This window comes from Myzus persicae, unplaced genomic scaffold (genome assembly GCF_001856785.1).
Source record: "Myzus persicae strain clone G006 unplaced genomic scaffold, MPER_G0061.0, whole genome shotgun sequence".
Classification (NCBI taxonomy): Eukaryota; Metazoa; Arthropoda; class Insecta; order Hemiptera; family Aphididae; genus Myzus; species Myzus persicae.
The window spans coordinates 93,782-237,960 of NW_019103842.1; the positions used below are offsets into that span (position 1 = coordinate 93,782).

The 144,179-nt window shown below is 31.0% G+C and overlaps 3 protein-coding genes across 6 annotated transcripts; 2 read left to right on the top strand and 1 right to left on the bottom strand.

The window, feature by feature from the left end:
* Nucleotides 1-6,686: 6,686 nt before the first annotated feature.
* On the bottom strand, nucleotides 6,687-80,204 carry LOC111035430 (unconventional myosin-Va). 4 transcript variants are annotated; one of them, XM_022317038.1, is made up of 19 exons: nucleotides 80,019-80,203; nucleotides 70,085-70,370; nucleotides 23,742-23,969; nucleotides 21,155-21,465; nucleotides 14,755-14,926; nucleotides 14,382-14,554; nucleotides 13,939-14,098; nucleotides 13,668-13,784; nucleotides 13,300-13,547; nucleotides 12,624-12,923; nucleotides 11,870-12,043; nucleotides 11,192-11,381; nucleotides 10,453-10,624; nucleotides 9,816-10,027; nucleotides 9,530-9,728; nucleotides 8,862-9,025; nucleotides 8,179-8,378; nucleotides 7,178-7,277; nucleotides 6,687-7,102 (listed from the first exon to the last, which is right to left on the bottom strand). In XM_022317038.1, the coding sequence occupies exons 2-19, from the start codon at nucleotides 70,368-70,370 to the stop codon at nucleotides 6,945-6,947; spliced, it is 3,564 nt and encodes a 1,187-aa protein (XP_022172730.1). In that variant the 5' UTR covers nucleotides 80,019-80,203; the 3' UTR covers nucleotides 6,687-6,944. The 4 variants fall into 4 exon arrangements, with proteins under 4 accessions (XP_022172730.1, XP_022172729.1, XP_022172731.1 ...); XM_022317036.1 differs by having other exon boundaries at nucleotides 6,945-7,102; nucleotides 23,655-23,969; nucleotides 80,019-80,204; XM_022317037.1 differs by lacking the exon at nucleotides 80,019-80,203 and having other exon boundaries at nucleotides 23,655-23,969.
* On the top strand, nucleotides 43,670-45,613 carry LOC111035431. The gene is made up of 2 exons (XM_022317040.1): nucleotides 43,670-44,207; nucleotides 44,276-45,613. The coding sequence occupies exons 1-2, from the start codon at nucleotides 43,937-43,939 to the stop codon at nucleotides 45,550-45,552; spliced, it is 1,548 nt and encodes a 515-aa protein (XP_022172732.1). The 5' UTR covers nucleotides 43,670-43,936; the 3' UTR covers nucleotides 45,553-45,613.
* A 13,501-nt stretch (nucleotides 80,205-93,705) lies between the features above and the next one.
* On the top strand, nucleotides 93,706-104,269 carry LOC111035429. The gene is made up of 3 exons (XM_022317035.1): nucleotides 93,706-93,866; nucleotides 102,739-102,848; nucleotides 103,241-104,269. The coding sequence occupies exons 1-3, from the start codon at nucleotides 93,864-93,866 to the stop codon at nucleotides 104,175-104,177; spliced, it is 1,050 nt and encodes a 349-aa protein (XP_022172727.1). The 5' UTR covers nucleotides 93,706-93,863; the 3' UTR covers nucleotides 104,178-104,269.
* The last annotated feature ends 39,910 nt before the right edge of the window (nucleotides 104,270-144,179 follow it).

Here is a 144,179-nt window from a genome sequence, read left to right on the forward strand (position 1 = left end):
AAGGCACTGTATTCAATTTAATTTATGTACTAGAAAAATATATTTTTATTAAATTGCGTATTTTTATAAAAAAAAATGATTACATTTAAATGTTTGATTATCATTATCAACTTATTTAAGTTGAAAAAAAAACTATAAAATGACCTATTATTATAATATTTATGTAGGTATTTCTGTTGAGCTTATATTATATAAATTACAATATAAGATTAAACACTTGAAAGTCAATATTTGACCGTTGGGTTATATTTAGAAACTACGGTTCTGAAGGCGCTGCTCAAGAAAGAATAATAATGAAAATTATTTTAATGTAATTAATTTTTTCATTATTCCTTAATATCGATGTAATCCTATGTTTTTTTATCACTATTATTATTTTAATATTTTCAGTATTTAAGATCGAAGTATAATTTCATCATGTAATAGATTTAAAATATTTGTTACACATTATACGTGCTATTGTATTTTATTTGTATAACCTCGTAAACTTGTTATTTATAATGAAAAAAATAATGTTAAAACGCATAATATAACTATGCTTCGTAGAAAAGACACGACTATTAAATACAAACATGACAAAAAATGTTGAAATTATTTGATTAATTACTCGTTTATTTGATTAAATATGCGATTTATGATTTGTTCACTTTGCCGATTGAAAAATCGCTAAATTTTAAGTTTTATTATAAATATTTATGTTATAAGAATATAATTTATAAAAGGTATGCGATGCGAATTGTGCCATAATAATTATTATATTACTTCGTCAAACATAAATTGTAGTTCACAGTTGCCGTAATAATTAGCGATTTAGCAAAATTTACAGGCGTTCTGTGATAGCGCTCTAAGACATTTAAGGATCTAAATTTATTTTCGTGTCTCGATAAATATCAGCAACGACCTAAGATTTGAAGGTTATTTATTATGTTAACGAACCATTTATCACTCGTTCGCATTCGATCAATCTAATTAGTGTATAAGTACATATATTATTATTTATAACACTGTATCAAATTAATTTAGCAAAATGTGTTTTTCAACTTGTTTATAAAAATAAAGCCAAATGATTTTAATTAAAATCGAAATTAGTCAATTGTCAATTACGTTTTTACATTTGTATGAATTAATTAGGTGCAGTCATATAATAAAAAGGTAACATTTACTTACGTAATTATGCATGAGTGTAACATACTCATATAAAACCGCCGTTTATTAAGTAAAACAATAAATTAATCAAAAACACAAAATAGTGGATACATTAAGACTTTTGAGAAATCTATACATAAAAGACTCAAGTCGGCGGTCGCAAATAACACCTACAGGGTGATTTACCCGGCATCCTAACGACATTTTTTTCTTGCACTATTGCATTTTTTTAAATGTTGACTTTTGAATTTTCAAATAGGTTCTTGGATTTATTTCATTAAATTAAAGAAGTGTTTTTTCTCTTGAGGTCAGGACTGGTCTTAAGAAAATTAGCGTCCCAAGCAAGAAAAATTAATGAGCTCTCGCTAGTTTAGATTAAGTAAAAGACAAATCGTTTTAATTCATTTGTACTCTAAAGACGCTCATAATACATCCATACTCTGGACGGTCCTCGCCCCTAAATACCAACCCTGCCTGTGGTGATTATATTACAATAAACTTATTTTATCAAATTAAAAACACCTTTTTTTACTGTAAATTGTTAAGAAGATGGTTTTTTTCTAAAATATTATATCTAAATTGAAATTCGAATGAGTATAGTTGTTGAGGTATTAAACATTTTCCATCGCTAATCCGTACTTCCTATATATTTTCTATACTTGTACGTCTTTTTCATCATTGATTAAAATTAGCTGTCCTAGCTAAATAAAAATGATTGTATATCTCAGGTACATCTTCAGATTTTTTATTTCGAAAAGCCTGGAAAGTATAATTTAAAAAAATGTGTATGATATGACAGTTAGGATATACAAGCAGTACATCGAGTGTTTTATTATGTTTGCATTTAAGGTTTTTCAACATAGCTTTTCTGCCGAAAAAAAAACAATTTTTTGGGGCTGTGGAAATTAACTTGAACATCGAACCTTTTAAAAAAAATTGTAAGCTTATATTTTTTTAATTTGTAAACTGTTTTAAAAAAACATATTATATTTATTTATTTTCATATTGAAGGGCTAGCATTTATTAGTTACCAAAGACGCGAAATAGACTTAAGTTGCAGACATTTAATTTGCAGAAATATAAATTAATGATAAGATACAAAATATTATTAGAAGGAAAAGAGGTCCAAATTGGTTAATTTCATCAATCTACGGATTAGTTTATTTTACCATAATTTATAGGTTTGTATAAGGAAAAACGAGAATGCTTGGTGAATCGGCGTGTATACGCGAGTACCTATTCTGTAGAATGTAGATACGAATATATATGGTCTGGAACAATAATATTCTTTCAGCAGATAACACAAATTTATTATAACGTTGTATTTCCAGTAAACACACGTTATTCGGCACAATACGCGGTTGTCACTGCGATACCACGTAATTCAATTTACTTTCGAAAATTAGATAATCGAGAATTAGATGATAGTTTTTTCTAAGACATTATTAATTATGTGCAGTGATTCCATTTCACTGTTTTTCCCTCTGACATTAAACGTTTTGTGATACCGCGTACTACTCTTTGATATAGATAACACGTTTTTATTTTGTATCATTTGAACAAATTTTGAGTATGTAGTTAAGTGGTATTGCAGTGACAGTCAAGGTACCTACTTAATATACTCAAGGCAGCGCGAAATGAGTTCGGTTACACTTAATAATAATGTTTGATAATATTTACAAGTATCAGGAATCTGGAGGTATTCAGAAATTAGAATCGCGTTCATATTAATATATAGGCACCTACCTATATATACCAGACAACGAATATAGTTTGTTGAAAGCGATTTAATATCAGTTACAGTGCAGCTACGGGGTAAACAGCCACTAAAAATATGTGGGTCGCAATGATTATTGGTGTGAACCATATCATAATGTAAATTTGTAACGACTTACAAATTACTAACCCGTCTTTTGTGTCGCACTACTCGCACTCAGTGGATTTGTTTAGGTAGGTCAACAGAACACAACAATAGGTTGAGTACGCCTAGGAAAGTATATAATATCATTTGCATTGCCAATTGTTGGATTTTGAATCTCAAAGTGGAGATCACAGCAGTCATCTCCAAATTTTTTAAATAGTATTATTAATTTGATTTTCTATATAGGTGTACCTTATACAGTTATCTGCTATTTTATATAGATGAATTTATTATCTAATAACTATCGTACTCCGCTATTTCTGTGGTCTTCAACACACGACCCTCGACAACAGGATTACTCAGGTGATAGTGTACTGCAGTATTTGTTGTACTTTAATTATTTCAAACATTTGACACAACTTTGTGTGCGTTGCAATATCGTGTTCGATTGTGCTCGATTATGAGCGCATGTTATGAGTTTCTAGGACCTGTAGGATATAACTTAAAAAACTTTATTTATATCGGTCCAACAACCCAGTTCTCAAGATCTGGTCGATTAGCTAATCAACACTTCAACTGAATAGGATTAGGGCGATTAAACATATATATATATATATATTGTCATTCCCTTGGTTTGAAATAACCAACAAAAGGAAGTATGAAGTATGTTGTAATTTACTAAAATTTGGAATAAATTTATTGAATTATTTTGGCAAACCAAAGAAACATCAGAGTTATGTGATTGTGATAGGGGACGGGAGGAAAGTTTGTGTTAATGACTAAAAGTCCTTATTCTGTAGACTTCATTATTTGACTATTGATAATATTACCCAATCATTTTAGGCAAGTAAATCTAAATTAACATTTCGAGATTTGCAATTTTAATTCATATTTGAACGGTCGTATAAATGCATTGAAAGTTTTACTAACGTTTTTACCGAAACACAAACAATCACCCAAATAGCAACAATTAACTCTATAGATTAATCTTGTCATTAATTAATTCACAACTTTTCGAAATTGTTGTGGTACATTAGTTAAACTAAACACACGTTATTCGTGTAAATAGGTACAAGGTACAAGGTACCTATTTAAAATACTCAAGGCAGCGCGGAATGAGTTCTGTTAAAATAATAATATTTTATAATTATTATGTGTATTAGCAGTAATCAAGAGGTATTCAGAAATTAAAATCACGTTCATATTATCTATATAGTTACCGAAAAACGAATATAATTTGTTGTAAGGTGATTTCATGAATGTTACAGTGTTGAAGTCGTACAGCCATACACTATATATAATTGAAATTATTGTGTTATATAATAATAATATATAATATACATATTTCATTGTTACGTTATATATAATACCAGGTGTCCCAGGCATAACATTTGTATTTTTAGAATATATAATTGTAAAAAAATGTATAGATATACGATTTGATGCATGATTTTATCTCATCTGCCCGAGTAACCAATAGCAACAGACATTTATTTCTCCTATTACTATTATAATCTGTAAACTGATAAATGTATAACCAATAACAACTATTTAATATTTATAAACAAAAATGTCCATCGTAAATCTCAAAATCATTAAAATTTCAAAAAAAACAAGTAATAAGAGCCATTTATCGAAATACCAACGATCATATCCGTCAAGTTGGACAAAGCAAGAAAAATTTTCATTTCGTTAAAATCGGCTTGAGGGTTTAGGAGATTTCGTATTCGAACATTGTGATACTAGATTTATGTACATAAAGATTACAATGACTTAAAAAGGATGTGGTAGTTAGTTAGTTATTATACATTTATACTTATTAGTTATAGTTGCCCAGTGCCCCCTGTTATATTTTGCTGGCAACCTCCCATCCCCTACCACGACAAATTGCATGGACAAGTAACTTGCTCTGATAAAGTAACACCTTAACTTGCAAAAAAAAAAAAATTGGTAGGTGTGAACAATATCTGCTAATTTATTTGCTTCAAGTATAAATAAGCAAGTATAGGTCGGAAACTGGACTTGCTTGTTTACTTGTCCCGCGTGAGCCCGACTTTGTGATTTTTCAGGGGAGTTGGGAATGAGGAGCATAATTATTTTAAGTCACTGGTTAGATAAACTTAGGAAGTTTTTATAATCAAAATATAAGCTCAAAGTGAAATTTACAATATTATGCACAATGTGTTATCGTCCAACAGAATGTTTACATTTGTTCTGTGGGAATAGCCATTATATTCAAAAAATAAAATAACTAATTAAAATCGAGTGAAAAAGTAATTTGTTGTAAATTAAGTACACATTTGAATTTCACACACATTATATCTAATAATAGTAAATATTGTTATCGTAAATAGTCATAATACAATTTTTCAACAAAATTACATAATTCTATACAACTCAATTGAGTTAATAGATCTTAAGATCTTGAGTCATTTTGTATACAATATTTACGAAATTTGTATCTTAGTGTCTTACTTCAAACCACTCGATTCACAAAGGAACGGTATAATTGGTAGGTAGGTATAATAAATAAATAAATTATATGATGATTAAGATTTTTTACGGATTTGTTGTAGGCAACTCTAATGACATCGATGGCCACAAACAAGTCGAAACCACCATGATCACAATTTTGCAGGACAAACAAAACACAAATTTGTTCTTATTCATATTATTTTCAATGGTTAAAGCTTAAGTAATGCTTATTCAATTTAAATGGCCAGTAAAGCAAAGTCAGTAAATTATTGTGATACATCGACGAATTGGAATTTATAAATAACAATTATGTCCACTTTTCTTATTACCTGCATTTTTATAGATACGTCATTTCGGTGTTTACTTCTGTTTAGTGTTTTCACAAATTAGTTGTCAGTTGAATGTTTGATAACTCTTTCAACATTTTTTTTTACTGAAGACTCGTGATTAAACTATGTACATCGAACCCAAGTGTACCGCAATGGGTATGTATTTACTGTGTATACCACGGTTACCTACTCAAGTATACCATTATTGGGTCCTGTGATCACACGGCCAGCGGGCTGCGGTTATCAAACGAAATTTAATAAAATGAAGTATGAAACAGTAAAATAATATTATCTATAGTGCCATATGTTTGTATATAGCTTTAAATTTGACACATTATTAAATACCTACTCAAATTGAAAAGTGCTAACCTTAAAATGTATAGTTTTCGTAATATCTACACAGTTGTTTGCTGATATTTACCACCAGCGCAGGTGTGTTTCATTTGATTTTAATATTAAGTTGTAATCATCGGCATGCGACCTTAATAATTGAGTTTCGACCATTTTCAAATACATAACGTCATAGATTTCTTGTCGTTTTCATCCAACACAGATAATAAATAATAAAATCGTTATGAATAATATTGATAAATGAGATGTAAATTGAAACTGGAGTTTTGATTAAAACAAATTGAAATGTCGTCTTTGATGTGTTTACATAATATATAATATTGGCACGATTATAATGATAATAATAATAATAATAATAATAATAATAATTATATAAAACAATAAAACATAATAATTTATTACATCGAAGTTAATTTCTTTTAAATAAATCCTATATATATATATAGACAATTAAAACTTATAATACTTATAATGGCATATCATGATCAATATATACTATATATATTTATTACTTAAATCTAAAATTATATTTCGAGTGACAGGAATGAAAAACATAAATTTGTACTAGAATGTATTCTATATATATAATATATAGCACAGTTAGTTAACAGTTATATTATTAGGATAAGCTTTTTTCGGCAGCATATATATCATTTTACACTAGAAATTCAACAATCAATATTTATATAATACATTGGACAAATATAAATTAAAGTTTGATCATAAGTTTCGGGTTTGAGCATCGTTCACCTCAGTGTCTAAATTAAGGAGAAAAAAGGACGTTAGATAGCGACGGGTCTCGGTTTCAGCTCCAAAAATTGGAATGGCACGTCTAAACTTCGGTTACAGTGCTCGACGACCAAGTGTCCTCTCCTGTTGGACGTACCCACCACAATGACTGCGTCGCCTTTTATCAGCGTGACGTCGCAGTTTCCTTCTTCTGAAAATTCAATAGTTACAAAATATTAGATATCGATAAATAATTTGGTTTTGTATTGAACTGACATATACATACCAGGAAAAGATTTTTTCATGATACGGCTTTGCGGATATCCCATTTTTGTGTTACCAGATATCGTGTATGACCGACTTGGAGGTAACGGTGGAGGTCTTTCCTGAAAAATAAAGATGTTAGGTTATCAACAGTCACTTATAACACGACTATAATAACCGTACATTTCCTATTTAGATAAAACGTGTCTATGTATTATATGTACTGATTTTGGAGATTGATGGATTTATATTTTACTATTTATCTAACGAAAATTCAGTTACCAACGTGTAATGTGTGTTTATAACAAGTAACGTATTTTCGTCCGAACTTTTTTTCCAATTAACGAAAGCTTAATGGAAATTATTTTTAAGAAGTAATTAATATAAAAAAACACATTATTGTTTCAAGTATTCAGTATCGATAAGTTATCGGAAAAATATTAATACTTTCTATAAATTCCTAAATTGGGTACCTGGATGTTATTTTAAATTTAAAATCGTCAGAATTAAGTTTTTAATGGATTAGGTAGGTGTTTTATTGACGATTGATAAAAAAAAATAGAGTAATAGAACCTAAACCCTCGTTCTGGTTCTTTTTGTAACTTGAATGTAAAAGAGTTACTTTCCATATAAGCAATTTCATTGCAATTATATTTAAGTAGCGAATAAAGTAATTTTTTTTCAAATTTAACTTGTCCAAAAACATTGATTATATGTTACCATTTCTTATTGAAATTAAAATCTATTCATAGTTTATTGTTAAGTTTAGATGAAAATATGTGCCAGTAAAACTTTCAGTATGTAACAAAAACACCCCGTTTTTTGAGTATAAAACTAAATTAACAACTTATGTTTGGCTTAACATTAATAAATCACTACTATACTATACATAAATACAATATGATATAAATCTCAAAAGTAATGTACACGTTTGGAAAAGAAATATTGCCAGCACATTAAAATAAAAATAAATATAGTTTAAAACGGTGAACTCTTATAACATAATTGCTTAAAAATATTTACCAGATTCAATCCAAATAGGTTACAAGTCTGTATTATTTTTTGATCGAACTTCTCAATTTGATCAGGAGGAGGTGTTCCCGTGATGGGCTGTGGCCTGGGTCTAGTCAAAGTCGCTGTGCCGCTGTTGGTTATTCCGGCGTTGGGAACTTGACTACTAGAAGTCATTTTCCTTCCACCCATGCCCATTTTGTTGTTAAGACCTATAATTTATAAGATATAAAACTATTAGTTAAGTTAAAAGGTGCGAGTACATTTTAACTTATAATTAACATATGTTATTATAAGTTATATGAATAACTGAAAAAATAAAAATAATAAGGTATCTTGTATACATAAACCTAATGATAATATTACTAAGGGTTTTACGATAACGATAATTATTTATTAAATAGTCGAAAATTAAAAAAAAACATGAGCAAAATATTATAACAGCAATAGTGTTCTACTATTATATACTCTGCACTTGTATATCAGAAAGTATAGGACAATCGTATACCCAATACACAATATCGATATCGTTAACGTTGATTGATCATCGTCTATCGAACTAGTTGTAGTTTTATTAATTCTTACATAATATTGATATTGATATTGGTATAGAAAATGCCAAATGACCAACGGAACACCCCAAAAGTCAGGCTGTTAAGTTATACTTAAAAAAATACTAAAACTAGGGCACGTACACTGTACAATCGGGTTGGACACTTGTTGCATTTGCATCATGACTCGTTTGGTGCCTGGCCATTTTCTTCTGGTCCTCCAGCTCCTCCACGTGCACTGTATCAGTACAGCCGCATTATGATGAGTCTGCCATCGGAGTTTTTCCAGATGTTGCCTTACCCCCTCACTGAAACACGATAAATTACACAAGCGTGTCGTCAGTTATAATTACATCGGAGAAAGGGTGTGGAAGATATTATAATATATAGTACTGAGCGCACTAACATTTGTGCAACTAAAGAGGAGAAACGATTTTTTTGTTTGATTTACAATATACATGGCTATACTGAATAACGTTTTAAGGGAGTGGTTTTTCCAATCAAAATATTGCGTTTAACCATTTATTAAATTTATTTGGAATTTTAAGTTACTGTAAGTATTACGTATTTACTGTCATAGAACTCTTTCATTCTGTTGTATATTTATGGTTATCGTACACGATTTTTTCCACCGACTGAATGATTATTATATAACAATCTAAATTAATGGTAACAATTAAAAATATGTATTTTTCGGGCTCTACTACGATTTGGAATATCAGTGGGTGCTACCCCTTGGCTCTCCATACCAAGTGGTGTCACCCTCTGCAAGGAAACGTGTGCGTAAAAAAATGTGTGCATCAAATATTCACCTGAGGAAGACGTGTCTCTTGCCAAAAGCCCAACTCATGCTGACTTCGCTCTGCTTCGTGTCAATTTTATCCTCGATACATTGCAATATCAGGTGGCAGTCTTCGGTCGCTCGGTCGTCGGTCCGCAAGAGTTTATTGAAAGGTGCTAGCATTTTATATCTCGAGTTGAAAGCCTTGTATCGCATCCGATGTGGATAACCTGGTTAAAAAAAATATTGTTATAACTGCTGAACGTGGTTAATTCGATAATCGCTGGGTATATTATAATGTATTAAAGCAGACTTACCTCCAGCCATCAGATTGACCGTTTCCAGAACTTGCAGCGACCAGATCTGTCGCATGACTACCGCCCTGTCGAACCTGTCTGGGGTCTCAGTCGAGTTCGCCTTGATGCAACGCACAAAATGTGGTCGGGCATGCACCAGCGATCTCAGCAAGTTGTCAAGACGCGTGTGAAAGTCTTGAGTCAACGTCGACACTGGCTCGTTGCCGTTCAAACTGTAAAAATCAATCATTATATTCTGTATGGATTTTCAGTTCAATTTAACACAGAGTTATCGATCTCAGAACGATAAGAACATAATATATTTGAGGAAAAGTTGATCAATTTGTGTATTCCATACTTGCGTCTCAAAACGCCAACAAGTATAACAGTTAAAAAATTAAATCTTTAAATTTTCTTATTCACTAGCGATATCTATCGGACAAACAAACAATTTTGTCCATCAAGGAAATTCATATTTTTGTTTTTGTATCATTTAAGTGCCATCAATACCGTAAATTAGCATTTTTGTTTTTGTATTATTTAAGTGCCATCAATACCGTAAATTAGCATTTTTTTTTGCCCAAAATTTAATATCATAATACAACTGAATTAAAAAACTTATTTGTGATATAAAATGATAATACAGTGTTTGACTTACAGATCGGAATGCGAAGTCGGTGATATTCGAAATTTTATTCCTCTTGGTACTGTTTCTATACTATACAACGCTTTCAGCTCGCTCCCGAACAGATGCGTGGCGAAACCGAACGAACACGATTGCTTGTGAAAAACGGACACTAAATCGTCCGGCACTACGTCTTTGTTAGTTTCTGAAACCACGATTACAAAATATTTATTCATCAAATCGTTATGGGACACAATAAGTAGTACAAATTGTGCCTATATATTTTTTAATTGTTTGGTTTCAATATGTAATACTTATGAGTGACCATACGTATTAAATTTTCAAACCTTAACAATAAAAATTACAAATTGTATACATTTTTAACTACAAAATATTTTGCAGATGCTCGGGAATTAGACAAATATTGTCAAATTTTGAACTTAAATGATTATAAAAAAATCATGATTTAATATTTTTGAACTGATGTTATTATAACAACTTATGAGGAACCTTGTACTACATTTTCAATCATTTTGAGCTAGTGAAAAATGTTTGATAGATATTTATAGAATACAAATTGAACAAAATCGAATTTACTTCTACTATGATTTTAGGACATCAGTTTAAGTTCTCATGATTAGTTGATACATAGACCAAAAACGTCTAGTTTTGTCGGTAGGAATATATAAATAAATATAATATTGTGTACTAACAATTTAAGTATTAATCGTATGACAATAATAACGATATGTTTATAGTAACCATTCTATACCTAGGAAATCTGAAGCATCGTACACTACCCTGCCGGCGAAATGTTGTATACCAAATGACCTTTGGTCCACCGACTTGGGTTCAAAAAGTCTTGGGTTGTTTCTGTGCTGAGATTTCACTTTTCTCAAATACAGCTCCACGGATCCATTGATGGAACACTCGACGTCCAACATACTCAGCAGGCCGGTTCTCTATAAAAAAAAAAATTATATAAGTTATTAAGAATATATGTAAGGCCGGTCAAGTCAATGATATAATTTTACTGAGTTGACTGTTTTTTTATATTTGTTTAACAAATAAACATTTACTTAAAGATTATACTCTTATAACATATATATTACTGAATTGCTGCATGTTGTTATTATATTATTTAAAATCTTCCGTGGTATATTATTATGTATGTAAGAAAAATGCAATAATATATTTCTTCGATAGTGAGTAATGACTTATGAGTAATGATAATTCAAAATTCAACTTGAATGGAGCAATTGAAAAATGGTTGCGTTACTTTTATTCCAACGTGGGGGTCAAATAAGTTAAGTTAGTGCAATGAGTAGTTAATATAAAAGATCAATTAGATTTAATAACATGTTAACTCGTTCATGTGGGCAGCCTTAATAATATGAGATAAGTTGTTTCGACAAGAAATGTGTAAGTATGACAAACTTTGTTTACTCACCAACGATGATATGAGATCGATGCAGGGAACGTTGTCGACGTAATCCACTTCCACGTCGCAGTGTATCCCCTCGTCGCGACAGGATTCGATGCTGGATTTGAATATGTGCGTATTGTAGAAATGTTGCATTGTCTCGGCGCAAAGGTTGATGCACAGGTGTTCGAGTTGACTAAACTGTTAAAGTCGAGACAGGGTGGTTATTATTATATTATGCGTGTGCCCGCGCGATTATTAGGTTAGGTTGGACAATCGGCTTTTTTTTTGTTTATTTTTTTGTATAGGTATAACAAGTGCGTAAGACGTTTCAAAAAGGGATACAAGAAGAATAGTGATAGATGAGTTGTCATTGTAAGCATATTAACACCGTTTTGTTCAATCAATTTGTTGTTGTTATTGTTAATGTTGACTTAAAGCGTAATTCATATCAATAAGTCACACATAAAACATTAAGCCAAATTTTAATTAATTTTAAAAAAATCTTCTTTTTAAACGTTTTATATAACTACTTCCTATCCAGCCTTAAAGTCCTAAACTCGCAATTTATTCCCGGGCCTGATAATCACCACTAGATCGTTCTTGTGATGCTACTAATTGCTAATTATAATTAATATAAGTAGTGCACAAGTATACCTATATGAGTTTATGTCTATAGTTAAGAAACCTCCAATACGTCAAGGACAATCACGTCTTCAAATGAAAAATTCGATGTTCATGTACATGTTTACATGTATCGAAGTATTATATCACTAAGTACCTTTGGCTCTTCGAACCCGAACATGTCCAAGATCCCGATGGACCCATCCGTGGCGTGCCTAGCGATGTTAACGGCGTTGTTGAGCGCGGCCATCGACTTGCTTGACTTGGAACCGGCAGTGCCAATGGTGGATGCGTGTTGACTAGCGACCTCAGCCTGGTTGTGAACCGAATCGTTGGAGTCACTACTCAACGTGCCCAACGTCGAACCTAGTCGTTTCAGACTGTTCGCCCGGCGCACGATGGTCGCCACGGTCCTGCAGTACAGCGCTTTGGCCAGAGAGTCTCTTATCGAATTGGCCTACGGAGAGAACAAAAAAATATATATATATTATATACATAAGTCAAAAGGCAATATTTTGAATTTTTAAGGTAAAATTAAGTAGCTTTTTCTAACGTTTCTACTACACATTATGATATGTAATGTGCAATAAGACATACAATTGACACATAAATATATTCTCATATACGAGAATAAGTAAAAATTATCAACGATCTGTGCCTATATATAAAAATACATCGAGGTTCAATTTGAAAAATCTATAAAACTCGTTACCAAATAAAAGTCAACTAAATCCGAGTATGGAATTTAAATGGGAACGTTTCGCGTAATGACGTATACTGAATTAAAATAAATAAAATGATATATTTACGACGACTTATTTCGATAGACTTACTGTGTTGGCGTCGCAAGTAGTTTTTATAAGTTGGGTGTTCCCTCGAGTAGTTTCGGAATGTGTTCTGGTGGTGATGCCACGGAAGAGCGACGGGAACGTAATGCCCAGCAGCCGGGCCACCGACGCCAATTCAGTCTCACCTTTGGCGACCACCTCACCAGATCCGTTGTCCGCGAAATTGACGTTGCCCAAAAGCAGTACCGCGGCCAGAACCCTCACCACGTCCATAAACGGAATGCCGAGGAGACCTTTTGCGAACGGAAAACATACCATATTATAACATTACAACAAGACGTATGATTAACATGGTTGTAAACGTTGTATACATACGCATGGACACATGTTTATTATGGTAAGCGGGCACATACCTAAGCACGACTTCCACGACTGAAATCTAATAGCGTCTTCGGCTTCGTCATGTCTGGTGTCACCCTGCATCAGGTACTGGAGATTAGTCGGCGAATATCCTTCCAAGTTTAATTTCACTGTAAAAAATTAAGTAAAAAAAATAAAAATAAGTAAACGATGTTTTAGTGCAATATGAATATTATTATTTAACTGGGTGCAAGGTAATAATAATGACATATAATTAGTACATTACATTATAATATACAAAAATCTTAGTAAAATATGACCAACCTCTTTCTTCCTGAGATAGGCCGGCGAGCATCTGATAAAATATATGATAGTTCTTTTCGTTCGGCAGTGGGTGTACTACTCGGGTCTGGTCCAAGAAATAACAGTGAATCTTAGTCCTGTACAGAGCACCATCAGTCACTTGTACTTCGATAAAATGACCCTAAAAAAAATATGTCGCAGACGACCGTTATATTAAACGATTTTTGAACGCACTCTTTATTTAATACACTGTGTAGTAAGTGGCAGACTGCAGTGGTGCAATAAATAATAGTAGATCGTTAAATACTATATATCTGTTGTCTGTTGAAGTAGTTTAAAATAAGGTCTGTGTATATAGGTACTTAAAAATTTTAAAAATCTTTAAATAAATTCAAGCTTGAAAAAAGGTGAACATTCACTAAAAAACACCTGATAACATAAATATTATATTTATCATGACTTACGATTCGACTGGATTCCGAGTTTGAAGACGTTTTCGCAGATCCCAATGACCTCAGAACGGTGAATGCGGCCGCTAGATGTTTGAAAGCGTCAGTTTCAGGCCCACCTCCGGCCACGTCGAACAATTGTCTCAACAACAACATCGAAGCGTAAGTCTTACCGGAACCACTAACACCTTAAAACAAAAGTCACGTGGTTACAATAACGTTATAAAAATATATTTCCGAGTACAATAGGTACGTTTATAATTTTATCGTATAGGCAGGTAGGTATTCAAAGGTTCAGTGAAGATACAACTGTGCACAAGTGATGTGCAAAGTTAATACGTTTATAATAACATAATCAGGCTTCAATAAACAATAATGGCATACTGACCAGAAAGTATGATGGCCTGAGGATATCCGGATTCGGTCTGCTGTCTGACCGCGTCCAGGATTACCTTGTGCAACTTGAAGTCTAGCGTGGCGCCTCTCATACTGGTGAGCGTCATCGGGTTGCCGATGTCTTTGTATGAGTTCATGCACAACAGAATGGGTCCCACGTTGGTCTGAAACAATAAAACATCACAACAAATAAAATTTCAATTTGTTTTGCTTTAAATTCGTTTCAATGTTGAAAAAAATCATTTAAAATCATCTGTCGATCGAACGTATACTGATCGTCTCGAAAAAACGACTACGGTTCGAGTGTTTTCGTCCGGCAAACAACACGTCACAATATTTTTTTTGGATTAAAAAGAATGGGTCGAATAAATCGGAATATAATACTATAACAACTAAAATTGGAATTTAAAGTTTTTGATCAACTCACTAAAAAACGAGTAATTCCAAGCTGCGATAGAGGCAGAAAAGATTATAATATAATATACGTATGTATTATATATTCGTAAGTAATAAGTTATTACTAATAACTAATAAACACTCACAATCAAGTTACAAGGGTATATGTCGCATTACACTTCGGAAAAAATCTCTCGATTTTTCAAGCATGAAATAAAAAACAACAAAATTATTATTAAGTATAGGGACTGACTACTATACACACGTCGCGTCGTCTGTACATATTATATACGTATGTTTTCGCTATAACTGTAACTGTACATATTAAAAAAAATTATTATCGGTTTGGGAAATTAATTTCTCATGATGGGTTGTTATTCTTATTTTTGTCGTTTTCTGATAAGTACGTGTCTGCCTATATCTTTTCGGTAATAAAAATAATACACACACGCGAGCCCGCGTATCTTACCTATATGTATAGTAATTCGTTTCGGCTTGGCGAACAAATTAGGGGTTTCTCGTCAAATCCGCCGGCGTCGAATTCGAGGAGCCCGCCCTGCAGCCCGACTATATGTAAAGATATTTTCTTATACAACACACGCGCGCCGATGCTTAATAGCTATGTCCCGGGGGCAAAATCCTATATACATACCTATATAATAATATTATACTTTCGTACGTGCGGGTATAAGTGTGTGTGTGTGTGTGTGTGTGATGTGTGCGTGTGTGCACCGGGCGCGGGTATACCCGATTTAGGTTTTTAATTTCACGTCCTATATTTACTGTATGTATATTGTAATTATCGTTTTATCATAATATATAATATTTTATATGTACGTATAACCTACACGTCCTCCCCGTAGTCGCAAAAGATCCATCGGACGTCGCCTCCGGGCGTGCGTACTGCTGCGCATACGATGCACACATAGGTAAATCGATATAAATAATATATATAAAATATAATATACATAATAATAATCGACGACGGTAGTATTATTATTTATTACTATCGTCATTATTATTATACAGGTATAGGTCGTATACCTGTGTATATACGTATACAGATATTATACATTGTGGTGTATACACAGTGAGTGAGTATATATCTATCGATTGGAATTCGCTCACCCCTCCCCCCTACACACACACACACACACCTGTATTAACTGATATATTATGATCACTGCGTATACGACGTTTGAGCGGATGTGATCGTCAATAATTGATATAGTAACTAGAGATCCGATTTAAAAACATATCAAAAAGTTACAAAATGTACATATTATCTTCTTACTGCTTTGGTAAATAGAAACATAAATCCATATGTATTTTTAAATCGATCGACGTGGTTGGCGAACTTCAATTATTTGTTACCAGTTTACCACCTAAATATCGAATTGAGTAATTGATGCATACGACATTTTTACCCGTGTTTCCGACAACTCGATATTTTGATTTCAATCTACAGACGGATTCACAGGTGACAGGTATACCTGTAGGCTGCAGGTATATAATGCTCACATATAGTATACTTACATATAGTATATAGTATATAGTATACTTTAGTGTTTACAAAATATTAACTTTTTGAATTTACGTGCTTAAGAGTTTTTATGGTGCGAGTATCAAAATAAATATGATATAAATGTAATAATTTAAATTATCAATTTTATTAAATTGTATTTTTGTTATCTACATTCATATTTTGTTTAGTTATTTATTAACTATATTATATTAAACTGTTGAGCTGTATGTGTATTTAAAATATTTAAATTTGTGAGTGGAATAATTATACGGTGATAAAGAATTATTATTATTATGGAGACTAAGGAGATTTATTGTTCACGCTGTGGACATATGGTGCATGATTTATTTTTGAGCAGATTTCTTGCTTGCAATGATGGTGCCCATTTTACACAATACACGCCATGCCACATACGATACTCGTACACTGACACTTGTTGCGATGACGCGATAATAGAAACGAGAAAAATACTATCTTAGGGCGTCCGACAAACGACGTGGTTAAAGATATCAAATTTCGAGAAGTGGTGATGCTTTTACTCGACGATAAGCCCAGGTATATTATATATTATTATGAGTTATGACATGGTGACCGCACGGCCTGCCGGACGCATTCTAATATGATATATTTTAATATTTCATTGACCGCGGGATTACCGATTACCTACCTATATATGTTCCCGAAACACAATATTATAACAAACGCGTTATTTCAAAGAACGAATTCCCGCCATCTGTCGACACCTTGACACATCCTGTACAATGTACATACATACACCACTCGCATAGGGTGTGCGTGTGGAGCTTCGCGTGTGCGTGAGGTGAGCACGTAATTATAATACTATTATATCCACGGGTTGACACGCGCGTTCGACAAATACCGAACTACAATAAAGAGTGAAATCTTCTGCTTTCGCCATCATCCATCATCCATCATCACATCCATAACCATCGGTATTACTATCGTGTACGATTTCGGTGTGAATACTATAACATCATAATATATTTTTTACATGAGTTCACTCGATGTAATAACGATAATATTGATCACGGACCGCCGCGTCGCGAGCTGGAAAACGATTAAGGCAGCAGTATTCACATAAGTACACAACACCTATATATGACCATATTGTGTATAATATTATATAGATACAGTAGATCCACATAGTACGACGGTGTTTGCTTAGCCGCACAGCTAGTTCATAATGTTTATAGGTACACAATACACATAATATAATGTTATGAGGTTCGTCATATAGTTTTACGAACGAGACGAAAAGAGACGATAACGCAGCTTAGGTTTTTATTATTTTAAATATTACAGCATTATAGGACTGCATTTGTTTTTTTATACGCAGCATGTGAATGGAGCGCGTAGAGGAAAGGGGTGGGTGAAGGAGTACTTAGGTATGTATTATTATTTATTGTGTCGTTATACTATGTGTATCGGTCTATGTAAATAATACGCCGAACTTGAATCGGGTCCGTGCTCGAGAGCCGAGATGGCATCTATATTCTATACCTATCATAAATATTATAGTCGTAACGTTTCATCAATTTGTCACCATCTCTCTTCCTGCGTCTGTTACTCAAAAATATTTGTCGTGCAGACCAAACGATTATTTTAATATTATGCTAAGCTCAAGTTGGTATACGTTTCAAAAACAAATATTTTATTGAACTTTAAGTCATAATTTTTGTCACTTATGGACCATAGTACATAAATTATAATCGATCCCTTGAAATTCAGGCAGAGCTTGTACTTTACAAAACTGAACAGGATAAGTGGGGTTGATCAACAATTTAAAAGTAAACATTTCAGCGAATTATACTTGTATTCGAATTACGATTTAGAAAACTTCGAGGAAATACTGTATATAGTTGGATCAATTATGAGACTTCCAAGCTCTAAAAAAAAAAGGTAAGTACCTATACTTTTCATTTCCCTCCACACTTTATTTTAGACTAATATTAAGTCTATTATTATGAAAACCATATATTAATTTTTTAAATATCAAAATTATTTATTTTATTAATAATTTATTACGGTATATTTTTGTATTTATTATTATATTAATTATGTGTAACATTCCTAAAGTTCTATAATATTAATAATATATAATTAATCATAAAATTAACAATAATTTGTATTATATTTAAAATGTTATGTTTTTATAACTAACCAAAAAAAAGACCAACGAATTTAAGAAGTGTGCCAAATCACAACGAAATTTGATTTTAAATACACAAATGGATAACTTGCGTAGTCTAAATTAAATCCCTGGGCTACGGTCGAAATAAGTAAGTATTAATGTACTATTAATTATCGTTACTTAGTTCTCCAATTATCATTTCTTTAAAATGTTTGGTCAAATAGTTCTACACAAATATATACATAAATACTAACTATACAATACATAACTATATAAGTATAAAATTACGATTATCCAACGGGCACCCTACACATTCCTAGCGGTTCTGTATTGCAGTGACCTTTATTTGGGAGAGGAATTCGAACCCTGGACGGTCGTTTCCATATATTATGTATATTTAAGGGAGGAGGAAGTCTCCCAAATCATAAAGACGCCTCTTAATCAAAGAGAATATACATCACGAGTACACCTGCGAAATTCGTCAGTTTCGGCAATTGTATTCCGCCACGGCCGGTAGCAAGAGACCCGAAGTTTTCACACAATAAACGATGTACGTTCGTTAATTATTATTATTTGATTGTTGTATACACGTTTAAGAGAAAAAAAAATAATAACAACAATGAAATTACACGCGGGAGCTTTATTACATACGATATTGTTCGTATGTATTTTTCTCGTGACTGCGAGCGAACAATAAAAAATAATAATATTATAATGATCCGATAATTATGTGCGTTTCTCGGTCAAAAGCTGTGTGTAAATAATGTACCTGCAGTGGTAGATAATACACATTTCATACTATGTATAAAGATTCGCTGCTGGTGTGATAGAACGGGTTGCGTACCTATATCGTTATATCGTGTACCTGCACGTAGTAGTCTAAGACGAGGTTAGTATACGGGAGGATTAAGTACGATATAATATAATAGATAAAGAAAAAACCGACAATTGTCACCCTCAAGAACTACAAACCACAATAATATTATGATCTATATACCTAGGTCGAGAAGACGACACTCCTCTGAAACACTGTCGGGGAAATCGTATTTTTTATTAGCTGAGTCTAGAAAATTCGTACAATTCAACTGATTAAATCCCTGAAAAAATATACATTCAAAAGTGGACTACCTATATACGAATGTTTCGTAAAGATTCGTGTTTGGAAATGGATGAGCTCAGAACTTATCGAATGTTGTGTAGGTACTAGGTATATACAGACTGATATTATGTTGGTACATAATTTACTAATGAAGAAGTTGTGCAGCGGGGGGTAACACAAAGCGGATAAACAAAAATCACGAAATCGCCACCCGCAAGAGATCGGTGTTGGTCGATAAGAGATATGAAAAAAAATCTCGTGATCCCTCTCCCTCCAACCAGATCCAAACACCTAATAAAAAAAAATCTCTTCATGAGTAATATACGTATTATGATATACAATGTAACCCATGTACAATAATAACAAGCATATATTGCATATGCAATGTCATGTATAGTGAATAATTAGAGATAACTATTATACAGGGTGTTGTATATTTATTGCGAGCCAGAGGCCGGATATGAATTATATTCTGCTTCTATTATATTATATTGTACGGTTTCGTTTATTTAATTTCGAAAGTTGAAACAAATGAATTAATTGTTAAAAAGTCAAGAATATTATATGGAATTCAACAGCTGCTTATATAATGGTACCTATACTGCAGGTATGAAGTGTCGTGTACGATAGAGTTGAAAAGATTTTGAGTAAAATACGACGATATACACGGGCGTTATTCATGGACGTCTCACCTAATTCACGATATACACAAAAATCATGCTGTACATAGTACTATTATAATAGTATCGCGTGCGCGCGTATGTACCCGATCAGTTCGACATTTCCCATGGGGGCAGAGGGGTTTGAGGTCTTGGGGTTCAAGGCACACAGTATACATACATGTACGATATAATATTATAATATGTTCGATACACTATAACAATATCTCGTATAACAAAAATTACCAATTATTCAAATGAATATATTATAGAACTAATTTTAGCTTCTATAATTATAATTTTGAAAATCGGATTTCGATCCGAACTGTCAAATGTTCTCTTATTTTAAATAAAAAAAAATTAACGAAATTCGACCTTATTCTATAGAGCGTGGATTTTTTTTCTGTAAGACATGTTTTTGTACTAAAAACGGTGCGTTTGTCGGTGCGACAGTCTTGCGTAAAATTTCTTGTGAAATCCAAAGATCGAATTGTAAAAGAAAAAATAATTTATGTTGCGACTACTTTGACGAAAAATCAAAACAATGTAAGTTGTACTCACAAACATTTGTGTGGCGCAGAACCGACTCTGTAGCGCCTTGAGCACGGCATCCTCGGTCAACGGCCCAGGAAGATGGATCAAGTCGCCACCTCCACCCGCGGTCGACCCATTACCGGCGGGCCCGGTTCCGGCTGCCGTCGGCGGTCCATGGAACGATCGGCGATGAGTCCGCTGGTTATTCGATTCAGTCTTTTGCTGCGTTGCCACCGCCGACGCCGAAGTCGGCGACGACGTAGCATTTAGACACTTTGCAACGGCGGTGGCAGCTTGGCCGCCGTTTTGTGATTCTTCTTTGCCCTTGAACAGTTTATCTGCGCACAATAAAAGACACATCGTTAGTATATATTTCACCATTTATAGTTATGCATTTGAGAACTCCAGATGATGTTAAATAGTGTAAAATCCCAATCCGTCAAATCGTGTATTGTCAAATATAAACGTAATATTATAGGCAGGGTTGGGAAGTATATTTAATAGAAGTATCTTGATATTATCTTGTATACCGAAACAGTTATGGGAAGTGTCGGGTAATTTTTAGTGAGGTACATTTTAAGCCTATTTGTATCGAGTAGGGTAAGGGTGACCCAGAATCAAGTCATAAGCCACAATGCCACATCCACAATTATAGATTGCATCATGAGCAATTTCCACCAAATGATATATGGTTGTCAACACATTTAAAAGATACTTTATAACATTTTGACATTTAAAATTTGTAGATAGATAGATATCAGTATTTTTATAATTTTTACTCGTCTTTGTATAAAAAAAAGCATATAGATAACTCCTACGCTAACCTTGGGTTAAATCCCAGATGAATCTACATTTCAATACTCGTTAAAGTAATACAACACGAATATGATGACTTCGTGGTAACTATACGTCTATAATACTAGTAGGTATTAATATTATATTATCAAAGTCGTCTGTTGACCAGTAAGTTAGTATACAGTGGTACACAGCTGGTACACCGTACGCGCAAAATGTCTGTATTGCGCCGTTAACACACGATTTCATACCAAGAAAATCCAACGAACCGTATTCGTGCGAACTATAATGTAGGTACCTAATATTAACATCCTCGTACAAGACAGCCACCACTGAAACAGGTACCCACCACAATAATAAAACCATACCTAAGTGTTCTTCGCAGGATGCGATTATACTTTTAATTATTACTTTGCGACTCACAACTCTGCAGATATTACATTACACAACCAAATTTTTCCCATAGTGCTGGACGGCGTACCATTACAAGATTATAAAAGCACCTGATGATCATCGCGTTACAAAATAAATAAAATAATAATAATTACTAACACTATTATTGCAGTTGTTGTCGTTGTGTACGAGGAAATTAATTTCACTAAGGGTATAATTATTTCTATATTATACGTTTAACATAATGCACGTTGCTGCGTACACATAATATTAGAATGGGTATACACGAGGGGACGTTTCACATTAATAGGATATAATATTATTACGTCCGACTTTTGGTTGATGGAGCAATTACCGATGTTATTACGCACTCAAATCGCCATCATTATACACGTCGTGTTATATCGCATCATAGGTGGGTATTTTACGTACGGCGGTGCGGTATCGGATACAGGTCAGAAGTTTGAAAAAAAAATGAAAAATCGATTAGTGCAACACACATATTATATATACCGATTATCTTCTGAAATACATCATATTGTATAGGACATGGTTACTGCGTGCAACGAAAATTTGAAAAGCCAACGCAAAAACGACAAAGACGACTGTTTTCAGTTTCTTTGTTTACAATAATGATAAAGACAATGTGATCTAAACTCTAAGCTGATATGAAGACGTTAAGCAAACTAGAGCAGCTACAACGATTTTGGTCAATACATAAATTTCATAAATTTTAGACTTATAATTTAAAATGATTATGCTTACTGCATTATTGTCACTGCTATGACAGAAACTGTTGTACATGAGTTTTGAATATTAAGTTAAATGTCTTACAACAACATTTTTGGAATTTGAGAAATATTTAATAAACAGGAATGGGTAGTTCATTTTTAGACTATATTGTGCAGTATTGTGTACGGCGATACAATTTTTCGAATCCGTTAGAAAATACAATAATACGAGTATCGACGTGTCGATCGAGTTGCATTCGACAACATGTATTTCACAGTCTACAGTATATATATATACGCTTTTTAAAGTAATAATAATATAATATTATTTAATATGTATAATGTGTATAATATATAGGCGTGTACCTACAGTGTAAATTTATTCGAATTTTTAAAGCCTCCGAAGTCGTAAAACTGTAAAAGGACATAATATACGACATGGCACACGTATAATAACATATTGTAGAATATCGCCGTTCGTAATATGATATACAAGACATTTTTACAGGTTATTTTCAAAAAAGGTTTACGATAATTTATTTTATGTTATTATTAGGTACGACTTGTTTGGCATACATTCTGTCACAATTTATCGTTGAATATAGTACCTGTAACGGGTAAAGTGGGCAACGAAGTCCTCGGCAACACTGGAGGTGGTAACGTTGACTTCGATGGGCTGCTAGGTGTGGACTTACCGGTGGCCAGTATGTTGTTGTTGTTGCTGTTGCTGTTGTTATTGTTGTTTCCGGTGAAATTCGATCCGGGAGATTGTTTGACAGCCGCCGGCTGGGGACAACCCTGGCCACCGTGTGCCGCCGCCGCTCCTTGGCCCTGGTTCAGGCTGTTCCGGAGCGTGACCAACTCGGTGCTTAGACTTCGCAACCGTTGTTGTAAGTGCACAGCCTCGTTCGAACAGGACGCGTCTGCAAGAAAAAACCAACAAACATTTTTATTTATACAGTTTATTTAAAATACGAAAAACATCGTACGAAAATGTTATCAATTTTCGTTTTTGATTATTATGAAAACAATGGATAAAAGTGACAATGTTGGGGTTTTATTTGGAACTAGTCATGCAAATTTTCATAATAGACTCTCCAACTATTACATCGCCTTACAAAGGAAACATTTTTAGGTAAAATTACTCTTACCAAGGTGAGTTGGTGATTACTTGCGGTCTAGTGCGGGGTACGTGCCAGTCCATAAATTCTATTTCCAGACAGACTATTTTCATTAAATCATAAATAATTTTCCGAGATCGTATTTGAAAAATGTATGATATTTTTTCGGTTAAAAAAATATTATTTAAATAACTATCACAAATTTAACGGTTATTCCGATTTTTGAGTGAATACTTACTAGTTGTGAAAATGTAAGAATTCGACACATACATTATAATATGTATCATGAATATTAAATATGACCTCAAGCACCACGACACCGTCGTCGTCGTCACGTGAAATCGAACCGAGACTCGAGATTATAATCATAATAATAATATAACTATTATGTAGTCAAATTTGGTTAAATCGATTGAAAATAAAAAGCGAACGGTTATAATAATATAATTATTAAATACACGTATAAACATATAAACTACTTATATATTTTACGCGAAATCGACTGCTGCCGCACGACAATAATATGTTAAATATTAATCATGGCGTGTATGTTATGTGTTAAGTATACAGATACCTACCTATCTATAATTATTATACTTGAATAAACGTATGCGCATAAATAATAAAACGTCCCGATAGTCAGTGAGTTATATATATATATATATTATGCTATATAGAGCTGTGCTTTAGGTCTCTGCAGATTCGATGGAAAACGTTTTTAATTTATTCGGATTATGCGGCATCGCAACTCGCAACGACGTTATTATAAGACTATTTTTTAATATATACGAACCGATTTATTTTTTATTTTTTTATTAATCTCGCGGAATACACCGCATGATCCGGATTTTGAACTATAATGCTGGACGCGATATATCGTCCAGATAGAACGCCTATTTATTGTATGCGCTAAACACGTCTTCGTGCGCGTTTTACGACGAGCAGTTTACAAAATTAACAAAAAAATACCGGTTTTTCAAAATTATATAAATGCTCGAGATTTCATTAAAATTTCGAATTTTTACAAAATATTGTAGATACTTACATTGAAAACGTCTAATATAATATAGCTTTACATATTTGGGCCTGCGGATCTCAAGTATTCTCAATTAGCTGACGAGATTTTCCTAACGGTGGAACGAAATACGTTTAAGACAGGGCAATATATGCAGTTATATATATATGTATTGGCACGTGTGTATGTCATCGTATATATATTTGGTTATAGTTTTCAAAAAATTCACATCAAGTTTAACGGTCAATAAATTTCGATAAAAATGGGTCTCAATCTCAAATAAAAATGTGTTTTGATTCTGGTTCCATAGCATACATTTTTAGGGTTTTTGCCAATTTGGGTAACAGAAACGGTTCCAGCCAGAGTTTTTTATAATAAAGATTTTACTTCACCTCCAATTAATAATAAAAAAAAGTTCTGAATATATTTGGCACAGAACTGCACGACGACATTTTTTTTTGAAAATTTCATCGTGTAGAATGTAGATAGTGTGGTTGGGGACATTCACGTAACTTTTCTTCGTGGAGCCAAAATACATACTTGGACCAATGAACCAACCACACAAGATCGCGTGGCGGGGGAGGGGGGGTTTAATTCAACCACACAATATATAGATTGAGGCTGAATCCGAAGTGTCGACCTCCCCCCTCCTACACTCGACTCGTCGGTTGCACGATTGAACCCCTTGTCGGTCATTAAGTTTTATGATAAATTATCGCAACGAGTGACGTGGGAATATTACAGACGCGTGCGGTACGTGACCGGGGCGCGGAGGTCAAGTCTGGAACCGACACGGGTCTCGTCTTGCTGCAGTGCCCGCACTAATCGCGTTTCTTTTCGACGCACTAAATTATCTTCTCGTACGTCGCCTACAAAACGGTATCGGAGGCTGTTATATACATACGCGCCGAACACTCTACCGACAGACATGGGCTGCTGGGGGTCCATATATATTATACATATTCGCCACCGACGCCGACGCCGCCGCAGTGAGTCACTATAATAATATTAATATAATATACTTAATTTACGCGGTGTGCAGAGATTTATTACCGTCCGTAATGACGACTATGAATAATGATTTCATAACTTATTTTTGTTTTTAACACACGAGAACGGCAGACGTGCCGAAGCACGCAGAACCGCTTATTATGCGCGGAAAATGCATTTTTCACGTTATAAACACACGCCATCCGTAAATTGGATAAATAAAGTTGTGTGGGATAGTGTACAGAAATATTCAATATATTTGAAATGTTTTCTATTCATTTTCACCATTTTTATGATTATGTACTTTTCTATTTAGGCATATTATTTCACTGATATACTCGTATTCATAAAATACATACAATAATGTTCAACATTTTTTTAAAAATAAAATCTATATTTATTAATCAATGATTGAAGGCTATTTACTAGATATGTGTATCGAGGAACGGTTTGTATCATTTCCCTATATATAAACAGTGAACGGGACCCTATAATGTTTGTGAAAGTCATTATAAATAACACTTAAGGGTTCATAGGAAAATAAATTAGACAGTTTATTCACCGACTATCTATATATTATTTACAAATAGAATACGTAAACAAAATTTTAATATAGGCTAGTTTAAATTGAACTGCAGACACGCGTGTGCCAGGTTGCGTGAAAATTTGACAAATGTAGTGTGCCTCTTTAAAGTATTTAGCTGAACAGCAAAACCGACGGGGCGTTTAAGGAACCGTAAACACTAAAATAACAAAATATATTAATATTATAATGGTTTGTGCAACACGGCGCACGCATGTCTGTTGATCAAATTCAAATTTAGTCTCTGACCGTTTTATCAATTTTAAGCAAACACAAATACACTAATTAGACTTGTGTACACTTGACCGCTCAAAAAACGAGTCTTGTAATAACAACCACCGTTGTATACACAACATGCGTGTATAATAACAATATTAAGTTTATTCGTGACCCGTCAGGCACATACGTATTGCAATGATTTATTATATAAAGGATTTATATACATGCATAGATATATAATACGAGTGTAACACTTGTGCCTACATGTATATTATTATAAAATATATTTTCCTATGGTTCGAGACCACGAAAGTCTGGACCTAAATGATTTCAATCACCACCACCACTACAATGACGAGAGACGGAGTGCGTGTTTTTTTGACGTTTGTTCGTAGAATAGGTGGCGATACAGCTCGGTTTTTTTTCCCAATGGGCCGCAGTTTTATTCGGTAATTAATTCACGGGTCTTGTCCGCGGCCAGCAAAATGCGGACGAGATATTTTATACGAACTCAAACTGGTTTGTCGGAGAACCTTTTCGGTGGACATCGTGCCCCAGGGGCAAACCGGCAGCGCGCTACAGTGGCCCCGCACCTACTATACTTCGTTTGATGAACGGGAACCCTCGTTTATTAACTACGAAAACGTCGTCTTTGTGTACTATTGGCCATTGAACGTGTGTGCACAGTACGACCGCCGAAGAAGGTTTGATGAATTTTCGCGTTTTTACACAATGAGCACAATCCATCTCTTTGCCAAAAAAACGACACTATAATATATATTTCACATGCGATTCAAAAGCCGCAGGCAGGTAGGCAGGGTAGGCATATAATAATCATATAATACAATAGCCGGAGGTATAACAATAATATACGCGCCTCCTGTACGCGAAGAATATAAAAAAATATCTCCGAAAAAAATACCCCAAAAAAATCTCCGGTCGTTGTGTTATTATATTCCTTCGAACAGCATCGTTTATTTATACGAGTAGGTATATAATAATATTATTATTGCATTTCGCAAAACATGTCCACTATATAGGTACGTATACACCTAATAATATAACGGTTAAAAAAATATTATTGTCGATTTTATTACTGCGTTCCTGTATACATGTATGTATACAATATTAAATGTAAATTAGCAGATACGCGTTTTCAGTTAATAAGCGTATTATATATATATATGTACAGGTGGCTAAGGAAGTTGTACGGCGTACACACACACACACACGTATATATATATACACAAATGGTTTGATATCCCATGATCAAATCGACGCCAAGATCTGGCAAGTGGATTTATTTTTATTTAAGTGTCTATTAAAGTAGTATACGCGTATCATTCATATGCTTCGATTAATGAAATTTATTATCGTTTTTGTTTACATTTATTGTTGTAACTTCGTAGTGCTGATGCCAGAGACATATTTCACGTGTAAAAAAGTTCCAAATTTAAAAATATTACTAAAGAGCGCACAGCAGAACCACATCATTCAGGGGTCTTCAGATTCAAACGATTTTCAAACAGTAAAGTATACGTCTATGGACTATGGTTCACAACTCACAAGATAAGTATAATATATATATTATAATATAATGGCCTAGGTTTTTGAGAACAGCAACGCGGGTGTTCCATTGTCTGTGCACCGCTCCTACACGGGTTCTGTTGATGATCCTATAAGAAATCACATTTCATTACGGTGTAGGTATGGTATACACATTGAAATTTAATTTTTCAAAATATTTCATACCTAGCAATAATTTTTATCGCCAATAACAATCGAAAATCGAAGTGCAATTTTAATTATTTTATCACCTATTTTCATATAATATCACAGTATGTGATGAATTGACTAGGTAACTAGAGTTTTCGATTAAACGCGCAACACATAACATTATTTTATTGGTTTAATGCAAAACACAAACTATCAGTAAGAAGAATTGCAGTGAACAAAAAAATGTAGTTAGGTACTGTATCTGCATAGGTAATGAAATATCGCAAAAATCTACAGCCTTCTACATAATAGTTAATTAATAATAATATGTGCATTTGAGTACACGGCTATTATTCGTATACACTGTAGACAATGAACATTTAATAAACTTAATATTAAAGTTTTAAATTCTTAATACAATATATAAGACATAATAGGCAAGAACTATAGGACTATACAATAGATTAGAATAATGTTTTTTTAGGTATGGTAGAGAATCAAAGAAGAAATCAATGTTAGATAGTATATAGATAACTAAAATACTAAATATTATAGATATGTGTCAATTTAGTCTCTCCTTTAATAATGACCATCGACTGGTATGAGTGAATAAGTATTAAACGGACAATTCTAAATATTAATAGCTAATAATAGATATTACAGTGCACATGCAGCGTGAGCTCTAATTAAAATATCAAGTAACTACCCTGTAGTATTAGAATCATAAGAATATTGAGTTTCTCTACTGTGAGTGCTCAATCTATCAGCAGTTGACATACAGTGTTAAAACGTGATAGAAAAGTAATAGTAGATTTTGATATTATAATTATACGGTAAAACAGTACTCCATTTGCCGGTGGGGTGGCATGGAGACAGAGATCCTCTTCTATTTTTAAATGTTGAGAACACCCGCCACTACTAATTATTTTCATTAGGGCGATAAGGGTACCTGCGTTCTTTTGTATCTAATACTTTAAAAACGTACATTTGTTTTTTTTTCGTCAAATGTTATTCAATAATATATTTAATTCCAGTTTGATGAGTCATGCACATCTAATTGTATTATGATAGCGAAACCAAAATTAAAATTAATTATTATCATAACATTATCAGTTTCTAACAGCTATGAAATATAATTTGATAGCCGATGGGTAGTTATAATTTTCATTTAATAAAATATACAATCGATGTATATTAAATTGATTAAAATTACGTTTTATACTAGGAATAATATTACAATTGAGTTTCGACTAAAGAACTCATATATATAATATACATATATCTACATTTATTCTTATAACTTAGAAGTACCTATATATAGCGCTGTTAGGTATACCGGGGAACATATTAATGATTATTAAAGATTAATGAACTTATTATTCATCTGAAGACTGATGGCTGAGAATAGATGTGGGTGTCAATGCTCCCCCTTTTGTCGGTTTTAAATAATTATTAACATGGAGAATGCAATTTTAAGAGTCGTTAATTGAGTTATTTTTTCTATAGTTAATTATTTCCAAATTTAGCTTTGTTGTAGAGTAATAATAAATATACCGGTATAAATACAATATCCAAGGATGACCGCTATCCTGGTTATTTGAGTTAATATCAATTGATTTATCACTTATCAAAAAAAAAGTGTGTCCTGTATTATCAGATACTTTTGACTTTGCTCCCCCATCCCTGGCTTATAACTCTGCGGGTGCTCTTGACAATATCTGAAATGTATGGCCTCAAGTACTCCCTTATAGTCTTATGTGTATAATCATACACGGTCGTGGACAGGGCCCAGCGCCTAGAGCCTAGGAAACTCGATATCAATATTAAAATGAACAAATCTGTATGTTTTTGATATTTTCAAGATAGCATTGTATTGTCAAGAGTACGGTGACAATAACCGAATTTCATCATTAACATAACGCGTATCAAAACTATTCTCCTCAATTGTAGAAGTGGGTAAATACCACGTCGAACCACGGTATACAAACTGTTTTCGCTATAAACGGCGGAGACTTCACTGCAGCAGATAACAGTAATCAATGTATACGTACTTACTAGTTGCTACGCACATAACACAAAATCATCCGTAATAATAATACTATTAACCGAGTATCGTTGAAATGATTTAAAAATCCGATATTATAATCTTTCGGGGATAAATGTGTACGAATAGAATGATAATACAGACACAAGCGAGTATCGGGCATATAAGGTACCTATGTATATAAAATTTCGGGGCGATGTTTTCATTTCGATCCAACAGACCGAGAAAGCCCCTCCGGTCAACATGTCAATTCCATTTCGTCGGACCCGCGAGAGATCGAAAACCACTTACTGTACTCCAGGTCGCCCGCGTGTGTATTTGTGTCTGTGTGAGCGTACCGAAAATGACTAATGAGCGACGTGTGTTCACTCGACTTGCGGTACAAACTTGAAACGGTATACACACAGAGTCATAGGTATACACACACGAACACAAGCGTGAGGAAAGGAAGGGAAAAAAAGAGTAATATTGTAATAATAATAAAACTGAAAAAACCTTGGGGCGGCTAAGAGGAGAATGGCCTCTGATTATAATGGTGATGATGAACCATGAACCTGAAGCCACGCTTATACTTATATATATATAATGAGTGTGTGTGTATAATGTATAATTTCGTCTGCTGCCGACGCTGCTGCTGACCTCTACCGAAAAACACATGTCACTTCTGAGAACGTACTTCTTCCGATAATTAGACGTAAGTATAATATTATTATATTCATAGGTACCAGGATTCACGTTATTATAATACATCGCCTCATGCAAAATATGTGTACGAGTGCAGTAGCGAGGTGTCGATCGTCGGTTTTCCTTTTGATTCAACACTATTTATATTGAGGATGATTCTCCATTTCTTCAAGCATAATAATCCCTCTTTCCCTTTTAATAATGTTTTTATTCAGATGCTGATTTTTGGAATTATTAAAATATGACGACTAAATAATGACCATAATATTTTCATTACTAATTTGATTTTTTAACCATTAAGAAGTATCAATACACATGTGACATATATTTTGGTATAATGTATGGTATGTAGCATAGGGCCCTTTTTAATTCACATTGTTTTGGTGATGATTTTTTAAAAAATTTCAGGCATCTAAATTAAAATTAATACTAAACTTTTTTTTAAGCTTTGTGTACTAGAACTGATAATAGATTTACATAAATAATAGATTTAACATTTAGTCTATTACTTATTACTCATACTTGGAAAATGTTTACACTTTTATAAAATATTGATAGATTAATATTAATTACTATAATTGTCTAACCATCATAGTTCCATATAATATCTTCTTAACCTTTTACAAAGATTTTTGTCGTCATTTAGATACAAAACATTTAATAACTCAGAATCTACTCTTTCAAATTTCAATTTATATACATCAACATTTTCAACAAAATTAATTTAAAAAAAAAATCTACACAAAAAGAAAAAAATATCGCGTGAAAGCTTGGTGAACCACTAATTATATTGTCATTATTGAAAGCTAAACTGTAATAAAATATTAATAAGACTTTTGCAGGCAATACTTTTATTCAATTCCTTAGATAGCATCTTAAAATTCTGAAGAATATTTTGTATTGGAGTGGGAAGTTAAAAATATACCTATATTGTCATTCAAACATATAAGCATTCATTCAATTATAAATATTTTATTTTATTAATAATTTTTCAGAATCCTTGTCTAGTAATGAATTCAAATTATGTTAAAAGAATATTTTCAATAACTTTAATGGGTACTTTTTGAGATAATAGGAGTGTTTACTGTTTACGTAATCACCCTGTATAAATGGTTTGAATTAGAAAAAAAACACTTTAGCGCCGGTAATGATTTTAAAAAAAAAAACAACGAGTTATCAGGTTTCGGATTAATGGAAGTATAACCTGAACGTTAACAAGTCGTATAGAAAAGTGGGAACCTACCCATAATATTTATAGGTAGGCTACACGCGTATCCAATGTTAAATCAAATTATTATTTTCTCCCCGGCAGCTGCGACGCCGCATAAATAATGTTGTTGTGTTCTAAATATTACAATTTATTGTATCTACATTTCAAACTCTCGCAGTCAAATTGCGTCAAGATATGAAATCTAACACCTCTCAAAGTACTGTGTGTATATTGAAAAAACTATAATATAATTTTCGATTGAATATTAAATAACTACCGAGTCCAGATGACAAAAGTAAAAAACAATAGAGAATGGAAGATCCAAAAATGCCACAGACCGGAAACATTATTAAGATTAATAAACACCTTGTATTGTTAAAAAAGATATAAACCCACCCCTCCTCACTTTTAAAAGGTAAAAAAAAAGACCGAAGACTACGCGATGGAGTGATATTTTTGGCTATATAATTGTTTATGGTGTTATGAACATTGTAAATATTGTAAGTAGTTCCTACTTGGTGGTTAAAATTCTAGTATAACTAGATATAATACCTAAATCGTATGGGGAAAATTAATTTTAAAAACGAACAAAGGTGTTCCTCAGATGCCGTTACTTATAATTATTAGAGTTCGTGAGAATAAATGTATAGCATACAGATATTTACTTTAAATAAAATATTAATGGTTTTAAGTTGCATAAACAATTGTTTTACCTCTATTAGATAGATATAATAATTTATATGCACGATATTATTTTTTTCCTTTGAGCATATGATTATGACTTGCTGTCACTTACTACACCAGAACGGTGAAAACGTGGGTGAATGCCGAGTGGTGTAACTAACGTTTGAACGGGACGTAATAATTTGCCTGAATAATATTATCGTTTCAAAACAGAGAAGACATTCAGAATGGTAGAAACACATACACAAGAGAATTAAGACGTTCTGACACACAAAATGAAACTGTAATAATATAATATGTCGGAGGTTCGGTCGTAAAACTAGTATTTAAAAACCTTTGGTGTCGTAGTATATAAAAATACGGTCGGATTTTTGGGGTCCTATTGTTGTGGGCGTGCAGCAAACCCGAGGACGGATAAGGAGGAAAAAATATGAAATAATATTATATGGTCAGCCGTCGTTCGGGGTAGGACCTTGAGAACTGTGGGACACATACACAAAAAAAACTAATAATCGATCCACACACAACACGCATATAAACACACACGCACATGCAAGTCGGGTTTCGTGCTGCGTTACGGGACGTCGCGAGTCAAAGGAGCCGACGGACGACCGGTGTACCCGCCACTTCAGGCCCTTGTCGAATGATTTATATACGAGCGGTTCTGCTCAATATAATATATATTATATATTGTATATTTGTGTGTAATATTGTAATACGTGCACTCGTGAGTCGTAGCCTAAATACGGTCAATCCTCTATGGTATTCAATATTACGCGTAATAATATTATAACGATGAGCAACGACCGATGTGCACTCGGAATTCAGCGTGACTTTAACGTTTGTTTTATCGAGACGAAAAAAAAAGAAATCAAAATAGCGAACGCTTAGATCCGGCAGACGACAACGACGCAAACCGTAGACCTGCAGAGACGACCCGTATAATAATATGTGCCCTCCAAACCGGACTTCTTAAAGGTCCCGTCCTTGAACGAAACCGCCGTCTGGACCGACGGAGTACACAATATAGAATACCTAATATACATATTATAACGTACGAAATACGAGCATGAACATATATATGAACCATAAAATAATGCCATTGATAAAATTGTTTTTTTTTTTTTTCATACTGAACTCGTGTATTTTGTTTAGGGAAATCTGTGTCTCTCAAATAATATAACTTTAAATATCGGATGAGTTCCTAACGTCTGAAATACTGGATCTTGCACTTAATTTTATTTTAATATCGTTCGGTACAATAATCATGTATTTAATTTTAGTCTTTTTTTTTTTAATGAAGCTGTAATAACTGTTTGAATATTGTTTCAACATATTTCGCATCTTTTATTGTTTTTATCGATATTTCACACACCACACAATCATGTATGCATAAAGTGACGAATTACAGAATACGATTCAAAAATTTACTAATACTAACCATCTTGGTGGAAACGAATTATAAAATAGGAAATATGATTTTATTATCGCATTGAATTCGATAAAAGCAGTGATGCCTTAATATTTAAATAACCCATTTTGGCGAGTCTATCAAATTTTGGTATAGTTTCGTATTTTGTCAAAATATTATATCATAATAATATACCTATAACAAATCGCTTTCCACTATTTGCGGGTGCGTTCGATATGTATGCTTTGTTAAAAATGTGTGATCGTTTAAAAAGTAATTTTGTTCTTGTATATTGTTTCCGTTGATTGATGTTTTGTTCTGTAGCATTTATTATCTTCAAACACGCCAGAAAACCGCACTCTTTATTCCTTGTTGTGGGACAAACGTACATAATTTAAGACATCATTTTCAATGACGTGCCCTTTTCGTTTTTTTTAATACAAATTAAGGCACCTGTCACGCCGCCGGGGTAAGCGATGATACTGTTGTGTAACAATTTCGTCTCTTTCTCAAGGATAACGGTTTTTTTTTACTAGTGTTTTCAACTTTTTGAAATGAACATGCGTATCTATTTAAAAATAATCACCTAACCACATACATATACGCGTCTAATTTATTCTACAATAACTGGCAGACAACACGAATTATAGGGTTGCAGGATTGAAGTCACATGTTTCTCGATACATTACACGATCGGTAGGAATAATTAGCACATAGTACTATAGGATTGACGATCTGAACGACACGAAACGCCAAATTGAATTTCACGGAGACTCACGGAAGTGACAATTATAATAATAATAATAATAATAATAATAATAATGATGACAATAATATCATAATCAAAGTCACCGTATGACGACATTATCGTTACCTTGCAACTTGATCTCCGTCTCCCAGAACTTTTGTAGCTCCGTGAAGTATTTATCAAGTATGAACACCTTAGAATGGCCCACGCTGGCCATCACACCCGAATCCGACGCGGTGGTATACAATATAGGTGTAAGTGTGTGTGTTTCTCTAAGGAACCGCCGTCGTCGTCCGTCGCCAAGTCATCGCGATTCAAGTCACTTGTCCGATTAGTACGTATTAATAAGCTTCCTTAGCGGCCCGACGAGAAGTCGCCGACTTCATCGCAAGTAAACTCACACACAACTGCACATAGAAAATTACGCAAAAAACACGCACGGGCACGCCGAACGGGACACAATCGCACTCCGCGGCGGACGGACACGGACTGCGGCGGCAGCGAGAGAGCTCGGGGCGGCGGCGGACCGACGACCGCGGGAGGATTCTTCAACTATCGAGCACCGGCGGCGGCGCCAACTATCGATATACGGCGACGCTGGCGTGTCTAAAAGGTAGGCGGCAGGACGTACACGACTATGGGCAATCGGAAGGCAGGTATATAAGGTACCAACTCTTCGCGTTTCCATCCCGAGTCGTCTCCTTGTTATTATACCGTGGTCCACGCTGCTCGCTATATTTTTTTACTGCTACTCGGCCGCCCGCGGGGTTAATCAAAATCAAGGTCGTTACCTACCGACTTTCTCGGTTCGATTCTTTTCGTTTATTTTTGTTTTTCCGGAAACCGTATTATAGGTATGCATAGCAAGTGCGCATAATAAACATAGGTGGTACTGCTGTGATGTTAAAGCACTTAAAGGTTCTAACCATATACCGCGATGCCGCGACCGTTGACCGACGTGCCACCGCGGTGCGCGAATATAAACAACAAACGCCTCAACGACACACGCAATTTCCATTGTATCGATGGTATTAACATTAAAATAAGAAATACAATTTTTTGTTAAAAAATTCCCATATATAGATAACGGCTTTCGTGTGATAAGACACACACATATATAGTTTGCTGTAGCAGTATTATAATGTCCTACACATTTAAGATAATTACATAATTATAAAAACTAGCCAGAGTTGTACGTTTTACTAAAACAACAATGTTATGTGACAACAATTATAGTGTTCGGCGTTATCATATTATATTACAACGATATTTATCATGCTCACGTTGTACTTAATAACTTAATATGTGTACAATGATTATTGGTTACCTATATACCTCCATTAAATTATGATAATAACCGTTAATTGTTTTATCGTTGAAAAAATAAATGTGTCAATAAACTGCATTTATAACTATATTATATACTTAAACTTAATGTTATTTTTTCTTGAACTGATTATAATATTCAAATAAAAGGCATACGTGATACGTGAAAACTAGTAAGGAAGACTCTATGACCATATCAATAATTGTCTACTTTTGTGTTTCTATAGAATATAGATGTTATCTATTAATCTACGAGCCATGAAATATAACCAATTACCAATGCTTTGACAGTATCTGTTATACTGAGGCCTAATTATTGGATTCGTGAAGATGAAAAAAATAGTTACACATTTCATCCATGGAATGGCAATAAGACAATGATGTTCAAGTGTGTAAGATACATATAAAAATATGTTGGCTAAAAATTAATAGTTATTATAATGTTATCAGTACAGCAACAATAATTGCGAAGAATAGACCCGCTGAACGATGGGTATAATATAATGTATTCAATTTATAAATTATGGATATAGAAACCTAAAAACAGACAAAATGTCACTAAAGAATGGCAAATAGTATTAAATGATAAATGACAATGGAATTTAATAATTTATTAATATTTTGCCTACCTGTAACACTTATATTATGTTATCTATAAATCTAGATAGTTTCTAGTTTCAACTGTGGCAATTTGTGTAGTATAAGATGCATAATTAAAAGGCCACAACAATATTACAGGTGCATACTACATTTCATAAATATTCGATATTAAAAAAGTTGTGATATCGAACAATGTAAAGAAACAACGGGATTCTGGATCATCGAATACGTTTTTTTTAATTTATATTTTTCAGATGAATGTTTAATTGGAAATTAAAAACAAATGCTCGTGTAAGTAAGTAATATTATATTATTTTGCCTAGAAAATTGATTACATGTATAAAATTTAAAGAGTTTTCCAACTCTTATTAGTTTTTTATTTTGTATCTAAACTTGAATAATACAATGCGCAGTGCAATAAGTTTAAGTTTCAAAGATAATTATTGTGTACACATAATACACAAAGTCATATTCTTTAGGTATACCTAAATAGATTTAAAGATAAATTTGTAATAATTCTAGTCTAATTGAAATAGCATTTATATACATCATAATAGTACTTATGTATGTTACTAAAGTTTTTAGTTATAAAATGTATTTAAATAACTTATCAATGTTGCAAAAACATCATATGATTTAAATTTAATAAGCTCAGAACATAAAATTGCATTATTTATTTCATTATTTTTTTATAAAAACATAATTCATAGTGATGCACTTATACAAATAAAATGAAAAATACGTAAAAAATAAATACTTTTGTAAACAGAAGAGTGTTAGATTGGTAAATAAATATATTTTCACTTAGGTATTTAACGGTATTTCGGATTACGTGTTGTTAAATGTTTGATTTTGATAAAGAATAAGGTGTTTTTGGGGCACAGTCGGGGTGATTAAGCCGTCGGATTACCAACAAGCACACTGAGAGTTAACTATAAAATACTGAAATAAATGTATGGTGTAAAGCTGTAAAAACAAAAATCTATTTACATAAAAAGAAAAAATCATTATCATCTAGGATGTATAATTTGTTAATCACAGAGGTTTTCAGAACTTATAATAATTTGAACATAAACTGTATAGCTTTTAGCTTATATAATTTATAATTTATAAGTATATTATATATACCTACGTTAGTATCAAATCGCCAAATGATATGATTTTAATTTTGATTTTGAATGACGATTCAAAACTCTTAGCCCCCATACACAATTAATATTTTGAATCGTCCTAAATAATAAATTATAACTCTCAGCATTTATTGAAGATTCCTGGTTGAAATGTGGCGAAACAAGTCCCTATACATCGTGTACTCAAGTATACAAATAATGTACAAAATATGCACCGATGTGCAATAGCACCTCCTACAATCTACATGTTACAGAAATCTATAGGACAGTTGGACTTGTAAGTTTGCCACGGTTACATGTTAACTATCCCCAAACGTTAATTCATTGAATACAATATTTATTTTTTCGGACATCGACATTTCTTTGTCTCTACTAAACAAAAATATACATTATGTAGGTACATAATTTGGTAATAATATTGGCTATTATTGCATAAAAATTAGTTGTGATATTACATGTTTTGCTGCAGTGCATTTATATTCAGGATAATAATTTTATTTGAAAGAGCAGTATCTAAGAAAATACAAGGAATTTAAAACACTTATTTTTAAATGCTTTATAGCATATGTATTACTATGATAATCAGTATTTGTTCTTAAAATGTTAAGAACACCTTATAAGTTCTAATTAGAAATAATTATACGTAGAGACGTAAGATAATATACGTGGTTCACAATAGAAAAATCAGAAATCACGTTGTATAAATGTTATAAGTTATAACTTATAAGTTATATTCGTAAATCATAATATAATACATACACATGCGACTCGTAGCGTTTATAATATAAATACATACATAGTAAATACAGTTTTTTCACAATATAGTGTATACTCATTCTGGCGGGGGCGGGTTTTTAAATTAGATTTATCCAATTATTTTAATCCCGTGCATGTATATATATATACATACACATCTGTCTCTTTAAAATGTTATATTATAACGTATTATGTAAATTCCATATTATGCACTAGTCTATATAATAGTCTAGTATACTTTGTTGCTCAGGAAAGCGTACATTTATTACATATAAATAGAGCAAACCTATATATATATTATTATAATATGCGTTGTACGCTTTAAGTGCATAAGTATATAATGCGAGTCGACAAACGCTTATATTATTATGATACTCGGACTTATTTAAATAAGAAACCTCAGCGCAATAAATAGAGGGATCGGAAAGCTCGAATACATTTATCGGCAGAATATACATATAATTATAATAGTGTTTAACGTTAATTTTTTTTTGTTATTCTCCGTCCACTATACATCGGTAATGACTGGAATGGAACTGACAGCACGACATAAAAAATTATTAGTTTATAATTATACCTATATGTGCCTATATATTATATAAATATAAATATAATATATAAAATGTGTTGAATAATAATATTATTAAGTCCTATTATAATATTGTATTATATATATTAGATATTATATATATATATATATTATGTAATTATATTGTATATGTTCTAAACGTTATAGGTCGGTGACGAGTACAATTGAATGAATATTGTGTTTGTGTATGCATCGAAATCTTCGTGAATCGTGATAAGGTACACCTATATATATGACAATACAGCGTTGTACCTATCTTTCAAAATTTTTATAATTGAATACAATATTATGAATGTTAAGAAATAAATTTCGTTTATTTATTAAAGTATCTGTTTTAAATGAAGAATTGTACTTTAAAAAAAACGTATAATATAATAAACTACGTTTATGAATGAGAAGAGTGTGTGTACCTATACTGCATAATATAGGTATTGTATTGTGTACACGGGGTGCATAAATAAAAAAAGTAATCGACAACGATTTTGAACACTAAAAAACGATTTAAATGTTAATTCAAACAACGCGATTGAAATATATGTTATTTTATAGGATACCTATGCCTGTTTATCGTGTGTGAGTTATTCGACGAATTGAAATACACGTATAATATGTATTTCTAAATGTTTTCTATAATCATAAAATCAAATCCTATTATTCATTTCCAAGTGAGTATTTTAACCCATACCAAACCCGAAATACCGAATGTACGCAGTCGAATGAATATTTTCATTATTATTATATTTGCCATTAGGTACATTATTTCGTTGGAAAACACGACCACGCGATGAAAAAATTTGAGTTATAAAGTCTGCAGAGTTCAGTAGGTATAAAATTTCACGGTACTCATTGATACTCACATAGTACATTATATCGTACAATGATAATTGTCACGGGCACCTATAATAATATTATATATTGTTAAACGCGCTGCTGCAGATGTGGCGAGCATTTTTGGCGCACAACAATTTTGCGACCGATTCAATTTTTTTCCGTCGTCTCGACCCTCTTCCACTGCCAGCATTATAGACTCGATTTTTTCTCGTCGGATCGTTTCACGTTTTTTCGTCTCGCTCGGTCACAGCGAGCGTACCTATAAGTCTGGTGCGGAGAGACCGCACTTGTCGACCTTTTCGGAATGCATGAACGGGCCTATTATACGTGTGTTATATCTATATACGATACACTGAATAGCAGCTCCCCGCCCCCGAAAAAAGAAAACGAACGTTCGGTGGTGTAATAATAATGATAATATAATATACACGCAGAGTGCAGACCGGGAAACATCGATGTTGCGCTGCACGACAGCGGCTGAGGCAGTAACTAGAGACGACATCGATGTTTTTCGTATCTGCCATTATATACACCTGTCCAGGGCCACACATACGTATACGAGATCACCCGACTCACACACACACACACACACACACATATATGTATATATGCATATCGTATACCTGTACACACGACGATATATAAATATACACGATGAGTGTATGCGGCGAGTGGTTGTAAGAATCGGTCCTGTGATGTTGCAGAGGGGGCAGTCGTTGGGAGGACGGTGGTGGGGACGGCGGCGCACAGACTCCTATAGCCGGGTACGAAACAGGTTTTGAACAAACAAGAAATAAAACATAAAAAAAAAAAGAATAAAAATAATAATGAGAAAGAGAACATAGCATAATACCTGCGCCTTGGGTATTTCTTCGAACTCTCTTTCACCTCTACCACGGGCCGCCGCCGCCGCCGACGCCGCCGCCGCCTCCGTGACGGTAGAACCGAATGGAGAGAAACACCTTATCTCCTCCCCACCGGCCTTTCCTTAATATAAAATATACCATATATATATATATAATGCGCGCGCGTGTGTGTGTGTGTGTGCGTGTGTGTGTGTGTGTGTGTGTTGTGTATACGTATACGCGGGGAATGTTTATACTCGTATAATAGGCATACACGAATATCGGATATACATTATGTGTATGGGTAGGTACGTCGAATATATATATATATATTATATAGTACGAGTAGCCGTATATAATATAATAATATAATAATATAATACGACTGTTTTTACTGCATCCGAGGCTGGAGAGCCTCCGCCGAGAAAATTATCGACGTGCCACTATATAGGTACTTCTATATAATAATAATATAATTTAATATAATGAACGAGCGGCGGCCTACTGGGACGACTTAACGGTTTGTAGCCTCGCGACTTTCGAGGCAATCGCCGCGTTTTATTCCTTCCGCGCTCACTGAACACCGAGTCATCGACAGGATGATCGTCTTTGACGACGACGACTCATCGACTCATCTTTATCCTTATACCGCCTTTTGTATTTCGCCTGTAAGGCTGTACCCGACCGTTTTGTCTGGAAGTAAGTGCCTAGTAATAGTTATGAGTTATGACGTATACATCACCGAATATTTACGACTGTAGGCGTGTATTTTCATTGATGTTTGTCGGCCGTCCAAATATGATGTACAATCCGTCATTCCGGTCGTCGAAAATCATGAAAATCGGACAACCGTCCCAATAATATTATTGTTGTTGTACGGGCGTCCGTCTTTTGCTCGCGCAGTCGAGAAAACCGTCGTAACGGTCGAGTCTCCGACCAGAGAAACGGCTTCCGATCGGACGATATTAATAATAAGAAAATATGCGTAGGTGCGGTACACACAGCGAATTAAATAATGTATACGGCAAGCGTATACTCGGCTACGAAATTGATTTCCCGAAGACGGGTATACATTTTATTGCCACATAAACAACGTTTTTGCACTCAACCGTGGCCTACAAGTCATTTAATAATAATAATAATAATAATAATTGATAGATGCTCCGCGGTCGTCGGTTAACGAACGAAAAACGGAACTATTTCGTTTCGTTCTTGCAGAATGTGTACGCATAATGTTATATTATGATATTATGCTTTCACGAGGATAATAATTTCTCACTAACGTTAGCGCAATATATTAAAATATTATTATAATACCCCTGTACGAGAAAACCGCTGCAAGTCGTTACGCGTCGGGTTGTTTAAAACAAAATTGTTTTGTATTCGCTCGCGTCGTCGTTATTATTATTACCATTATTATAATATGGTGTTATTAATCATTATCATTATACACATGTATAGGTACGTGCCCGGCGTGATGTATAATTAATATCATTATCCGCGTATTTCGAACACGCATGTGCATAATATATAATATACCAGGTGTACTTGTACATTAAAATAATATAATGTGTGCGTAGAGTCGTAGGTAAGGTAAATAATACGCTACTCGTGCGACACGCTCGTTTCGAAAAGCAGTCTCGGGCGATCTGCCGATACAGAACTCTTGCAGTCGCCAACCGTACACAATATAATGATATTTTAGTGTCATATCGGCCTTTTTGAGGAGAGGGGGGATTAGTTTTAATTAAATATCGTTTCGATCCAGAACCAAATCTCTTACCCCCTCAATAGAACACCACACAATATTATTATACTTGATTGTTTTCAGGTCTACGGCAGTGCTAATATAATATTATTGTTTTTCGTAAGCTTCGTCCTTAAACTATTTAGCCACGCGTTTGTTTAAACACTAATTTCTAAAAAGTTACATAAAACCAATAACTCAACAACTACGTGAAAAATAATATAATAATGAGCGTTGAGGTGTTTTATTTTGAGGACCCGTCAAATCACTCAAATGACAAGACCTCGGGAAACGAGAGAGTGATGCAAAATGAATCCCGGACGAAAAGTCCGGGGACAAAAAGTCCGGAATGAAAAAAGTTGGACTAAAAGTCCGGAATGAAAAAAGTTGGACTAAAAGTCCGGATTTATTTTTTGATTGCCGGACAAAAAATATACAAAAATATAACGGAAATCCACTATAGTTTGGTAGGTAGGTACCTATATGGCTATATCTATCTAATGTTTATCGCGGCAGTATGTCAACAGTTTATCTACCATACCTAACTCATAAGATTATACCTACATACTACAATAAGTAATAACGATAATCAATATTATTACCCCGATTATAATATATTATATAGGTACCTATATAGTATCATGTACATTTATCTCATCGATATAATCGATTTCATAAGGGACGTAGCGGACGTGAATTATAAATTGAATTTGTCACTTTGTCAGTATATCCCGAGACGCTATTTAGTTGAGATGGAGGTTGAAATGGAGGTTTTTGTAATAAAAGAAAATAAAAAAATTATATTTAACGGATATGCATATACGGTTCATCATAATCTAGTAACAAGTATTCGGTGGAAATGTTCCAATAAAATTTCAAAACAATGTCCGGGCATTTTAGTAACTTCCAATGGTAAGCTTAAAAAATTAAAAAAATTATATTTTATATTTTTAATAAAACACGTTTAAACATTTAATTAGATTATAAAAATCCAACAATTGAAGTTGAACATTCGCATGCTGGTGATGAGAATTTAGAAACAGTTGAAAAAGCCAAGGCTGAAATGTTAAAACGTGTTTCAACATTTTCAACGTCAACTCCTTCACAAATTTTCGCTGAAGTAATAAATCAGGTGCCAGAGCAGGCTTTAACATCTTTCGCAAATGAAGAAACAACCAAAAGAATGTTACGGCGTCAAAAAAATAAAGGTAATCCCAAAAAACCATCATGTTTGTCAGAACTTACAATTAATAATGAATGGGCAATGTACAAAGACGAACGATTTTTGCTTTTTGATAATGGTCCGGGATCGAATGAGCGAATAATAATTTTTTCATTGGATGAAGGATTAGTTCATTTATCAGAGGCAGATACATGGTTCTGCGATGGTAACTTTAAATTATGTCCCGAATTTTTTTTGCAATTATATGTCATTAGAGTTAAAAAGTATGACAAATTTATTACCCCAATATTTTGTTTACTTCAAAAAAAAACTCGTAGTACATATGAAGAAATGTTCACTGCAATATTCAATAAATGTTCCGAAAATAATGTTTATCCCGATCCTAAGATAATGAACATGGACTTTGAACAAGCTGTTATTCAAGCAGCAAAAACAGTAATTGGGGAACATTTGATAATACAAGGTTGTTTTTATCATTTGTGCCAAAGCACTCATAGAAAATTACAAGAGTTAGGATTACAAAATAAATACAATCATGACAACGTGTTTAGCCATTATTGTAGTATGATCGATGGCTTAGCTTTTTTGCCGGTGCAAAAAGTGATTGAAGGCATGAAGTACTTAAAATCAATTTGTGCACCCGATAATACGGATATAATTGATTATTTTGATTCCACATATGTTACTGGAACATATAGAAAAGTCGGGGTTTCAAAATTCAGACGGAATAAGCCATTGTACCCCCCTGAAACATGGAACGTACACGAGGCTACATTACACTCCAGACACCGTACAAATAATATTTGTGAAAGCTGGAACAATAGATTTGCGCATTTAATCGGGCATAGTCATCCAACAATTTGGAAGTTGATTAATAAATTTCGTGAGGAAGTGGGGGTAGATAAAGCTAAAATAGCATTACATGATATGGAACCAGTAAGAAAAAAAAAACACGGAACAGAAAAAAATGTAAAATTACAATATTTATGTAGGAAAATTGTTAATAACGAGTTAACAATAGCAGAATTTTTAAATAGGATTGGTCATTGCTTAAGAAAAAGGAATGTATTTTAAATTATTATTGTTATTATAAATGTAGACTAGATTTTTTATTATTGACATAGAAATTATTATTGTAGACTAGATTTTTTATTATTGACATAGAAATTATTATTGTAGACTAGATTTTTTAAAACTTATAACTTTTTAAAAAAATATTATTATTGTATTGACATCGACAATCATTTCTTAGGGAAACGTATTGTATATCAAATTATTATTATTATTATTATTATTATTGTATTGGCAAACGTAATGTTTATGAAAATTTAATTTGTAAGATTGCTGTAGGTAAGTATAATACAAATGTATATTACATGTATATAATATCTATATATAAAAAAAATATAACTAAAAATATTTATAATTATAACTTAAAAATAGTATTATATTATAATTAGGTATAAACTTAATAGACAATTTTGTATTTTCGGACTTTTTGTCCGACAGTAAAAATGTACTCGGACTTTTTGTCCGGCAATCAAAAAATAAATCCGGACTTTTAGTCCAACTTTTTTCATTCCGGACTTTTTGTCCCCGGACTTTTTGACCGATTACCATGCAAAATATACTTGGGTTGAATCGTTTCGTCGCCATGTACAATCGTATCTTAGTGAACCGAGGAGAAAAAAATGGTTTGATCGAAAATTCGACGGGCGAAAATGAAAAAGTCGCCGATGACCGCGTTTCCTTCACACTTTTCGTGATTGGCCATGAGAATAGATATACCATAAACAATAATCAATATAGACAGCAATTGTATCGATCGCACGATGATCAAGCGGTATACTCGCAAACCGCGATCATTTCCGTCGTCTGTCGGTCAGTCGATGTCTTCCACGAGTGTGTACTATTGAATAGTATGGTGTCTGATTATTAGGCGTCATTTGTCCTGCGGGCCGCCTCCCACGAGATGTGATATCTCTCGAACCGATGATTTCAAACGATTCTTTCTACAGTCAATTATCCGCTCATCATTCACTTTCTTTATAGCTCTCTTCCGACCAGATCTGACACGGTGCGAAATGTAATAAAATAAATACTTAGGCACATATTGTACACTGCAGTGTCATTCCATGTAAAACGTGTTAATTTCACTACCTATACAATATTCAAATTAATAACTACCCGAACAAGAGTTAATATTTCCACCCCTGTAATAGTGAGTGCCGCAGTGATTCTGGAAATTAAAACTACTCTGAAGACGACGGGACCTGGTGCTCGGTGTCCTGACTTCGGAGATCAATGTTACCAAATAAATATAAACATTATATAATAAACAGCATATTTTTTGTTCTATTAAAATATGATACGATACCGAGTACAATAAGTAATAATTATAAAGATACATTTGAAGAGGGTGAGCATCGTGAAGTTTTAGCACCTGGACCTCGAAATCGTAATTACGTGAAATGGTACATAATATCCATTGGCATTGTATAGTAAATAATATAGCATATACTGCAGGTGCGTTTATGTGAATAAAAATTCGTTAATAACGTTCAGTTGGTCAGTGATATCACTTCGCGTGGCATACAGCTGGTGAACTCCAGACACCTTATATACATAATATTACATTATTACACAGCATAATGTATATTAATAGCTGCACGCAATACGCCCGAACACCGCCCACTAAAGTACCGGGAGATTCACTATCTCCAACCATGAGCACCCTCATTTTTTTTACATTAATAATGAATATATTATTCAAATTCTGATTTTTGGAATTTATGAGTACACTTGAAGATTATATTTTCAAATATTAAAATTTTTTTATTTCATTTAAGAACACCTTGTAACTAACTTCTTTTTTTCAAAGAAGAACAACCTTTCTTTACCAAGTAACATATTAAGCAGATGATTTTTTTTTAAATTGATATATTAATTAAAGGGTTTTGAATTGAATTTTAAATAATTTTCAAATGTTTAGGTATATAAATCAAAATTCGAACTAGTTGTAGCTTTTGAGTTTCTAAAGTGTATGCACATGCACCTACTAAGGTCCAGGGATACAAGTCTGTGATCATGGGTTTAATGATATTGGAAGCATATGATGATTAGAAAATTATAGAAACGTCTTAGCAGAAGGTATATAGATGAATAAGAGGTCTTTAACTCAAAAATATTTTTAAATGTTTGTTGTATCTTAAATACTAGATTTAGATCGATTATAATAATTATTTATTGATTATACTAGATATTTATGGTAACACATATTTTAATTTTGTACTTCAAGTAAAACAAGTATAAATGATTATATTATCATTAGTACATACAATTTAATAACTCGCAAAAACTCATCTGTCAAATTGATTAAGATCCACAAATATTTTTAAAAAATCTTCTGCTGAAACAATTTATAGTAAAGGGAGGATGTAAAGATACTCATTTGAAAAAAAATAAGTTTATATGAAAAGTCCTAATACATTATGGTTTTAAGAAAACTAAAAATTTAAAGAACCGGAATTTGAATAACCTTATTATTAAAGGATAAAAGGGGCGGTTTTCAAACGTAGTGAATCCCCCTGAGTATATAATGGGTATATATACATAGTATACATTCGTATATAGTTATATTATATTGAATCATTAAACGATTTTAAACGGTCAAGCCCTGGATTCTGAGTTAACTTGTCACACACCACGCAATAACATATGCGTATTATACCGTCTCATAATATTAGAATGACGCGTACAGGTGGTAATTTAATTCTTCCGACATCATCGACCGCTGTGATAATACGTATAATATTATTGTTTCAGAACATAATATTATCGTCGTGCGTGCCCGCGGTTCACGTTTTAAAGAACGAACAACAACGATAAATAAAAAAAATGCCACCCGCTGTTTACGCATTTGAATATTATGAATAATATTATAATATATAGCTGGTACACAATAATATTATCGTGTACGTGAGTGTACAGTACGATGTGTAGGTACCTTATTCCTGCTATTTCCTGGCCGCGCGGGTACTTCCATCTCCGCCGTCGTCAAAATAAAAAGTCATCGTGTTATCAATATACTTTGTCGAACGGTGAGGAGACAGGCAATACACGCGAGAGATATATAATATACACAATATACATAACGTATTGTAAAAATCTCCGAAGAAATGTTTGTGTGTCGATCTTAGAGCTGAGACTATATCGATATAATACTAAACATCAAATTCCGACCGTAAAGCGTGTTTCTTCAGCATCAATAATTTTCTGCTACAGCGTACTAACGTTCTAGAATCTATAGATGATTCATACTATAGGTATCATTTATCTATTATTATAAATAATCGAAGCTGTCCCGATTGACTGACTGATTGACTGACCAACTTAGAGCCTAATAACTATGATATAGCTATAGAGACTTGAAATGTGTGTAGTACTTTCATACCATCATATGTCAGAGTGCACTGAGAAAGGATTTTTCAAAATTGGCATTTTGAAGAAGTGCACGAATGTCACACAAGAATTTTGAAATGCACGATGAAAATCCAAAAAATTATTATTGTTTATAAATATTTGCGATTGAACATTGCAGATTACAGATCATAATAGTAATAGTAGAAATACGTTTTTTGTTTTGATTGTTCATTCTGCCAATAATAGCTTGAAAATGTAACACTAGGTTCCTCAAGTAGTTGATATTGATTTCAATAAATCTAAAAAATGTATTTGCACAATTTTTTTTTATAGATATTTGAAGTCTAAATCAAAACGAAATTACAGTTATTTAAACATATTAAACGTGAAATACATTTCTTACAGCAATATAAATATATCATACAATATTTCAGAATCATTTTTGAGTGCAACGATTTATCGCTGAATTAAAATTTAACACACACCATCGCATTGACTTACTCAAAGACGAGGTACACTCTATAGTCTACATCAACTGTATACACAGTATATACATATAGCAGAGACGTTATACCTACTTTCCCCCTTTTTTTTGTTTATAATCAAGCTGTGCATGATGATTTTAAATAAAAATAAACAAATATATCATACTTTTATAATGTACAATACATATACGTTTCGTGTTTATAATAGTTTATTAAACATTGACGAACGTTTAATTGCCTCAACCAAAAAGCACGTGTACAATGAAGAGGAATAACGAAATAGTAGAATTTATTAAAAAAAAAAAAATGGTATTTTACTGTTTAAAATGTTCTAAGTTACTAAATCACTTTGTATAACCCAGCTAGGTGTTAATTGAAATAAATTATCTAAATTTTTTTTAGCCGAATATCGTTGTTATTTTTCTCCAAATTTACTTAAAAATGTTATAGTTAAATATATCATTTGTTACAGGACTATCCATTTATAAATAAACTATGGCATTTAAACGTTAACTGAACATTTTGTGAAAACCAAATAAATATGATTTCAAAGGTAAAATGTAGTAAGGACCTACGTTATGTAGAATATTGTTCGCATAAACGACAAATAAATACCTTAGAATCAAAGCCCGGCTTATGTCATTATGATTTTGTCTTGATCATGGCCGCACTCGTGATATATCAACGCCGCCGTACTATGTGTGCTGATTAACGAGGTATATCTAACAAACCTAGCATCTTAATTTTTTCTACTGGCTAAACCATAATAATAATAATAATAATAATAATAATAATAATAAGTAATCATACTACTACGAACTATTCATTACGCGTATGATTAACTGTAATATATAACATTTAATAACATGCTACCTATAATACTCGACCGATATAATATGATATACCTATTACATCCGTACTCGTTTCATACTTTGCGCGTTGTAAATACGTTTGCACGGGAACGGTGTGGTATACATTTTGTGTATAATTCGTACGTAATATCAATAATAATAATAATAATAATAATAATACAACGTTGTTAAAAAAACAAAAAACAAACTCATAATAAGGAAATATTAACCATTCAGTGATACTACAATGTAATACAAACACTGTATTATTAAAACTGATATTATTATGGAGTAATGATAATTACAACATTTTTAAGGTATATAATCTGGAAATGTGTAGGTACATAATAATATATTGAAAACCGAACAAATGTGTGCCTTTCGACGTCGATCAGAGACCATCACTGAGACTAGGCACCTATACAAAATAATTCAACAGTACCATTTTCCCCGTTTCAATAACCGACGCTGTAGGTACTTAGTATTCAAATTTATTGGGATTCTGCAGTTTCTGTTTTTTTTTTCGTGGAAAAGAAAAGCGGTCGTCTACCATTATATCGGTTGCGGGCTGCACTGTCGTCGACCCAAAGGACTTTAACGACGGGTTCCAGCTCCTATATCTGCAGTGGTACGTGTATGGTAAGTGGGTTATTGACATTTCCAGAAGGTCTGCGCGGCGGCGATATCACACAGTGTCCGCGCACAGCCTTCGGCGGCCACTGCTAACTGGTTTCCACGACCCATGTGTGTTGTTATGTGTACTATTACTATACATTATACTTTATTATTTATTATTTTCCAAAACGAGTTTTGCGGATTAGAAAAATGGGCCTAAAACACGATTATCCGGGTACCGTAATAACGTAAACGTATAAAGGGGATTTTTATCCATCGGAAAAGGTGTCTGAAAAATAAAAAATAATAAAAAAACATGTCTGCTGCCACCGCTGAAAGAAACGGAAAAAAAATGCAAAATTGATAGGTAGGTAGTAGGTACGTAGACGTCGTACACAGTCACACAGTATTTATCTTATACAGCATGCACCGTACGCTCGCGCCATCACACTTACACGTCTTGTTCACACCCGGATGTGTGCGGAATACTGTCTTTGAAGTATTGACGACGATATTATAATATTATGTAGGTACGTAAATATAACTATTTGTGTGCGTTCGCTCGCAAAAAGTGATAACCGACGGCTTGCTGTTGCCTGTTTGTGACGTCGACCGCATAGCGTATCTATTTAGAAGTCCTAACTAGTAGTATACGTTTGCCACATGAATCGCAAATACACTCCTATAAAATGCGATTGCGATAATGGTCGCTTATATATTATAATATGATACACTACGAAACTCGTTTCAAACAGATGCCCATCGGTTTGATTAATTATTTTATTATTCGTCTTCCTCGACTTGCGTGTTAATGGTCAATGGGTACAAGATTGAAGATATATACAGAGTGGTTCGCCAAGTATATTCACCCCGTATAGTTATTTTAATACCTAACGATTTTATTCATTTCGTATAGTTTCGAGAATTTTCAAGTTCAAATGGTCAAGAACCGAATTTTAAAGTACTGTGATTTATCTACCGTTTGTTCTGTGACAGTACCTTCCAAATTATTTTTTTTCGAGTGATAGGTACACCGTACACCCCTTTTAAATTCAAGACATATTCTTTGAAAATGTTGACGCATTGAAATCAAATTTTGCACTAGAGGTTTCAGCGTTATTAAACATTATACACATAGTTGTATAGATTTTCAACATTCGTCAACAACTTCTTCAAATTTATATTTACCTAGATGCATAAAGATTTCAAAAAAATCATTAGCTTAAAAACTTATAATTTGCCTGCAAGCTTATCATTTGGAAAAATATTTTTGTACCATTATACAAAACACTTCTTAAATGGTTACTACAATTTTAATAGTATTTGAAAATATGGCTTTTCAATAGACACTTAAAAAATGCATGATTATCAGATAAAAACCGGAGCAGGACTATGCTTGGAGAATCACTCAAAAGTAAAATAAAAATATAGGTACTAGTACTCGAAAGTGTATATAGTATAAGGATTTAACGTTGGACATAATATTATACAAAATGTATATAATATTATACAAGTATTGTGTATACGGTATACGATATGAGAACGTTATAAAATAATGTACACACTATCATAATAAAGTAATACAGCTGATGTATTTTGAAGACCAGCCAAATAAAAGGACCACACACTCGTGTGTTTTTTTTCTATACCCCGCTTATTATGTGGATACGTTAGTACCCCATGTACGGAGGTTGGGGTGGGTGGTGTCTCAAACACCAAACTAGATTGAGATTTAAGCAACCGTAAACAAAATCAAATCGGTAATTACTTTCTGAAAAGAATAACATATGATAATATTATAACATATACAGTGTACTTGTACTCACAAGACTGTTTATAGAGGTTTTTATTATTATTATTGTTTCGGGTGTGAGTCATATTATGAGAACCGACAAACCCTTTTCATTAAAAAAAAAAATATATTCTAGACGGGTAGGTTTCCTGTAAACACGATTGTCTCGGATAGGACGTCTTCAAAGATTGATTTTACGTCCAACTACACAAAACTGGTTATGTTGAATATTTATTTTTAACATATATGTACACAATATATTACACACATGGCGTAAATAGTGTGTGATTAAAAATGTGCAGCACATAAATTAATTAGATTTATGTAACGTGAACATTTGTTTGATGTATAAACTTATGGAAATGTTTTTAATGCATCGGAGAAATCGAAATCGACACAAACGGTCGACTATAGAGGATCCACGGACACTGTGTTTCAGGGCACTTGACTCACTCCGCTTATCTGACTGAACTTGGAAGTATAATCAAAGGTAGGTAAGTTCATGAAAACAATTAAGTTGAGTTAGATAAGATAAGTCAACGTTATAAAAACGTTAAGCTATTAGTGTATACATAGTTAACAAACAATAACACTCGAAAAGTTTAAAGTTAATATGGAGACAATTATTAGTTAGTTATATATAAATTTCTATAAGGGAATATAATTCATTTAACAATGTGGGGACATACCAATATTAATATATACTATAATTTAGACAGTTTCATATCATTATATTATAATTTATATTAGTTTTAAAATCACAAGTAAATACTTCTTATAGTATTATTTTGTGATTGTTACAATGTTACATATACTTTATGTATTTGTAACATATTTATTGTTTTAGTTGAATAATTTATAGCATGTTTGCATTCAATAATAAAAATTATTATTATAACATAACTCAAAATTTAAAATCAGCTGTATGTTTTTTTAACCTCAATATTAGAACAACATGAGAGAAATACGAGTAATCACGAACATACTTCGTAATTGAAAATCTCATTTGCCACAAGGCAAGATATAGTTAATTACAACTCCTCAGTGAAGTTCTTCCATCATGAAGAAAATATACATTTTGGACTTGTTCCAAACTAAGGGAGTTATACGTTTGTTGGAACGACCAATACCAAGACATATAATAAAATACATAATATACGAATAATTACAGGTGTATGAACAGTGTCTCCCGCAAATTTAAATTAATGTCGGTGTGATTTTTGATGCTGAAAATCTGATTTTAGTCTATCGTATTAACGCAACTATAAAAATTTTCCAGGTGTAAAATTATTGATTTATCTACCAGCCATTATCTATCTCTCGTCGTGTCGAAAGAATTAATGAGGCATGTTTAACGGTATCAGTTCGTAAAAATAGTAATGTACGTCTGACTCAAATAACGAAATAAATGTGAAAATACACTTTTAAATAAATTATCCATCGACGATGTTAATGTTCATAATCTTAAATTTACGAGGCAAGTCTTACATGAATAATATTTAAATCTCACGCCATAATACCTAAACATTGTCATAAATTATAATTAATATTAAACTAAATATGCCTACACTTTACTGTTGTTTCACTCGTCGTGCCGTCGTTTGTAATTTCATAGGAGGAGTATAATATTATAACATTATCCAAAAATATATATTTTGTATGTTATACATCGGTGTTGTAAAAATTATAAACACTAGGTGAAGAAATCGAAGTAATGGAAAAACGTTAACGGTAAGTACCTAATATTATTATTTGTCTGAAATCAAATGGATTTGGCGGACACAGTTTGAAAAATATACGTATTTCAATAACTATTGATCTGCAGCGTTCTTCACGGCGGTGGTAGGTTTATACAGGCGTACGATTATAGATGTCCTCACACGAATGCGCTTTGACACTGGATAATGTATTTTATGGGGGTATTACAAAAAAAAAATCCAACGAGAGCCGAACGATATTATTAATATTTAACAGTCTCTTTGTGTTTGCACGTAGGCATCTACACACACACGCACACACACACACACGCACGATATATATACGTCCGAGAAATCGCAGGTTTAAACGGAAAAATAAAAACCGGTAGTATGTGTATAGATGTAAAGTGAATAGGTACGCGTAGTACACATAGTGCATAATATATTATTGTTAGCCCGAGGAGACCTAAGTCGTACAATGACCATATAGGAGTATATATTATAAATTGTAATACATTGTGCCTACAATTATGTGTATGTACATTGTACATGCATATTATATGCGAGTGGCGATTGTGTGCGAAAAGTCCATCCTTGCTTTTATAAAGTGGCCTCCACTCTGGGGGGTTGGATGGGACAAATGTCCCGGGTGGAACAATTTTTAAGAGTGGCATTAATATTATATTATTGTAACGATAGCTTTCGAAATACTAAGAGTACATACAATAAACATCGTATTGTGTGTTTTTCGGATTGTTCAGTAATCCGTATACAGACGTTAAGAATTATTATCCGATATATCCTATCTAGTATGTAAGTGAATATGGAATCAAAAACCTTTTTTTCATTCTGTAAAAGCGGAATTTTAATGGTTTACTCACAGTATGTCGGCATCTATCCATCTCATTAAGTTTTAAACTTACTGCGACAGCAAACGCATATGTACGATAATTATAGTAGAAGAATTAATTTTCAATCAAAATAATAAAATAAATTTATTTTCTTTTATAAGATTTGGATCAAAAAATATTTCTCCCCGAGATTTATCACCTTTCAAAAATTATATTTTGATATGACGGGCCCGAGTTTTGAGATTTATGCTTGATTCTGGTGTCTGAAATTATTATCAAACATTTAGGGACATCCTAAAATAAGTGTTCTTGAAGATCATTATTCTCGTGGAGTATACTTATTATTGAAATTAGTTGAAAATTGAATGATATAGATGTCGTAATAAGTATATCCTTAAAAATACTGAATTCGCCAAACGCGATATAGGTTTTTGATTCCATTTACTGGAAGTTATTGACATAACGAGAATATGAGATTATTATCAAAGTGTGTACTAGATACTAGTGGTAACCTGAAGCATAATTCTTGGATTTGGCTAAATGTGACTATAGGTATATACTATATACTATTACATAAACACAACCTTAGACTTATTTTTAAAGTCTCCAATATCATGATACTATAATATTATCTTGACAATGGACAAACAAATGAAAATGAGGGCAAAATATAGATTTTCTCTTTGGTGCATATATATTATATACTATAAGCTTCGCAATCGTTGCAGACTTTGGAGGTCGTGGGTCGGATTCTCAGAAATCACGGCATCGCGTCGAAACTACGACGGCGAGCTTCGATTATGGAATATACGAGAATAACGAAAGCATATACTTAAATATATGATTATATGAACATTATCTATAATATTATCATAATATCTGGCGAGAAAACCGGGAGCAGTATGATGTACACGCATGAGCTGGAGTTCACACATCACACTCTCCGAGTCTCTGAGATGTGCATTCTTCGATACTGTACATGTATAAACGTTCACAATGTATAATGTGCATATATTATATACGTATGACACCGCATCTGTCATACTCCACCCTCCACTCATTAGTCACTGCATATAGGCCTGTGAAGCAACAGGCGTTCAGGGGGTTACCAAAATATTGTACATGCGCGTGCCACCAACATTGTTACTTATAGACCAGTTTTAAAATGTAATTATAAATTGCGGTCTACGGAAAACCAAAAAAATTTAAATATAATTTTATTCTCTGCAGTTTAAGAGGGGCCAGGAATGTACGATCGAGGGGTAGATTGATTTTAGAAGTCAAATCTCTTTTCAAAAAAATATTTTCTTATACACAATAGTTTTACGAAAAGTTATTGTTATTTATGTATTTAACGAACATTTTTTAAATTAACACGAATAAAAATAGTGAATTTTTATAAATAAGACCTAAACAAGTTCCAATACACTGACAATATACACCGACACTAATTTTGAAATCAGATTTTTTTTGCTGATTTATTTATCCTTCGGCCACATTTCAAATTTATTATTAACGAAAAGAAAAATTCCCACTTGAAATTTAGAAAACAATTTTGTTTTTTTAGAAATTTCAATAGAAAAACGATAGTATTAACATTTTTTTACAATTCTGGCTCAAAGGATTCAAAATAGACATCATAATAATAAATCCAAACATGTTTTCAAAATTATTATCGGAGTAATACTCAACCATTCAAATCAGTACACTGGAACGCGTATAGGTCTACATAATTCACTCAAAAAAACGTTAGGTTCCTAATGTGGAACCCTCTTGAAAAGCTACAAACTTGAACAATAATCTAAAAAAAACTATGTTACAAATTTACAGCTTTTAAGTGATAGCATAATAATATTAAGGCACAAAAATCAAATCTTTTTTTGACCCAAATCAGCTGCTACCTGTTTGACGGTCAATATTATGTTCTGCTCTCCACCCGCGAGTATGAGATCTATATATATATATGTATATATTTATAAAATTATAATATAGAATTTTAATCGATTTCGAAAGCTTCGCGACAGTGCGGCCGTGTGGGTTTCGAGTCAGCCGCCGCAGACACGACACGGAGTTTCGCATACGTATAAATGTATAATATTATTTATATATCATATTATTATAGGTGTATACGTTTTATGATCTCGAACGTTTCGATATTTAAATTTTCATTACATCCGATGCGTATCTGCGAACGTAATATAATATAATGGCGTGTTTGTGTCGCTATAACCCGGCACATACACTCGTTTATAATGTGCACACGCACGCACGTTTAGACGTCTCGCGAACATAACACTCGATCACGACCAAATATATTATGTTATTATATTATGTTGAGTTTGTCGCGAGCGTTCAAGTTTTATTGATTTTACCACGAAGATTTCTGGCATTCACCGTACTCATTACACGTTTTCATCTCGCACCGTCCAATCGGAGGTACACGTAAAATGTTATAATATGCGAAGCTTATCGACTAATTTTCATATACGTATAATACATTAGATAATATACACTTCACGCACTGGGGCACTGAGATTCTAGAGTCGATTTATTTACAACAGTCCGTACAGTCTATACACATCGTTGTTATTAAACATATTTTTATTATAATAATCACATTAACGTGTATTGCCGTATTGGTTTCGATTGATACATTTCCAATGTACAGGTACCAATATATAGAGTAGGTATCATATATTATAAGCACATTATTTGTTGGCTTCATAAAAATATGTATTCATATTCTTTGAATCATACTTCAACTGTCAACTATAAGCCGTACAGGAAGAAGTATGTAGAATTCAAAATAAATATTAAAATATCAATACTTATACTTAAGACATTGGTATGATTTTATTTAGAAATGTGATATCGTATTCGCTTCAACTATTCATAATATTATGTTTATTTAAACCGATTCAGCGATACGGGTACTTGGATAACGTGTCCGCCAATGAATATTTTACATTTTTAAAAAGGACGAAATACGTTCGGAAGGGTATGTACAAATATCGTAATTCGTTCAATATATATATATATATGTACAGCAGCAGATCTACTTCTTAAATATCACGCGAGTTCACTGCTCATATAAATATTACTCGATTAAAAACGATTTCGTTTTGTTTTCGGTTGCTCGACACGACACGGCGCACGAAGGAAGAACAGACATATATTATCTAGTATAATAATAATAATACCTAATAATATATAAACGTAACGCAATACCTACAACAGAAATATTATAATATTGATGTGGCTGTATTATGTTACACTCACGTTTACCAAAATCGTATTCAAGACGGATGAAAACGACTTCGAGACGACATAGGCAGGTACGCTGCAGAGAATACAAATTGCCGTTGACGGTATAGTGTTTTAATTTGACATCGGTTCACATGAGGCATAAATCTGTTACGGCCAGGAGAAATGTATACACAGATATTTGTCGAATCTAATGATACTCATTTCGTACTAATCACGTCTTCGCCGGAATGCGCCTGTGCTCAATCGTACGCGTACAACTGCAGCTTCTGCATTATACCCATACACAGTATTACATTATAAGTAGGTATCCAGTATATTATGTTATTATGTGTGTGTGTGTGTGCGCGTGTGTGTGTAACCGCACAGATATTATTCCATCTTGTTTTGATACCCGAGGCTGATTCGTTAATTGCTCACTTTTAATTCGCGCGTTCGAAACGTTGGTCGGTACGAGTACAATGTTTTCGTATAAGCTTCGTATGGTTTGTTTATATTGTTGTTGGATCGCGGCACGCAGAATCTGAGTGCTTTCGGACCACAGCTGCAGTCAGCTGAGAATAGTCGACGAAACGCCTAATCGCGCGCTACGACCTTTCGTGCGACGGTAGGTTTCATACGAAATGTAATATTTCGGCGGGTATTTGACTTTTTAAACAGGTACAATAGGAGTGTTAAAAACACGAGGTAAATATACATATTATTATGAATACCTACCGACCGATATTAAAACCACAGTGTAATGTGCGCGCGCATACAAAGGACATCGTCACCGCTGCAGGTTCGTTTCTTCTGCTGTATATACAGTCTTCTTCGGGTTTGTTGAACGACTTGAACGTATACTATAACGGACGAAGACATATATTATTATGTGCGCACGCGTGTGTATTATAATATAGGTATACATCGCACATATAGTATAATGTACACGTATACTGCACGTATACACATTATAAACAGCGGTTAATTTATTATGTAAATGGCAACGGTATGCGTATGGGTTGCGTTCACGGAGCATTAGCTCGTCCCCATCGCCATCACGCCGTATAATATCGTTCTATCGTCCACCCTGTATGTTATTATATATTTTGTGAGAGGAAAAAAATCCAGCGCGTGTAAAGCGCACACAAAGTTCTCGGTTGTCGCAGCGAGCACTGCATAGCAGTCGGTTTTATTTATTTATTTTTCTACTTCTCCGACTTGTCCACCGACCGGAACCCACTGCTGCAGCATCGCGGTCGTGTTCTGGTATACGGTAATGTGTTTGTGTGTGTGTGTGCACACACTAAGGCACATATTATTACTATTATTATTATACGTACACCACTACATGCAGCATACGCACATAGTATATGTTTTAGAAGACACCAGGGGTTCGTAAAGACACGAACAAAGCAAAAAAACATACATAATCGTACACTCGACTGTATTGTAATGCATAGGTTAAGTAAAATAACGAGTGCCGTTAAAACCTAGATTTTTTCCATTTTATATTTATACTTCACAAGCTGCTCATAAATACCGAACAATAAGTGAATGTGATGATGCTATGATGAGTATATGAAAAAACATCGTTGTCCGTAAAAATACAGTAAGCTTACAATATAAATAAATGCCAACAAATAAAAGATCAAATCAAGTGCAAAAAAAATTGATCTATAAATTGCATTTAAAAAAATGTTATAATGATGATATAATCAAATAACTAAATGTTGAAGCATAGGATATACGCAATTAACTACGTTGCATGGATTTTGATGGACTAATGGCAATGTAATGATCTCTTTGATAAATCAATAAAGATAAAAGTATTCTTACATTTGCCTTTTACTTCATTCTATATATGACATGAAATAAGTTTGATGGTTTGATATAATATAATATTATTATTAGAAAATTGATATGATACCTAATAAGTAATGATTTTACTAACAGTACTAGTAGTGTGATATTGGACCTACAATATCATCTAAAAAACGGAAGTTATTTAAATGAAAAACGATCAAAATACTATGTACATATTATTATACAGTTATAACTCGAGGGATATAATACACTACATTATTATTCTATTAAGAAGTTTTACATTAGTTGTATTTGGTTTGGACTTTAAATTTTTTGTCATAAATTTATTTCTTATGTTATTAATTAGCGTCAAACGAAATTCCTGGTAATCCTCATCAACGACTTAAAAGAAAATGGCGCAGAGATCTCCTTAACTATAAAAAAATAAATAAATAAATAAGTCAATAGGAAGTGTCACTACTGAGTGACTTCTTCCAACAATCCATTCACGTCTTTATAAATTAGCCCATATTCTTATTGTGTCTCTGGGTACAGATGGTATATTTCTTATAAAAAAAAAAATTGTAAAATAATTTTTGTACTTTCAATTTTTTATTATATTTTGTACTTTTACCTTAATAGGTACATTGTTTTTCTAAGATAAACCAATTATCGTATGTAAAAATTTAAACTACGCAAGAATCATTCGGAGGTTGACAGAAAGTTTAGTTGTTTATCCTATAGAATTTTCCAATATGACTGATATATAAAGTAAAAGTTCGAAATCCAGGTATTTATAGACATTAGACAGTATAGTTTAACCTAGGTTTTACCGGAACTTAATATTATAATAAACAACTTATCTATCATTCGCAGGGAAAAATATCTATTATATAATCATCAGGCATACACAACGGTTAATCGAATTTTTCCAATTCGATAAACGACCCCACACGCCTAAACATGCGTTGTATTATATTATATAGGTAGGTACATATTATTATAATAGTGGTCAAGTGACGACTATAGGATTTTTACAAGTAATCGTGTTTAGCATAACCGGATGTTTTGCGTGGAAGGAAAAAAAATGGTTCGTCAAAAATTCGTCTTCTGTGTGTAATATAATTTGTTAATGTATATTCTGCCCGGTGGCATTGATTGGAATAAATATCTATAACAGTGCCGATTAAGGAGGAGCGAACGGACTGAAAATTTTAAAACAAGGCGTACGCGTCATCGGTTCCCAAATAAAGTGTTCTCAGCGAGAGACAAGTTCTGTCCATTAAGAATAATATAGCCAACAGCTATATAATACACGTTATAATACACCAGTTACCTAGCTATACACCCAATATTGCAAACCAGAGCTTCAAGAATAAAATTAGAGCAATATTGTTGAATTTGTATTACCTGCTTGTCTAAATCAATTTGTATTAGATACCTACCATAGAGTTTATAATTTATATGTTTATTCAAGTAATCACTAATTATGTTTATTGACCAGGTGTAATATAACAAATGCGTATGCACAATAAAATATTCAGAAAGCAATAATTTTTTAAAAAATTTTTTTGTTACTGATAAAGTGATAACTAATAAGTTTTTTAATTTGACAACACAATATCCTTGGTATTTTTAATAATAAATCCAATAATAATGTTTATCAGTTATAGAAGATAAAAAATTAATTACTAACTACAATACTCCGTAACTAATTCAATAATAGTAGGGATATATTATACCATAGTAAACAACTGCGTAGTATGTAGACTGCAGATGCAACTGCGATGTAAGTACCTATAGTAATATAATACTCACTACTTTTGTTTTATAATAATAACATTAATTTAAGTATTAAAATTACAAAATCTGTAATTTATGGTTTCAATGAAATGTACAAACGCTGCCCATGGTAAATGGGCTTAAAATAAAATACAATATAAATTATTAGTTTTAAAATACAATAGAGGAATATAAACGAGATAAAAATTTGTTTCCAAACAATTTATATGAGATTATCTACTGCATGTATACACACGTATAACATGTAGTAAATAATTGAGTACAATATTTAGTTTTTGAATTTCACAAGTTTTAAAATAATGCGAATTACTATTATTTTAGGTAAAAATTAGTAAATTCAATCCATATTAGAATATTAAGAGAGCGTGAAGTTCGAAATAAAGGATATACGAGTAAGTACTACAGAATATAAATTACAAATATCGATGTAATAAGATATTACTTATATCAACATTCACCATAATAAACACAGTTTTACGAATTAAATGTTAATAAGCGATACAAATAAATTAACATTACTTATATATTTTATGATAAAAGTATGGTAATAATAAAAAAAAATTATGTATTTATTAATTTACATTTTATTTTGGATACTTTATTATAAACTGTTTAAAGAATAAACAAACTGATTAAGAATAATTTTAATAATGATTTTTAATTTAATGGTAATACGAGAATCCATAAATTAGAAATAAAATTTGTGTGTTCTATGTTTTTATACAATATGTTAAACTAATTTAATAATTTTTAAAATGGTGGTATAGGTATTAGATAAAAAAATTTTGAAGTCGTGGGTAGATATTGTTGTTGTAATTATAATATGTGCTTCGAAAATTTTAAATTATTCTCATAAGTGCGGATACGAAAAAATTTCCAGCCGAGTTCGTTATTGCATATTATAAAACTGTTGATCAGACTAAAGTCATCTAAGGTCAATCATAATTCTTAACCAAGCACAATATTACCAATGACCTTTATCTTTCAACGGTTACTATATACATTTTACATACATAATTATATAGGTGCTTACTTTCTTATCACGATTAACATTTTTGATATCGTTAATATCATTATTCTTATAATTTATTATGCTGGTTTACACTAATAGATATTAATTTTTTTTTGAATAGGTAATTGCAAGATTATAAACTAATTTTATTATATTAATGTTCATTAATTTGGATAAAAATACTTAGGTATGAATATTTTGAGCCATAAATAAAAAATAAAAATGTTTACTAACAAGTAGTTGGTCATAAAAAAAGTGCAAATGTGCAATAATACATAAAGAAAAATCAAATTTTATTGTAAAATCAATTTTACTATTCATAATTTAAACAGAAATATTATAATGCATTTCGTTTTACTCTAATACTGATAAAATAGCTAAAAAATGATTTAAATTAAAAATTAAAAATTAAAGTAGCTACGTACGAAAACTCCGATACAAAAATATTTCTATATTAAACTTAATGTATTATTAATCTATACATTGTTGCCTGCTATTACAATTGTGAATTAAATCATTTTGTCTAATTTTCTATATATATATACTTGTTTAACCTATTAACACCAAGTTAAAAATATAATTAAATATTTTCAAATAGATAGAAAAGATTGCAATAAATATAATTTTTAAAATGAGCATAATGGATGAAATGTATTATAGTATGTTTTATCAAACTTTTGAAGTAGTTTTATTTTGTATCTTCCTAATTATTAACAACACTAGACAGAAGTAAAAACAAAAACTGAATAAATCACCAACTTGTTATTTAGTATCTAAATAATTATAACTGAAAAATAATTAGACATAAGCAAATGTGCAATATTCATTCAATGAATAAAATAAATACGTTCAATTATAAAAATGATATGTTTAAAAAAGCTGTCAATTTATATCATTAGATTTTTTTATCGATCAAAGATAAGACATACATTTGAAATTTAGTTTGCATATATAATTATATTATGAATGTTTTATAAAAACTAATACAACAATATGATCAACAATTAATACGATATTATACACAACACATAATAATTAACAAATAATAATGCATTAAAAAAAAAACCGGGAAAGTCGTTGTTGAGTCATTGTGTTAAATTTATATTCAATGATAAATCAATGTATGCGATGAAAAACGATTCTGAGGGGCGACGACGGTCTGCCAGCCTATACTCTCCTCTAAGAATATTTTATCATATATTTTAATATTTATATTGCTTTTACATCTATTAGTGATAATTAATAACTAATTACTTCAACAAAAAAAAACATTGCATGTACTGTATACTTAATTAATAATATTATTAAAATGTAATTTCCTATTAAATTACTTGATGGTATCAAATTATAACTCAATACTTACCAATGGTGTGAATATTTTGATCGCACTTAAAGTGGTTTGATGAGGCACGGTCGTTCGCTTACCTGCATCAACGCTCTGAGCATACGTACCGGCCGTCGTTGCTAGCACTCGGATGGGTGACCACCCGGGTTTTTATAGCAACATATCCTTGCCACACATACAAACGTGTTCCAACCAAAAGTTCCCCCTCACCCACACAGTACTAGGCTAATTGCCTCAGTAGTTGAGCCTTAATCCAAATAAAAAAAAAAATAATATTTTGTTAAGCAAATAATAATACGCAGTAACAAGAACTTTTAAGTCCCCACAAATTCAATTTGTTTTTAATTACAACAAAATTATGAAAACCCTTGGGTTATTTAAATATGTACCCATTTCGCCTACAACTGGACTTCAGATATATATTAAAAAAAATAGTACATTTGTATTTTAGAGTTTTTAGATTCTTGTAAGAACACATTAAGAGAAATTATATGTACGACATTGATCAGCTTAAGCTATTCATCTTGACAATTTTAAACATTTTTAAATACAAAAAAAATTGAGTATTCGTTGCATTTTTAATATTTTATACTGCTATAAAAACACTTTATGTTTATACTATTAAATTTTCAAGGTTTTTTTAGTAACACTACAAAAAAAACTGAACAAATTAAAAAACTACAATAATTCTTAAAAGTTAAGATATATCCAAATACTAAATATATTAAAATTTTCACCGAGCATACAAAATCATAAACTAAGTAATATTCTAATGTTTCAAATGTTTACAAAAAATATTTTTCAAACAATAAATCAAAAATCAAAAATTATTTTAGTAGAAATTGTTATTTTAAGGGTAAATATCCAATATCGTCAACATTTTAACTTCCAATTGCTCATACTTAACTTATGAGGAATTTTCTATTACATTTTTAATTCTTAATTTGAAAAAAAATGTTACCCAAAATCTAAAAAAAAGTCGAATAGCACAAAAAAATAAATATTATATCAAATCTAGAACATTTTGATTTAAATATCTGCAGGTGAAAGCTTCAATTCTGTACACGACTAATTATTTTTTGCTCCAGTTAATTTTAGAGATGACTATAGGAATTCGTTACTTTTGATACCCCTCTCCCCCCAACACCCCACAAAAAAGGGCCAAAAGGTTTCAATTTTCTATCAGAAACTATGAACAAAGTTAATAACTGATACATTTTGTATGAAAAAAATAACATATCATTCAATTATCACCTTCTTAGAACCTAGAATAAGATAAATGGTGTGCAATATTATAGGTGGGCGAGATTGTGAGAAGGTGACCAGTGTAATATGAAATATTATGAATACGGCCGTATAACTCGTAAATAGCAGAGCAGATAAATTTAGTTATGTTGGTTTACACATAAACATAACAGGTATTTTTATAGTAATAGCATTTACAGAATTCATGCTAAATACAATATAATATAAATATATAATGTATCAGATTAAATTAGACATTATAAAATAATTAAATTAATAATAATAATAATAATAATAATAATAATACTGTAATTTATGAATTTATTATATAGCTGGCGCTCTCTCTGTAACATTTTTGTTAAACCAAACCAGTAGCCATCAGGTAAAGTGAGAGTTCTTCAGAGTTAAATGGTTTGTATCCATTTTATTTTTACGGCGTACCTATATGTACGCAACATTTTTGGTTATTCATTCAAAATTATCATAATAATTTTAGTTGAACTGTTACATTTAAGATATTTTTTAAACTCATATTTTAGATAAATATTGGGTGATTCAACAAACAAGCTCACCCCTAGTATATTCAAAGATCATATTTTCAAATTCTTTTTTTTTACTACCTAAGGAGTGCCCTAGGGTAAAATAAACTTCAGTTTCATCAAATGAGAACCCCTCCCCCCTCCTTCTTACTGTAAATTATTTAATGGATATTTTTTTTGAAAATTGTTGTATAGCTATCTAATTAATAATTCAAACGAGTAATTCTCAGATGACAGATATTACAATTTTTATACTAAGAATAATTATTATAGTCCTCCAAAATGGTCTTACAAAAATATAAATTAGATGTAATATTGGGTCTGGTATTTATTATACTTTTATTTTGTAAAGGCTATTGTTAAGAATTGTTAATGTTGATACTTTAATGTTAATCAATGAAATGTTCAAATAACTTTAGCCTCTTCTAACACATTATAGTATACAAAAACAAAGTTACTCAAAATTATTCAAAAACTAATTGTTATAATTTTTTCTTGATAAGTTAACATTTTTAGAAAAATTATCTACTTAATAATGTTTAGTGGAAAACCCGAAATTCGTATCTCTGCATGACATTTCTTAAGTAGCACCAAAATTATTATGATCTTTATGAGAATATATAAAAATTCCATAAATCAAATTTTGAAAACTTCAGTAATGAAAAAACAAAATAGGGTAAGTATGCTTGGTGAATCACTCTGTACATAAATACTAAAATGAAATACGACGTATGTCTCCGTGAAGCACACAGCAGAGTTACCTTATTGAAAACCATAATTATAAGTTATAACGCCCGATGAAAAAAAAATTTTATAAAATAGGTATATATAAATACAGGTGGAGTTGTTTTAGTAGTGTCTTATGATTAGGTACAATTAGACAAATTAAGAAACTAAACTGAATATTTTCATAAATAATCACTAGTTTTTAGTTGGTTGATTTGTATTACCTACTATTATCCGTGTAATATGTATTCAATTTGTCTTAAGTACACAATTCATTAAAATTAGAGTACATAAATACATTTTTAAAGTGATATTTTAAAATATGGAGTATATTTTGAATGGAACATTATTTTTATTTACTAAACCAATCTGGCAATCTGCTACTATAATTGTAGACTGTAACTTGTTATTATATAGATTATAGATGATACGTATCACTTATTACCTACTTATTTTTATATCTAGTATATTATGTTCCTATACTTTTGCTATAGAATAAATTAAAGTCATGCAGGATATTATACAATATATTAACATTCATAATTTTACTGTTTCTTTATCAACATCGCCCATTGGAAAATATAAGAATAGTCTTTATTCATATTTATATAATAGTAGGTAGCTGGTTAAAAATGAAGTATTAATGACTAATTGGTCTTTGATTTTTATATTTAACTAAAGCACGTTCTAAGAAATTATAATTGTGTATTATTTAATGTTTAATTTGTTTTAAATTACAATATCGATAAGATATATTATAACATTTAACGATATTCTTATAAATCTTCTCTACTTTCAATTCGACGATAAGTTAATTAACTTTAAACCCCACTGCCATGGAAATAACTAATAAGTAGCAATAATGTTTCCAAATTATACATTAAAGAGATAAAAACAATAACTATCTGTTGTTACTATGTTATTTTATATAATATCGAGAACAATAAATTAATATAAATTATTAATTTTTAAGTTTTTTAAGTAAAATACATTTTATAATTTTTATAATACGTTTTAAGTTAAATATAATTTTTTTAAATAATTATAATAATATCTTTTCAATTTGAAGATTTTTCTTTTTAATTCCAATGAAACATTTTTAAAAGCATAATTACAGTTATACGTAACATACTTAAAATTATTTTCGTTTAATTAAATGTATGTAACACAAATATTGAAAAAGCCATTAAATATAGGTTGTTCAATTTTTAACATTTAATTTATTTTTTAAAAGAATATTGCTCAACCAATGTGGTTAATTGTTGACATATTTCAAATAAGATAAGGGAAAATATATTTTGATCATTTGAATATAATATGCATACAGATTCAGTATCTGAAAGTTGTAATATTTTACCAAACATTTTATATAATGCAAGTAATTAAATACTATTCAGAAAATTTGTTTTTATAAGGGTTGATGAATTAATTTAATAGTATAATTAAAATATAACGACTAATTGATGATTGATATCACATAATTTTATGGTTGTAGCGTCTTGTAAAGTTGTAACCATAGAAAATAATCTGACAAGTTCGGTTTCCCACGAAGATTTAAAACAGTGAGTTTAATGTAGATTCATTTTCATGTTATTTTTTATAAATATTCATAGGACACTATTTATACTGTCTACATCTAACAAAAATATGATGATTTTAACATACAGGTTTCTAGTACTCAGCACAATATTATTATTATTATATTATTTAGGTAACATGAAATACACCTAATATTTATTACAATTTGGTAATAATCATTGATATAATGAGGGTTAAATCCCAATAAGGGTTTTGAACACTCTTGCCCCCATATTAACACTACCAATTCGACTTTGGAAATAAATATTTTATTCTAAAATGTTGAATCCTTATTGTATGTGGTTGCACTTTAGAAAATCGTTAACATGTGTGAATCGTATAATATTTTTGATTTATTGAACTGCTTGTAGCGTTACTGACGAACTATTATAATTGATTGTATCTAATTCGTGAGCTATTCGGTGTGGTTGGTGCAATGCTGTTGTAGCTCCTTCGACGTTTCAGAGGTAAGGATCATTATGATAATTATTCATAAAACACTAACGATTATTATCCAAGAAGCCTCGAAAAAATTATTAATATTAACTAGGTATTTTTGAAATGTATCTATACAATTGATTTAAATCAAATATTGAACAGTGCGTAACTCAATGTAACGTTGACTATTGAAATAATATAGTAAATCCATATTGAGTAGTATCAACTTAAAGTAAAGCATATCAATAGTTATAAAGTTAAAAATATATTTAAGCATATATTTAACGTTTTCAATTATCAATGGTCTATAATATTAGTCTTCAATACATTTTTGTATTTTCATCATAGGATAATACTATAGGTAATACTCGTAATAGTCAATTTAACATACAGTACCTGTATATCTACAGCTTATTCTGTATTTCTGAACTAAATATGTACAAGTGGTACAATAAAGCCATAAAATGCCAAAGATACAATTAAATAAGATATTGAGACAACATTTGTCTTTATGTTGAACTGTTAAACTATTTGAGTTTCTAATTAAATTTCAGAAGTGATGTAGTATTCCATAGTCAACAATTATATTATATAATATAATTTACTAAAAAATATTAAATTAAACTGTATACTAGGGAAATATTTTTAATCTAGTTGAATATAGAAACGAAAATACAAAAAAGTAAAAAAAAAAATTTGAACATTATATAAATATCTTACAACACGTTGCCAGTAAATTATATTTTAGTTAATGATATGATACCTACTATAATAGCCACTAATTCATAAGTCACATTATTTAATTGCCGAAACCAGGTTTGTTCATATTTGTAATCATGAAAGTACAATAAACACAGTCAACAAACGGTATAAGGCCACCTTGGAGCCTTTGCCAAAAAAACGTTTTTAAAAAATATTCTATGACACGCGTTAGTTGCGAATATAACTCGTTGTATAATTAATGGGTATGGGTCAACCTAACACGTGCACATAAAACGACATAACTGCCATTCAACAATATTATGTGAAAATCACCACGATAGTGTAATAAAACTATACGTCTTGACTATTCCTCAAACGCATAATAATATTTCGTCAGAAAATCAAGTGTAAGTATCATTAATATTGTATATTTTTATGTGTATGCGACGACTGTACCTGATTGTTGGCATTGCAGCAAACTCGTTCTGCCTTGGAACTTGCAAAAGAAGTCCGGTCGTATGTTGTAGGCGGCCAAAAAGTGTCGACACAGCGCGGACACGTCTGTGGCGGCGGCGGCGGCGGCGGCGTCGGACCGCAACTTTTGGCGATGCTCTGGTCGCGGTCGTAGCCTGCTGCGTGTCTGTCTCGACGGGTTCGGTGTCGACGGTGCGGGTCTCCCACGGTCTTCGTACTTCTGGTCGGCTAACAGTATGGATTCGTATCTGACGGCGCACGGGGACATCTGGAAAACGTGTGTCGCATCGTACACTATATTATTATGATGTTTAATTGATATATGGTGTCGATTAATGCGGAGGAACGGCGACGGTAACGGTCTCGAAAAACAAAACAAACAACAGACCACGTCGATAACAATAACGATGAAAAGTGAAACGTCGCGATGATAAGACGAGACTGAAATGAGTGGGCTCACGGTAAATAATAATATTATAATATCGTATAAGTAATATTGTTATGTGGTCGAAAGCTGTGTGTCTGAGCGCGTGCGTGAGTCTGAGTACTGAGTCACTATGTGTACGTGTACGTGTGTGTGTGTGTGTGTGTATTTGTGTGCGTGAGTTTGTATGTGTGTGTGTGCAAGCGCGCGCGTACGTGTACGTCGGGGTAAGGGGTTAATAGGTTACACCCATCGTTGTACAAAAAACGCATGCCGTTTTTTTTTTTTTAATATGTTATTTAGCGTATATCGTTTTTAATAACAGGCTATGATCTCGATGGAAAACTGAAAACCGGTACCGTCACGAACGACGGACGCTATCTTATTATACACATATATAATATCGTATGTAATAGGTACACGAGATTTCACCTCCCGCACAATACGCGGTTCGTCCAACCGTCGTCCGAGTCGTCCGAATCGGAGTTTCGATCCATTGGGCAGCACTGTAATATTATAGACGATTATTTTCACGGTACCTACGTATCGGTGCGATTAATAATAATTTTTCGACGGAGGTACACATTTCGACGCCTCCAAAAGTAAGTTATGGCCATCGGTTTAAACGATAATGTGATAAGTATACACATGTATTTTTGTATTAAATGATTCATAAAATCACGCTTCCCCTTCGTTTTGTATTTCCTTACAATTGAATGGCCTTGAATAACAATTTGTAGCAAGCAATATTTTTACTAAACAAATTGCCAGTACTTATTGGTTTCTCATTTTCAATCGCGTCGTGGACAATTTTTAACGAAAATAATAAAATATACAGACCATCATGTATTTTGCGAAAATTACTGGTTTGATCATTTTTTTTTTATCAAATTAACGTCAAGATATAATGATTCTAAAAATCACAAGTATAACAAGAAAACAAACATCAGAGATTATTATAATGTTTTTGAAATTACTGTTAATAGTGAAACGTAAATCAAAATACCTATGTAGAACACGCTTTGCTGTAACGATTTAAAACTGCGTTTATTTGTGAGTACAATTTCTTAAAAATATAATATTATAAAATATTCAGTGTGAAAACCTATTGTTGAACAGAATAATATTAATCACTATAGTGGGCGCGCCTCTCCACATAACGTTTAATACAATATTTTCAACACACAATGACACCAACTCTTTCATTGTTTACCTTAAAAGTTAAAAGTACTTAAACGCTTCTTATTCGATGATATTCGTTTTACCGATGAAAAAAAATATACCTACCTATATAGTTAAAAGACCAAATTCAGATGTTGTTAGTAAGATTTATTCATATATATTGTTTGCTTTGGGATCTTTCTAACATAATCGGACGATTATAAAAACGCATTTCGTTAAAAAATAACACACATGGATTTTTGAAAGTGTCACAAACACAAAAAAAAATCCATGGAAAGAACACGCATAATTAAAATAGATAGGTAACAATATTGAATGCATATAATTAACTTTAGCACAATAATATTAATATAATTTTATAAAAATAGTTTTATAGCATTGGATGTGCCAAAAAATTTTCTAATTACTGATAAAAAAATCAAAAAAATCGGACAGCTAATGAGACGTCGCCGACAAACTCACCGCGGTCGATACAGTCGATAATCAAAAGCCCACGACAACGACGACAGTCGTAAACGCGTTGTTAACGTTTATTATACTCGACACTCATGTACGGATTTATCGATGAGAACAATACTTGTAGTGTCTCGTATACAAACAATAATATGTAGGTAACATTAATCGTGATAATATTATCATAGGTCAAGCACGGGCGATGTATTCTCGAAGTTCGGGACCTATCTAAAATTATAATTTGTATTGTATTATATGCACACGCGCAGTGACATATCATTGTTGTGGTACACGTAAAAGGGATCGTAGGTGAGAGATGTCAATATTTTTTATATTTTAATTCATAATAGGTAGTACAATTTATCCGATTACGGTGAGAGAGAAGAGAAAAACCGGTACCTCACTAAACGTTTTGTATTCAATATAGATACGCAATAACAAATGTTACAACAGTCCTCGAGTTGTCGTATACGTATTATAATAATATAATTAATAAAAATAATAGACTAAATGACGGGCCGAATAACTATCATAACATTTAAATAAAGTAGGTAGCCATTTAAATAATTTTTTCTTTGAACTATTATCGTTTTCACTGCCATTGACCGCGATGAAAAGTATATTAGGTGTCTAAAATCTAAATGATACATACAGGGTGAGGCCTGATCGGTTTTTGAACAAGAAAAATTACAGTATACGAAATGCGGGTATCAAAGTATTAAGATTTTTAAATGTAAATTGAATCCATCTAGTACCTACCATGAAAAATCTACTTAAATACCTACTTATATCAAATAAAATAATTTAACGATCGTCAAACCAACGCGTAGAAAATAGATAATAATAGGTATATAATTTTAAATCGCCATAAGGCCCATATCTCATAATAATATGTTGATGAAAAATCAAAGACCTGAATTTAAAATTTAAAAAAACCCCATAAGGATTTGGGTTACTACCGATACAAAATCTAACTGTTAGCTGTTTAACGAGAAATAAACACTCCGTCGGTGATCACTAACGAAGAGAAAATTATTGCCCGATGAAAGTTTTTACTACATGTCTACATTCCAGGGACTGCTGCAAATACGTTATAATAAGTCATAAATTACTCATATCGATATGCTTTCAGCTATTATTCCGACCAGGATATTTTCTTATGGATTTTCAAAAAAGGCGATTTTTGGGAATATCAGAAGATGTACTGCAATTAACTTCTGTGCTTAAAACAAGAAGACCAAGTGACAAACGCGTCCAACTAGATTGTTATAACCTATTGAATGATATCGAATTAATATAAAATATTATTAATAATACATGCGACTATACAAGAGTTGTTTAAGTGTCTGGCTACGCTGGCTATAATCAGACCTTAATTTTTATAAAGGGCTTCCGGAAAAATCACTTATGGCGAAATACTTCTACTTTTTAGACACTACGCCTGTGAACAAAAATAACACCATACCAGTATTATATTATTGTGTACTAGGTATACCTACATCCATTTAAGCAAAATCTATTAATACATATTGAAATGTCCTTTGTTTTTGCATAGACTTATATGTTAGTGAAAAAACGATTGACACAACATCATAATAAATTATATTATAACATCTTTTAATATGAATGAAAAAATCTGTACTCAAATAATATAATATGTCAGTGTTATAATTATAAATGTATTCATTTTTCGTTCCGAAAACACAGCAATTATAAAGCCATATTATGTGATATGTCCGTGCATTCTGATATCCATGACTAAATGTGCTAAATTGATATCATCAATATCTTTAACACACTGCGCCGATGAGAAAAAAAATTAAGTAAAACCGGAATGTTATTATCATATTATTATGATGTGTATTTTAAATACTTATTCACTTTATACAATAATACAAAATGTATGTTATGGGAATATAATATAATATTATCATTGAATTTCAAGTATAGATACATACGTATTTGAAATAAAAGCGTTTACGAGTATATATAAGTATAAGTGTATAACTGGTTTTTTCCTAAATTCAAATAATATTTTATTTAATATGTAGTTTATACCGCAATGAAATATTTGTAAAAATTAAACGGTTTTTAATACAATCACTAAAGTATGAATATATTATAATGTGAATGTTTCTTGTTGATTTATGTGACAATAATTATTAAGGAATATGCATAAATGCTTATTTTACGAGTATAGTATGATATTATAAAACTATTAAAAATATTGTGTTTTTTGATTTAAAAATATTTTTTTTTTGTAGGTTTATTGAGAATGCCGTGTTTGTTAATTCAACGAGGCTTGAATTTTTAATTCAACGTGGCATAAATATTTACAGTTTTGGTGGTATCTTTGTTCATTCATATCTAGATTGGTTTCATGCTGAGATGATCTGATTAAAAAATGAAATCGTTTGTATTATAAAAATAAACTGACGACAAACTATCAAAAAAATTCCCTGGAAGCAATTTTAAATTACATCGTACTCAGTACTTGAGGTTTAATTTGAATTTTTTGATTAAAAATCCTGCTTGCATGGTGGTAGGCTTATGCATCATTCTATTAAGTAAAAAAAATATCGTGAAATCGTATTAAAGTTGGAATCATAGGCGCTTGTTTAAAAAACTTCATGAAGTATGTTAATCGAATATATTTGGTTTGTAAAATTAATCTAAAATTGAAATATGTATTTATTTTTTCGTGTTTTTAAAAATGTATCATTTTTAAGAGATGAACATCTTAACTTTTGTCATTTATTATGATAAAAGCTTTTGTAAATTTAAATAATAAATATACATTCGAGATGATGGACATAACATATTATAATAGGAAACGTAAGTTCAAAGTAGTTATATATTATTATCTTAAATTACTTAGGTGCGCATTGCAGCATTTATTGTGTTATTATTTAATTCATAGATACTTAATTTTATTTGTTTAAATATTTTGTTATAATAAAGATAAATAAAAACTGGTTTTAATATTTTTAGATGGGAAGAAAAATCTTACGTTTGTTTAAAATAAGTAAGTTAATACCCAATGAAAATAATTCTATTTGATGTATTAACTTATTTATCCATACATAGCGTAGGAAGGATATAAGTGATAAGATTTTGACGGATCTCAAAGACCAGTTTAGTTTTAATCACTGGTTTTTAAGATAACTTAATCCTTTTTTTATTGTTGTTTTTTCAACTATTATTATTATGATGAATCATGGTTGTACAAATTAAAGTATATTCTTTTAATTAATGATACAATTTCGAAGACACGGGTTAGAAATGATACTAAGAATTCATGTACCTATCAATAAACAATTTATCTCTAATAATAAATTAAAATATAATATATTATTTTAGATTTACTGCCAAAACCAGAAAAGTAAAATGTTAACAATTCATAACAAATTATTTCGACTACATTTTATTCAACATATTAAAATAATGTTGTATCGAATAGGTATCTATTATATATATTGACGTAAAATAATGCATATCATGTATACTTGTTGTACTTCCATCGATATAATATAATCAAGCGATTTTTTAAGTAGAACCAATGAGTAGGTATAACCAATACCTATATACATTATGAAAGGAATGCACGACATACGTATTACGTACAACGTACATTGTAATCGAACTTTCGTATATATTACATTTAGTAATCTGATTTTCTTTTAAGTTATAACTGATTGTAGTTTTTTTGATATAGGATAGTTTAAATAAATGTATAATCCAATAGATTTTTCATTAAATGTTGCTGCTTAGCATATTAACATTCAATACCTACCGTTTAATTAAGATTATTATAAACTTTCTAGTTTCTACTAAACTCAATGATTATTTTGAATGTATGCTTAGAAACTTTGGAAAAGTTTATTTTTTCAATAATATAACTGTTAAAATATGTCGTTGTTTAATAATAATACAAACTAGACTAACTATTTAGAGGAGAAGCATTCGCACCATCGGTTCCTGAGGAGAAGCATTCGCACCATCGGTTCCTCCTCCAGTCCTCGATACCATTGCGAAAAAAAAAAGACTAATTATTTATATTATACTAATACAGAACCTATGGTTAAAAAAAAATGGAAGTACCCGTTTACCATTGTAGGTCTTTATTTTTACGCCCAAAACTGTACAGTCTTACATATAAGACATAACTGTGATTTTATTTTTCGGATATTATTATTAATTAATTAATCATATACACTAAAACGTTTAAATTTAATATGTATTATTATTATAAAGATTTTAGGGGTATTAACATACCTATATCTATAGTAAAAATATTTACTATTAATTAATTATACGTTTCTCGGGAACATTTTCAGTACCTATACAATATTTTAACATGCACCTACGACGCTTGTAATTTGTAAATATACCTATTTATAATCCACGAATCAAGCGGCAAGCCTTATTTGATTTTAATTATTAACAATTTATAATTATCTACAGCCTGTAGTAAACATGAATATAAGATCACGAGTAGCGTCCTCGATAGTTCGTATATCATACAAGCGAGTGAACACTATGTCGTCCATCAAAACATTAAACGAGACCGAGTTTAGAATGTTAAGCCAAGGAAATAAACACGCAGCCTTTTTAAAATAAAAAATGTATTCCCCTCTGCGGGGTCGCAGCTCACCGCGTGTACTGTAATAGCGAGTATAACATAAAAACATTGAAAACTACGTGGTACATGTAGGTATGAAACTATAAAATGTTCACTGCTGTACGGTGTATATACGTATTATAGACATTGCAACGACCGGACGAAAAAACGACGACGGAAAACGGCCATCGCGATAGCTGATGGTGCAGCAGCATCTGTGTCGGCGGCGGCGGCGAGGCGACGACAGACGAGAATTCTGATGTCGTCGCGGTTGAAATTTATGGATACCGCGGTTGCTCCCGATGTCGGACGACCAATTTACAAGAACAATGGATGGAAGGACGCGGTCGCTCGGGTTTCGTGCGTATCGACCGTCGCGCGGTGTCTAAAAAACCAATAAATAATAATACTATACCTATACTACGACTACTGCCGAGCGCGCATATCCATTGTTCTGGACCGTATATTATATAGATCCTAATGACGGCTACGTCAAGACGGTCGGTGGCGGTGTGTGCAGCGTGTATATAGGTATGATATCGGCTGCCTACTCCACAACGAGAATAGGAATATAGTGGGACCTGTGCGGGGCTCACGTCATGTGTACGAGAGGGGGGAAAAAACGGTCTTAAAATTATTGCGCATTTTTTTTTTCGCTTCCACATAAACCAGTTCTCGATCCGATTTCAAACGACGGTTTATATGCAGCGCGCAGAACCAAACCGTCTCCGATTCGCCACACTGCAACTGCACTCTCCTCGGTTATTACGACATAATATATATTACTATTATTTTTATTGTTATTATTATTAGTACAGTACTGTATATTATTTGATGCGACCCCCATTGTCACGTCCCCAAAGGTATGCGAGCTTTTTTTTTTTTGTTTTCGTTTTTCGTTTATTGTAGTCGAACAACGTTCCCGCCAGACGGTCGGCCGCGGCTGTCGACGGGATAATATTAATGACACCGGTCACCGCGGGTCCGACAAAAGCCGCCTACAAATTATCGAAGTGTTATCAGCTTCAAATATCCGAATCCAGCTAATATATCGACCGTCATCACTCATCATATTGTAATAATAAAAACGTAATGGTTCACATCGACCCCCTCGTGTTCGTGAGACTCGTGTAGTAAAAGGGCAACGCGATGTGGGCATTAATAATATGATGTGCATTGATCCGCCGGACGACCATTATACATTTTATTTTGAGGTATAAGTGTATACCGTTCGATAAACAACACCTAAATTATTTTTTGATTAGCAACTCCGATAAATGGAATACATTACGATTAAATTTACAATATTTTCGACTGTAAGTCCATCTTTATAATGTATAGATTTGAAAAATATCAATCAAAACTAGTGCGAACATATTTTTTTTTCTACTTTTTTTTCTCCTTGTAGTATATCACTACAAGGAGACCGAACTGTTTGCACATTGGTTGGCCCATTTCTTTTGCTACTTCATGCAAAAATAACGTACGACCATTTTTTTTCTAAATATTTATTATTATTCATTACCACCTACTTTAATTAGTGAATATTAGAAAGTTCATAATATACTCACTTCTCGTTAAGCCAGGGAATGTATACAGTGGTATGAATATTAAAATGAAAAAATTTAACTTAATAAATGTGTCTTTGCATTCGTTTTCTCATGTTAATTATTTATCGTATAGAAAGTTGGTTTAAAATAGATGTAATAATTTATTTTTAATTGGAAAATTAAAACAATACTGCATTGTCTACGTGAATCCAAATTTTTCATTTTTCGTCTAACGTTATTCCAACATAATATTATTGTTATGTTGTAACTAATAACTGAGAAATAAAAATGAAATTTAACTTATTCCTTAAAATTTTGAAAGCTTAATTTTCGATATTTAATTTATTACTTACATAGTTTTATACACTGGTTCTCTTATTATTGGAAATATGTATTTATTTAAGAGTTATAAATTATAAACAAATTGACTTGATATTTGGTGCCGCGGATAAGTATGGAACTGTACAGGATGAATCGATAAGTATAAGTATTCTCACCTACAATTTTAACAATGAATTTATTACAATTCTGGTTTTTAAAATTTTTAAATATACTCTAAGATCATGCTTTTAAATATTAAATAATTTATTTGAAAATTTCTACTTAAAGAGTGTCTTGTGGTGATATAAACTTCTGTTTTCAAATGAAAGCCTGTATTTTTTACTGAACATTTTTATTTATTGAATTTTTTTTGAATGTTGATGTGAGTAACTAATTCAAAATTCAAAGGAGTATAGTTACAAATTATAGTTTTTACAAATTATTTATGTTTGTATATTAATATTAATCACTCCGATGTTCAAATGATCACAGTCCCATATCTTCCGAACCCATTATCACGGACCTATTGACATCCTTATAGTAGTTAGTATACTATATGTTAAATAACTCAAAAACTACTCATTTGAAGTTTGATCCTGATACGTCAATATTTTCAAAACAATTATCCTCTTATTAATTAACAGTAGATAAATCAGTTTTCAGTAAAAAAAAACCAGAAGTTTGTATCTAAAAACGACACTCCTTAAGCCCAGTAGTAAAACATCTTACGAATAACACCGGATAGATTTTTTTAGGCTTTTTAGAATTTTTTACTTAAAATCGATAGCCGTTTCATAAAACCAACGTAAATACATTTAAAAACTGCAGTTGTTGTGATATTATTGAACTACGCGTAGGTCACAGGCATCGTATGCCATTGTACGAAAGAAACAGCGATTGTCTATTTTTTCCCGGAAAATATGGTATTTTTATATTGTTGCATTCCTTATAGTTCCTCAGTTCCTAAGTTTACGAGAGTCGAAGCCGAGTCCATGGAACACGGACGTCGTGTGACGTGACCCTGCGGTAGGCCATATAATATTACACGCATATTGTGTATAGACGGTTCACGCGCGCGGCATTATCATCACGAGGTGCGGGACCTTAACCCGCGTTTTCCGCGCACCGACAATCGACCGGCCGCATAACTACTACGTCGGGCGCTAGGGCTCGGGAACGGGCGGCGGGAACAGCACGGCGGATGATCCTACACACGATCTCGCGTGCACAAGAATGAGAATTCGGACCAGAACGTCATCCGGTATATATGGTGCGAAACGTCGCATGATGTTGGATCGATCGATCTCTCGGATCCAAAATAATATTACGATCTGCAGTCTATACTATAAACATCATTGATCTTACCTGCTGTATGGTGTGTCGCACCGCAGCCACAGTTGCTACCGTCGTCGTCGGAGTCGCCGTCTACGCGATAACAGAAATATCGTCGACCGCAATACCCTCCTCAGTGGCGAGCCGGAGTCGCTGGCGGATTTCACGTGTCCCGCGGTTGAAGAGCGCGCGCGCGTCGACGACAAGAACAGCTGATCGCGCGCGCCGAGCACGTCGCCGGCCGGTGCGCGTTTCGTAAGTAGTAGTAGTAAGAGCGGCGCGCCGCGGCCTGGCCCGACTTTTCCGCGCCACCAGTGGCCGGCCCGCAAACCGGTTTTCCGCCGCTGCTGCATAGAAGCCGAGACGTTTCGTGGCTTCGACCGACCGACGCCATCTGTTCTCCGCCGCCTGTCCGCCCGGACGCCAGAAAAACGTCAAATGGGTTTGTTTTCCGCTTAAAAAAAAAAAAATCTGAAAAACAAGAAGAGGAAGCGCGCACCCATCATTTTATTATTATTATTATTGCACAACATCATCACAACTTCGGGACGACGACAAACGAAACGAATTTCGTGTTTTACACACTAAAACGCGCGATATCCATCTCCGGCGCATAAATCATGTTATCGCGGTTGGCGAACAGTATACCGTCGAGTATTATAATGTACTCAAACGATTTATACGATAGAACCGCGGTATAGATTAAATGCCGTGATAGTAGCCGGTATACCGTGTACTCCGCGTGTACCGCGCATAAACGCGCGTTGGCGAGTAGCTACCTCGCGTGTGCACGCGAAACCGGTAGATCCGTAGATCAAAGATCTGCTTAATAATAATATAATATACAAAACACCTGCACATGTGTGCGCCACACATCGCTTGTATGTGCAGACGGCGCTTATCGCGCGCCAGTGACAACAATAATATTAATACACAATAATATAAACTATATACTATTTATACAGCGGAACCCCGACAAGTCGAAATTCAACGGAAATGCAATTTTTTCCACTCATCGAGGAGGTTTTCGACATTCGTACTAAGGTTTTCTAGTTACCAAGTTTTTGAAAAAAAATTCGTTTCAAAGAGTTTTTTAAAATGTGTGTAGGCATGTAAAAGTTGTCAATTATTATATACAATGAAAAAAATGTGATTATATATAGGTGTTATTTAAATTTAAAAAAATATCAGGAAAAAAAAAAAATAAAACATGTGTTGCAATTTTATAATAGATGATTTGTTATCTTACTTTGACTTAAAATTTAAGATTTACTATTATCAATTTATCAATATTATCAAATCATCGGAACGGACCAGCCGATTAGACAAATGTTTAAATAAAATCATCCGTATAATTTATTATCCGTCTATATTCGGAGCACAGAATGTTCGAGTTACCTATAGTTTTTTTTTTCGAGCAACCAAGGTTTTCTTAAGGGAACGGAATTTTTTTCGACTTATCGAGACTCCACTGTATCATAATATGTATCACTCTTGTGGGCAATGAACTCTGCGCGGACGTCGTGTCCTACGGTTTTCGACGTTTCCAACCTACCTGACATTTTTTTTTTTACACACGCACACGGTACGCGACGTGTTTTGTTTATCGACGAATTTCGTGTTTATAAAGTGTTTACACGGCTTCTCGCAGTAAAATGTCACGACGACGTCCCGGGATACGGGAACGTATACAACCGTTTACATGGATTTCGGGGGAGGGGAACGACGACTTTCTTCGGGTTTTTATTACTGCGATAAAGTATCGTGCTGATACGCGTAGAATATATTTTAACTCCTACAAAATGTAATGTGATGTTTCGAAACATATTTCATGATACTATATGATATTGTAATATTATTGTACGAGACGAACGTACTGCGAATCGGTTTTGAACTGAACGGATTGTTATTTGGGTTTTAGGTTTTGATAAATAATAATATTAAAACATAAAAATTTTTTATTATTATTTATGATTTCAAAAATCAAGATAATTGATATAGAAGTTAACAATGTTTAAGAAGGTCCGTGGGATGATCATAATTCAGAACCTGCAGGATATTTAAAATATACATTTCTTATCTAACGTTTATAATCAAGTTACTTTAAATCTTATGGGTTGTGATTAATTAAACAACAGTAGACGATGATTACATATAGATATAATACTATGGTATAATGGTAAATGATATACAAAATAATATGTCCATTTGTATTATGTACCTATATGGGTTATATGTGCGTGTTGCTTTACAATAATTTCACCGACCATTATATTAATATACGCTGACAATTTATTACGAAACTAATATTTTTATGGAATGCAAAATGTATTTATTCTTAAAATTTATAACAAACATTTTTGAAAAACTGCTCGGGATATAAATATTATCTGTATATTTCCTATATAGATGTAATGTTTTCACATGTATTATAATTATTTATAGTGTTATTGCCAACAGGTTGTTAATATTAGTTTACTTTTGGTGTTGTCACATTAATTTATTGTTTTACGTAAAGGACATTACTTATTCAAAACATGATAAGTCTGTTAAATTATAACAGCAAAATGAGGTATTTGAATAAATAAATAAATAATTATTTGATCGCTGATAGACTATTAGACGATAGAGTATTTTAGTATTTATAGTTTTACAACGATATATTATTTTAGATTGATTTTAACATTTTTAACATGTTTTTTTCTAATACATAATAAGACTCAATAAGTTATAAGTTACCTTAGTTTGAAATCGTTTCATCAAAGTGACGTTTTCTAATATTTTAAAACACTTAAATCTACTACAAGTGATCTAGTAGGGGTTTATTTAATTCGATCAATGATATAGGTAGGGTAGGTACTGAACAATAAGTGGGAGTGGTATGTATTTATGGAAACTATTCACGAAAGACTCTAGCTTATAAATAAAACACTAGTTGTAATTTATACAAAAATAAAATATTCATTTATGTATGTATAAAAACATTATTCATTTTAATTATGCCCAATACGAATTTTTTAGGTAATTTATGAGGAAATTCAAAGCTCCCATTCTAATTTTTAGTGAATAATAATAAGTAATAATTTAAACACAATATAAAACTATTCATTCTAAAACAACTTTGTGTATATTGTATACCTAATATAATATAAATATAATACCTGCAAACAGTCGATAGAAAAAAATCACAATAAGTGCTAAGTGCACTAGTTATTATTATATTTTAATAGTTACACAAATACATAATATAGAGTATTGTATAATTTGTAAATTACAACCGACCATCGAAATGGGTATATTGCAGCCGATACATTAAAATAATATTGGTGATCAGCTATATTGGGGGAGAGGGGAGCAGCTGCCCCACTTTAAATTTCCAATGCAGCATTTTGAAGGGTGCTCTGCCCACACCCCCTTTAACTGATTTATGATGATGACATTCATTTAAAAATGCAAGCCTGTGTATCTTTAATACTTTTAAATTGGTATAAAAACCACTTATGAGAAGCCTTGTAACGCAACGAGTTTTATAGATATTTAAGAAACAAACTAAAAAAAAATTAGAAATGTCCAATACCTATTGGTATTTATATAGTTCAAAAGGCTACGTTATATTTTGAAAATTTTACCATGTACGCATAAAAAATTTGGTGAAAATGTCAAGTACCTATCTAGTACTTATTTGAAATTTTTAGAGTATATTATTATATTTTATACACACAATGACATTTTCAAATGCAATGTTTTCGAAAAAAATTAATTTAACCTACTTTAGTACTAATGCATAATAGTAAAATTAATTACTTTAATCACAATAATATCATAAAATATATCTGCTTAGTAATATTATAGGCTGACAGACGTCTTCGCTCAGAATCGTTTTTAGAATACAATGATTTTATAACATTGAGTTCAAATTTAACACATACATTACACTATTACAGTGACTCTCTAGAGACAACGGGGCATTACTCGCTTTTTAATTGACGTTCTCAAAACAGAAAAAATACAATTATTATTTATATGTGTATACAAAACTCAATTCTGGCGATATTGAGAAACGTAAAGTAATTTATTATTTACATAATATTAAAATATGTCTAGCATTTGTCAAGGAATCGCAAACTAATTTAAGCTGTGGTTTACAAAACTGGGATACCCACTGAATATTTTATGAATTAAAAATATTACGATTTGGAATATAATAATATGGCAAGTAAGTTGTTTTTTTCAGTTTTCGAGGGTCAAATGGTAACATACACGTCACGCGGCATGTATTGCATTAAGCATTCGACATGTTTTTTCGGAGTTCAGAGGTAAATAGTAGGTACATTTTTATGTATAAATTTTGAACTTGGCAACTGTTAAGTAACTTTATACATTATTTGCGCCATTCGTATATCAACATAATTTATTATTTCTCAAAAATCATAGGTGTTTGAGTAGTAGACATTTGGCAGTAAATAACTCATCCGTGTCGGTCAATCGCGTGTTGCCGTTGGCCATATAGATGCGGCATAATTCGTAATAAACATAATCAGCATACAGTGTTGTAATTCATTGGTATGTTTTTATTAGTGGGAGTATTTATAAGAATAAATAAAATAAGGAGTGTTTTGTTTTTTTATCAAAACAAATTAGTACATTACATTTCTGGAAGATTGTCAACTTTTCTACTTTGAGGACATATTATATGAGCCAGTAATATAATATTTTGAATTTTATTTACTTGGTCACGTGAAATAAAGATAGTGTAGTGAAGTGTGTGGATACAGAATTTTTCGCAAGCGATATGGATAAATATTAAATGATCCACATGTGTATTTTAAAATTCATAGAAGTCAGCGCAGATAGTTCTTCAACTACAAGAATAAGATTGTAAAAAATCGTTTGTCTATATAAAAACTCTATATGATGTTTAGTATACCTACTAGTGCATATAACCCTTAAATAATTTTTTTTAAGGGGACCTTATTAAACACAACAAATTAAATTGATAGTTCGACATCACTGATTATTTACACCTAACTTTCAATATTTTAATAATACGTGACTAGAATAAATAAGTTAATACAAATTAATTGGAAAATTAAAAATTCAATGAATATCATTGTTTGCATAACTTATAAACTCAAAACTATATTTAATTTACCAATCAGTATTGTAGTCGTAATGGTATTGGATAAAAGAATTTGTTTATTATTATCATTTTAGTGCAATTAGTGCAGTATGGCACTAATTGATAAATGATGACCACAGAAAAAAAGCGATTAGGTACTCAAATTAACTTGCCTATTAAAAGTTGTAATATATAATATTATAATCATCAATATTCAAAATATATTAAACAAACAAAATTTGATTTCTTTTTTCAAGATTTAAATGGTAATCCTGTGATAATACTTAGTGTCAAGTTCCTACTATATTATAAGGAACCTATTCTTATACCCATGAACTGCTTACATCATTCGTTTCACTTTCATATAAAAATATTGAAAAAATGTTTAAATCTGAGTGGATTATTATAGATGTTACAAACATTAAATATGCATGTATATCATTTATCATATATTCATATGTATTAAGGGGTATTAAAAATATTAGATAGAACCGAACGTGTTTTTAGAAGTGTTTCGTTAGTAATATTAAGTAGGTACACAATCAGTCACTGTGCCTGTATTTTTCTTTTTATCGTATTTCAAAATAATGATTAGTATACGTTGACTGTTCGGCATGTAGGTACTTAATATACATAACAAATCGTAAAACAGAACTTCTTAAATAAAAAAAAGAATAGATGATCGTAATAAAACAAGGGTTGTACTCTTTAACCCAACCACGTCTACGCTATTTACCTTCTTCAATCACGATGTGTTTCACAATTAATAGCAACCGTTAAATATATTATAGTATAGTATAATATAATATATAGGATGCTATCTATAGTATTCTGTAGTTATAATGTGTAGTTAAATAAAAAGGGAAAGGGCTTTTAAAAAAGAACATTCTACGGTAAGATGTAATGGAAGAGAATACTTATTAAAATATTATATACAGCTATATATATATATATATGTATACAAATATTTGTGTTTTTAGTTATTATAAAATATCCAGATGCTAACTGAATTTTAAGTAGTAAATATTGTTGACAAATCCATGATGATAGGTGTATTGGTAAATGTATAGGTACAAGGTAAATGGGTATAAATACCATATATTATTATATAATTTAAAAAGGAAAATAAAGAAAACGTATAATGGCTAGTTAACGGAACAGTAATATAAGCTGAAAAGTAAAAAAAACCGGGGGAGTAGCTCTGCTATATACGAGTATGTACAGAAGCAGGTGTCTAGTATATCTATTATTGAGTAAGTCACTTCATTACGGGTGCTTTAAATTTGAATTCAATGATAAATTATTGCATATGAAAAACGATTCGAAGCAGAGATAGACCTATGATCACATGATATCATATGATATGATCAGACTGGGGTAAAATACTTTTAAAAATTGTTTGGAATAAATACTCGAATATTTATGGAAAATAGCATTCGGAATATGTACTTTAAAAATACTTTTTAGTTTTTATTTTAAATATATTAAATCAAAAAATAGCCAACAGCGAGAATCATTAATGGATGATTGTTCACATCAAAGTACCAACTGAGCATATTTTATTATTATTATTATTATTAATTGTGTAGGTGGCTAATAAAATTAATAAGTAGTTTTTCTACCCTAATCACATAATCTAATTGTGCCCCTAAAGTATAAATTGTTTATTTAAAATAAAGAAAAAAAATATTGAACCAATGATACTTTTTTTCGAGAATATTTTAAAGTAGTACCAACATATTTTATGGTACATATATTGTAATTTAATATTTCTAAATATAATTTAATTATTTTAATTTGAATTGTTGATACTTGATTAAAAATGTGTATGATACTATACAAATGACCGGAAAAACAAGGAAAACAATTTTTTTATAGTAATAAAATACTTTTGGGAAAAAGTAAAAGTATTCTGAATATTACCCAAGACTGCATAATATGACGAGTCACCCAATACTTCTAACTGATCAAAGAATAATTTATAATAATTGTATACTGCTATGCGTAATTTAATTTTCTATTGGTAATACAATAGTTTCAACTAATTTTCCTAAAAACAAATCGCATACAATATTATAAAATAATTACTATAATATTACTAATTAGCTGCTTTCAACTTATAATTCAACACCGACGTACCACAGAACAAGTTAAAATAGGTTCGTCGTATAATTAATATCTTATCAACCAACACAAATATTTTGAAAAATCAATTGTGTATTATAATAATATGGCAAACGTGTCAAGTCACTACAAGTAATATTTTTTAATTACAATAAAATGACTGAAATTGTTATTATAAGTTCCCATTATTCCTTATTTTGTTTTGTTTTTCCCGATTGTTTTCAAATGTGCTAGAAAATTTTATTTTTGACCTAGCAACTAGCAAATTAACAACTACAATCAAAAACCTACGACTTATACACGTCAATATGTTATATAATAACTAATAGGTAATAACGCGCCACGTTTAAGAGATGAAATAATATTATAAGACAATTTAATGATGATTTTGATAATGTTATTAAAATTATTAAAAGTGAATTTAGCCTGTTTTTATTGTAATATAAATTTCTTTACTGTGTATGGGTGCTAAAAAACTATTTTTATACACATTTCTTATTACTTTTGCCAACTAATATTTAGCCTAGGAGTTTATCGAGTAATCAAATAACAACTTGATTATTAATATATCACATTTGTAGGAAGTATAAAAAGCATTAGTGTAAAGTGTAGTGTATTACATAACGCTTTGTCTTCCAACTAAGTATATTACGCGTACCTATAATGATTATCATTATTAAATGAATTCTTACTCTTTACGCTTGCCTGATAGTTTTGATACCTAGATCATATAAGTTGATATGGCTAATAGTGATTTCAGTGTTGTGAAGTGTCTTAGTACAAGTATCCAAATATTTTCTTTTCATTATTATTTCATACATTTCTTAAAACTATTTTTTTTACAATACAAAGAATAATAGTGTTTACTGAATATTCACTCAATATTCGGCAGGTTAGGGCAAATGGTATTCGGCAATGGGCTCATACATTTTATTTATTAACACACATTATATTTGAATGCCAATGCATATTATGCAAAATCTAAGCAAAATACGACGTATAAAATTGTGCAAAACCGATTGAATAAGAATTTTGGCCTACTTAGATATTGAAGATAATGAACAAAACTACAAACTATGCATATACGGTGTCCTCGGAGATCCCACACGTCGGTCGATATTATTGGCCCAACTGTAATAAACGTGCAAAAAAAAAAAATCAAATTAGAACGAATCCTTCGTCGTCGTCTTCGTCTGAACGATATTGAGCGCGAACAACACTCGGCGTGGGCTGCATCGGGAATAATTTAATATTATTATTGCTTTGCGAATGAGCACTGTATCGGGCTAATCGGCCGCGGTGACCAACCTACAATGCCGTTCAAGTATTCGTGGTTGACCGGGTCTAGGTTAACCAGGTATATAGGTGCACCCACCGGCGGCGCAGAAAATACGCATCTATACATACTCGTACGAATAAACATGATATAATTAAGGCGGCATATTGTACGTCGCCTCGAGCCACCTGCGATCGTCTTCGCCACATCGTGGTTTATAATAGATGTTTGGATTTTTTTCACTACTCATTTCGTATACATTTATTATACGTAGCGCCGAAGCGTAATTTATATTATACTTAATACATTACGTACACAAATGTTAATATCTCGACAGTTATACGAATATGAGAAAATATATTGACTTTCGACACACGCCGTTCTGCATACATAGCACGCATGACATTAGAAAAATATGAAATCACTTTCGCGATAGCCGATAGACTTGAAAAAAAATGTTAATGGTAAAACATACACAGTACGTCGTCTATACTTTATAGGCACCACCGAAGTTAGAACTGTAATTAATAGTAAATACATACGATAGTAATTATACGATAAATAATTCACCAATAACCATGCTAACCGTTTTGTATCCTTTAATAATGCATTAATTCAAATCCTGATTTTTAATTATGCTCAAAGACCATATATCCAAATTCTTAGACTTTATAAAATTAAAGGGGTGTCCTGCGAACTTACTTTTTTAATGAAAACCACCTTTTTGTTATAAATTGTTAAGCCAGTCATATTTTTGAAAATCTGAATGATTTTAAATCGAACTTTGAACGCGTAGTTTCTGTGTTATTAAACTTTGAATATTTATAATAATAGGTTTACCTCTAAGATATGGTTGCTATGATTATTTGAAAACTATACCGTTTGATACTTTGATAAGAATTTCATTATTTGTAAATATTGTAAGGTAATTGCATAAAAATATTGATTAATAGCTTCACTCAAATTTAATGGTTCAATTATGGGCCACTAAATCATGTATAAAAAGCCATTAACCCACTAATATTGACTCATTATCTTTAGTGATTGTAAATGAAACCTAACATAAATATTATATCTATATTTTAAATATTATAATATAAGCCCATTATCATTAGAACCATTATATTCTTAGATTCTATATAGTACATTATGAAGCATAATATCATGTTAATTTCATGTGTTTGACATAATTTACAGTAAAAAGTTCCGTTATTATTTGAAAAAATCCAGACTGCAAGTTACAGAAGACTTCTTAAACGTTATAAAAAATATTGAACTATTTGAAAGTATATATAGTCCTTAAGTATGCTTAACATTTCTAAAATTGAGAAATTTGAATACATGCATCGTCAGAGGTTAGAGGAGGAGGGAATCATGGCATAATCCATTTACATTTCACCCTTTCTTCCAAAAAAAAAGTAACATTTTTGAAAATATTTCGTTAACTTCATTTTAAGTTATTAAAAACCATATATAACTCAAAAAGTATATTTTTTGTTGTAATTATTTTTAAAATCTTTTACATTTTTTTAGTGATAACATGCATTTTTAATTTCATAATCCAAAGCAGGAATATTTATTTGTTTATCTGGAGTATTTATATAATAACTTATATGTATCAAAATCATATTTTGGACAAGTAATTTATCAGTTACAACTTACAAGTTATAAGAATCTACAGTTTATGGGTTAGAGGCTTTGCTTAGAGTTTCGACGAACCAAGTAATGATGGACCAACATTTTGCGGAGTAATTCTGCGTATACCACTCTACTCCGCTCATTAAAATGTAAAATAATTATAACTTATTTGCTACTTCGACGAAATTCGGTGTTTACATTATATCAAAGTACCTATAACTACTTCAAAAAATATTCTGTTTTGGAATAGGGAATGAAAAATGCATTTTGTCATTAAAAAAGCAAGCAATTTAAAAAATAATAAAGATAAAGATTAAAAAATATTGCTTTTAAAGACTTAAAATTAGGTATGTGAAAAAAATATTTTCAATAACGTCATTGTTTTCTGAAATAAATAGTGTCTTACGTTAAATGGACCGCCCGGTATCATAAATAAAATGTAAATAATAAATACTAATATAATATGCATTGCCCAACGTTTTGCGTACCTACGATGCCTACGACAACGTTTTCAGTGTATCGCCGCCTCGGCGCACCGACGTGAATAAATGTTCATAATTATATTATATTATATCTCAGATCTTTATCTCTCATTGATGGAAAGGCGAGGTGTTTGAAACAAAAAAAATGAAATGCATATGACCGCAAAATGTTGTCATTTTAAATATAATCTTTTACGACGGCAAGACTATATAATATGGTTTTTTTTTTAACTGGCTATATGTAATATATTGATGGGTGATGAACAAACTTATTTTACATCATACCGGTCAAGTCGTCGTCCAAACGTTTTCATAACGGAACCGAATTGCAGTATTGGTATCTAAAAATCGTATAGTTTTAACGAGCTTCTATAATATATGCAGTAGAGACTATTAAATATTAATATACTCACTAATTTACTACTATTCGTACATTATTATTGTTGGTAATTAAAATTTGTACTTGAGACGTAAAAGTTTGTCTTTGTACACAATGTATATATTTTATTACAATATGCGAATAATTACCTATATAATAAGTCAACAGCTGAATAATAACGAAAATCGATTTTCCCAAAGAAAGTGTGTGTCGATAGGCAAATAATCGTGTGTCGGAGTGCTCTGACCAATTAGCCATTTGTTGCTCGACCATTAATGATATTATTTTCCGTAGATCGTCCAGAGTGGAAATACTATTCAGTTGTGATGCGGAATTGTTTAGAGATTTACTTTTACTCTTGAACAGTTGCAGTGGTTACAACAATGCATATAGTTACATTACATTACGAAAAATATAATATATAGACCACATACAATTACTACGTTTCCATAACAAAAACTACTCGTGTTGTTATCTAACCCTATATGCGATGCGCGAAATCGCAATGTGCTTTTAACGCCACCCTGCAGAGCTGCACACGTACATATATAAATATAATATATAATATCTACCTGTGCACTCGCATTGATAATACGCCTATTCAAGGATCACGCAGTCGCCATCATCATGTTACGTGCATGCTATTTTCAATCTGATTTACGATCCTTTATTATACTGTAGCTCCCATAAAAATATGATTAAAATATTATGTTACAGTCGGATACAGTAATAAAATCGTAAAACTGATTTATATATATATATAATACGTCATGTCGAACCCGACTTAAAATTATACGTTGCCTACAACAGTTATAACTATATAATATATATGTATATATGTATAAACACCAGAATACCTACTCGGATAGTCAGATGCTCGGGGAAAATATTTTATTTCATACATTATTTTATTTTATTCCTCCACTTCTTTAATTTCTTTCGAACAGTGCCATTTACTGATATTTAGTACCTATATACGATCTCCGAAAGACAATGAGAAAATATAATGAATAATGACGGACCGTAAACTTCCTTACATTAATACGTGATATTATGTTTACAAGGTACCATTAGTACCGTGATTCGGAATAGTACCGACCAACAAAATTAATCTTAACTTAACGGCCATATCGTTAATGACCCAAAGTTATGTCTTGTTATTATGATTTATATTGAATAGGTACCTATTTCCTAAAAAGTGTTATAACTTACAGTATTCTTAATATATATATATATATATAATTTATTCCATCGTCAACTATTTCAAAAATTTCACTCATACGACTGTCGCTTTGAAAAAAAAAAAATTATATTTTGAATATTTGAATACTAATTACTATCCTACATTTTTTGAACATCCTTATCATAATCATTTTAACTTGTTCATTTGCATAATTAAAATAAAATGCTTTTATTATATGCTACATTGTCAAATGCGGTGGACAATTTTGTTTTGACCTACCTATATATACAACACTAATAATATGTGTATAGTTTATTTTTACTCAGAGTATTCATTAATTGGAACTTATTTTTATCAACACGTTGTGTAATTACTTTTTAACATTTTCTTTTTTTCTTACCAAAGTTCAACTCACAGTGCCATAACAAAATATATGGAACATAATATAATAATTATTTACTGTTTAACTTGCGCAACGGTATGGAATATGGATAAAACGAATTTTGCCGAAAAATGATGTAACCACCATATTATTATAGGTAACTACTGTAGTTGTAATTATTTAAATTTATTATTTAAAATTTGTATTTGCCAGATACCTAACGGGTTCATAGGTTACTCACCTAGTGTAAAGTGGATCATATTATAATACGTATTTTCGTAATCCCTAATCAGTATTATGGTATACTGTACCATAATTACTGTGTATAGAGTACTGAGTAAACGTAAAATGCGACGAGGCGCTCATAATTTGAAATCAATTACAGATATTTGAACTATGCAAAATAACTTACTATTAATGGTTTCATAAAAACCATTTAACTTCATAGGGTTTTAAATTATAATTTTAAATGATAGATTTTTTTTAGAAAGTGCCAAACAAATATTATAAATATATTTACCTTATGATGAAATATATTTTAAAATCTTTTGAAAAATTAAGTCAATTACATGATTTCAATTAGTTTATTATATGATGATTATTACATGTGGAAACATAATTTGTTTCAATTAATAACGTATTAGATAATATATATATATATATGTGTTGTGTGCGGGTCGACGAATCGTAATTTATAGATTATATAAGTGAGTAACTAGGCAAGTAAAGTATAAACACCCATAGAAGTTTTAAAAAAGCGATCGAACAAACATAGGGCCGATCGGGGAAAATCAGAAAAATCTTCGGGCAATGCACGATCGTTGCACAGAAAAATAACTCGCGGCTACTCAGTGATTGCATGATTTTATTATTAGTTATTATCGTTATTGGGGTCGTAATAGGGTTCAACGAAAGTGATAATGTGCTATTGTAACTGGTGCGCGAACATATACGGTGGCGCTTGGTCGCGGTCGTCGGGTTCGGCTCGCTGCAGCTGTAGCGGTGGCATTGGATGATGACAGGCTCCGGGAGAAGACCTTTCGCTATGATGTCCGAGAGATCTATATATACGAACTAAGTGCCTATACAATATGCAATAGGTCCCCACTGGTTCTGTCCATAAACATATAAAAAGCAAACACTTGCGGCGATTTCGGTACAGTGCGTTTTCTCGGTTTAGGCTTGCTGCAGTATAGTCGGCAAAAATCACACTGCTCTTGCTGTGGTGGTGTCTGCGGGCGCAGTTTTTTTTTTTTTTTGGTATCGCCGTCGTGGTTGCCCCAATATCAAACAAGATGGTAAGCACAACTTAATACGATTCATAGACCTACAATTTTTATAACATTTTCAACATTTAAATTGTATTCACACAACAACCATACTATCATAATTATAATTAATTATCATTTCTTTAATTGATAACTTTTTTAATTTAAAATCCCATCTTATATTGATTTTTATGTACAACAAATTGGTTTCAGTAAGATCTCGAGAAAAAAATTATTTTATTTGATTTCGATTGTATAAAAAATACGTTCTCCTCTAGGAGCTTTTTTAAGTATAACTATTAATTTACAATAAATAGGTATTACTTATTGATTAGTGGGTGATAATTATACTAACACCCTGTAATTAACTGTAATATTGTTTGACATATAAATTGTTTATAACTCATTTGGTGAATTTTCTATGTAATTTTAGGTTTGTAGTTAGAGTTAGTGTGAGTTTTAACTATATAATTTATCGTATAATGAAGTATGTTCAGTAAAATCGAATTTAAAAACTAAAAATTGTAAAAGTATTTAACATTTCTTCTATACATTCTAAAAGGAATTTCCTACTACAATACAATTATTACAAATTGTTTACATCACAATTTTAAGGCTTTTTCACATAATATATGGTTATAACTTGTAGTTTTGATATTGTAATATTGTATATTATATATCATATTATATGATAAGATAAGATATATAAACGCATGCACGATGTACACAGTACACTTCACTGTTAAATATAACGAACAAGATGCAATTCAATCAACTATCGGTAGGTACTTCTATAACATTGATATTTCAAAACAACGTTTATAAATTAGGCATCTCCTACTAAAATATGTGAAATACATTTTTTTTAATACCATGCAACGTTAAATTTTATATTTTATACTAATCCTCCAAAGTTAAATTGTTTAGATCATTCATATGTTTGAATAATGTTATATATTTGGTAGTTTTCATTATATTTTTATCAGGAACAATTTAGTATGTATTTAATTAATTAAATGTAAATGCTGTTGCACCGGCACTGTGATATTTTCTGAGGTCTTATACTATTAAGTATAATATGTACTTTTTATTTTTGTATCTGTCATTAGATGACTTTGCAATAAGTGTAATAGCTAATGGTTGGTATAAGTTTGACTTGGTATTCCACAGAGCAATGGTCGGCAACCTTTTTGTGTTCTAGGGTAGCATTAAAAATAAAAGTTTCGTGGGCCGAGTTGCACAAAAATTAAAATCATTCAGTCTTATTTAAAAACATAAAGGGATAGTCGAGCGGGCATAGAGTAAAATAATTCACCCAGAGGTAATTACTGAAGATAATTTTATCAACCTATTATTATTTTAAAATGTATCAGCACCATAGGTTAGTTAAGCCGGCTGAGTGGATCCCGTGGAATATTATTTATGTCGAGTTTTTCTATTGGGGAACCTGACTGATTATTTGTTAAACGGGATCAAAAACGTTTATACGTAGATGGTTGCTGATTTTTTGTAAATGGTATTTACATACCGGCATGAGTGTAAAGTATGATTGGAGATGTAGGGGCCACCATCAAACGTTGTTGTTGATTGTAATTATTGAACTTTTTTGTTGGGAGGTTTGGTAGCATCATCATATTTGGATGAAATAAGACCTGTAAGAGTAGGAATGTTTTGTATGAGATTAATTTATTTTTTTAAGATTGATCTTTGAATTTTTATTCAGGAAAATATTATCATATGTAGTTTACATAATAAAGTATAAACCAAATAATTTGAATCTTCGAAATAATATTGATAATAGATTAAATGGTTAAAATTTCTAACATATTTTAATGAAAGTTAAATAGTTGTTTTACTTTACTATAGGTTGATAAATCTTTTGTCATAGTTACAATTGATAGAAAACTGTGCATTGCATTTTGCAACACTACTGTAAATGATTATGCTGACATAATACTGTTAACTAATTTAAATTTAAATTAGTAGTATTTGTTTATTGCATTTTACTATCTTATATGTTCTTTTATCAGCCATTCTAATAATGATATTTTGTTACTTCTCAGTATATAATACGTTTCAATAATATATGATTGATTTCAATTGCCAAACAATACAAATGTCATTAGTTATACCATGTATAATAATATTGTGAAAGAAGTCACGTCGTGCAGATAGAGGAATATTATAATAGCAATCGTATTAATTCGGTAACTCATGGAAATTGATTGGATTTTTTTATTATTTATGTTAAATTAAAAAGTTCCTGACCAGAATCTATAAGCCAAATTTTCGTTATTAGGCAATGGAATATTGTTTCGTTTATTTTGTCTAATTTAGTTCGTGTGTATTTTCGTATGTGGGCAATGATTATGTAACTTTGTAATTGGGTATATGTGTAAAATTGGATTTAAATATGAAACCATAAAATTACAGGAAATTACATTTACTAAAGCAGAGAACCACAGGGAAAATTATAAGTAAAGTGAAGTTTTTTAATTCAAAACCGAAAACTTAGACTGACGTACGATAAGCCGACATGTATCGAAATAATATATCAAATTATTCATTACATAATAAATTCGATTTATTGTTATCTGAAACAGTTTTAATTTTTAATTTAATAAATATGTGCATAAACATATTATTGACTATTTAGTTTGAATATTAAGTTAGATATTAGAATTTCTATACAATAAGTTATTTATTTTTAATTATAGCATTATTAAAAAATAATGAATTATAAAATTAAAGATAGTACAATATGATTTGAAAAACTGAATACATCTGCATAGACAAATTACTTACAAGTAGTTACAATTGATGGTTCCAAAATATATTTTACATATACACCCATGGATAACAAATAAATACCAAATTTAAATGATTTAGAAATATCCATATTATTTAATAAATTCAAGAATAAAAATAATATGAGAGTCAACGTATTCAACATGTATAGTTATGTTTTTTTTTTTAAATAAGTCTGTCGAATAAATAAAACATTTTTTTCATGCCAAAAACGGAAATGATATTCAAGATAGTTCGGGAAAAACTCATTCTTTGTTTGACAAAATGTTGTCATCTCTTATATATGCTCGCACATCATAATAATAATGTGTAACACTAAAGTATTTCGTTATTTATTATGTCCTTATTCGTCGCGTTTTTTTTTACGTAACAATCATCTTTTCTTACTTAGCTACAAATAAAACGTGTTCTACTTATGTTTAATTTCTCGTTGGGCAATCCATTCTATATTTCTTTGGCTGTAATCCACTATTAAAACTCCACGAATTTTGTTTAACCACGACCACACATTATTATAATATAATAATCAATTCCAAAGCAAAATTATGTACTTATATGTTCATCTAATTAAAACGTAATATGCGTTTACTTTAATATTTTGTTATGAACTAACGCATGTACTTAAAGGTAGGTATTTTTTAAAGTCAACTAGTAACGGTTTGAACAGAGGTTTACAACCATTATTATTGACAATGCTTGTGAGTAATGATTTAATCACAAGCAGATTTCACGAACGTATAAAGCTATTATGAGTTATACATGTTACACGACGCAGGTATACATTGTACGCTTTTATGTTAACTTTTTTGTCTTAATGATATTATATGTACCTACGTAGTATATATTATAATATATGTATACCAATGGACTTTCTTCTGCAGATTTAATTACGTCAAAACCATTCGTTATGCTTTTTTTTTATTCAATTGAATTAAAATTATAATCAAACACAATGCGGAGAGCCGTACCGTCGAATGCAGACGGTCGAATATTTCGACTTTTATATTATGTATACGTATTATGAGACCGCGATAATATAACGGACGAAATGATAAACCATTACGTGAACGGTCAATTGAATGGCTCGTGATTCCGCTATTAAGCTTTTACTTGTATAAGAATAAAATATTTAAAAGACACTACCGGTAACAAAAGTGTTCGCGATTATGAACAATATTATATATACATATATATAATAATGTGATATAGACATAAAATATATAAATTATATTATTATAGTATTGTAAACGATGAATGCGTTTCCCTGCCGTATTAATACGTCGTTACAACAAATACGACGGCGGTGAAAGTGTTGAAGGGGTTAACGCGTTTGACGGAAAACGAAAATCATATTTTGAATAACAAAATCTACGAAATTTTGTGTTCAGAAACAAACACACGATTATTCAATGATACCTGTATTATAATACTTACGCATAACGTGGTACTGTGTCTTGGGCATTCGCTCTCTGCGCCTCTCTCAAAGTACGTTGACCAGCGAAGCGCACCCTGTAACGAAAACGCTATGTACGGTCAAGTGTTATTTCTCTCTCTCTCTCTCTCTCTCCTGTTCAAATCTTTACAATCTTACGACAACCGAAGAAAGTCTGCATAATATCAAACAACCATAATAATATAATGTTATTATTATAATATAATATATAGCTGGCTCACCTCACAGCTCACTGCTACTACAGTATCCGCGTTAACGTCTTTCGGATGACACGGTCCGTGTATGACGCTTATGCGCGTTCATAGGCGTGTACCTACCAAAATAACATTATTATAATACTATATAGTTATGCCTAGCAGGTATATATGGTTTTAACCACGTTGACCAGTCTTTGTGGAGAACGACCAAACGAAAGCAAAATCACTTACTTTGTAGAACACAAACGGTGCGTGTACTGGGAACCACAATCTGATGAAAACTAATCGTTTGGCACTTCCTGGAAAAATAAGTCTAATTTAATGGCAGATACGTTTATAATGATTTATATTTAACGGGCAGTCTTATTTAAATTTACAATCCGAATGGTATGAAAAATGGCGGGTAAAAGTCAATTACAACAAATCGGCTCATACAACTTTAACCCTTAGACACGGTCACTGTCCAAATGTTTCAATTAATAACGTACTCGCCCCATCCCTCAATGCCGTTAAACATTTAGGATTAATTATCGACCAAAAATTAACTTGAAACAAACATATGAAAGCTAAATGATTGATACTTAACGCTCGAACAAGATCCTTAAAATCATTTTCATCAAAAAATAAATATACAAGCTTAATAACCAAACTACTAATAAACAAAACTCTCCTAAAGCCTATTTGGATATATGGATTACAACTCCGGAGATCGGTCAAAAAATCCAACCTAAACAAAATTCAAGTCTTACTGAATATTACTTTTAGTAAAAATCACTAACGCTCCCTTCTTCGTCTTTAATTTGTTATGTAACTCTCATCTTTTAAGCTTATTGTACGAAATTGTATAGATTGTGAGCGTACTTTTGTGAAATAAAAAATATTTAACGGGCACAAGAATAAAACATCATGGGACTTCATGTATTTTATGTAGGTACTGGGGTTGCCAACCAGCCTGTATCACTTGTTCAAGGACTTAAAAAGCCGGTTGCCAAATTTGTTAATGGGTCTATTGTATTAATCAATAAAAAGTAGATATTTCCGTCCGATCGAGTGTTTCGATATAGACATATAGTCTTAATGACAGACTTGTTTTTTTATTATGGTGTAATACTGTATACAAGTATGGTACAAAAGTACATATAGGTACCTCCTATCTATACTTTTTTATTGTAATATTAAACACAAATTCATGGAAATGATTATCTTTTCTATTTTTTCGGTACGCTTGGGCAGGTATTTTTAACTGTTATTTTTTTGAAATAATATGTTGAATCCGCTCGCGATAAATCTTATTTTATTATAGGTGCGCCGTCCGCGCACGTTTTTGTTCTAAAATCTAAATTTCCACTGTACTGTATAACATCGTTTAATCTCGTTTGTATCTTAACTTACAATTTTGGTGAACACCGGTGTAGTCATCATACTGTAGGTACCACTATAAAAAACACGCATCTTTCTCATTTAATAAATTATTCCTCGCAGTCCTTAGTACTTACATAATATTGTTGTATTGTTTATACAAATATTTCTACATACCTACACACATTTTACGCTTACGAAATTTAAATTTATCTATTTATTTTTATCTATATATTATTTCCTTTGCATTATAATATTCTATAACTCTTCTTATCCATTCTATTCGATCGTGTTTATCTCACTCGATATATTATATTATGTTTGCCACTCGACTATTTAGTATAGGTCCGTATTGGACACACCACTACACATTTTCGCCATACATCGCACAACCACTTTAACTGTTTGCAGAATCTGAGCACCAGTATGTCTGTATTCAGTCATCTTGTTTTTGCAAATACACGCATTGAATCACAGCAACTATAGTGTTATGATATATTATTATACGATGTATACGCATAGAAAAAACTTTCATTTATGTAATAATTATATTATATTGTTATTAAATATTATTATAAAAACTATAAATGCACCATACACTGGCTAAGGCGCAATGTACATACAGATCATCATAATTAGTAATATGTAAGAAAAACTTTTTATCTATCGATGAATTTGTAAATCAGTTTTATAACAAGAAATATGTAAGCACTGCACTTCTATATTTAATGAGAATCAATAAGCCTGAAAATGTTTATTGATGAATAAAATTACTGATGAGGTATCGATAGTTAGAAGTTGTGCACGCGTCTAATTACTATTAATTTATTTTGTTATAAGTCAGAAAAGTAAATTAAATTAAAAATATGTATGTACGTGTTGTGCTCTGTTTTTACATAAATAACAGTAGGTACACTTGCACTATTTTATCCGACAATTTAGGTAGGTATATCTGTAATCTGATACTTAACATTTTTCATTGGCCTGTAGTTGTTTAATAACTATTAATTCTATAGTAATACTTATAGAATGCTAAGGTATCCTAGTTCTTAAAATATTATTTTAATTTCGATCAGCTGTACATTTATATTTCTAAATTATTATAAAATTGTATACATTCGTAACAAATAACAGCATGATTATACACATCACATACAAGCTACAAACATATTTTATTCACTCATAATTTATAGTACATACGTTTTGTTATTTTATAATTTATGTAACATCATTACGAATACATGATTCTCATGAAATCTTTATTGTTATGATTTATGAAACATTTGTTTCAACTATTTATTATTTAGTTCATCAACTCATAACTTCTAATATATAATGATGTAATACTTTCAAAATATTAAACTTAATAATATGTCTTATACAAAAAATATATAATTCCACACTTACATAATATTAGTTTTTTTAATAGTTATTTAATCATACATTTTTAAGATTTATACAAAACGATTGAAGTACCTATATAATATATATATATATATATATATATACTAATGTTGTGATAGATTAATGTAAGATAATGTATTATCCTAATAACATAAGTCTGATTGAAAAACTAAAGATCTTGTGGGCAAATAATAATATCGTATGTACTACAAGTTACAATTACATAATACTCCTCGTTTTATTCATTCTAAAATACTGTTATTGAAAACGATTTGCAAATGAAAAATATTTCAAAGTCGGTCCTTGACAATTGACACCCACTATAAATAATTTAAAATACGGTATTTACAAATTACAAGCTACAATTTGACCATAATAGCTATATCGTTATAATAATTCGATTCCACCTAAACAGTAATCAATAACCATGTGCTTATTGAATAGTTAGGTATTAGTTAAAACATAATATATTTCATTTTTAAAAAAATATTTTCATTAGTGAAAAACCACATAATATGTATTGTGTCTAAATGTATTTATTTTGCCTATTTGACTAAATTGTAGTAACTCAAGATTTGACCTAAATATAACTTTGAGTCTTAGAGACAATCAAGTGTTTTATAATAATATTTTTAAAAATCGTGTTTATAAATCTAACAAAACATTATTTATTAGCTAATAAGGCTAACCTAGAATATGAATTATCATATTATAACACACTGTTATTCAATGTGTCAGATACTCAGATGTGAAGTACTGTAGACTGTAGTACCTATGTAATATACTGATCTCTTCACTAGGTATCAATAAATACCATATCATACAAATCATTATTTTGATGGATTGTTATTATTTCATTGATATTATTTCGAGTGAACGTTAATATTAAAACGAAAATAGTGCTTGTATTATTTCTTTGAGAATAGTCATATAAGAGCAACACATTGGCGAGAGGACTAGATATATTATACGCTTGAATAATAATTATATCAAAAGTAGTACGTTAACTCTGAATATTCATTTCACTACATAGGTACCTAACCTTTTTTTCCCATGTTCGATGACACGAACTGCGTTATCATTACTTCTCCGTCCACACATGCATTATATAAACAGCGTAACATAGCTAGGATACTTACTTATAATCTATACATAGTATTATTCATATAAACACATTTCATTGTTATTATTACTTCACTGATTTTAAATACTAGAATAAATACATATTTTATGCGAGTAAACGAACGTTTATTAAATTGTAACAAGATTTATTGCCGTTATACTTGGCTAAACCAGAGAAATTCATCGAATGCCGAGTAGCCATGTTTTATATGTTAATCAAGGTTAAAATATCTAAGCAAAAATATGTACAATGGTCTTAGGCTGTTAAGAAAAACAATAGATTTTATTAAAAATATATAAAATATAGCATTATATTAGTAGGTATATTTAAAAATTAAAATATGACATAAACATCGTTAGGCATAATATTATAAAATATTATTCAATTTACTTAAATTATGCAATTACCTTCTAAATATAGGCACTTTAATGAATACAAATCGTATACTAGCTTATCACATTATATCGTAATATCGATGTAAAATCGATAATAATATTGCATTAAGTACACAAGTGCGAAATGATATAATATATGACTATAAAATATATAACTTTTCAGTTGCTAATGAAATCACTGTTAGTGGCGATTGCATCAGTATCGCTTGTAGTTGGTTTACCGACACCAGCCCCAGAAAAGTCTTTACAGCCAGTTCAGCGTCAAAAGAAGCAGTAAGTATACATAAAAAATATTGTCTCATAAACAGCCATGTATTCATATGTTACAATATTTTATGTAACACTGTATTAAATAATCCTTCAACTGTGTATAATTAAAAAGTACATTAATCTATGATACCTTAAATACTTAGATGATAAACATATAGTAAATATATTATATTATAATTCTTTAAAATTCACTTTTGAAAGTGATTCGATCATGATAAATACCTACACCAATATACATCTCATGTTATATAAAAACGCTGTATTATAACTTACTAAAATAGTTTTTAATAGTCATAAAAACAAAAATCTCACAATTATTATTTCTTTAAAACTGTGAATATTATTCACAACCAAATTCAATAAATTGTAAACATTTTATTTATTTTTCATTTCAGCGCTGATAGTGGATATGGCTCAGACGTAGTTGGTTATGATTCTCATCATCATGAAGAACCACAAGGCTCCTGGAAAAAGAAATTAACTTGGAAAGAGGAATGGAAGCAAGAGTGGAAAACTGTCAAGCAAGAGGTATGGAAAAAAACTTGGGAACAAATTAAAGTCCCCATATGGAAAGAAATCAAAGTTCCAGTCTGGAAAGAAATAAAAGTACCAGATTGGAAAATTATCCAGACTCCCGTTTGGAAAGAAATTAAAGTCCCAGTGTGGAAAGAAGTTAAAGTACCTGACTGGAAAGTAGTTCAAGTGCCCGCATGGAAGGAAGTACAAGTACCCGTCTGGAAAGAGATTCAGGTACCTGACTGGAAAAAGACCTATGTACCGGAATGGGTTAAAGAATATGTTCCTGGATCTAAGCAGTTAGGCAAAGACCAAAATGGATGGGAATATATTGCTCATGATTTGTGGAAAAAAAAACTGATATGGAAACCGATTTGGAATAAGGTATGGAAAACTGAAAAGAAACAAGAATGGGTGACAGAGAAGAAACAAGTATGGAAGGAAGAGAAAGTACAAATATGGAGAACAGAAAAGAAACAAGAATGGATAACTGAAAAGAAACAAGAGTGGAAAGAAGAAAAAGTACAAATCTGGAGAACAGAGAAGAAAGAGGAATGGGTAACTGAGAAAAAGCTTGAATACAAGACTGAATGGAAAGAACACAAAGTTCCAGCGTGGAAAGAGATTCAGGTGCCCACTTGGAAGAAAGTTTACAAGCCAGTGTGGGAAAAGGTTTGGGTAGAAGAACATCAAGACCATCATGACCACCACGAACATCATGAACATCATGACCATCATGAATATGGCGGTGGATACGAAGATCAACAAAATAACTACGGTGGTAGCGGCGATAGCTATGGTTACCATAAAAAATGATTTATATTTCACCGTATCCATTGTAAATCTTTCTTAAGTATTACCTCTCCAGTCAATGTGGTTTTATGCCAACCAAATGTAAATATTTCTTGCTAGTTTTATGTATTTTTTTACTCAATATGTTATTTGATTTTTTTATATATATTTTAATATAACAACGTTATGTTGTCAACATAATATACCATTGTCCATTGTTTATAATTATTTATTATTTTCGTATGAAACCAAAACGCCGTAATACGAAACTTGGTACCAGCAACATATTTTACACGCTCGTAAGGAGTATCATACCAAGTATAATACATACATTACAATTTTATTCACTAGAGGTCGTACTAATCTCTATAGTGCAATATTATTCTCGTGTTGTATAATAGTTTGAATAACATCAGAGTCAATAAAACAGTCACCTATTAGAATTAAACAATATCTACAAAAATTAATTAATTACCTAGTGATTGAATTACAAGAGTTCAAACAGGGCTAATGATTACTCCATATTCATGTTTTTATAACTTAAATATTTAATACAAGTACAATAAGTGGTGATACTCAGCACTAGGGTTTTTGTATAGGCAACTTAGTATGCACTTGGATCCTCAATATTTTGAGGCGCTAAAACAGAAGTATATCGTGTAAAATAATATAATATTATATTATAAATTATAATGAGCAATACAATATGTTACCCCATTGTAGGGCGTAGTACTATTCATTTTTTAAATAAATTTCCATACAAAAGTTCAAAAATAAGTTGTAAGACAGTTATAAACAGCAAAACATTATAATTTTTATACCTACATTTGTTTTACAGTTTTGTTCAACACATGGTAAAAGAACAACAAATTCCGATTCAACTACAACATAATATAGTATTAACATTCATCTTTTTCAGTCCCAATTAATTTCATCTTGTTATCATTAATATGTACTTGACTTGTAATGAATAGTTTATAATATAACACACATCAATTTATGCATATTAGTATATTACATGTATATTATTTGACACATTGGTGTAACTTAATATATTAATGTGAATCATAGTAAATGAATAAATATTATAATATAGCAATTCTGATAAGTTACAATGATGTCTGTTATTGTGATATTTAAACATATGTGTATATTTTGCTATTTTTTCAACAATAATTTAATTTAATTATTTTTTATAGATTACAATCGGAATTCTCCAACTGTTTGTTGTAATTATTATACAATACTCACTATAAGTCATAAGTTATAACTATTGTATTAGCATAAATATGAATTAATTAATACCTATGGGCTATGACACATCTAATACTTTTTCCGAAAAATTAATTTAACTCTAATTATTATTACTTGACACTGCAAGTACATAAGCCACTCCAACTACGTAAATAAACGTAGGTATTTTAAGTTTGACGATATTGTGTTAAATATTTTTTTGTGGGTATTATTTTTAATTGATTACTTATTTATTATTTCACTCATTAAAATATTAAATGATTTTTCAAAATAACTACCTAGTAAGTAATTTAATTATTAGTAGCCAATCGGCATGATAATATTATTGTTATATTTTGAAAAATATAGGTATACAAAGGTATTTTTCTCAGTAAATTTTTTCGACCGATATAATATAATGTATTATAGTTTAATACGTAGGTAGGTCTATTAATTAAAATTGTGTATAAATTGAAAATTTCACTCCAATACATTTTAATGAACACATTCATTTTTTTTGTTAAAAAACAATAATATATTCGACAATAAACCATTAAAAAACAATAGGAATACATTATGGATAAATACTAATTACTAACTACATGTAATATCAATACAAAATAAGAGCAAATTGTAATAGTAAATTCAACTATTTCAAATAGGTATAAATAGTAAATAGTAAATACGATATTATATTATACAGAATTGATAAATTAATATTAGTTTTGACAAAACGTAACCAGTGTGTCATAACATATTTTGGATTCTCGAACAATTTCGTAACAACTATGAATTATTCGACTACTTAATGATTGATATTAAAAATCAGGAGGATCCGTGACGCTCACACCTATGACCTCGCGCATTTCTTACTTTCTTTGGATTTTGCCCGAGTGGGCACTTCACGCCGACATACATTTTGAACACGACCATCATATAGACTATAGAGCACACTAAGCACACTATATTATAGTTCAAGACTCACCCGTTCGTAGAAGGAGAGTAAATACATTTAATAATAATGATATACCAATAAGTAATAGTCAATAGATTATATAACGTATAATAAATGTGTTGTTATTACGTTTTGTTGTTGTTTCAAAACAGGTTCGGTCGGTTCATATGGGGACTTAACATCCGAGTACCTATATCCGGCAATGGCGACCGACGACAACTTACTACAGTTCAAAAAATTTGGCTATCCCCCCCCCCCCCCATTAGTACACCATTGGTTTGGCCAGTAAAGTTTTAATCTATTTCTAAGAGTTCAACGCTAATACACCAGACGTAATATATCTACTTAAAACGACGGGCGTTGTCAAAAACGATGTGATGTCAAAACTCTTATATTTTTGTTTAATAATTGATAATATTAACAATGGGTACCGTTATGGATTGCTCTTATTGACAATTATAGTTACACAATCGCAATAATTGTGATTTTAAATCAGTAAGTTGTAAAACTGTTTACAGCTCAAATAATCTGATTTAGATAGGAATGCCTAAGGGGGGCCCATTAAAGCTGGACAGAAATTCATTATTATTTCATTTAAGCATCTTCAACGCTGAGCAGCCCGAAAACCGAAAGAAAACTGAAAGAAAACTTATCAAATACATTATACAAACACGAACATATTTCACAGTTTCTCAGCAACCTCGACTAATTTTTAAATTGGAGGAATTCCAAATGTTCACCTGTTGTCATTTAATTTTCTTAACTCTGTGATTCTGTATGTACCTACTCCAATTATAACTTGTAAGTTAAACGAAGTAATGAGAAAAAATTAAGTAATCACCGTAAAAAGTCTATGGTCTATGGATAATAATACATTTATAACGACCGTAAACGTAGACTAAGTTCAAGGTCGAATGCTCCTTTCCTCGTGTTATGTTCAATCAGGCGCTCACGATTATATGCAGTACTCATTAAATTTCATTTTTTTTTTTAAATACGTTATCTTGATTTCTTAAAAAATATATACATCTCTGAGAGTACGTAACAACGATTACAAATTATTAGTAAAATATTAGTTATTATTACGGGTAGACCCGTACTTCTTATCATTTAATATTTTACTAATCAATTGGGTATTCAAGAGTCGATATCGTTACCGATTCGAAATTGGTGTTGAAATTGTTGTTTGTATCGTTATTACGTACGAGGTACCTATACATATGATTACATTTTAAGTGCGTATGCGTGTACCTATAGCCATTATGATATTACGCCAATGTATTGCAGTAAGCCAAATATTGATTAAAAATGACTAATCAAACGACGCGCATAATAATATAATATATGATATACCTCACGAATAGAGCGTTAGTTAACTACTTGTTTAAATGTATTATACTACTAGTACAATGCAGTTGATACATTTAGGTCTAAAATTAGTTTAAAAATTAGCTATAGTATAATGACCGCTGAAATACTCTATATAGCTAAGGCTTAATTACATAAGTGTTAATAGTGTACTATTATATTATTATAAATTAATTCCTATTTCCTAGCGCTCTGCCACACAATTACTATCTATTATATTAGGTATACCTACATATTATATCGTGAGATTTTAGAGTGGACGATACAGGAAACAATTAGGTATGAGCGGTAAGACCACGTGTTAACGTATTATGAGACTCGGTATTATGACTTATATACGTATAGTTCTGCAGTACTTATAGCAGTGTTGATAATAAATTACAACTAGGAATGTATATACCTAAAATACGAGGAATCTAATAAATGTATTTATTCAGTGTCAGATCAAAAATGTTATAATAATAAACATTATAATTTATAAATATACATAACTTTAAAAAAAAATTTACAATAATTATTATTATGTACACATTTATGATTTACCTATAAAAGTAGTGATGCTTTTGTGAAATAGACAAATCTTTAAAATAAATGATATTCTTCAAGAGTAAAAATATATATAGTACCTATTTAAAGTTATATAATTATAATATTTAGGTACATGGTGAAATTGGATGTAAGCAATTTGTAAAATATTTATTGTTTCCAAATATCTCCGATTCATGTCAATATATATTAAACCTACCTACTGTAAATTATGGGAGTAGATATTCGCATTAATGGTTAAAATGTAGACGACAAAATAAGATAAAGATCTCGAAAGAAAATTAACACAATTTAGCCAATGAATTAATAAGTTTTTTAAAATTATTTATGTTATAAACTTATAAATGTTCAATGCTCATTTAATTATGTATGGTGTGCAGAAAACATGTAAGTTAGGAAAGCTCACTCCTCTGCGAGCTTGTAAATTCCCAGTTTCTAGACGTAGACTTGTATTAATATATGTATATTTTATATATATATTATATATAAATTGAATACAAAGCAATAAATTGTAATTCCATATACAATAATTTATGTACCGTAACTATGATGGACAATAAATAAATACCTTAAATCAACAATCACAACTATGTACAGGTAACTATACGGACGAACGGACACAACGAGTATAAAATATAATAGGTGTTCAAAACATACGCTTAGGAAACAAAAACTAATAAACAATCGTTTTATGATCAAACAATAAAAACTATAATATTAACTATAATACTATAATGCAATGGTGTGGAACACCATTGCAGTTTTCATATTTTTATAATTATAATATTATGTATAGTATATAATACTATACATATAAAATAGACGCACGTGTCATCTTTCATTCGTTCTGTAATATCACGGAGTAAAGCTATATATAGGCATAAGCATAACTATTTTATATACCCAGTAAACAAAATTTACAATAATCGTTCGGCCTGCTAGAGAGTATAGACACGTCAGCCGAACTAGTCTCGTTTCATCATTTGCTCCGTGTATTGTTGCTGCCAGGTCATCGGTAAAGTAAAATAATTTATATAACATTTTGTTTTACGCTTTAAATACACGTTAAATTATACTCGGTATAACTAACTGTCTTGTCGAACATCCAAATCCTCTCACATTCCTCCGTTTGGTACAGATCTATCACTACGGATGCACAATTACACACCGTATACCAGTAGTGATAGACAATAATTTAATTATTACCACGTAACAATATATTATTAAACAAGGCTGGAAAGCTCACTCTGCAAGCTCGATCAATCTATGGTTTCCAAAGTATTTTATTGCAACACAGTAAACTAAAATACCAAGTACAATTAAAATAGAATTTGGTAACCTTAATGTTTTGGTACCTACCTATAATATAAATTGGCTAGTATAAATAACTGTAGAAGTAATTGTATTCTACCCTTCTACAATAAGTAATTATATAAATATCAACAATCGTAATCTTAATACAGAACATCGTAATTCGTCGTAACTATGTACGTACGTCCTACAGTAACTATAGGCTCTGTTAATTTTTTTTATTGACGAACATAACGGATATAAGGTATTGCACTGTTGTAAACTTATGTTTAGAAAGGTTGAACAAAACTTTGTTTATTAAATAACAATATAGAGCCATAGGTAGAAGATACATTTAAGAGTTCTTTTGAGTTAGGTATTCAAAGACTTTTGACTTTTTTTAATTTGTTTTTTCAACTATTGTCAATTAAGTTTTTTCTGTATTATTTTTTGTCTCGTATTATTTTAAACCACTTTAATTTATACAATGATACTAGCTACACCTGCGACATTAAATGGCTATGGATTTATATCTTGAAAAGATCCGTTAAATATAAACTGCAAACATTTTTAGCACTGTCATATTCATAGGTAGTTTTGACCACATACAAAATACAGGTCTAAAATTGTATCCAACTATTTTATAACTATTTTATTTTCCATAACCAATGTCAAGACAATTTTAAATATAAAAATGATGGTTTTTTGGGAGTCAACTATATTCAACATTTATGTGTTGAAAAGTAAAAAGTAGCATATACGATGATTATCATATTGAAAAATATTTAATGAAAGTCAGTCTTTGCACAATAGTCATCCATTGTGGGCCTTTGATTTTATAACGCAGACAGGTATATTATATTTATTAATTTTCGCTATAAGATGATCTTGACACTACGAAGCTTTCTGAATCTATTCTCGAAAATGTTATGAAAATCCGTTTTAGACCTCTGATTTTATACAATAGATATTTCACTATAAATATATATCTAGTTACTGTAGGTGATATTTACCTAAGTTAACCCCAAAGGACAATTCTTAAATAGAACAAACAATTTTAAGAATTTAAAATTATGATATTTTTAATAAGTATAGGTAGGCATATTACAATTCCCAAAAATCTGATTTTAAGTAATTGATTGAAGATCAGATAAATTATTGAAGAAATAAAGGCGTGAGCATGCTTGGTGTACGTATACCTACTTTTAAAAATATGAAACAAAATTATCAAATGTATATTTAAGAAGACTTTGTGAATTTAACAGTACCGATCAAAAGATAAAATAATCTGAAACTAGAAATCTCTATTTGCATTAAAATATTCTCGTTCTGTGTTGGATGAATTTTACTGTTAAATATATTCATATATATTTACTAATTAGTAGGTACTTATGCATTATTTTATTCTCTACTATTAGTATATACCTCTAAATGATAAAAACATATATAAAGCTTTCACAAAATATTTTTACCAATGCGTTACTTTAGATAATTTAATGTGAAAGTGTTATTTTTTTTATTTACAAGTTATGGCATGTTTATCGCGTACCTATATGTTTATATTACATTTTTATTTCCGTTTTGTATAACGCTATAATCACAAATTTCGTTTAACCAGCACTATTTTTTAATTATTATCATTAGTTTAGCTAATCGATTAGTTACTAACATAATTTGTCATTAACATTATAGCTAAGATATCCACAGAAGAATTAAAGTTTAATATTTCATGATATATAAATATGTAAGTAAGCTTACGAATGACGATACAAAATAGATTTTAAAGTGTGTTACGCACAAACAAAGCATAATACAATTTGTTATTTATTCATAAACTATTTAAATATTTATTATTTACTGATTAAACATAATAAAAAACATATGTATTACCTGCAACCATTAGAAGGTTAGCAGGGAAGTTTAAGATATAATTTGTATGCCTATAGGCCGATTTTTTTAAACTTAAGTATTTCATATTTATCTGGCTTAATAAATATCAGTTTCTCATTATTTAACTTAATAAACGCCATGTTTTTTGAATAGAATACATATTAAGTAATGTAGCAATTAGCAATTAAAGAGTCATTACAAAATATTTAAATAGTAGTTTAAATCAGACAAAATAATTAGTTGATAAACAATTTAACGAATAGTTTGAAAATTAAAAATCTTTTTCACTAATACAACCACATTTTTAAAAAGTAAAAAATATTTATAATAGAAAAATACTATAGAATGTTATCAAATTATAGTACAAACATAAAAAGATTATAAATGTAAATAAAAAAATGTTCACTTAGTCAGAAGGCTTGAAAACAAAATTCCTTGTAACTTAAAACTTGTTCTTATAGTTATTTTAAAATATTAAAGTTGCATACGCAAGATTTTTATAAGCATTCAATGTTCAAATTTGGATTAAATTAGATAGTTAGACAAAAATAACAATTTAGTTATTTTATTTTAATTTAAAAATAATATTTATGGGTGATTTTAAGAATTTTTTAAGTACCGTTATAAATATATTATATTTTACATACACTTTAAAAATTTTAAAAGCTTATATAGCTTATAATATAGCCTTTTAGAGTTTTTAGGACCTTTAAATGGCTAATTTTGAACCAAGAAACTAACTATTTCAAAAATTTAATTTATAACATGTATCACATGTATACACCTAGTATTTGATTATTTTTGTTATTGATATCAAATTCAATAGATTTATCATTAGATGATTGAATAAAGGATTCTACTGAGTTTCTGTGGGTTAATTCTTCGTGTATTTTAACAACTTCATGAATATGTTTCGATTTATTACAACCATTAGAAAATATAATAGCAAATGAACCAATGCAATGCAAAATGGACAGTTTAAATTTTTAAATTTTTGTTTTTATTTATTTTGCATTTTTTTCCGATATTTTTCAAATTTCCTACGTTCTCGCCTTCGAAACGATTCGCTCCAAAGCTCCTTATCACAAATTCTTATCATATTCTCTGACTTCTGAGGTTCAGCCCACGGACGCTATTTTATAATTGCAAAGACTCAGTCTCCGTAGACCTAAATCTACTTTCAGCCCACTGGGGGTCTGGGGGCTCTCCCAGCTACGCTCGGAGAGCTAGTAATAAATAAAACCAGCTGAATAAATTTAATTGCCTGGATACATTTATATAGATTATAGATAATGGTGATTTTTATATTGGATAAGTTTGTAAATTAATATTCTCTATTTATCTAGATAAGATAAAAGATTAAAGAATAATTATCTACACTTTACTATTAAAGAATAATTATCTAAGTAAACTCAACACTGAAGATGGTGTTTGCTGCAATTATTGGAAACAAAAATTAAGAGTAAATCCTAAAGAATTGTTTATGATTATTTGAAGTTCAAATTCTTATGAAATGTACATTTTACATAAAATAACAAAAGTGGTTTTGTTGTTGTTCAAAAAGTATTAACTGTAGGAACTCATAATTTTACCTACGCAGGTACTTAAATTATCATTGTCTACACTCAATGGCAATTTCAAAATATTTAAACTAATATTAAGCTAATTTATAACACATCTTTATTATTACAAATTACTAGTTTTAAAAATGAATTATTGTAATAGTTCTCTCATAAATTAGGTGTAACCTAATTTTTAATGATATACGTGATGAAATATTTACTTTTGATTTTAACTAAATAGATATAACACTTCCAAGCAAGGTTTTACTTATTTGGGTAAAATAATTATATATGTACAAAAGATAAAATGATCTGATTTATAGCTGTATTTAGATGCTTAAACTTAAAATTGTTTTCAATTAACGAGATCAACTTTTTTTTGAAGACAATATCTGGTATTTTTATAAAATAATATAAAATAACCATAATTATTAAATCATTTAATAAATTAATATAAAATGTAGATATCATATTTGCTGGTTATACTGCTTTTGGAGACATCTAAGATTATATAGGAGGAGTGACACTAATAAATAATAACTTTAAATTCATTTTTTTTATTTTAAGAAAAATCTTTTTATACTAATTTATGTTTCGGGTAAGAAAAATATCCATGGACATAAAAATTGTAAACTATTAAGGTAGGTGATAATATAATATACTGAAGTACGAAATGTCCGAATGTATACATATTTAATATTTATTATTATACGATTATATATGGTCATTGGTCGTATCCATTATCCATATTCATAGGCCAACCAAGAAAATTGTGGAAAAAAGAATAATTTGATGACACGAGTTCCTAATCTGATGTAGGTAAATGACCTCAAGTAATAATAAAAAGTGGGATTAACCGAAGCTGTAGTTTTTGACTGGTTTTTCATAATCTCATCTTCCAATTAATTGCAATATAGGAATGAACCATGTCAGCCACAATATTTTCTGTCCACTCAAATAATCCACATCTCCGATACTCCTTCCGAGTTGTTGGTCCGGTTCAGCCTCCTCTTCCTCTTTAAACTGTTTATTACCCCCCCCCCCCTGTATTTTATGCCACTATTTTTTCACACTTCACCGCAGTAACGACATCTGAATCTTTTCGCCGTGGTAATTCTCTCAAATTACTCTTTGCCTATAGAGATTTTATTTCTTTTTGATTTCAAGTGTCATGCTCGATCCAAGTGAGTACGTCATGCAATCATCATGTACCAAACAAATATCACTGTGCTGCCATGGAGACCTGCGGGTACAACACCTGTGGACTTGTGTTAATTGTAACTAGCTATGCTGTGGTGGTGTTTTGCTTAGTTTTTCGTATAGCCTATGGAACTCGTTATGCAGATATGCAGTACATATGAATGAGATATGAAGTATATAATATGTGGCAAAATACCAAAACAAATAGCTATAAGAAAATAACGTACGGCGAAATTATTAACGACAGCTGCAGGTATATAAACGTACCTACACCTCGAACATATTATATTGTGGTAAGCACATTGGAGAAAAGCAATACCTCAGCTACCGGGTTACCAGTGTGGCACTGTACGCAACGATCGTGTGTAAGAATCCATTTCTGTGTGGGTACATGCGCACGTGAGTACCTATACTTATACTATATCATGGAGTATGATGTGTGTGGGTATGTGCGATTATGTGTTGCATTTAAACCTAGGTATGTATTATTATGTTCGTGCCAGCGTGCGTGACGTAAGTAGCGACGACAAAACGGCTGGAGGGCTTCGATTGCGCCGAAGATGACCATCGGTCGCCGGTTCGTAGGCTTACAGCTATTTATAGTGATATAATGTACGCAATAGGACGTTATGGGCACTTGGAGACGCATTCGACATACCTCCCGAAGCTCACGGTAAGCGACCGACAGCGGTTGACACACAGTAATAATATAATAAATCGGCAAACGCATTTTTATTTTGTTCTACGTTAAAAAGAAGACCTTTCTTGAAGTCGTGGTATTGCGCAACACGGCAGTGTTTCTGAAGTGCGATTTATGCCGAACATTCCAATAATACTTTCACACGGTGTACCTACTTGTAAAAATATTATATATAATTACAATTTTATCTGTACATACTATGGACTACAGTCTATGAACGTATCCGGACGGATGAATTATTAATATTATTATTATTATTATTATTATTAATGCGATCGTGTCAGTCTGCAAATAGTTGGGCCAGATACCTGACTTTATACCTATGTATAGTGTTATACTATAATCTTTTTTACAAATTCTGTCTCTGCATATTCGCCGCAAGCACACTTATCACAATTTTAACTTAAATCATGCATTTATTAAGATTTTGAATTTTAAAATTTCTCATGGCTGATTAAGTCCACATTGTGAAATAGGTACTGTAGTATACCTATATGATAAGGTTATCGCACCTACACGATGTAATATTATGTACTGAATGCTCGACATGTACACGATTTATTGGCATAATCATACTTTATTATATCACGAGTGCTGGTATTACATACTATACAATATTATTACAGTTGAAATCGTACTGAGGTGGTCAATACTTGCGGATATATACTAGATTGAACCTAATGAGAATGACGCGTAGGTATACACTTACAAAGTTATTATACGATGGCTTTCTCTGGAAACAAAATTTCCTGCCCCGAAATATTCTTCTCATCGTCAGTAGTGTATTGTGTATAATATAATATATATGCTACACAATGTATAATATACATCACGCCGCAAGTATATTCAATTATAAGTACATGCCAAATTACCAACACAATACATATTATTATACCTGTACTGCGATAATTTTGTGTTATCACACGGTCACACGCATCGAAAACGGTTTAATCATTATTGCATCAACGAAACAATTAATAACAATAACAATTAACAATTATTTTATTATATTATAAAGTGTACATTACATTATAACATGGGTACATTATTCACGTCCCAGCTCTAGTTTTATCTTTTTAATATTCTTATACGCCTATATTATCCGCCTTCTATTATTTTATCTCTCTCGAAAACAACTACCTGTACATTTAGCCATTTATAGGATGAGGTATTGTCTTCTTATTATACATATTATTACACTCGTATTAAACAGTTTTCGAACTAAACTGGTTGTTAAATCATATATATATATATATATATAGGAGGTACATACGAGCTACGAGCCTAGTGCAATATTGTTAGAGTGAAATAATATTGTAATATAGCTAGTGGTCGTTCGCGTTGTTGTTATAGTGAAGCTTTTGCGCATTGTCATTGTGACATCATTATTATTTGATACACACTTAGGCTATTATAATAATATAATAATAGTACGTATATACCTACCTACATTTACCCACCGCAGGCTATATTGCCAAAATGTGTTTATGATTAAAAAAAACATCGAAAATAATAATATTATTAGTTCCTTGCACCGCCGCCGCCGTTGTCCGTCAATTGTCGTTTACAAGCAATTAATATGCTAATTTAATATAATAATAACATATATTTATACATGATTCACATGCCTTACTTATCGTGTAATACTTTATTCGGTTAAAAATAAAATGTCTTGTGATAATATTATTAGTTTAAGATTTAAGCTCACATTCAAGTAACTTGGACGAATCGTTAGAATTTAAATAAAAATTAATATATAAGTTCATGATGAAATTCATCACTAAGGATTTAGTAGTCAAGACTAAAGGAAAAAAATGATCAAAATATGCAGTTAAATTGTTGAAATAACAATCACAATATGCAAAAACCTATTTTAAAACATGAGCATTTTCAATAAGAATTTTAAAATATTTTTTGCAAGAATGGCTTCGTTTTTAATTTTAATTTTGTATCACGTAACGTAATTAATACTGCTTAGAAGTTATAATAGTATCTTAAAAACAACAAGAGGTTATATACAAATAATTTATAATACAGGTACATTGTATAATATATCTTGGGAGTACATAGGTACATAATAAACCAGAAATTTAATTAACAATTATCCAAACGGTTAATTTCAAGAATGTAACTACATTTTTAATAAACTTTAAATACATGTATAATTATATTTAAATAAGCATTAAATCATTAGATTCAAAACCTATTGTACTCACATTGATGCACCTATACATAATAATTAATAACATTACACACTCAATGGTATTATTTATATTTCTTAATTAATTCAACAATTAAAACACTAAATAATGTACTATAAATTATAATAGTATTTTAATAAAATATATTGGTATATAATATTGTGAATTCAAGTTGAGTATTTACGTTGTATTATTATTATTTTTTGCACAAAAGATAATCTATGTATTATATTGACACTAGATTACAGTTCTAAAGAAATAGAATATGTCATAATATTATGCAGTTCAAGCACCACAAATTATACATATTTTTGCCGTGAATTTCTTCTCGGCCGTGTTTGTCCCGCGGTCTGTTCTGAGTACAGGTTAGTCGTCGCAGGGGCATGGCGAAGGAACTATTTGAAATGTAGCCGCCAATTGAGAGATATTTAAGTTAACTAGTGATTAAGGTCGATCACAACTTATCGTAAGCAAATCAATTTTTTATCAGGTGTTTCAAAAAGTCGTCATTTTGGGTTGTTGGGTGTTGGACAATAATGCACACCCCTATCGATGTTTAAGTCTACGCCGCGCATTGTTTTGTGTCGATGTATGTTTACAGTACATACTATATTCTATTGTATATGTTATAGAATCATAAAATTCCTAGCTAAAATCAAAAAGAGCGATAAAAACTAAATATTAAAAATTGTAACTTTCACAGGTACATTATTATTGTAAATATCTGACAGAATATTAATTGAATTGTTGTTCAGCCCTTTGAATCAAAACGTAGGAAATATTTCATAAAAACCTGTATTAACTGTATATTATATAGGAAAACGTTGTTAATTTATCGCAGATTTGTGTACTATATAGGCAAGTAGACAACAATGTCAAAATTGATATTAAAAGTTATGAGTCTCTGACCTAAACAAGGTAACCGTAAGGGTTAAGTACATTATTAATAATGATTTATTATTATATTATTATATAACGTGTTTAGACACAAGTTACAAGCCATTTAATAATTTGTTTATATAGTTATACACTTAAGTACCTACTTAAATAAGTATTTATTAGCGTTATTTTGTAGTTCATATTATAGTTCACAATACACGATTTCTTCAAAAATGTTGTAAAATTAAACAATTTGGGTTTAGAACAATCCGATAAAATCATTAAAGTTTTATGAGCTTAGGTACAAAAATTGTAATCAAACATATAAAAGTATGCAGTGCTCAATAATGGATAATACATAAACTCACGTACATCTAGTTTCTACATCAGTTTACTCATTGTCGTGCTAAGCATAATTAACACTTTCAATTTATAAACTAAATAATTATATAGATTTTATATTTATTAAAATGTCTAACCATCCGAGATAAATCATATAAAAACAACCATAATTTATTCATCGAAGTGACTTTAAAGCATAATAATATTATCATTATTCAACTATTATATTAAGATTCCGTGTCCACTTATTGCGTAATATTTTATTATGTTCTATTGCCACTATCGGACGTACCTACACACAGCTTTTACTTTTACAATCCGATACAATCCAATGTACCTAAATAAATTGAACTCTTCTTTTTTATTAAACGTTTCTCGAAGAAAATTAATATTATCTTATTTTAGCTTCATCACTAAATTTTATCCTTTGGACGTTTTAATTAATTCCGCAGTCGAAGAGGCCACCGGCGACACATTCTCTTGTCGAAATTTTAATTTGATTTTATACACTGATAACATTTTTAAAATTTTGAAATTTATTATATTCATATAATAATCATAGAATTTAATGACTGTGATAACGCGGACGGACGACATGATGGTATTTATTATAAATACACTTAAAAGTACTAATAAATTATCTACTATAGGCAGGTAAGTGCTAATACATCATGATCATTGATTCCATAATTCCATAATGGTCGAATTTCATACGGTTTTTCATACATTATATATTATTACTATACTACATTGTGTTATCAACATGCGGCATTAATAGTAATCACGCTTAATCACCAGTAAATATTATAATTTGGTTTGTACCTATATGGCTTCGAAAACTCTCATTCTACAACCGAGCTGAGATGGCTCAACTCCCCCCCCCCCCACTCATCTCACGTGCTTGTTTGTACACACGTGCTGCACAGTAGATACGCATATAGATTGTTATATAATATAGCGTGCGTGTGAATTCGAAGGTTTTTCACAAATCTCCCCCGCGACAAGACCGTCGGACCGTCTTCGCGCCGCCGCCGACCACGCCGGCCGCTATGATAATAATAGATCTGAGCTATACATCTACTTAGTATTCGACGTAGGTATATACCGAAAACGGTATATACCTAATCTATATTATGTATTATTTGTTATGACATATCGCGTCGTATCCCCTCAGGAATTCCCCGTGTATGACCCCTCCCTCTCAAGGTCGTTCGGACGGTCACGTTCTCCGTCCTGCGAGAAGAACTCAGGACCTCCACCGCGGCGGCGGCGGCGGCGGTACACGTCGTGAAAATAGTGAGTTTAAATAGGTTTGATATACGTCGCACTTATATATATATATATATATCGTACACCCATTACCCGGTATATAGGTGTGCACGCCATACACGTTCTATATATAATACGGAGGGCTAAGAGCTTTGATCGATATCCACTCCGCGGCGCGGTTATCTAATGCGCCAAAAACACAGCCTGGACCACTGCGTCTCTTGTATAATTACATACGCATGCCTGTACTACTCATACCTATTATATTATTTTCATAACAGACGGAGGCGGCAATTTTTTTATTTTTTTACCTTTCGGTTACGCAACCATATACCGTATAATGACACACGGTGCGGCCTCTACCGTAATATACTATGTGCGTATAATGTACTATAATATCCATGCTCCTATACACTTTTACGGCGCGCGTGCTCCAGAGAATCATGATCGCTTCTAGCTGTACAGGAAGTGTCCCGGGTCTTCGAGGTTTGGCGGGAAAAAATATAACGCTATTTTATATTCTTACTTTTTTTTTTTATTTAAAAAAATTACGGCCGCATCGCTTGTGACGTAATTCGTGTATTGGGTTTTTTTTTTCCTTCAAAACGCCCATAGTCATTCCGACGGTCGTCTGCTACACGGCTGCAGATTGATCAGCGAAATTGTATAACTTATTCCCCTCCCCCTCCCCGCACCCCATTTACTTAACCATCGTCGTATTATTTTCCTCTTAACCCAAATGAGGTAAGAATACTGCGTGTACCAACGGCCGATATCATATTATTATGCTATTGTCTTTTGGAGTATATACAATCAATACCTACACCAACGATTAAATATTTAAATGTGACATAACAGAACAATATAATATATGCCCACGAGTATAACATAATACAATATTATAAACAGAACAAATCATTATTAAATATTAAAAACAGTTGCGTAAGCCAATTTCAAATTAAAAAATATAATAACTAAACTACCGTAGGTATGCTTACAATAATTTACGATAGTAATAATTGTCAGTTTAAGTTTCTATGAAGAACAATTTTAAAGATTGTCTTAGTGTTTTCTTCGTTGAATACCGTTAACATTCCATCGCATAAAATTGCTCATATTTTAGACAGTGAAAATTGAATTATGGTATAGTCGGTTAGTCTTCTGTGGGGTGGACGATTTTTAATAAGATAGTTAAAATTGTTAAATATAAGTAGTTAAGTCGATTTGGTTTTAATGCTGATATCAATCACCTAATACAGGTACTTTAGTTTTGACCATTCAATTAAATAAACTGTAGTTTGGTAGTGTAAATGCAGTTTATAATAAATCCTGTATATTTATATTTTTGCATGAGAAATTATTTAGAATGTATTAAAATGTGTAGAAAATCAACAATTGCAGTTATTTATAAGAAAAATTTCTATTTCCGGTTTAAATTGTTTATTCAATTTATCGGTAGGTATTGAGAAATCAGATCTTGGACAGATTTTTATTGCGTATAAATTGCACAACTACGAGTATTATGGCATTATACATAAATAAGTAAATAACATTAGTAGAGCTTACCAAAATAATATTTCATATAGTCGCACTCCACAAAAAGTGATTTTTGTTCGATTACTTGGTGGACGCGCGGAATATTTGCAAAAACACAACAAACATTGTTTCACGTTGAAAAACATGTCAAGGATTGAATGGCGACGTGCAATTTTTTTTCTATAGGTATTAAATATTCAAAATTTGTTAATTTGGAAACTGTTTACAAAATTATTTATTCATTACTGTTGTATTAATAATTAAACTCTACTTTCTCAGCAGTTACAAGTTTACAACAATAATTGTTTGTCGATACTTTCCAACTAGCTATGCATCGGACCGGTTGAAAATTTACTGGAACTCAAAAGTACCTACCGTTTACACGATCATGGTATACTCAATATTTACTCACATAAATATTTATTTCTACAAAGTAAACTTCATATTGTGTTCTTTTAAACAATTTTCTAAGCGTATATTTGATCAATAGATACAACAATATGCTAACAAATAATATTAACTTAAAAAAATTCGAAGTTCATTAACAATTTTGCAAAAATAAAATTTCAAAACAACCAATGCAAGTACTTATTATTAGTACTCTGGGAACTTAATCCTTGCCATAATATAAAATCATGTGTTTACATAGGAAGTACAATAAATTTATTATGCCATAAAATATGTAACAGCATCATAGTAATGATTGTACTTGTTCCACGACTTTCTAAAATTATTATTATATAGGTAGGTACATTAATTAGGAATAGCTTTGAATTTATGACTTATTTCTTATTTCTTTATTTTTATATTTTGACTTATTACTAATTATTATTAAAACAAAACTACTGTAAAACATAAAATGATTTAAGAAAAAAATCATGCACCTGTGATATAATACCAACTAGGTAGCTGACCACATTGTAATAATTTAAACTTACATAACAATTCCAATAACCCCTCCCAAAACTCTTAAAGTTTTTATAATATTTCGTTTTCCGAGTACGTATTATAATGTGTGACAATATTTTAAAATAATGCTAATTGCGGGAACGTGATTTGCACCATTTACGAGTACATCTAAGGTTATACTATTTTCTCATAAGTCATAATATTTGTAGAAAGTTGTGAATTCATTTTATCTGGAACGTAATCGATGAGAATCAAATATCAATATCTATATCTTTATACATATTGATATTGTTCGTTTTTTATACACTAGTAGCATAGTATAGTAGTCCGCTGATGGGCATGAGTTGCCAACTTCAATATTTGTTCGAACAACAATGGTAAATTAACTTCTACATGTAACATAAAATACAATATTCTCATCGAGAAAATCGTTTCGATAACGTTTTCGTGTGCCGGCTTAGGTATAACAATATTTATGGTTTGTTTATAGCTATATTATGATAAATAATTATTATAATTAATGTTTCAAAGTAGTAATATTTGTTTACGAAATACAAATCTTCTTAGATGAATATTAATTCATTATAGTTAGAAATTTAAAAAAATCGTATCTACAATTAATATTGTATCTCAATTTCTGATTAAAACTAGATTTAATAGTTTATATTTTTGTGTAGGTGTGGTATAGTCATATAGGTAACAGTGTAACACGTTAGGTAATAATGTTATTATTTATCTCTGCCCGATTAAACATACTTACCCACCTGTAACATCGATTTTTTTCTAATAATTAAAACAACAAACTTAATTAGTTTATTAATTTTTACTCAATTGAGAAGATAAACTTTTATTTAAACTAGAAAAAGCCTATAAACGTCTGACAACGTCTTTGAAGGCCCTTCACACATTTTAAAGGTTAAGTTGAAACCACACTAACAAATCCATCAGATTTCTAAAACTTATTGGTATGTACAACTTAATCTAAGAAAATCATTGTATTTATTTATACGTAGCCAATATTTATCTCATTGTAAATTAAAATTGTATGCAATTCCGAAATTGTACAGCTAAGACTTGACATTTTAGTAGATACAAGATTCCTCGTAAGTAGTTAATAATGAAACAATACAATTAAAAACATATTATATTAGCACCATATTTTTATTATGGACATTTTAAAATCCATTTTTCTACCAAATTAGATATTTCAACCAAAATTAATTATTTTAGTTGTCGTGTTGTTATTACTGGGATCTTGAAACTTTTACATCATGTTTTACTATTCACAATGATATTTCCAAAATACATTTTGGCCTTAAGTGGCGATCACTGTATTTCGATTGATTTTAAGCTTTTATATTGCCTATTTATAACACGATAACGACGAACCTATTTACACTACCTATGTTAACTATAAAAAGTTGGTATATTGACTCGAAAGTTAATAACAATTAAATAAATTATATACAGTTATTTTATTATATTATTATTATTGATAGTATAGTTCTATAAATATGATATTTTTAGCATAACATATTATTTCAACCTACTGTATTGCTATTTGCACTAACAATTTTATTTTCATTGTAACAGTAAAATAAATGACTGCACCTTATACATAAATATATATAAATAAAAATATACAATAAAATATGCCAAGTACTATAGGTTTTCAGACTATCTCCAATTAGTTTGCCTTATTGTACCTATATTCAATGATTTACCTTTTAATTCAAATTTAACCCAGTGATCCAATCAATGACGGAGTACACTCGACATAAAGGTTCTTGTACGGTAGAGTGGTTACATTATCTACTTGCCAACTTATGATGTTTTACTTAGATAAGCATTTAAAAATGCTCTTTTAAATCTAAAATTGTAGAAAAATTACTTGTTTAAGGTTCACATAAAATTGCCTACAACACAAAAAATATTCGAAATAAAATTTAATTTATTACCGCTTCTACGAACGGATTTATAATTTGGTCTACTGGTCTGCAATGTGAATGACTAAATGATTATAATATGTAAAAGTCATAAATATAATTTTCAGTCACAACTGTCAACAGTGCGATTTAACTACGCCCAACATCAAAAAGACACGTAAAATAATATTTAAAAATTAAATGAAATGAACAGTCATATCCTAATCTGATGTCATTATAGAGAATTACGAAATACAAATAATATCTAATCGTGCTCGCGCAGTTACGTGTAGACTTAATTTGTGTTTTTATAATAATAAATACTTCGGCTCACGGATATGTTTCGTGATTCATATATTCCTAATTTATTAGGTATGTATTGACAATGGCAAATAATCATATCGTGTAAGTATTGATAGTCGATAGAAGTCAACAATCACTCACCGAAAAACAGTTAAAGCGTACTTTCCTACTATATCATATTATTACTATTATTTTAACTTTCCGGCTTATCATTGGGATTATTTAGAAAAACAAAAAAACAAATTCTCATCACATACGACGAGAGTATCTGCATAAGTGTGATGATAAATAAATGACTGCAACAATTATAAAAACGTTTAAATATGTTAGATTCAACAACATAGTGTTATTATTTATTATAATGACTTAAATCGAATGTTAATAGCCGTAAAAAATATTATATAAATAGCTATAACTTATACATTTTTTAATGCCTTGTCCTTGGGGTGAAGTTTCATCTCCTTTGGCATTCTTTCATCGACCTGTGGTCGAGTAATAGAGTGTATAGCAACGACCTTGCCAGTGAAAGTTGTTGCAATACATCATCGTCTATATTTACCGGTATACGATAAATACGTACCTATATACATTTAAATACTATTCACTGCATACACGATCAAAACATTATTTTTCACTGTTATTTAACAGTGCCGTTTTAAATGACGTTCACGTGAAAAATAAAAAATAATACACTTTCGCGGTGTGTTTACAAAATTATTCAACTTTTTTATTTCATTTTGTTGATATTCTATACTTCTGACTACTCGAGTTTTGATTGTCTATTTCCATATAATTTTATTTTATAATTTATGTAAAAAAAAAAAACAACAAAACAAAAAGTAACTCAAGAGCAATAATACAAACAATTATTATATACAAATGCCTCTAGGTCATATTTTCTATATAAATACGTATACGTATGTAGAAAACATTGAAGGAGTAATATGTAAAATTATATATACTCAGTACTCAGTAGTTCCGTTAACTCATACCTTTATAATTAATATAATTCCATCGTATACACGAGTGATCCGTACGAAATAATATTAATAATTTAAATGTACATTCAATTGATAGAATATAGGTAGGTATAGCGAATTACAGCGGTGTCGTATTATATAGTTATGAATAATTAAATTCGTGAAGCAATATACGGAATAATAATGGCATAATGTACCTATAATATCATGTATATATTCAAGTTTAGTATATTATATTGTCATTCGAACACTTAAGACAACATTTTATAATGTTTATAACACTGAAATATTTTCCAATTTTAAGAATTAAATAAACTTTATTTGCGATATAGTCACAATATATTATAATATGTCTTGAATCGCATTTAATAATTTTGTCACTAATAGATGAAAATAAATTAAACGCCGTAAAAACGTTTATTACACGCTCCATTAAAAACCCAATAAAATTTTTTTTTTAATTATTCAAAAATAATAAAATATTATAATATAACAATATTATTCCTTTCAACACATATAGCTGCAGATCGCCGAGCCGATGGCCGTTAATAATTACATAAATATCCAATAATCGGTCTCATGTTTGTACAGACATATTTTACAGCTGGTAATAAGACATTTATCATACGAGAAACATTATTTACACTACGTTTTGGACAATAATAATAATAATAATAATAATAGGTTTAATATAATATAATAATATTATTATAAACCGCATTGTTGATGTTTACGTGATGATAATTCGTATAGATAAACCGGTGGTTGGCATACTTTCCGGGCACAACGGAGAATTGGAACATAGAATAATATTTCGTTGTGACATAACTGTAACGTTGTTATACTATGCGAACACGTACCAGCTAGATTGGACAAACAAGTAGGTACGAGAGTATTATGTGCTTGGCAAACGTCCTGCCCGAGCACATGTGCAAGCTACGCGGTCCGCCCGCGCGTCTGGCGGTCCCGATTGAGACTGGCAGCAGTGAAAGCGGTCAAACGTATATATAATAATAATAATAATAATAATAATAATAATAATAATATAACAATAATAATGTATATAAAATGTATATATATATATATATATATGTATACATTATAATGTAACGAGAAACACACTGGCGGTCGTGAATATCAATTGGCCGTTCGAAGGGGGAAACACTAGCGACAATACAATATTAGGTAGGTAGTACCTATATCGTCGGTGTCGATTTCCTAGTCGACTATTTCGTAACGACTTCGGCTATCCATACAATATGTAATGCCATTATACATTTATACGAACGTAATTAAATCGCGCGTACACGCAGCCAATCGAAAACAGAAATGCATCGCAGACTTAATATACAAACAAAACGCGTGTTGTGCGCGCATCATCGTATACCAATATTGCATTCTGGTAGGTATTTACGGACGTCTGAGGTGCATAACATATAATATTATATACTTGGATGCGACGAATGTGCTGCACTTCATAAACTCACATTATTGTATGATATAAATAGAACCTCTCTTTAGTCTATTTTACTTCGAACAACTCGACTGTGTGCGTAGGCTATTTTTGAAGGTTCTTAATTAATATCCGTGTTAAAAATAACCGAGACTAACGATTTTGTCGTTAATTTGTGGTAAGTTCTCTAAAAGCGAATAAACGTACATACTTGAATTGATGATCACTAAATATTTGGATTAACGTTTTAAATACATAAAAATCAGGTGACACTCACAATTTTTATTCCTTTGCTGTAAAAGTAGAACATTTTATACAATTTTAACTAGGAAATAATTTGTACATTTTCAATTTGATACACTTTGTCATAATTTTAACTTTAAATGCCTATACTAAAAAAAAGTCGTGGCTATGGATTTTAAATATTTATCAACTGTTGTTGTAACAATTTATCAAGAACCTTATATTACATTTTCGAGCTTTTTGGCCAAAACAACAATTTTATTGACATTCACAGAAAAAAAAATTGAAAAAATTGAAAAAATTGAAAACTGAAAATATCAGTTAACATTTCAAAACTAGTCAAAAGATTTTGAAAATTTTATTAAGTATTGGAAATTATAAGATAAATATTTGGTGTAAATTTGTAAATATCTATAGTTACTCGTTTTTGAATTATAACAAAATTGGAAAATCGTTCCATGAGAAATTTAAACTTCAAACGTCCATAAAAATTAAATTTCAATTTCCAGTAGACAATTTTCTTTTAAGAAAGGTAAACAAACTTATGAGAAATCTTGTATCAAATTTTGAAATCTTAGATTCAAAAAGATTAAAAGAACAATTTTTATGCATTTCTAACTTTCAAACTAAAAATAATTTGCACATTTTGTGATTTTTATGTATTTTGTCAAAATTTGAAATTCAGACTCACAAATATTATTGTAGTCTTAAGCAGCTGATTAACGATTAACTTTAATAAATAAAAATCGAAAATTTCATTTACCTATAAATAGCTTACATAAGTCAAAATATTTTGAAAATTGTATGGTGTAGAAGATGCCAAAAATGTCAAAAACCGATTTTGCGTAAAAACGTCCGTTCTCGAGGAGTTTTTGAAAACTACTGAGAATTTTAAATTTTGATATCCCGAATGCACCAACACCACCAACTAGATTCACTTCTCACCGAAAAAGATCGCTGGGCTCAAAATCTAAAATCTGAAATGTATTTTTTATGAGACGAAAAACTTTAAATATACTCTAAATAATGGTTCCTCATTAGTTGTCCATATACGAAATTTTAAAAATACCAAAAATAGTAACACTTAGGCTCAATTTTTTATTTATAGAGTTCCTCTTAAAATAGAAAAAAAGTCTTCTGAGGTTCTGTCAATGAATTTAATTCATGTCTTTTTGTTTTAAATTAAAAAAATATTAATCGTGGAGCGTTTAGGTTAGGTTTCGTATACTATTATACCTATAGTATAATTATCTATATGACTATAGACAATTGCCAATGACATTTACAAAATATTTAGAACAATTTTAAGCTTTTAAACTATGCAACATATTTTCACCGTTCTCCTGCACATCGGTATCGGTATTAACTTTTTTAATTAATTACAATAATATTATAATTATTATCGTATAACAAAATCGATTGTACATGGCAACAATTAGTTAAACTTACAGTCGTTTTACAAAGAGTTTTATAGGTACAATTAATTATAAAGTTTCCTTAGAAACAGTGACCGTTGCAGTGATGCTCTTAAAGCAGAATCGTTTTTTGTATGCATTGATTTATTATTGAATTCAAATTTACAACATATACCCAATACCGTTAGTTATCTAGTCACCTACTACCTACTAGATACACTCAAAACCTACTAAATGTTAAAGTGACTTCCTCGGATTTCTAGCCACATAACATTAATGGTATATACTGGTATTACCGTTATAGATTATACAAAATTTTGGTATCCGGTATTTTCGGTTGGTACATATTAAAAATAACCGTTATTTCATCAAATAGTGTTGTGGGGTTCAGTTGAAGGAAAGATGTTTTGGTACTGTGCGTTGAAATTAATGATATGTATGCTAAATATATTATTGTCTTTGGTATTTGTATATATTATCGATGTTCGATGATATCTAACTCGATGGTCTAAAATTGGGACTCTCAATGTATGTGGCTGCAACTTCCATAGGTTGGTCCATGGTGTACAAACTATATACCGCAAGACCTCAAAGCCTATTTTAATCTTGGGTTGGTTTTTTTCTTAATAAATAGGTAGTTACAATTATAAAAGACATAATATGGTTAAGTGCTTTATGTACATATTTAATAAAATAGATAATAATATTTATAATTGTATATGTTATTTGAAAAAAACATTTAATTTATGTGTATATATAGTGTATGTTATGTGTTCATGTACATATTTAATCAGTAATTAAATATTATTCAACTCTGTGTTACGCACTCTGTAATAGGTATATTATGTAAATAATTTCAATTTCTTTATTTTTTAAATTAAATCTCGTATACGTGTATACGAATAATTTATAAAACCATATTATGACACTTATATCCGTGTTATTTGGTGAGCAGTTAAGTTAGGGGTAATATGATGTTTTTTAATTTTTTTATTTATTTATGTGTATTTTTAAAACTTCTTCGTTTAATATACATAGTATTGAAGATAGATGTTTACTATTTTAATATTTTTAATCGCGTTACAATGGTAATTTCATAACTAATAAGTTAGGTACCTAAGCAGTTCTTTTTATAATTTTAAACCACGATGTACTATTTATAATCACTGTGGTTTTATGTAGGTACGGTTGATTGGCTTGAATGGATAATTGTGCTCTATAAGGTCCTCCATAAAACTTTCTCTGGATACATTATAATGTACAGTTTTTAAGTCCATCGAGTCAGTATTGTACTCCGTTAAGCAATGCATCACTTGGTGAGTATATTATTTAAGACATGAAAAATAATAAATAATCTGATTTATAAATATTATAAATTATAATATTATGCCAATTGGTGTTCTAGAATAACGATTTTATTTTATATATAGTACCTATATGTTGAATTATGTTAACATTAAAGTATAAGAAAAGTAATACAGTATGTTTTACAAAAAAATTATACTTAACTATTATAAGTCAATATAAAAACATTACATTTATGTACACATATTGTTTGTTTTTCCCAATAATTGTGTATTATATAATTTATTCCAAATAAGAATAATAATATGTAAGTACCTTCGAAGCCAGTTGTAGTGGTCAAGGGGTCAATTTCCTTACATAAAAGATAATTATTGTTGGGTTTTATTCGCCCTAAGCTATACTTACAGTATATTCGATCCGGAAATCTATGCCAAGTAGGTAATAGGTAACAAAAATGGGGTCACTTTCGTAAACGGCAACCAAAAATACAACATTTTATTTTGATAATTATACGTACTATATGCGTATATTATATACGATTAATAATATATAATTAAATACCCCGTGACCTAATCATAATTTTACCCTATTTGCATTATACTTTAAAACTTGATTTTAAATACTTCGAACTCATATTTATGGAAAAACAAGTTGCACAAAACACATAAGACATTATTATTAAAGAAACAATTTTGAAGAATAAAGAGTACAATTATTTAATCTGGGTACCTAAAATATATTTTTTTCTTTATTATTTAGGTATTTTAATTTTTATCGTTAAAGTGTTAAAACAATATCACTATAAAATTACATACGTATAATAATTTTTCAAACCAGTAGTTATTATAGTTGGTAGTAATTAATTAGTATACTCATTAGATAGGAATAAGGATAGGATTTTGTAAATAACTAAAAAACAAATAAATATATATTATAATATTAGCTCATATGAATAGCGTGCAGATATAAGTGCTAAAATTATGTGATAAAAAATCAAATATCAAATAAAAATCACAATAATATTAATTGCCCAAAAAAACGATTGGCTGACAAAAATTAACAAAAACACGAGTGACTAAGACTCTGAATAATGAATATAGATCATTTCATAAATTAAAAATATTCTTAGTGGGTAAATATTGAAGAAAAAATGTACAGATCAGAATAAAGCAGATAAGTGGTAAACGGATGAGTTGTACATACAACATACGAGTATGCCGACAATTGTAATAAAAATCACAAAACTGTAGATGCCGATGTTTCAGTCAATAAAGTCTTATTCTGGAAAAATTATATTATATGAAATGTACCTTAGATCGAAGTATCTAGTCGATCTCAATCTCGAAGGAACCCGAAGTCGACACACTCCTAAAGCCGCAATTAAAGCATATTATTATTACTACACCAGCGTCTATTTTGCGAGTTCTATATTTGTTTATTGATGTCGGGAAAAAGCATACGATGATGAATACAGATTACGGGAACAATATAGCCGGCTGGACTTGGCGATGGGGGGAATACTTTTTTTCTCTCCAGATAGGTATTGATGACCTTGGATCCGGTTAATTTATGTGCGTTTGAAATGGAAAGTAATATAGCGGAAGAAGAAAATAATGTACATATTTATATTTATATGACGGTATACTGAGAATATCGCGCATCTCGGATTCGGATGGGCTGCCTGGACTTCCAAGCATATTATGTACAGGGTGATTCACCAAGCACGCTCACACTTTTTTCTTCAACAATGCAAGTTTGATTTTTGAAATTTTTAAATACACTTAAAAAATCGGAAACCGTACTTTTGAATTTTTGAGATTGTATGTACTACTTAAGGAGGTCTAGTGTAGGTACAAACTTCTATTTTTCAAATGAGAGCCCCCTCCCCTCTCATCTATTGTAAATTATTTATCGATCACCAAATGGTCCTACACGAAAAATCTCAAGTTTTAAAAATAATCGTACCTTTAAGTAGATATAATCAAATATTCTAAAAATCAGAATTTTAATAAATGTATCATTAAAAAGAAAAATGGGGGGGGGGGCGCCGAATGCTTTGCGAATCATCATTGATCCTGATTAGTTTCATTAGGTACACTTATTCTGACAACCTCAAATGTCAGGTCAGTTTTTGTATTTGGTTTGTATCTCATGAGCACACACAATACTAAAAGAATATGTTTACAAAACTGCATAAGAACTCAATTAAATATCGAAAATGTAATTTTGAGGCTTATGGTTAGGTTAATTTCAATTGTATACATCGCAACCGAACCCACTGTAGACATCTCAAGTCAGCAACCGTCCGCGGCATTTCCTGTAACTGCACTTGTACGTAGCCGGTATACGGTACGCCTGCTTGTTGTATAATAACAGCAGCCGAAGTAGTAATTTTATTATTTTATTTATTACTATTATTATTATTTATTTTTTTTTTTTTATAGCAACACGATCGTTAACGTATATGATACCAAAACATAGCGATAATATAATATATTATAGAAGGTACATTCCTCCGCGGTTTAGGGGCGGACAACGAGATTATAGGACTTCCGATATTGCGCAACTAAAATATCCTACAATATTACACTAGTACAATATTATCAAAATAACAGGTCTACCACGCGTATGGTACGCTGGATAATTTTCGTACACGCGTTTTTCGATTTACATTTTCACTTATTTAAGTGCGTTCGTCTAACGAGACTATAATATATAGACACTGGCTTGAACGTGCATCACTGTCCACTGATATCGCAATCGATAGCACTACCAAGTATAACGGGCACATGTGGAGTACCCAGGATTTTTCAATTGGGATACACAAAGTAAATCATAATTTGATATCCGTTACCTTATACTAGGTCGTTATTACTATATCCCCGTAACCGTAATAACCTCTACAAATAATTGATAATACGCAAAATATGTTTCTTCGGAACCGTTTTCAGAAATATCATGGTTTGTACTTTGCCTTTTACTAAGTACGATTTATACCATAACACAGCCAATGCGGGGGTGCTGAAGCTGCCTCGCCTCCCCTGCAGGGTACTCTACCGCCAGATACCAGCACAACCGCTAAATCTTCGCGAGTCATTATTAATATCCGTGCAGTAATACGGTGTACATCAATCGGAAAATTACAAACGTTGACATCTTTTCTTCGACACTGTTATATCATAATACAACATGTACAATATAATACGATTTGTTTACAGTGTATATTATATTCATATTATTATTATAAGACACGGAAATTGTAATAATAGTTAAACCTCTGAGGATAAGAATGAATATTCTTGTAAATCCTATTTGATTAATAAATTATAAAGTGGACTGATATAGGACGTTAATGATTATGAGTAGCGAGTGCCTATATACTCTATACATATATAGGTAGTGATAGTGAGCTCTGCAAGCAATTAATTTTACACAAAAGAAACGAATCGGGAACAGTAAACAATAATTATTTTAATATAAGTACTCCAACGAATGGTGAGAACAATAATTACGAGCATTCATATAATTTAAAACAATATTTCCTCTGAGGTTTGGGACTTGTGTTTTTTTAAACGTTTTCTGTTGAATTTCGATTCGCAACTCTTTTTTGCGTTATGGCTACAGTCTGCAAGCTGCCGCAATGATATTATCATTCACTCTTCAATACTTAATACCAAACGTTTGTTTACATTTTTTATTGTATGGTGTTTACACGACTGCGGTATACATACAGTATCAAAAACCCGAAACTCGAATAAAATATGATTTTGGTGCAGAGCCCTGAGAAAAATATTGGTCGTTAGGCGTTAGGTACTCGTTGCATAATTTCTCGAATCCGCGGTGGGCAGTATATCATATGTCATGAACTCATAGTGCGCGTGCGTAAGACGCGAAGAAACAAATAAAATGTACAAACTGGGAAAGAGCTTATAATACTACGTCCGATAGAAAGTTGATCAAGAAATTCGCAAGGTCACAATCCGCCTACAAATATTCAATAACTCCCAGTCTCTTTCTCCGTCTCCGGGATAGGTTGTTTACGTAACATATTATGTTTTATTTTTAAGAAAAATATATATATACACATACTTACATGTATTATGGGAGATTACTTTACGTAGGTACGCAAAATTAATCGTTTTTGGCATTCCCGTCGTAAAATAGTCGGAAATTACGTGCATGCAAATAATTCAAGCTGTCCAAACATCACTAGTTGTAATATTGTTAGTTCCTAACTATTCTATGTTTTATTGTTTTGAATAATTTTGAGCGAAATTCGAGTATCCACGAAACGTATTATTATAGACACTATTATTATATTTTCTGTTATTCGTAGGTACATGTGATTTTAAAACTGTCATATTATTATTTATTATTATATAGCAAGTCTCTATAATATGTTTTGATAATGTATTTAACGCCGTACTGCAGGCTGCAACACACAATTAGAACGAAACGAATTGTTTAATAGGAACCGACGGATACTTATAACTTATAACTAAATACATGTTTGAAAAGGCATGTTATTTTATAGACAGGTCACGTATCACATGTCCCAATAATAACAAACACGTCAAACATATACTTTGCTCAGCATTGGTGGTTACATCCTTACATCGAAATATCAAATAAAAACCGTATTCAGAGTTGACTGAAGGTTTAAGCAAAAAAAATGTTGCGATATATCAGCGTTTATTTCGTATAAGAGGTATCAGCCTATACTACCTATAGACTAAATTTGCAGTATTTTTTCGCTGAACGCGTTCTATATCTGTAAACCATTAAAAATACATCAAAAGTTAATAGAAAATGATTTTGGTCATTATCTATTGCTGATTTCGCCTTCGAAACGGATGTGGGCATTTGTCGCATAATTGTCATTAAATTACATTCGTGTGTTCCAAGTTAATCAGTAGAAAACAAAATCGAAAATACCAAAATTCTTGATATTAATTATCAATGCGAATATTGCGCCTTTCTAAACGTTCACTCGTCGACTGTTTGTACAGCAAAACAACTTATTCCATAATGCTGTATTCAGTTTGCTGGTAACTTGACAGTTTTTAAGCAAAAACAATGAAAGTCTTAAGTATAGGATTGATATTAAACGCTTCTCGGTTACCTTTATACTATATTATGTTTTTTAAGCGGCAATTTCCTACGAACTAATGCATAAAAAATATTAAATAACAATCTAAACCAATACACTGATTATTCTTCACAATTGGATGGATTCAGAATTTAATTAAGCGGAACGATACAAAATGAAATGAATAATCCCATATTATTATACATATAATTATACAATTATTTAACATCATTATTTTAAATATCCGATGATGCATACACAGTCGCCCGCTCGCCCAAATGCCCAATACACGACAGTGAAATCAAAATATTAATGGTTATGTGTTAACATAAAAGTACCTACTAAGTGCTCGACTATACACATTTATGATAAAACGGTCAGCAAGACTCTCCTGTATGCTGATTATTATTATTATAATATGTTAATTTCACTTTTTCATCGACCATCATTGCTGCCATCACGGCTGTAACTGAAAGGTCTAATCGACCGAGACAAGATTTAGTGATAAATATTCGATTGTAAGTGACCGTACCCATACGTCAAACGAGATTTATATACCGAGCACAGTAATACAGTATAGTAATTTAATTATAATTTATACTTCATCGTATAGAAACCTTAGTGGCAGCCAATTATTGCACGAGCAAACGGCGAGAAAACTTAAATAAAATCGTTTTTATCGTAGGTATATGGTTGAAAGTGTTAGTTTATAGTTCTACAGCTAGTGCGCGTCATATTATGTAGCAAAACATTAGTGTTAACATTTCAAGTTAGTTGAACCGGTATTTACATTTTACAGGAATAAACAATTGATAATTTTGAGTAACATGGATAAAGGTGCAAATGTCTATCATCTTTATCAATTCAACCTTTATTTTATTTTAATAGGAAAGTACAACCCCGTTTGAACTTTGTATAAAAATAAAAATCGAATTTCAAACTAGTAAATGGTTAACCGCATAGACATATTATTATAGTTATAAGTTTATTTTACCTAGTAATTCTTTGAAGTAAATATGTTTATAATACTTTTATATATATATAAGTAGAGTGGATTATTACGACGGCACTGTGGTACCCTAGTATGTTTGTCCATTACTCCGTTCGAAATTCGATATGAAATCAGTAGGTGTATAGTCATTCAAAAATTGAAAAATATTTGTTGTGTGTAGTATAATGACTACTAATAATTATGTAAAAAAATGAATACTTTTCGTAAAGATGTGTCTTTACTTTAAAAACTTGTATCATAATAGATGAGTACATAGTTTTTTCCATTCCCACTTGCCGCGCATAAATAATTATGTAAACAAGTTCTTCCGGTCGCCGTCCTTCCGACTTTTGTTTTCATCTCACTCGCGGAAACGAAACGTTAATAACACGATACACGTATTCATATTATATACTTATACGACATGATAATAATACAGTATATATTATATAGGAGGTACAGCTTGTTATCACAATGGGACATACGAATGAAATTCGAATCGTGCGCGCAACCGGTTAGGCCGCGCGACGACTTGTGCGACTACGATACGCGGTTATGTACCTGTTGCATATAATATACGTCGTATAGGAACACACGCGACAGTTACGAGGGCAGAAAAACCGCACTGGATATAATATAATATAATATAATATATCCACAAAATGATTAATTACCATTTCATAGGCCGTATAGTGCTGTAACACTGGTCCATCTCGGGACAGCATACATAGGTAGGAATACGGGGCATGAGGTATCTGTATAATAATATCAAAATAGGTAGGTTCGCATCGCGTTTTACGGCCGAGAAAGTCTTCGCTGCAGACGAATATTCTACACAATAATAATAATATAACGTGTAATGTACACTGCACGAAGTAGACTAGAAGTTGTGTTTCGACGCGCTCAAAATGTTTATACAATATCCGAAACAAATTAAAACAAATTAAACCGCTGACACCTGATGAAAATTAGGCTATGTCATAATATATTAAATCTCGTACGAAACGTGAGCGTATAGTATTATACACTGTAGCTACTATATACCATACTATTTATAAAAACATAATGTAATATGTAGGAACCATGCAGGACGTATGTAACATAGGAGTGTTACATAAAAATGTAAACGGCACATGATGTTGTGCATTAAGTTCAGGATCTGTAAAAAAACTTAAAAGATTCTACACACTATAACTACTTTTCACAACAGAAATCTTTGATAAATTATCTACGCCGAATCCATTCCTATAAATGAAGCACTTATTATAATAATGACTCCTTTGGTGCGCTACTTGAAACTTCTCTACTATCAACTTATCAGTCTAATTAAATCTCACAAAAAATAAGTAGATACAACAAATTATACGGCCAACTCAAATAATATTGTTTACTATGTGGGCCCCTTCGCACACTGGTATCACACTGGTAATGAGGAAATTGGCCAATTAGCAAACCAAACTGCATCAACTGGAATAAAGTCACTATCGTACAAAAATCTATTAAGAGGACGCTACACCCGCATGTGTTGTCTTCGTCTTACAAAAGTACAACATATCAAAAACTGTTTTACGCGAAATAGAACCACTCAAGCTGTAGTCCTAGCTAAGCAACCGAGTTTTCATACTGTAAACAAGAGAACATTTACTGTGCAACATCGTTTTTATTTTTTTGATATCACAAATACAAGAAAATTTCTTATTGCTTATAAATTAATTATTTCAAACTTGAATAACTTTTCTTGTATTTGTGATATCAAAAAAATAGTCGTCCTCTTAAGAATAATCAACCTAATCTCCACTCAGCAGTGGAAATTATAACGGAACAACAAAAACTGTCCAAAATAGCCACCCAACACTAACACAGCTCGAAAGATAAATATTGTTACTTCCATAGCAAGAATTGGCCTTACACGTATCATCCATTCTCATCTTTTCAACCAAGAAGAACAGATAACCTGCCATCCATCGTGGGTTATACATACCACTGACGATAGAACCATCAGACATTTCACATTATACTAACAATAGACAAAAACTGTGGGTAACAACTACAGCTTTACGAACAGTGTGCAGGCACCTCGAATGATGTCTTGACGACAAAATACAATAATCTAAATATCTATACATTTTACCGTACTGTACCCCGCACTACCATACATTGAGTCACTTAGTCACCGAAAAGCGCCCTCTATGTTTCCATGATTAGTGTGGAATCACTTCATATCTAGTATAGTCTATATAAGTTCTATGATTGAATCCTTCACACTTCAGTGTCCCGTGTAACAATAGGTAAATGAAGAACGTATTTCCTAAGCCACCCAATAAAATAGAAAAATCGGTAGGTGAAACCAACACAGATACTATTTCTAATAATTGTTACAACGCCATTAGACTTATGAAACTTATGTAAATATTTAGAAAAAAATTGAAATATTATTCACCATTGTCTATACTTATGTATAATATAACACCCATCATGTAAAATGTTGTAGTCTAATGACCCTAGTTATCTACGCCTTTATTCCTAATAAAAAAAATTGTACCTCTAACTCTTACAATATTCGGTAAACGCAACATTAATGTAACGATATAGTAATAAAATTACAATACATAGTATAAGGTATATGATTATTGATTGCAACTATGTAATATAGTATATAGTTGTAACTTGTAATATATATATTATGTTAAATTGTAGAGTAACGTATTAAAGACTTAAACGGTATAGCAATAGTATTGTAGCATTGTAGCATCATATAGCATATTAGTGTAGACTTATAGGCTTACATATTTACCAACCTTACCACACGTAAGTAAGTTTATTATTAAAAAAATTAACGCTGTTTAATTATGTCCACCTACAATATTGTAATTTTTTTTTTAGAGAAGGTGGTGTCCAAATAGTATATGTTCATGAATCAGGATATCTGGCTGATGTATAATATGATATCTGCAGATATTAAACTGTATTAGATTAAAATATATTACATGGTAGAGTATGTTTATAGTAATTTTCGCCGGACCGGATTGTAGTGTGCACAATGTACATGGTAAATATAATGTGTATAATAATATTATTATGTACGTGATGTCATACTGTCATAATAACTGTAGAACATAATAAGTTATGAAATATAAAACGCCTATAATTAGTCGTTTCATTTTAAAACAAAGCGGACGATGGCGATTCTCCTTCGCCGCTGACGGTGTTGTGTTTAAATTACGTAAAGTTTTTTTTCAAAGAAATTTCGGTTTGGCAATTATTATTATTAAAAAAAATATTTCGAACCACGAAAACCACAAACTCCTAATAATTTAACGCATCATACGCACATATAATAGATTCATGATTCATACGTGCGGTGGTCAAACAAAATTTTACAGAGTTCAATATAAACACTCGTTTATAGGTACGCCATAATAATTTATAATAATATGGAAAAGTACACCGTCTACGGTTTAATTTTAAGACTGACATAATATTTAATAATTGATCATCACACGGAGTCACGGACTAAGAAAATTATATAATAATTACATTTTATCAACATTCACTAAAAATACTATCTATATATAAGACGCGTAGTAGGTATATCAACAATTTTTAAACACTAATAGAAAAAATACTGTTAAGTGTTAAAACATTTAATTCTTCGTTCACGCTGTGCTCACGCGGAATACCAACAATTATTAGTAAATTCATAAGCCATAAAAGTGACACCTAACAATAATAATATGACTTTTTTTTTAAATTTCACGTTTGCATGCTCGAGCGCTGCAAAATATTGTTGTTATGATCGCGTGAAATTACATGCATTTAAAATCCATAATAATAATAAGCCGACGTAAATGAATGTTTTTATAGCTTATAGCTCAATCAGGCTCACCCTGCCGTTTGCCTATAAAATAATATACACTTCTCAAACATCATAATGTGATACATCACACAATATTAGTAAGTACACAATAGTCACATCAGTTAGATCTCACTTGGTCTCCTCGTGTCAAAGGCTAATGTTAAAAATAATAATAATGTATTAACGTTCATAAAACGTCTTCTATATGAAGTACCCATTAAAAACAATCGAGTAGATTATACAAATTTGCGTTAGTATTGTACTTTTCGATTGTAAACATTATCAAAACAAATAGTTATCGAAAAAAATGAATAGTTATAATTGTTAAAGTGAATCTTTTAAGGAATAGGATAGTATATTTTATGGTAAGTACAGTATAGGTACGCGTTACCCCCGGCTGCGTGCCTGCGTGTACCTATACCACTAAAGTACCACTCCAATTCGATCATCAAAATTTTCTTTATTCGATGTTCAATTTTTATACTTAATATACTGACAATTTAAAAAAAAAAACATTGTGCTATGGAATGTGAAATCAAAAATGCATGCTATCGTTCAAAAAAGTAAAAAGCTTAAAAAATATAATACTTTTTCAAAAATATTGTTTTGTAATAATTATCTATTTCAAATTAATATAGTATTTTATTATGTTTTTTTTATCCATAATACCAAATACACATACAATGACGGATGAACAACATTATATATTATAATAATAATACGTACGATGACTAAAATATATTATATTGTATGGGTTTATATATTGGTATATAGATTTTTACAAATCTTGAACGAAAGGCCCGGCTAGACTGCGCAGGTTCAGCGTATGGTGATGAGTAGAAGTTGTTCGGAAACCTATTTCCGGTAGTATATAAGGGCACATAATAATATAGACGCACGGTTATTCAGCGTAATAATAATAATCGTGTGTCTATACGTACCTACAATCGACGTAACAATTGTTTACCAGCAGCTTACGTATTACGCGGATTATTGTGGGTACAGGTACACACACACGCATATTATATTTTTTACACATACTTACACACATATTCATCGCATCTGCCTGGCTATCTGACATAAGAAGACGGGAAATGAGGAGGAGGAGAAAATAGTTAGAAACCGCAGAAAAATGTGTTTATACCGGAATACTACGCCGGAGTACCAGCTTCAATATGATAATGATATTGTCGACTGTTGTTGATGTGTGCATTATGACGAAATATATACAACTGTAGCTCGACCAGCTTGGCAGATGGCACTCACGACTGGTTAGGTCAGCCGGAAGTGCACTCGCAGAAACGAGGCTCACCGATTGGTCACGTAGCGTGTGTTTTTTCTATTTCACTATAAGTATATGTTTAATGGATATTAAGCTACGTTCGAAACCGTTAGCTGAGCACGGAAAAATCTAAAAATAAACGAAAACTTGTACTTATATAGCATACATAATATGCCGAAAAAAATAGGTACTATTTAAGAATACGTTGAAAAGCTTTAAAAAATGTGCACACATGTATTGTTTGATACGATCAATAGCTACAGGTATATTTTAGAAATTATAAACCGTACAATAAAAAGGACTAAAAGTCCAAGTCAAATATACAGACAGACAATATAATAATTTAATTGATTCAAATCATATTTTTCTAAATTTATAGTCAAATACGTGTGTAAAATACCCATGTAGGTTCATTTATGTAACATATATTAAATGTATCTATCCAGTAATAAATTTAGTGGGATCAACAAAACTTGGTTTTACTAAACTATTATGTAACCGACACGAGAATATACGTAATATTTATAATAGGTGTTCAAAATGTTAATTAAAAATTACTTTTTTTTTCTGTTAAACTTTACCGGGAAGAAAATGATTTAATTATTTTGGACGATTTGCTTTCTCCGGCAAACTGCAGACGCGAGAGTATTTCGATACCAATCGCATCTATAAATTAGATTATTCATCCATATTTATTATATATACCAACTCTAGTTGCAGATGGTTTTAGCTTATTTATTATTACAATTATATACAGGGTAATTCACGAAGCGTGCTCATACGAATATTTTTCTTTATTAATTAATTAATTTAAATTCTGATTTTTGAAGTGTTCAGATATTATATCTACTTAAAGACCACTAACCTTTTAAATTCTTGAATTTTTTTTTACTACGTAAAAATTGTTTTGTGGTAATACATATTTCTGGTTTTCTTTTTCAAGAGAGATTTAATGTAAATTAGTTAGTGGATAATTTTTTTGAAAACGTTGTATAGATCTATAGTTCAAAATTTAAATGACCGGTTTCTTAGGTATTAAAATGCGTCAAAATGTTCAGAAAAATGATTGTTAAAGTTAAATGATAATAAATTTTCAGGAAGTCCCTGGGCCAATCGGCGTAATTGATTATCAGAAAGTGTAATGAAGGAGAAGTTAGAAATTAAAGGAATTGAATGGTTGAATGAGTTTTTGTAAAATGTTTTATAATAAACATTTCCCATTTCAAAAACAGAAGTTTACATACAATAAATCTGAAGCATTTTGAAATATGGCGTTTAAGTTTATTCAAAACTTCTAAAAATCTGATTTTTAATATCTGCATTATAGAAGAACAAAAAAGAGACAAGCATGCTTGGGGAATCATTCTGTATATTATAATATTATTTTACTCGACACATATAATATTATGATATTCGAATGGCTATAAAATTTCTAAAAAAAATCGTTAGGGGCACCTAAGAAAGGATTACAGCGCAGTTGCAATTTATTTTAATAAATAACAATTTATGACATAGGTAATATAATATGCAGTAGCCAGTAGGTATGTGATTTAAACATTCCGATACAATATTATAATTTATAATCGTTTGGTGCGAGGCATTGCTGCAGAGCGGTACGCATATAATAATATAATATAATTATCGTAAGCCACTCGAACGCCGCGAACTGTTCGGACATAAGTCGACCATATAATATAATATATATTTTGTCCTGCTGCAGTAGAAGTGAAAGCGAATGCTCTAATAACAACACAAACGATTATTTTTGATCTAGAGACGATCACTTTTTTTCAAAACCGTTATTACATTACATATACATATTATTGTTATCAATGTTATCGTTATTCGTGGTTATAATGAATAGTGATATGGACTCGTAAGTCGTATTGTATACGATGGTCGTTCCTTTTTTTATGACCGTTGTATTGATGGACGCGATAAACGCTAGTAAACGCCCGCGAAGGCTGCAGGGGCCTCCGATAAAATATTTTTTTTGACGCGTAGTGTATTTATCAAATCGAAAATATTGCTCAGGATGGTTGAAATGTTTGACTTTGGAAAATAAATAATAACATTAACGTCATCAACACTTTTAATTTGTTTCCAGACCGACGATAAAATAGAATGTCAGACTTAGCGGTAATCGCTGCCCGACAACTCAAAACAATATGTTTATGTTTATTTTTATTAAAAAAATCTCCAATGCAAGTATAAAAAATACATTTGTGTTTATATATGTCTTTATGTTTACATATGTCTGTATACGCGCAAACCCTTTCTGCAAAATACATATTTGAAAATATTGTTCTTAGGTTATTTACGTACTATTGTAAAGTATCAATAACGTCCGGAAGTATTTTATTGAGCTAAGCAATTCTACACATTTCCATCATTAAAACTATTATTTGGTGCATTCTTGAAAGATTTTTTATTAATTACCATTTGGCTCACATATTATAGAGATCATGTAACTTTTAATTTTAAATTATACCTTGGTAACTATACTAAATATTTTGTTAAAAATGTGTTCTATACTATTTATTCCTATTACATACTCTATAAGTTGTAGTGGTTTAGGAAATTACAATTTTAACAATTGACAGTAAAAACATGTATTTGACTTGACATATTATTTATTATTTATTTTTCAAATCAACTGGAAAAATCTAATATTTTTGTTATGGATTCTTTAGGCATTAAGTTTGTATTATGAAAATTAACTAGGTTCCCAGTTAAATTTCAATTTAAAAAAAATTAACTTTTCATCAGTTAATGCCCATCTTATTGGAGAGTTGTATAATATGTAGGGAACGTGCGTATGGAATAAAACATCAATATTAATATTATTATAATGTTTTGACAAAAATGACGCACGCGGATGAAACAGCCCGAGGCTCTAACATCATTGCGCAATCGCGGCAGACCTAAAAAACCCGCAGGTATGTGAGATTACGATAACGGACATTGTTGTTAGACAATAATAATAATATATACGGCACCGATATTATTACGTAGATCGCCAAACTGGAAGTGGCTACTGCAGGATGGTCGATGGACAGTATACTATTACATGGCACACATAGTGTGGCAGATACCACTATACAACATACATTTATATTTTAAGTTTCATAGTAGGTACGTGAGATGACTGCTCAGATCATATCGGGCCCGCAAGAACGCATTATTAAACAATAATGTATAATACATAATAAAGTACGTCAACATTATTATACCAACGGTCAGCGGCTAATACCTATTTTCAGCCTGGCTGCCATAAAAACGTATTTAGTTCTAATATGTATAC

Coding starts and splice junctions, on each gene's coding strand:
- LOC111035429 (XM_022317035.1), top strand. Junction 102,849..103,240: donor GTTCAGCGTCAAAAGAAGCA/GTAAGTATACAT, acceptor TTTTCATTTCAG/CGCTGATAGTGGATATGGCT.
- LOC111035431 (XM_022317040.1), top strand. CDS start 43,937: ATGTACATTTATCTCATCGATATAATCGATTTCATAAGGGACGTAGCG. Junction 44,208..44,275: donor CATTTTAGTAACTTCCAATG/GTAAGCTTAAAA, acceptor ACATTTAATTAG/ATTATAAAAATCCAACAATT.
- LOC111035430 (XM_022317037.1), bottom strand. CDS start 70,370: ATGTCCCCGTGCGCCGTCAGATACGAATCCATACTGTTAGCCGACCAG. Junction 14,555..14,754: donor TCAGGCCATCATACTTTCTG/GTCAGTATGCCA, acceptor TTTTGTTTTAAG/GTGTTAGTGGTTCCGGTAAG. Junction 9,026..9,529: donor AAGAGACACGTCTTCCTCAG/GTGAATATTTGA, acceptor ATCGTGTTTCAG/TGAGGGGGTAAGGCAACATC.